This window comes from Nerophis ophidion, linkage group LG05, assembly GCF_033978795.1.
Source record: "Nerophis ophidion isolate RoL-2023_Sa linkage group LG05, RoL_Noph_v1.0, whole genome shotgun sequence".
Taxonomy (NCBI): Eukaryota; Metazoa; Chordata; class Actinopteri; order Syngnathiformes; family Syngnathidae; genus Nerophis; species Nerophis ophidion.
The window spans coordinates 7,375,807-7,518,306 of NC_084615.1; the positions used below are offsets into that span (position 1 = coordinate 7,375,807).

The 142,500-nt window shown below is 39.9% G+C and overlaps 13 protein-coding genes across 23 annotated transcripts in view; all 13 read right to left on the minus strand.

The window, feature by feature from the left end:
• LOC133552316 (protocadherin beta-16-like) overlaps positions 1-2,301 on the minus strand; it is a 2,956-nt gene extending 655 nt beyond the window's left edge. Inside the window, exon 1 of the mRNA XM_061899539.1 lies at positions 1-2,301. This exon is cut by the window's left edge and continues 655 nt beyond it. Coding sequence (XP_061755523.1) covers positions 1-1,843 — 1,843 coding nt within the window. The 5' untranslated portion in view covers positions 1,844-2,301.
• Positions 2,302-5,340: 3,039 nt separating this feature from the next.
• On the minus strand, positions 5,341-8,708 carry LOC133552317 (protocadherin beta-16-like). The gene has a single exon (XM_061899540.1). It carries the CDS (start codon positions 8,581-8,583, stop codon positions 6,028-6,030), a length of 2,556 nt encoding a protein of 851 aa, XP_061755524.1. The 5' UTR covers positions 8,584-8,708; the 3' UTR covers positions 5,341-6,027.
• Positions 8,709-10,453: 1,745 nt separating this feature from the next.
• LOC133552438 (uncharacterized) lies at positions 10,454-37,641 on the minus strand. Its single transcript, XM_061899630.1, has 7 exons — positions 35,162-37,641; positions 31,295-33,691; positions 26,197-28,611; positions 23,623-23,687; positions 18,177-20,604; positions 10,922-13,381; positions 10,454-10,465 (listed from the first exon to the last, which is right to left on the minus strand). Exons 1-7 carry the CDS (start codon positions 37,553-37,555, stop codon positions 10,454-10,456), a joined length of 12,171 nt encoding a protein of 4,056 aa, XP_061755614.1. The 5' UTR covers positions 37,556-37,641.
• A 1,284-nt stretch (positions 37,642-38,925) lies between these two features.
• Positions 38,926-41,443, minus strand: LOC133552439 (protocadherin beta-15-like). The gene has a single exon (XM_061899632.1). It carries the CDS (start codon positions 41,419-41,421, stop codon positions 38,926-38,928), a length of 2,496 nt encoding a protein of 831 aa, XP_061755616.1. The 5' UTR covers positions 41,422-41,443.
• A 55-nt stretch (positions 41,444-41,498) lies between these two features.
• Positions 41,499-46,562, minus strand: LOC133552440 (protocadherin beta-15-like). Its single transcript, XM_061899633.1, has 2 exons — positions 44,042-46,562; positions 41,499-41,530 (listed from the first exon to the last, which is right to left on the minus strand). The coding sequence occupies exons 1-2, from the start codon at positions 46,437-46,439 to the stop codon at positions 41,499-41,501; spliced, it is 2,430 nt and encodes an 809-aa protein (XP_061755617.1). The 5' UTR covers positions 46,440-46,562.
• A 2,414-nt stretch (positions 46,563-48,976) lies between these two features.
• On the minus strand, positions 48,977-51,571 carry LOC133552585 (protocadherin beta-15-like). The gene has a single exon (XM_061899854.1). The coding sequence runs from the start codon at positions 51,490-51,492 to the stop codon at positions 49,048-49,050; it is 2,445 nt and encodes an 814-aa protein (XP_061755838.1). The 5' UTR covers positions 51,493-51,571; the 3' UTR covers positions 48,977-49,047.
• Positions 51,572-54,009: 2,438 nt separating this feature from the next.
• Positions 54,010-56,892, minus strand: LOC133552584 (protocadherin beta-15-like). The gene has a single exon (XM_061899853.1). It carries the CDS (start codon positions 56,776-56,778, stop codon positions 54,334-54,336), a length of 2,445 nt encoding a protein of 814 aa, XP_061755837.1. The 5' UTR covers positions 56,779-56,892; the 3' UTR covers positions 54,010-54,333.
• Positions 56,893-59,610: 2,718 nt separating this feature from the next.
• On the minus strand, positions 59,611-62,154 carry LOC133552441 (protocadherin beta-15-like). The gene has a single exon (XM_061899634.1). It carries the CDS (start codon positions 62,050-62,052, stop codon positions 59,611-59,613), a length of 2,442 nt encoding a protein of 813 aa, XP_061755618.1. The 5' UTR covers positions 62,053-62,154.
• Positions 62,144-67,122, minus strand: LOC133552442 (protocadherin beta-15-like). The gene is made up of 2 exons (XM_061899635.1): positions 64,668-67,122; positions 62,144-62,161 (listed from the first exon to the last, which is right to left on the minus strand). The coding sequence occupies exons 1-2, from the start codon at positions 67,059-67,061 to the stop codon at positions 62,144-62,146; spliced, it is 2,412 nt and encodes an 803-aa protein (XP_061755619.1). The 5' UTR covers positions 67,062-67,122.
• A 17-nt stretch (positions 67,123-67,139) lies between these two features.
• On the minus strand, positions 67,140-72,076 carry LOC133552443 (protocadherin beta-15-like). Its single transcript, XM_061899636.1, has 2 exons — positions 69,679-72,076; positions 67,140-67,171 (listed from the first exon to the last, which is right to left on the minus strand). Exons 1-2 carry the CDS (start codon positions 72,074-72,076, stop codon positions 67,140-67,142), a joined length of 2,430 nt encoding a protein of 809 aa, XP_061755620.1.
• Positions 72,077-75,525: 3,449 nt separating this feature from the next.
• On the minus strand, positions 75,526-78,220 carry LOC133552444 (protocadherin beta-16-like). Its single transcript, XM_061899637.1, has 2 exons — positions 75,721-78,220; positions 75,526-75,540 (listed from the first exon to the last, which is right to left on the minus strand). The coding sequence occupies exons 1-2, from the start codon at positions 78,112-78,114 to the stop codon at positions 75,526-75,528; spliced, it is 2,409 nt and encodes an 802-aa protein (XP_061755621.1). The 5' UTR covers positions 78,115-78,220.
• Positions 78,221-80,206: 1,986 nt separating this feature from the next.
• Positions 80,207-83,112, minus strand: LOC133552445 (protocadherin gamma-A11-like). Its single transcript, XM_061899638.1, has 2 exons — positions 80,569-83,112; positions 80,207-80,230 (listed from the first exon to the last, which is right to left on the minus strand). Exons 1-2 carry the CDS (start codon positions 82,954-82,956, stop codon positions 80,207-80,209), a joined length of 2,412 nt encoding a protein of 803 aa, XP_061755622.1. The 5' UTR covers positions 82,957-83,112.
• Positions 83,113-109,928: 26,816 nt separating this feature from the next.
• Positions 109,929-142,500, minus strand: part of LOC133552588 (protocadherin alpha-C2-like) — a 248,141-nt gene continuing 215,569 nt past the window's right edge. For 10 of the 11 annotated variants that reach the window (XM_061899863.1, XM_061899862.1, XM_061899860.1 and 7 more), the window contains one exon: positions 109,929-113,599. In XM_061899863.1, coding sequence (XP_061755847.1) covers positions 113,295-113,599 — 305 coding nt within the window. In that variant the 3' untranslated portion in view covers positions 109,929-113,294. The remainder of the gene's footprint in view (positions 113,600-142,500) is intronic. The other variant, XM_061899861.1, reaches the window with a different exon arrangement.

Genomic DNA, 142,500 nt, shown 5'->3' on the forward strand with positions numbered 1-142,500 from the left:
TGGTGAAAAGTCCCGGATCAGTGGACTTGACTATATGATAGGACAGCCAGGCGTTCTGTCCAGAGTCTGCGTCCACCGCTATCACTTTGGACACCACAGAGCCTCCGTGTGCAGCTTTGGGGACCAGCTCTGTCATGAAGGAGTTACCCTCTGGGGAGGGGTACAGTATCTGAGGAGAGTTGTCATTCACATCCGATATGAACACACTGACGCTCACGTTGCTGCTCAGCGGAGGAGAACCGTTGTCTCTGGCCATGACGTGGACTTTAAAACTCCTCAAGTGTTCATAATCAAATGACCTGACAGCGTGGATCACACCTGTGTCTCCGTTAACAGACACATAGGAGGACACCGGGGCACCGTTCACCTCAGCAGCTAACAGAGAATAAATCACGGTACCGTTCTGTCTCCAGTCAGGGTCTCCAGCACTAACGGAACATAAAGTGGAGCCAGCTTTGTTATTTTCACTCACATATGCACTGTAAGACTGTTCCTCAAACACAGGTGGGTTGTCATTGATGTCTGCTACAGATAAGTGAAGACTTTTAGAGGAGGACAGAGGAGGAGAGCCCTCGTCAGTGGCACTGATTGTAATGTTGTAATCAGACACTAGTTCACGGTCCAGTTGTCCAGTAGTCACCAGAGAATAATAGTTTTTAATAGAAGGAACTAACTTAAAGGGGACATTTTGATGAATGGAGCAGCGGACTTGTCCATTCTGGTCAGAGTCTCTGTCCTGAACATTAATGATGCCCACCTCTGTACCGGGTGACACATTCTCTGGTACTGGATTAGACAGTGAGTTTAAATTAATCACAGGAGCGTTGTCATTTTTGTCAATAACTTCAATAATCAAAGAAATATATGAAATCAAGCCGAGGCCGTCAATTGCGCTTATTTGCATTTCATATGATGACATTTTCTCATAATCAACAACACCAGCCACTCTTACATCTCCAGTTTTGGGATGTAATGTAAATACATTAATATTTTCATCAGAAACATGATCAAATGCATATGTAATTTCACTATTTAATCCTTCATCTGCATCACTTGCACTCACTGTGATCACCAATGTATCAAGAGGAGAGTTTTCAGGCAGACTGGCTTTATAGACTGTCTGACTAAACACTGGTACATTATCATTAGCATCCAGCACAGTGACATGTATGACTACTGTACCTGATCTCTGAGGAGAGCCGCCATCATATGCAGTCAGAGAGAGCATGATGTCTTTTTCATCTTCTCTATCTAATTCTTTGTCTAAGACCAATTCACAGTACTTCCGTCCACCGGGTTTAGTGTTTACATTTAATTTGAAATGATCATTCTGCTGTAAAGTGTAGCTTTGAACAGAATTTTCACCAATATCTCCATCATGTGCTTCTCTAAGCAGAAAACGTTCTCCTTTGTCTGCAGACTCCTGTATTTCTATTTTCAATGACTCCTCATTAAACTGTGGTGAATTATCATTAATATCCACAACACGTATATTAATATGCTGCAGCTCTAAAGGATTTTCCAGCACAAGTTCTTGTTTAAGAACACATGAAGCCTTTTTGCCACAAAGCCCTTCTCTGTCAATCCTCTCCTGAACAACCAAGTCACCAGTGTTGAGGTTGATGCCGCAGTGCTGAACGTTGTTACCCCCGGGATTAATGCGTGCTTTACGAGCAGAAAACTGGTCCAAGCTAAGTCCCAAGTCCTTGGCGATATTTCCAACGACAGATCCACGTTTCATCTCCTCTGGGATAGAGTAGCTCACGTCTCCATTGATGGTGTGGAGGAAAAAGAAAAAAAAGGCGAGGCTGTGGCCTAATGGCGCTAATTTTTTGCTCTCCATTGTAACAAAAATTCCAAGAAAATAACGTCTCACTCTAGAAAATTGTTATAGTCTCCCTGGTTATTCAAAGCCTTTTACAGGACAGATGTGTGAATGAGTATTTCCACCGGAGCTTCACAAATACTAAAATCTGGTGCGTGTGTTGATGTAAAATGGGAGGGAAAGAGGGACATTTTGTTCATTGGTGCATACTGACCCCTAGAGTGCAATGGTCGACATCGCAGCTTGTTTGATTAAAATAATCAAATCAGTAAGATTGTCATAAACATACATCATGTGTGTTTTTTAAAGTTAATTCATGATGGTTGATTGAGCAAAAGTGTGAAATTTTTAAGTAATTTTGGTTATACAGGACTAAATCAATAAAAAACTAATATATGTATTAAAAACATTCAATGATACTCGATCACAAAGGTAAACTCAAGATGATTTAAATTTGATATTCTAAAAAAATGTTTTCAATGACTGAGAAGAAAAGGTGAATATGATTTCAGCACCATGGACAGAGATACAGCTTCTTGCAGAGTCAGAATATGTTTAAAGTGAGTAAAGTAGATACAAATTCCAAAGCATGTATACTTCCTTCAAAATATAATGTAGCAACTCCGACAGTTACATTTCCGCATGTTTTAAACAATACATATTGTAAAATGCTTCTCTTTCAGGTCATACCAATAACCAACTCCAGCAACATATCTTAATATTTGGTTAAAGTTTGTTTATGGAGCTGACAGACACAACTTTTATAATACAAATCAAATGGATGGATGGATGGATGGAAGGATAACATGATGCTTAATGGGCAACTGCACTTTTTGTTTGGAATATATATTTTTTTTAATCCTTCACAACCCTTATTAGAAACAACAACACAAGTGCATTTGTTTTGTTTTGGCATGGATAGCAATGCTGCTAATGAGAGCAATCTATTCTGCTTCCAAATCACTCTAAAAATGCACCAAAATAAGTCAGCAATCCTTAATTTTGTCACCACCTGCTGCCATCTTGAGGTGAGTTTACTCAGTTTCCCTTGTTGGTGCAGAAGACTTGTCCCTGACGTTTGGTCTTCCTTAGATTTCCTGTGTGCGGAGCTCTAAGACGTGCACAGCTGGATCTCATTTTACCTGCACTATATAAGCAGCACCTGGTCAACTGGATGGTACTTGGCTATTCCACTCCGTGACAGTGTTTGACGATTCCTCCTAGTCTCTTTGTATTTTTGCCTCAGACCTGCTTGTCAATTCCCTGTGCCATCCAGTTGGTATGTATATTGTAGTTTGCACGTCTTGCAATTTCGACCCTAGTTTTAGTTTAGTTTGTAGTTTAGCCTTTGTTCTTTTATCACGGTGCCTTTTTGTGTTCCTCTTTTTACGCACCGTCGCCTTTTGTTGCATTCTAGTTTTTGAGCATTTTTGTATTGACTTTTTCTTACTTGTGAAGTAAAGACTATTTACTCTCAAATTCATCTGCATCCTTGGGTCCCTTTGTTCCACTGCTAAACGAACTGTGACAAATTTAAGTTATTCAACCTGCATAATAACCAAGCTGTAGCGACATTGTCATTATAAGCACAAACACTGAGGTACTGTTGGTTTTAGCGTAGTAACACATCGACTAGTGAGGACATGCTATAGCATTTGCCATAAGTTAGCTTTTACGTCAAAAACTGCATGGCTTTTGAGTGTGTAATTCACAACACAATGTGATAGGACACCAATTTGTCCTGACTACAACGTCAGTAATCATATTACAGTATCCATAAAGTATCAGACCACATTCCATGTTTTGTTTGAACACAACCAGCTTGCCTGAGGGCAGAGGTGGCACGCTTCTGTGAAGCAATGCAACAGTGGAGCCTCACGGACAGTGCCCACTGTAAATGTGGAGATCCCCTACAGAATGTGGAACATTTTATAACCAGCTGCCCAAAACACCGCCCACCACATGGCGACGGAGGCCAGATAAACTTAGATGATGAGACGCTGGACTGGCTTACTGCAAAGAAGCTGAGGATCTGAGGACATACGCAAGAAGAAGAAGCTATAGCTCGACAGCGTATGTAGTTGTACTCACAACAAGCATGACCTATACTGCATGTATTTTCAGCTATATTATAGTGACTCACTCGATACATGGACATGTTTCCTTTTGGTCAAGCGGGCTGGAGAATTGTTGTTGTTAACTTTGGGTATGCACTCCATTTCTTTCACCGCATCTTGGCTTCAAGCTCTATATTTAGATATTTATTCTGAGTCTTTTGGCTTCAGTTTGCGCCACCGTTTCATCCTCTCTTTGTGGTTGCTCAGGTTCTATAACAAGCAATTCAGCCTCAGTATGTTCAGGTAAAAAAAATATTAGGTTGTAAATCATAAATTTCCAAAAATAGCCATCTTTACAGTGTGTTATCAAGTCTGCCACGATAAAAAAACACACACATTTGTAGCCCAAAGTCAGAAGTGCGTTGTTATGGGCACTGAAATAAATGTGCATAAGAAGTTCAGGTAATGTTTCAAATGACAAAAGTAGGTAAATATTGTACGCATTACAATATCAATCAATCAATCAATGTTTACTTATATAGCCCTAAATCACTAGTGTCTCAAAGGGCTGCACAAACCACTACGACATCCTCGGTAGGCCCACATAAGGGCAAAGAAAACTCACACCTAGTGGGACGTCGGTGACAATGATGACTATGAGAACCTTGGAGAGGAGGAAAGCAATGGATGTCGAGCGGGTCTAACATGATACTGTGAAAGTTCAATCCATAATGGATCCAACACAGTCGCAAGAGTCCAGTCCAAAGCGGATCCAACACAGCAGCGAGAGTCCCGTTCATAGCGGAGCCAGCAGGAAACCATCCCAAGCGGATGCGGATCAGCAGCGCAGAGATGTCCCCAGCCGATATACAGGCAAGCAGTACATGGCCACCGGATCGGACAGGACCCCCTCCACAAGGGAGAGTGGGACATAGAAGAAAAAGAAAAGAAACGGCAGATCAACTGGTCTAAAAAGGGAGTCTATTTAAAGGCTAGAGTATACAAATGAGTTTTAAGGTGAGACTTAAATGCTGTTATGAACATGACTGTTACTACATTATAAAAAAATAATACTGATAATCACAATACATTTTATTTGCTATAACGCTTTTCAGGGTACTAAAAGACGGTTTACAGGATAAAAATGAAAATATAAAACAGTTCAAAGTAATAATTATTGTACTTGCTGTGTGCATGTAAAACATTGAAGGAGGGTTTTGAAGTGGATTTAGAGGGCTTTGAAGACAACAATGGTGCCTTTAGTCGCATCTTTGAGGCGTTTTTTTTTTTTTAGCTAAAATAAAGACGTGTGTCTGTGTCCCACATAATGATTGTAAATGAGAGGCAAAAACCCAAGAAAGTGCAGTTCTCTTTACTTACGTATTATTTTCTAAATAATTTCCATAATAATCATAAGTCAACTTAAATATTCCAGATTTTCTCAACGGTATAGCTTGGTTGGTAGAGTGGCCGTGCCAGCAACTTGAGGGTTGCAGGTTCGAGTCCCGCTTCCGCCATCCTAGTCACTGCCGTTGTGTCCTTGGGCAAGACACTTTACCCACCTGCTCCCAGTGCCACCCACACTGGTTTAAATGTAACTTAGATATTGGGTTTCACTATGTAAAGCGCTTTGAGTCACTGGAGAAAAGCGCTATATAAATATAACTCACTAATTCGCTTCAACAATGAAAGAACAACAACACTATAACAACACAACTGTACATGTAGCCCTTGATCTAAAATATAATTAATTTGTCTAAGTTTGAATTGGATCCTATAATCTCATAACATACTTATTGTCTTAAGACCATTTTAAGACAATACAAGACCATGTTTCCAATGTTTTATTAAACTAAAAACAAAGGGGTGTCCTGTACAGGTCCAGCAAGACCAAGCATGGAACATTGAAGCATTCTTGGGTGAGTTTGATATAAAACTGATGAAGAGGGCCAAATATTAGCATCAGAAAAAAGAGATTGTAAGCCGACGACACCCTTTTGACATCTGACCTCCCAAACATTTTGAATTAAACAAAAAACTCAAGCGTTGAGCTTTTCTGTCAGAAATATGAATGCAAAAAAGTCCGAGTGAGGAGGAACAAAAGGTTATTTGACATGGAAGCACATAAAACGAATAAAAAAAATCTTAATTGAAGACAAACCTTGATATGTCAAACATTAAAATTTGTACTGAGAGATTATTTGAGTGTATGATGAAACGACCAAAACAGATAAGATAAATATTTGTGTATGTAAAATATAACATTTTAACTGGAAAAATCTGGTCTAAATTGTCAAAGGGTCCTACCTCCAAAGGGTCGAAAGAATCATGAAGCTCATCAACAAAGTCGGAAGGACTTTTCCTCAGAGTCTGGTCAGCAGGCAGCGTGTTGTCATTGTAAGAAGACACAAACTTAAAGTCACTGGTTCTAGAACCTGTTGTCAAGTAGGCGTCATAGTTGTAGGTGCTGCGTAAAGTTCCTGTGCCGTCAACATCTGCGTAATTAGGAGGCAGATACGCGCTGGGGATGGCAACTGCTCCATCAAACAACAGTCTGGGCTTTCTCCTGCGACAAAACCTCACACCCAGGACGATGATGATGAAGGTCAGAAAGAAGGTGGACACAGACACCAGCGCGATGATCAGATAAGACGTCAGTTTGGAATTCTTCTCCTCATAAGAAATGTCCTTCAGTTCTGGCACCTCAGCCAAGTTGTCAGAAATAAGTAAATACATGGAGCAGGTGGCAGAGAGAGGGGGCTGTCCGTTATCTTTCACTGCCACAATCAGGTTCTGTTTCATGCTGTCAGATTCAGAAATGTCCCGCTGGGTCCTGATCTCTCCACTGTGGAGACCGATGGTGAAAAGTCCCGGATCAGTGGACTTGACTATATGATAGGACAGCCAGGCGTTCTGTCCAGAGTCTGCGTCCACCGCTATCACTTTGGACACCACAGAGCCTCCGTGTGCAGCTTTGGGGACCAGCTCTGTCATGAAGGAGTTACCCTCTGGGGAGGGGTACAGTATCTGAGGAGAGTTGTCATTCACATCCGATATGAACACACTGACGCTCACGTTGCTGCTCAGCGGAGGAGAACCGTTGTCTCTGGCCATGATGTGGACTTTAAAACTCCTCAAGTGTTCATAATCAAATGACCTGACAGCGTGGATCACACCTGTGTCTCCGTTAACAGACACATAGGAGGACACCGGGGCACCGTTCACCTCAGCAGCTAACAGAGAATAAATCACGGTACCGTTCTGTCTCCAGTCGGAGTCTCGAGCACTAACGGAACATAAAGTGGATCCAGCTTTGTTATTTTCACTCACATATGCACTGTAGGACTGTTCCTCAAACACAGGTGGGTTGTCGTTGATGTCTGCTACAGATAAGTGAAGACTTTTAGAGGAGGACAGAGGAGGAGAGCCCTCGTCAGTGGCACTGATTGTAATGTTGTAATCAGACACTAGTTCACGGTCCAGTTGTCCAGTAGTCACCAGAGAATAATAGTTTTTAATAGAAGGAACTAACTTAAAGGGGACATTTTGTTGAATGGAGCAGCGGACTTGTCCGTTCATCTCAGAGTCTCTGTCCTGAACATGAATGATGCCCACCTCTGTACCAGGTGACACATTCTCTGGTACTGGATTAGCCAGTGACTTTAAGTTAATCACAGGAGAGTTGTCATTTACATCAGTAAGATCAATAATTAATGTTGAATATGACACTAATCCAAGACCATCTTTAGCACTTATTTGCATTTCATATGATGACATTTTCTCATAATCAACAACACCAGCCACTCTTACATCTCCAGTTTTGGGATGCAATGTAAATACATTAATATTGTCATCAGAAACATGATCAAATGCATATGTAATTTCACTATTTAATCCTTCATCTGCATCACTTGCACTCACTGTGATCACCAATGTATCAAGAGGAGAGTTTTCAGGCAGACTGGCTTTATAGACTGTCTGACTAAACACTGGTACATTATCATTAGCATCCAGCACAGTGACATGTATGACTACTGTACCTGATCTCTGAGGAGAGCCGCCATCATATGCAGTCAGAGAGAGCATGATGTCTTTTTTATCTTCTCTATCTAATTCTTTGTCTAAGACCAATTCACAGTACTTCCGTCCACCCGGTTTATTGTTTACATTTAATTTGAAATGATCATTCTGCTGCAAAGTGTAGCTTTGAACAGCATTTTCTCCTATGTCTCCATCATGTGCTTCCCCGAGAAGAAAGCTAGCCCCCCTGACCGCTGATTCATGGATTTCTAATTTTAGTGAATCCTCATTAAACTGTGGTGAATTATCATTAATATCGACAACACGAATATTAATACGATGCAGCTCTAATGGATTTTCAAGCACAAATTCTTGTTTAAGAACACATGAAGCCTTTTTGCCACAAAGCCCTTCTCTGTCAATCCTCTCCTGAACAATCAAGTCACCAGTGTTGAGGTTGATGCCGCAGTGCTGAACGTTGTTGTCCTCGGGATCAATCCGTGCCTTACGAGCAGATAACTGGCTCAAACCAAGTCCCAAATCCTTGGCGATATTTCCAATTACAGATCCACGTTTCATCTCTTCTGGTATAGAGTAGCTCACATCTCCGTTGATGGTGTGGAGGAACAGGAAAAAAAAGGCGAGGCAGTAGCCACAGGACACAGATATTTCCTTCTCCATTGGATCAACAAATAAACCACTTAAAATTCGGTAGAAGTCCAGCAAAAATAGGAATGTGACCTCCACTAATAACCACAGTTTCTTACACGGTGGCAGACATGTCGACCATGGACGCCCAACACAAAGCAAAAATCTTGTTTGTGTAACTGCCATACATTCAGTGTGAGAGCAGGATAAAACGCTCTTTTTCATGATCCCACACTGACCCCTAGAGTCATTTAAACGTTATGACACTCAGTTCTTGCCAATATCCATCCATCTATTTCTACCACTTTTCCCGTTCGGGGTCGAGGGGGGGTGCTGGAGCCTATCTCAGCTGCATTGGGGCGGCCAACATATTAAAAGACAATCAAAAACCTTAATTGTAATCGTGGTTATGTATAATTTCCAAAATACATTTACAGTACATGTTAACTATTTGTGTTGTCATTGCAGGCGTTACATACAACTACGAGGAACTTAATTTCGGGAGCAAAGATAACTGAAAATAAACTACTGTATACACTCGACATATGAAAATAGAAAGCAGTGAAAATGTTGAAGATACAGAAAAAAAAAGTCATAAACATTCAGCACCATGGACAGAGAATGAGGATGCGACAACTGCAGTGTTTTAGAGTTACTTTTCAACAATTCACCAGCATATTTGATTCAAGTGATCAATTATGGGTCCCAGGCAGTTTTGTAAATAGGTCAATTAACTTCACTTGTGATTTTCAACAGCTGGTAGTCAGAAATAGAGCACACTTTGTTTAGCTTCAGGTGATGATTACAATGATACTATACGACTTACAACTAAAAATCAAAACACTCTTGTCAAAGTGTACAAAATCATAATGCATGTTAGTGAAGGCTTACTAGTAGATATGAAAGTGAAAACGGAACTTTTACTAAATATAGCACATTTATCTGGTGTAGGACATTAATTTACACGACATTGGATCATTTGTAAACGTTTTGTCAAAAACAATGTCACCAGTAACCAGCAAAAGCACTTTTACCCACGGCCAAACCTGTCAAAATTTAAGTAAACAAAATAGTAAAATATGATTAAAACTGGTAAAACAATGTTGAGAAAACTGAGTAAATGTGTTTTTTTTACGATCATAAATAAGAATTTTACAATTTTTAAGATGGTTTTATTTATGTGATACATATGTATATATTTTTTTTTTCAGAGTCTCACCTCCCTCGGCTTTCAGATGGAAATACACAAAACAATAGTGTTAACCAAATTAATTACTGCAAAACACAGTCTAATGATTGCTGCTGCACAAAATATAAAAGCAAACGTAAGCATTTTTTTAAAAAAAACAAAATGAGTGATACAACTTCATTTGCGAAACAAATGAAATAAACCATTATGACTATTGAAAGAAGACCAACTGTCAGGGTTATTTGTTGTTGAACCCCATAATGCAGAGAAGGAGGGCGGCATTTTGCAGGAAAACATAGTTTGATTTAAAATACTACAACTAGAACAAACAAAGGGTACAAACAAAAAGCACGCACATGGGCGGATATAACAAACTAAGGGCCATGAACAAACAAATCGGAAGCAGGGAACAAAACACAGTAAGCTACAAAACATCTACCAAATATAGCTTAACGCTACGCTGCATTCCCACGACCAGTAGGAATGACAAGTAGAAAATGACATTAACACGACAATAATCCAGCCCTGACTGGAGGAGAAAACAGGTATTAAATACTGGCTGGCTGATTGATCCCAGGTGTGGCCAGGTGCCAATCAGCCACAGCTGAGGGTTACACAGCACTCAGGGAGAAAAACAGGAAACAGAACCAAAATAAGAGTGCTGACAGGAACTAAAGACAAATGCAGAGGAAAAACTAAGAATAAACAAAACTGTCAGGGACAAGCCTGACACCAAGATAAAAAGGTCAAAGCTCAGTATGTGTGTCCATTGACATTGCTCGAGCTAATATTGAGGAAAACGCACACACGGATGAAATATATGAAGATCCTAACGGACATTATAGATTGCTGAAGCATAGCATCAACAAGTATGGCAAAATTCAAAAATATGCAACCAGATATTTTGAAATCACAACTGAGATAATAAAAAGCACCTGCTCAAGCTAAACCATGAAAACATGTTATGATTGTGTCACCTTAGTCATTTTTCAGCTTATCAGGACTTGTTATCTCAGAAAAATTATATCTTGAGACACAACTTTATATAAGACTCAGTATATTCAAACCATGAAAACAGTACTACCCAGAGAACTGCCATTAAGACATTAAATCAATAATGACCTCCTCAAATTATGAGTTACTGTATACAGGCATTGTCATTAAAACACAAAAGGTTCCTACCTCCAAAGGGTCGAAAGAATCATGAAGATCCTCAACAAAGTCAGAAGGACTTTTCCTCAGAGTCTGGTCAGCAGGCAGCGTGTTGTCATTGTAAGAAGACACAAACTTAAAGTCACTGGTTCTAGAACCTGTTGTCAAGTAGGCGTCATAGTTGTAGGTGCTGCGTAAAGTTCCTGTGCCGTCAACATCTGCGTAATTAGGAGGCAGATATGCGCTGGGGATGGCAACTGCTCCATCAAACAACAGTCTGGGCTTTCTCCTGCGACAAAACCTCACACCCAGGACGATGATGATGAAGGTCAGAAAGAAGGTGGACACAGACACCAGCGCGATGATCAGATAAGACGTCAGTTTGGAATTCTTCTCCTCATAAGAAATGTCCTTCAGTTCTGGCACCTCAGCCAAGTTGTCAGAAATAAGTAAATACATGGAGCAGGTGGCAGAGAGAGGGGGCTGTCCGTTATCTTTCACTGCCACAATCAGGTTCTGTTTCATGCTGTCGGATTCAGAAATGTCCCGCTGGGTCCTGATCTCTCCACTGTGGAGACCGATGGTGAAAAGTCCCGGATCAGTGGACTTGACTATATGATAGGACAGCCAGGCGTTCTGTCCAGAGTCTGCGTCCACCGCTATCACTTTGGACACCACAGAGCCTCCGTGTGCAGCTTTGGGGACCAGCTCTGTCATGAAGGAGTTACCCTCTGGGGAGGGGTACAGTATCTGAGGAGAGTTGTCATTCACATCCGATATGAACACACTGACGCTCACGTTGCTGCTCAGTGGAGGAGAACCGTTGTCTCTGGCCATGACGTGGACTTTAAAACTCCTCAAGTGTTCATAATCAAACGATCTGACAGCGTGGATCACACCTGTGTCTCCGTTAACAGACACATAGGAGGACACCGGGGCACCGTTCACCTCAGCAGCTAACAGAGAATAAATCACGGTACCGTTCTGTCTCCAGTCGGGGTCTCGAGCACTAACGGAACATAAAGTGGATCCAGCTTTGTTATTTTCACTCACATATGCGCTGTAGGACTGTTCCTCAAACACAGGTGGGTTGTCGTTGATGTCTGCTACAGATAAGTGAAGACTTTTAGAGGAGGACAGAGGAGGAGAGCCCTCGTCAGTGGCACTGATTGTAATGTTGTAATCAGACACTAGTTCACGGTCCAGTTGTCCAGTAGTCACCAGAGAATAATAGTTTTTAACAGAAGGAACTAATTTAAAGGGGACATTCTTTTGAACGGAGCAGCGGACTTGTCCATTCTGCTCAGAGTCTCTGTCCTGAACATTAATGATGCCCACCTCTGTACCAGGTGACACATTCTCTGGTACTGGATTAGACAGTGACTTTAAATTAATCAAAGGTGCGTTGTCATTTACATCAAAAAGATCAATGATTAATGTTGAATAAGAAACTAATCCAAGACCATCTTTAGCGCTTATTTGCATTTCATATGATGACATTTTCTCATAATCAACAACACCAGCCACTCTTACATCTCCAGTTTTGGGATGCAATGTAAATACATGTCTTTTGTCATCAGAAACATGATCAAAGGCATATGTAATTTCACTATTTAATCCTTCATCTGCATCACTTGCACTCACTGTGATCACCAATGTATCAAGAGGAGAGTTTTCAGGCAGACTGGCTTTATAGACTGTCTGACTAAACACTGGTACATTATCATTAGCATCCAGCACAGTGACATGTATGACTACTGTACCTGATCTCTGAGGAGAGCCGCCATCATATGCAGTCAGAGAGAGCATGATGTCTTTTTTATCTTCTCGATCTAATTCTTTGTCTAAGACCAATTCACAGTACTTCCGTCCACCTGGTTTAGTGTTTATATTTAATTTGAAATGATCATTCTGCTGCAAAGTGTAGCTTTGAACAGCATTTTCACCGATGTCTCCATCCTGTGCTTCCCCGAGAAGAAAATGAGCACCTTTGTCTGCTGATTCATGGATTTCAAATTTGAGTGAATCTTCATTGAACTGTGGTGAATTATCATTAATATCTACAACACGAATATTAATACGGTGCAGCTGTAATGGATTTTCGAGCACTAATTCTTGTTTAAGAACACATGAAGCCTTTTTGCCACAAAGCTCTTCCCTGTCCATCCTCTCCTGAACAATCAAGTCACCAGTGTTGAGGTTGATGCCGCAGTGCTGAACGTTGTTGTCATCCTCAGGATCAATGCGTGCTTTACGAGCAGATAACTGGCCCAAATCAAGTCCCAAATCCTTGGCGATATTCCCAATTACAGATCCACGTTTCATCTCCTCGGGGATAGAGTAGCTCACGTCTCCATTGATGGTGTGGAGGAAAAGGAAAAGAAAGGCGAGGCGGTAGCCATTGGATGCCAATCTTTTGTTCTCCATTGCATCAAAAAATGGATGCATCAAAATGTAAAACAATATGATTATAATATCCTCAAATATACAAAGATTTTAGCATCACCATCATGTTAACCAGCGTCTCAGCCAGAGCTAAATAATACTAAAAAATGGTACGCGTGCTGATATATAGATGTATGGGTGGGAAAATAACACCCTTTTTTTCATGAGTGCATACTGACCCCTAGAGTGCAATAGTTGACATAACATCTAGTTCTGAGTTGATAAGATTATCCATAAAATTGTCACAAGCCCACATCAGTAGTATATATGTTTGCATGACTGTTCATTTGGGAGATTATGCAGTTTTTAAAGCAATTGTAAGCATCTTACAATATCAACATGTATATATTTATAAATAAAAAAGGTTACAGCAACACACATCCACAGTTTTACAATAGAGAAATTGGGTGAAAATACGTAGGAATCAGCAGAGAAAAGTCAGACAATATTGAGTTGAGCACAATGGACAGAGATATGTGCTCTTAAATGTTCATAATGTGTTCAAAGCCAGCAATGCAGATACTAAAGAAGACACTTATTGAACTTGTAAATGAACAATTCAAATAGCATATTTTACATTTTTAATATTTAATGTATCACACAATTAATCACTTCGAGCCTTTCACCTTCAGTTTGTAACAAAAGCCACCCGTAGCAATTCTCAACACATTTTCAAGTGTTTTCACTTAGCCACAAAGTAATATGAAGAAGAATAAAGTTAAAACATGATGCCGTGTGGTTTTCATTTGGTTAATTTAGATACATGTTTTTTAATGGATTGGAAAACAGATATAACCTACTGTATGTACTCTAAATAGACTCCAGTCTTTCAAAGCACAAAATAATCTTTGAAAAAAAATACAAATCATGATTTTTCGACTGAAGTTCAAACTTGTCCATATATATAAAATATATATATACAGTATATATATATATATAAATATTAATGTGACAGTTTGACCCCACAATGTCACTTTTTAACCTTTGGCTTTCTCTCAAATCGTGCACATTTGTTAGGAAGCTCAACATGGACAAACTACAAACATTCAATCGTTAGTGAAAATATATATTTTTTTAGTCAGTGGAAAGCATGCGCGAACTAATTGTAAGCTGTCACTCACCATGGCTCTGAAAGTGTGGCTAAAAGAGTCAGGGTGGGGCTGAGGGCTTTATGTAGGTGAGCACACCTGCTTTGACTAATTAGGCCTAATTTGGGCCAAACCTTGATTTTCAGGAGCTGGGTGTTGCTGAGGGACATTTGAAAGTTGTGTTGTCTAAGCCTGAATATACTGTGGACAAAAATGACTGCTTTAAAAATGTAAAAGTACTATGTGAATACGTTTTGGACATGTGATGGTTATTTATGGTGTAATTTACAAAATAACTGTTTTCTTAATTTCCCCTGTCAAATTGGTCCCAGCTAGTGGGCGGGGCTATGGGCTTTAAGTGGGGAAAATGCCATTTTTCTGCAGTCTGCTGTCAGTCATTGCCAGAGGAGCTTCTCCGCCCTGAGCAAGAGTTTCGCTCTACATGCATCAAATATCTACTGATATTGTGGGTGCTTTATGTCTTTCTGTTGTTCACCTCTTGACACTTTTTGGGATTTCAATAAAAGTTTGTAAACTATAACCACTGCGTGCTTTGCCATCCTTGTAAGAAGTCTGGTTTGCAATGGTTACATTACCTCCTAACCCAGGGGTCGGGAACCTTTTTGGCTGAAAGAGCCATGAAAGCCAAATATTTTAAAATGTATTTCCGTGAGAGCCATTTTAATATTTATAACACCGAATACAACTGGCAGGTTCGAACGCAGATGACATCTATTAAACAGACAAGAAGCAGGGAATTAAACAGAGACATGATTCAATTTAGCTCAATGAGGAGAAACCTGTAGAACTGTACCCTTGTACAGTGTGGTCCCACGCTCTGACGAGAGGATTCTACGCCTCCTCTTTCATTTGGACTTTCCCAGATTATTACCACTAAATGCGTGCATTTTTAAGCAAGACCAACATTTTTAGAGTATAATTAGTCTCTTATTCTTTTTAATAACATTGTTATTCTGAAGCTAACCAATAATAAATAAAACACTTTTGACCATTAATGCCACTTCTTGAAAAGGTGCGGTAGAAACGGATGGATGGATTCAAATGCATGGGAATGTTTTATATTTTGACCGTTATTTTTAACACTGTGATTACCAGCGGAATTATTCATTACTTGTCAGCTAAGATTTTTCTGAGAGCCAGGTGCAGTCATCAAAAGAGCCACATCTGGCCCTAGAGCCATAGGTTCCCTACCCCTGTCCTAACCATGATGGACAACACCTCCCACCCACTACACTCGGACCTTGTGGAGAGAACGAGCACGTTCAGTGGAAGACTCAGACTCTCTAAATGTAACACGGAACCACACAAGAGGTCCTTCATACCGACAGCCATCAGACTGTATAATGCATGTGTTCCTTCTTGACTGCACTTACATGTAGAATATATTAATATTATTTATATATTATATATAAAATATATGTCATATATTATTTATTATTTTTGTTTTATCGTGAGCGAACTGTGGTGCTGAATTTCCCCCAGGGATCAATAAAGTACTTTCCATTCTATTCTATTCTATCTATTCACCCGAGGCAGGGTGTAACAATATATATATATATATGGCCCTAGTGTGTGAATGTGAGTGTGAATGTTGTCTGTCTATCTGTGTTGGCCCTGCGATGAGGTGACGACTTGTCCAGGGTGTACCCCGCCTTCCGCCCGATTGTAGCTGAGATAGGCGACAGTGCCCCCGAAAGGGAATAAGCGGTAGAAAATGGATGGATGGATAGATATATATATATATATATATATATATATATATATATATGTATATATATATATATATATATATGTTGTAGCTGAGATAGGCGCCAGCGCCCCCCCGCGACCCCGAAAGGGAATAAGCGGTAGGCAATGGATGGATGGATGGATATATATATATATATATATATATATATATATATATATATATATATATATATCCATCCATCCATTTCCTACCGCTTATTCCCTTTCGGGGTCACGGGGGACGCTGGCGCCTATCTCAGCTACAATGGGGCGGAAGGCGGGGTACACCCTGGACAAGTCGCCACCTCATTGCAGGGCCAACACAGATAGACAGACAACATTCACACTCACATTCACACACTAGGGCCCATTTAGTGTTGCCAATCAACCTATCCTCAGGTGCATGTCTTTGGAAGTGGGAGGAAGCCGGAGTACCCGGAGGGAACCCACGCATTCACGGGGAGAACATGCAAACTCCACACAGAAAGATCCCGAGCCTAGATTGGAACCCAGGACTGCAGGAACTTCGTATTGTGAGGCAGACGCACTAACCCCTCTGCCATCGTGAAGCCCATAGAAGTCTTCCCTGGGTATATATATATATATATATATATATATATATAATTTTGTATATGTTTTCCATGTTTTTCCTTACCTTTAAGAAAATAGGAAAGATTACAAAACAATTATTATTTTTTTAAAGCGAAGGCCCTGTACTTGGCCTCTCGATGGGGGAATGGGTTGCCTTTTGGCCTTAGAGTCAGGAGTTTGAGCATTTGGTTGGTAGAGTGGCCGTGCCAGCAACCTGAGGGTTGCAGGTCCGATTCCCGCTTCCGCCATCCTAGTCACTGCCGTTGTGTCCTTGGGCAAGACACTTGACCCACCTGCTGCCAGTGCCACCCACACTGGTTTAAATGTAACTTAGATATTGGGTTTCACTATGTAAAGTGCTTTGAGTCACTAGAGAAAAGCGCTATATAAATATAATTCACTTCACTTCACACCCGATGTGGGTATTTCTATTTTGGAGTTTACATGTTCTCCCCATGCATGGGTTTTGTACAGGTGCTCTGGTTTCCAGCTCTTACAATACCAAAATATGCTCTTTGTCTTTTTGTGTCCTGCCATAGGCCGGAGACCAATCCAGTGTGTACCCCTCTTCCTGAATATAGCCAGCTGGGATAGACTCTAGCTTAACTAGCTTAACCCTAATGTGAATAAGCGGTGTAACTATTGCAAATAATGAAGGCTCAGCGCTGTTAAAACATGACCTTGTACCAGTGAAGCATGAACCATAAGGCATTTTTTGTAGAAATAGTGAGGAAGTCTACGCTTATGGATTCAGACAATCGAGAACGTGAGCCAACACACTATCAAACTTAATATCAGTGACAGTTAACCTCAAAAACTTACTGAATGAACCAAAATATGCCACGGACACAATTTAACAATATGCATGTATAAACTATTTCCAGAAGAGTGGTAACTATTGACTGAATGATAGACGCAAGGTTTTTCCTCCATTGTCAATTCATTTGGATGTAGTGACCATATGTTTGATTACTATTTGTGATTATAAGGAAAAAGCAACAACCTGCCCAAAATATTCCAAGAAAGGAATATGACGGCAGGATAGTCATTTCTTTCTCACAGTTATATATAATAGTAGTCAATGATACCTGCATATGATGTTCACGCACAAAAATAGCTTAACAAATACAACCATTAATAACATTGAATTTAGGTATAATCAAAACAAGGAAGCCCAATAAATACATTGGATAACAAACTACTATTTTGATGTGGCTATATAGTGAAGCAAGTCTAAAATACAAAAATATTATCAGCAGAACAATTGCAATATTAAAATCAACATTCAAAATGAAAAAAAATCTCTACTTCATGAGGAATGGTGCAACAAATAATTATGTTTTGTTTGTTTGTAAAAGTGCAGGTTTTAGCTTAATCAGCACAATTTGATTCATTTTGATAAACGTTCCTACCTCCAATGGATCAAACGAGTCATGAAGCTCATCATCGAAGTCAGAAGGACTTTTCCTCAGAGTCTGGTCAGCAGGCAGCGTGTTGTCATTGTAAGAAGACACAAACTTAAAGTCACTGGTTCTAGAACCTGTTGTCAAGTAGGCGTCATAGTTGTAGGTGCTGCGTAAAGTTCCTGTGCCGTCAACATCTGCGTAATTAGGAGGCAGATACGCGCTGGGGATGGCAACTGCTCCATCAAACAACAGTCTGGGCTTTCTCCTGCGACAAAACCTCACACCCAGGACGATGATGATGAAGGTCAGAAAGAAGGTGGACACAGACACCAGCGCGATGATCAGATAAGACGTCAGTTTGGAATTCTTCTCCTCATAAGAAATGTCCTTCAGTTCTGGCACCTCAGCCAAGTTGTCAGAAATAAGTAAATACATGGAGCAGGTGGCAGAGAGAGGGGGCTGTCCGTTATCTTTCACTGCCACAATCAGGTTCTGTTTCATGCTGTCGGATTCAGAAATGTCCCGCTGGGTCCTGATCTCTCCACTGTGGAGACCAATGGTGAAAAGTCCCGGATCAGTGGACTTGACTATATGATAGGACAGCCAGGCGTTCTGTCCAGAGTCTGCGTCCACCGCTATCACTTTGGACACCACAGAGCCTCCGTGTGCAGCTTTGGGGACCAGCTCTGTCATGAAGGAGTTACCCTCTGGGGAGGGGTACAGTATCTGAGGAGAGTTGTCATTCACATCCGATATGAACACACTGACGCTCACGTTGCTGCTCAGCGGAGGAGAACCGTTGTCTCTGGCCATGACGTGGACTTTAAAACTCCTCAAGTGTTCATAATCAAATGACCTGACAGCGTGGATCACACCTGTGTCTCCGTTAACAGACACATAGGAGGACACCGGGGCACCGTTCACCTCAGCAGCTATCAGAGAATAAATCACGGTACCGTTCTGTCTCCAGTCAAGGTCTCGAGCACTAACGGAACATAAAGTGGATCCAGCTTTGTTATTTTCACTCACATATGCACTGTAGGACTGTTCCTCAAACACAGGTGGGTTGTCGTTGATGTCTGCTACAGATAAGTGAAGACTTTTAGAGGAGGACAGAGGAGGAGAGCCCTCGTCAGTGGCACTGATTGTAATGTTGTAATCAGACACTAGTTCACGGTCCAGTTGTCCAGTAGTCACCAGAGAATAATAGTTTTTAATAGAAGGAACTAATCTAAACGGGAAATTTTGTTGAATGGAGCAGCGGACCTGTCCGTTCTGCTCAGAGTCTCTGTCCTGAACATTAATTATACCCACCTGTGTACCAGGTGACACATTCTCTGGTACTGGATTAGACAGTGAGTTTAAATTAATCACAGGAGCGTTGTCATTTTTGTCAATAACTTCAATAATCAAAGAACTGTATGAAATCAAGCCGAGGCCGTCAATTGCGCTTATTTGCATTTCATATGATGACATTTTCTCATAATCAACAACACCAGCCACTCTCACATCTCCAGTTTTAGGATGCAATGTAAATACATTAATATTTTCATCAGAAACATGATCAAATGCGTATGTAATTTCACTATTTAATCCTTCATCTGCATCACTTGCACTCACTGTGATCACCAATGTATCAAGAGGAGAGTTTTCAGGCAGACTGGCTTTATAGACTGTCTGACTAAACACTGGTACATTATCATTAGCATCCAGCACAGTGACATGTATGACTACTGTACCTGATCTCTGAGGAGAGCCGCCATCATATGCAGTCAGAGAGAGCATGATGTCTTTGTTATCTTCTCTATCTAATTCTTTGTCTAAGACCAATTCACAGTACTTCCGTCCACCTGGTTTGGTGTTTACATTTAATTTGAAATGCTCATTCTGCTGTAAAGTGTAGCTTTGAACAGCATTTTCTCCGACATCTCCATCATGTGCTTCTCTAAGAAGAAAACGCTCTCCTTTGTCTGCAGACTCACGTATTTCTATTTTCAATGACTCCTCATTAAACTGTGGTGAATTATCATTAATATCCACAACACGTATATTAATATGGTGCAGCTCTAATGGATTTTCCAGCACTAATTCTTGTTTAAGAACACATGAAGCCTTTTTGCCACAAAGCCCTTCTCTGTCAATCCTCTCCTGAACAACCAAGTCACCAGTGTTGAGGTTGATGCCGCAGTGCTGAACGTTGTTACCCCCGGGATTAATGCGTGCTTTACGAGCAGAAAACTGGTCCAAGCTAAGTCCCAAATCCTTGGCGATATTTCCAATGACAGATCCACGTTTCATCTCCTCTGGGATAGAGTAGCTCACGTCTCCATTGATGGTGTGGAGGAAAAAGAAAAAAAAGGCGAGGCTGTGGCCTAATGCCGTTATTTTTTTGCTCTCCATTGTAACAAAAATTCCAAGAAAATAACGTCTCACTCTAGAACAACATTGTTATAGTCTCCCTGGTTATTCAAAGCCTTTTACAGGACAGATGTGTTAACGAGCATTTCCACCGGAGCTTCACAAATACTAAAATCTGGTGCGTGGGTTGATGTAAAATGGGTGGGAAAGTGGGACATTTTGTTCATTGGTGCATACTGACCCCTAGAGTGCAATGGTCAACATCGCAGCTTGTTTGATTAAAATAATCAAATCAGTAAGATTGTCATTAACATACATCATGTGTGTTTTTTAAAGTTAATTCATGATGGTTGATTGAGCAAAAGTGTGAAATTTTTAAGTAATTTTGGTTATACAGGACTAAATCAATAAAAAACTAATATATGTATTAAAAACATTCAATGATACTCGATCACAAAGGTAAAATCAAGATGATTTAAATTTAATATTCTAAAAAAATGTTTTCAATGACTGAGAAGAAAAGGTGAATATGATTTCAGCACCATGGACAGAGATACAGCTTCTTACAGAGTCAGAATATTTTTAAAGTGAGTAAAGTAGATACAAATTCCAAAGAATGTCTACTTCCTTCAAAATATAATGTAGCAACTCTGACAGTTACATTTCCGCATGTTTTAAACGATAAATATTGTGAACTTCTTCTCTTTCAGGTCATACCAATAACCAACTCCATCAACATATCTTAATATTTGGTTAAAGTTTGTCTATGGAGCTGACAGACACGACTTTTATAATACAAATCAAATGGATGGATGGATGGATGGAAGGATAACATGATGCTTAAAGGGCAACTGCACTTTTTTTTTGGAATGTTTTTTTTTTTAATCGTTCACAATCCTTATGAGGGACAACAACACAAGTACATTTGTTTTGTTTTGGCATGGATAGCAATGCTGCTAATGGAAGCAATCTATTCTGCTTCCAAATCACTCTAAAAATGCACCAAAATAAGTCCATCCATCCATCCATCATCTTCCGCTTATCCGAGGTCGGGTCGCGGGGACAACAGCCTAAGCAGGGAAACCCAGACTTCCCTCTCCCCAGCCACTTCGTCTAGCTCTTCCCGGGGGATCCCGAGGCGTTCCCAGGCCAGCCGGGAGACATAGTCTTCCCAACGTGTCCTGGGTCTTCCCCGTGGCCTCCTACCGTTTGGACGTGCCCTAAACACCTCCTTAGGGAGGCGTTCGGGTGGCATCCTGACCAGATGCCCGAACCACCTCATCTGGCTCCTCTCGATGTGAAGGAGCAGCGGCTTTACTTTGAGTTCCTCCCGGATGGCAGAGCTTCTCACCCTATCTCTAAGGGAGAGACCCGCCACACGGCGGAGGAAACTCATTTCGGCCGCTTGTACCCGTGATCTTATCCTTTCGGTCATGGCCCAAAGCTCATGACCATAGGTGAGGATGGGAACGTAGATCGACCGGTAAATTGAGAGCTTTGCCTTCCGGCTCAGCTCCTTCTTCACCACAACAGATCGGTACAACGTCCGCATTACTGAAGACGCCGCACCGATCCGCCTGTCGATCTCACGATCCACTCTTCCCTCACTCGTGAACAAGACTCCTAGGTATTTGAACTCCTCCACTCCAAAATAAGTCAGCAATCCTTAATTTTGTCACAATCTGCTGCCATCTTGAGGTTAGTTTACTCAGTTTCCCTTGTTGGTGCAGCAGACTTGTCTCTGACGTTTGGTCTTTCTTAGATTTTTCTGTGGGCGGAGCTGCAAGACGTGCACAGCTGGATCTCATTTTACCTGCACTATATAAGCAGCACCTGGCCAACTGGATGGTACTTGGCTATTCCACTCCGTGACAGTGTTTGACGATTCCTCCTAGTCTCTTTGTATTTTTGCCTCAGACCTGCTTGTCAATTCCCTGTGCCATCCAGTTGGTATCAATCAATCAATCAATCAATGTTTATTTATATAGCCCCAAATCACAAATGTCTCAAAGGACTGCACAAATCATTACGACTACAACATCCTCGGAAGAACCCACAAAAGGGCAAGGAAAACTCACACCCAGTGGGCAGGGAGAATTCACATCCAGTGGGACGCCAGTGACAATGCTGACTATGAGAAACCTTGGAGAGGACCTCAGATGTGGGCAACCCCCCCCCCCCCCTCTAGGGGACCGAAAGCAATGGATGTCAAGCGGGTTTAACATGATACTGTGAAAGTTCAATCCATAGTGGCTCCAAGACGGCAGCGAGAGTCCCGTCCACAGGAAACCATCTCAAGCGGATCAGCAGCATAGAGATGTCCCCAACCGATACAGGCGAGCGGTCCATCCTGGGTCCCGACGAGCGGTCCATCCTGGGTCTCGACTCTGGACAGCCAGTACTTCATCCATGGTCATCGGACCGGACCCCCTCCACAAGGGAGGGGGGGACATAGGAGAAAGAAAAGAAGCGGCAGATCAACTGGTCTAAAAAGGAGGTCTATTTAAAGGCTAGAGTATACAGATGAGTTTTAAGGTGAGACTTGTATATGTATATCGTAGTTTGCACGTCTTGCAATTTCGACCCTAGTTTTAGTTTAGTTTGTAGTTTAGCCTTTGTTCTTTTATCACGGTGCCTTTTTGTGTTCCTCTTTTTACGCACCGTCGCCTTTTGTTGCATTCTAGTTTTTGAGCATTTTTGTATTGACTTTTTCTTACTTGTGAAGTAAAGACTATTTACTCCCAAATTCATCTGCATCCTTGGGTCCCTTTGTTCCACTGCTAAACGAACTGTGACAAATTTAAGTTATTTAACCTGCATAATAACCAAGCTGTGGCGACATTGTCATTATAAGCACAAACACTGAGGTACTGTTTGTTTTAGCGTAGTAACACATCGACTAGTGAGGACATGCTATAGCATTTGCCATAAGTTAGCTTTTACGTCAAAAACTGCGTGGCTTTTGAGTGTGTAATGCACAACACAATGTGATAGGACACCAATTTGTCCTGACTACAACAGTCAGTAATCATATTACAGTATCCATAAAGTATCAGACCACATTCCATGTTTTGTTTGAACACAACCAGCTTGCCTGAGGGCAGAGGTGGCACGCTTCTGTGAAGCAATGCAACAGTGGAGCCTCACGGACAGTGCCCACTGTAAATGTGGAGATCCCCTACAGAATGTGGAACATTTTATAACCAGCTGCCTAAAACACCGCCCACCACATGGCGACGGAGGCCAGATAAACTTAGATGATGAGACGCTGGACTAGCTTACTGCAAAGAAGCTGAGGATCTGAGGACACACGCAAGAAGAAGAAGCTATAGCTCCACAGCGTATGTCGTTGTACTCACAACAAGCATGACCTATACTGCATGTATTTTCAGCTATATTATAGTGACTCACTCGATACATGGACATGTTTCCTTTTGGTCAAGCGGGCTGGAGAATTTTTGTTGTTAACTTTGGGTATGCACTCCATTTCTTTCACCGCATCTTGGCTTCAAGCTCTATATTTAGATATTTATTCTGAGTCTTTTGGCTTCAGTTTGCGCCACCGTTTCATCCTCTCTTTGTGGTTGCTCAGGTTCTATAACAAGCAATTCAGCCTCGGTATGTTCAGGTAAAAAAAATATTAGGTTGTAAATCATAAATTTCCAAAAATAGCCATCTTTACCGTGTATTACCAAGTCTGCCACGATAGAAAAACACACACATTTGTAGCCCAAAGTCAGAAGTGCGTTGTTATGGGCACTGAAATAAATGTGCATAAGAAGTTCAGGTAATGTTTCAAATGACAAAAGTAGGTAAATATTGTACGCATTACAATATCAATCAATCAATCAATGTTTACTTATATAGCCCTAAATCACTAGTGTCTCAAAGGGCTGCACAAACCACTACGACATCCTCGGTAGGCCCACATAAGGGCAAAGAAAACTCACACCCAGTGGGACATCGGTGACAATAATGACCCAGTGGGACGTCGGTGACAATGATGACTATGAGAACCTTGGAGAGGAGGAAAGCAATGGATGTCGAGCGGGTCTAACATGATACTGTGAAAGTTCAATCCACAATGGATCCAACACAGTCGCGAGAGTCCAGTCCAAAGCGGATCCAACACAGCAGCGAGAAGTCCCGTTCACAGCGGAGCCAGCAGGAAACCATCCCAAGCGGAGGCGGATCAGCAGCGCAGAGATGTCCCCAGCCGATACACAGGCAAGCAGTACATGGCCACCGGATCGGACCGGACCCCCTCCACAAGGGAGAGTGGGACATAGAAGAAAAAGAAAAGAAACGGCAGATCAACTGGTCTAAAAAGGGAGTCTATTTAAAGGCTAGAGTATACAAATGAGTTTTAAGGTGAGACTTAAATGCTGTTATGAACATGACTGTTACTACATTATAAAAAAATAATACTGATAATCACAATACATTTTATTTGCTATAACGCTTTTCAGGGTACTAAAAGACGGTTTACAGGATAAAAATGAAAATATAAAACAGTTCAAAGTAATAATTATTGTACTTGCTGTGTGCATGTAAAACATTGAAGGAGGGTTTTGAAGTGGATTTAGAGGGCTTTGAAGACAGCAATGGTGCCATTAGTCGCATCTTGGAGGCGTTTTTTTTTTTTTATTTTTTTAGCTAAAATAAAGACGTGTGTCTGTGTCCCACATAATGATTGTAAATGAGAGGCAAAAACCCAAGAAAGTGCAGTTCTCTTTACTCACGTATTATTTTCTAAATCATTTCCATAAGAATCATAAGTCAACTTAAATATTCCAGATTTTCTCAACGGTATAGCTCGGTTGGTAGAGTGGCCGTGCCAGCAACTTGAGGGTTGCAGGTTCGATTCCCGCTTCCGCCCTCCTAGTCACTGCCGTTGTGTCCTTGGGCAAGACACTTTACCCACCTGCTCCCAGTGCCACCCACACTGGTTTAAATGTAACTTAGATATTGGGTTTCACTATGTAAAGCGCTTTGAGTCACTAGAGAAAAGCGCTATATAAATATAATTCACTACTTCACTTCAACAATGAAAGAACAACAACACTACAACAACACAACAGTACATGTAGCCCTTAATCTAAAATATAAATAATTTGTCTAAGTTTGAATTGGATCCTATAATCTCATAACATACTTATTGTCTTAATAGCATTTTAAGACAATACAAGACCATGTTTCCAATGTTTTATTAAACTAAAAACAAAGGGGTGTCCTGTACAGGTCCAGGAAGACCAATCATGGAACATTGAAGCATTCTTGGGTGAGTTTGATACAAAACTGATGAAGAGGCCAAATATTAGCATCAGAAAAAAGCAATTGTAAGCCGACGACACCCTTTTGACCTCTGAGCTCACAAACATTTTGAATTGAACAAGAATTTCAAGCATTGAGCTTTTCTCTCAGAAATATGAATGCAAAGAAGTCTGAGTGAGGAAGAACAAAAGGTTATTTGACATGGAAGCACATGAAATGAATAAAAAGCATCTTAAGTGAAGACAAACCTTGATATGTCAAACATTAAAATTTGTACTGAGAGATTATTTGAGTGTATGATGAAACGACCAAAACAGATAGGATACATATTTGTGTATGTAAAATATAACATTTTAACTGGAACAATCAGGTCTAAACTGTCAAAGGTTCTTACCTCCAAAGGGTCAAAAGAATCATGAAGATCATCAACAAAGTCAGAAGGACTTTTCCTCAGAGTCTGGTCAGCAGGCAGCGTGTTGTCATTGTAAGAAGACACAAACTTAAAGTCACTGGTTCTAGAACCTGTTGTCAAGTAGGCGTCATAGTTGTAGGTGCTGCGTAAAGTTCCTGTGCCGTCAACATCTGCGTAATTAGGAGGCAGATACGCGCTGGGGATGGCAACTGCTCCATCAAACAACAGTCTGGGCTTTCTCCTGCGACAAAACCTCACACCCAGGACGATGATGATGAAGGTCAGAAAGAAGGTGGACACAGACACCAGCGCGATGATCAGATAAGACGTCAGTTTGGAATTCTTCTCCTCATAAGAAATGTCCTTCAGTTCTGGCACCTCAGCCAAGTTGTCAGAAATAAGTAAATACATGGAGCAGGTGGCAGAGAGAGGGGGCTGTCCGTTATCTTTCACTGCCACAATCAGGTTCTGTTTCATGCTGTCAGATTCAGAAATGTCCCGCTGGGTCCTGATCTCTCCACTGTGGAGACCAATGGTGAAAAGTCCCGGATCAGTGGACTTGACTATATGATAGGACAGCCAGGCGTTCTGTCCAGAGTCTGCGTCCACCGCTATCACTTTGGACACCACAGAGCCTCCGTGTGCAGCTTTGGGGACCAGCTCTGTCATGAAGGAGTTACCCTCTGGGGAGGGGTACAGTATCTGAGGAGAGTTGTCATTCACATCCGATATGAACACACTGACGCTCACGTTGCTGCTCAGCGGAGGAGAACCGTTGTCTCTGGCCATGACGTGGACTTTAAAACTCCTCAAGTGTTCATAATCAAATGACCTGACAGCGTGGATCACACCTGTGTCTCCGTTAACAGACACATAGGAGGACACCGGGGCACCGTTCACCTCAGCGGCTATCAGAGAATAAATCACGGTACCGTTCTGTCTCCAGTCGGGGTCTCGAGCACTAACGGAACCTAAAGTGGATCCAGCTTTGTTATTTTCACTCACATATGCGCTGTAGGACTGTTCCTCAAACACAGGTGGGTTGTCATTGATGTCTGCTACAGATAAGTGAAGACTTTTAGAGGAGGACAGAGGAGGAGAGCCCTCGTCAGTGGCACTGATTGTAATGTTGTAATCAGACACTAGTTCACGGTCCAGTTGTCCAGTAGTCACCAGAGAATAATAGTTTTTAATAGAAGAAACTAAATTAAAGGGGACATTTTGTTCAATGGAGCAGCGGACGTGTCCGTTCTGCTCAGAGTCTCTGTCCTGAACATTAATGATGCCCACCTCTGTACCAGGTGACACATTCTCTGGTACTGGATTAGACAGAGTATTCAGCAAAATAACCGGAGTATTGTCATTTACATCAGTAAGATCAATATATAATGTTGAATAAGACACTAATCCAAGACCATCTTTAGCGCTTATTTGCATTTCATATGATGACATTTTCTCATAATCAACAACACCAGCCACTCTCACATCTCCAGTTTTGGGATGCAATGTAAATACATTATTATTGTCATCAGAAACATGATCAAATGCATATGTAATTTCACTATTTAATCCTTCATCTGCATCACTTGCACTCACTGTGATCACCAATGTATCAAGAGGAGAGTTTTCAGGCAGACTGGCTTTATAGACTGTCTGACTAAACACTGGTACATTATCATTAGCATCCAGCACAGTGACATGTATGACTACTGTACCTGATCTCTGAGGAGAGCCGCCATCATATGCAGTCAGAGAGAGCATGATGTCTTTGTTATCTTCTCTATCTAATTCTTTGTCTAAGACCAATTCACAGTACTTCCGTCCACCTGGTTTAGTGTTTACATTTAATTTGAAATGATCATTCTGCTGTAAAGTGTAGCTTTGAACAGCATTTTCTCCTATGTCTCCATCATGTGCTTCCCCGAGAAGAAAACGAGAGCCCTTGACCGCCGATTCCTGAATTTCTAATTTAACTGCATATTCATTGAACTGTGGTGAATTATCATTAATATCTAAAACACGGATGTTAATTTGATGGAGCTGTAATGGATTTTCAAGCACAAATTCTTGTTTAAGAACACATGAAGCCTTTTTACCACAAAGCCCTTCCCTGTCGATCCTCTCCTGAACAATCAAGTCACCAGTGTTGAGGTTGATGCCGCAGTGCTGAACGTTGTTGTCCACAGGATTAATGCGTGCCTTTCGAGCAGATAACTGGCCCAAATTAAGTCCCAAATCCTTGCCGATATTCCCAATGACAGATCCACGTTTCATCTCCTCTGGTATAGAGTAGCTCACGTCTCCATTGACGATGTGAAGGAAAAGGAAAAGAAAGGCGAGGCAGTAGCCACAGGAGGCAAATCTTTTGTTCTTCATTGCGTCCAAAAACAAAAATAAACCAATTCAAATAAGGCAGCAGATGAGCAAAACTATGAATATTAACCTCCACTAATAACCACAGTTTGTTACTCTGTGGCCTACGTGTCGACCAGATACACCCAACACAGAATAAAAATCTTGGTATTGCGACTGACTTAAATTCAGTGTGAGAGCAGGGTTGAACAGCTCCTGTTCATGATCCCACACTGACCCCTAGAGTGACTTCATCGACATGACTTCCAGTTGCTGTCAAAATATTAAAATATTACCAAAAACCTTACATATAAATGTGGTTATGTATAATTTCTGACACATACATATATATATATATATATATATATATATATATATATATATATATATATATATATATATATATATATATATATATATGGGTTGCACTTGTATAGGGCTTTTTTTCTACCTTCAAGGTACTCAAAGCGCTTTGACATTACTTCCACATTTACCCATTCACACACACATTCACACACTGATGGAGGGAGCTGCCATGCAAGGCGCTAACCAACACCCATCAGGAGCAAGGGTGAAGTGTCTTGCTCAGGACTCAACGGACGTGACGAGGTTGGTACTAGGTGGGGGATTGAACCAGTGACCCTCTCCCACTGTGCCATGCTGTCCCTTATATATAAATTGCACAATACAACATTAAAAGCAATTTAATTTCCATAGCAAATCGAACTGTAAGGTAAGTACTATTACCTATTTGTTGCTCTACATACAAAATTAGAAAGCAGGGAAAATGCTGAAGATTCAGAAAAGATAGGGGCCAAACACATCAGTACCATGAACAAAGAAGAATGTCGCTACAACTGTAGTATTTAAAAGTTATTGTTCAACAATTTACCAGAAAATATGATTTAAGTAATACGTATGGCTCACAGGCAGTCCTTTAAAACGATCAATTTTACTTCGCCTGTGATTTTCAACAACTGGTGGTCAGAAACAGAGCACACTCTGTTTAGCTTCAGTTGATGATGTCATGTCTGTGTAATCATGTTTTGTTTTAGTCATGTTCGGTTTTGTTTTTGGACTCTTGTTTCACTCTTGTTTGTTTTGTCACGATAGCAACCCAATAGTTTTCTGTCAATATGTGGACCTATGGGTTTTGTTTTTCCGGAAGGCACAGGAAAGTTGGCGCGGGCAAGGCGTGAAGGTAAAGACACATTTTATTTTTACACTATAAGTACAAAAAAAAAAGCCAAACAAAAGGCGCGCACAATGGCGGAGAACAAACTTGACTGATGAAAACAAAAGACTAGCACAGAGGCAGAACTACGGACAAAAAACAAAAGACACTAACTGTGGCATTAATAAACAAAACTTACGTTGCATGACAAGAAGCAAAACTATGGATCAACATGAGTGACAGAGCTAGCATGGTGAGTACAGGTAGCATGACGTGGGTAAAGGTAAAGTTGCCAGGCTGACTACCTGGCAACTACAGGTTTAAATAATGCTGTGGTGATTAGGGACAGGTGTGCGAGTGCAAAACGTGTGACAGGTGCGTGACATGAGGAAAGGTAAAAACTAAATGGTTGCTATGATGACAAAACAGACCAAAGTGCACAAAGAGTCCAAAAACAAAACCGAACATGACTAAAACCAAACATGATCACACAGACATGACTGATGATTACAATGATACAATTTAAAAATAATATTGGATACACTATTCTCAAAGTTTACAAACTTATAATATATCTTAGTAAAGGCCTATCATTAGATATGAAAGTGAAGACGGAACTTTTAGCATGTATGTCACGTTTGTCTGGTGTATATCAATTTACACGAGTTTGGGTCATTTGAAATAGTTTTGTCTAAAACAATGTGACCAGTAACCCGCAAAAAGAATTTCACCCATGGCCGAATCTGTCAACATTTCAGAAGAAAATAAAAAAAGTAAACTATGATTAGAAATAGTAAAATCATTTTGAGTAAACTGAATCCATGTGTTTTTACTTTCATAACTAAGGTTGTTACGATATAGTCTGTTTTTATTTGGCGGATTTTTTTTGAATTCGCAGTTCTCTCTGCAATTATAGGAACATCCAATAATTTCCTGTAAAGCACAGTCCAAAGTTTGATGAAGTAAAACATCCAAAACACAAAAGCATTTTACACAACCAATATAAGTAAAATACCTCATTTGCAAAAAAAAATTAAAAAGCCTATTTCGACTTTTACAGTCAGAGGGTCCAAGGTGTCCACAGACATCGCTTGGGGCGGTATAGCTCGTTGAAGAGCGGCCGTGCCAGCAACTTCAGAGTTCCAGGTTCGATCCCCACTTCTGCCATCCAAGCCACTGCCGTTGTGTCCTTGAGCAAGACACTTTACCCGCCTGCTCCCAGTGCCACCCACACTGGTTTGAAAAATGTAACTTAAATATTGGGTTTCACTATGTAAAGCGCTATGAGTCACTAAAGAAAAGCGCTATATAAATATAATTCACTTCACTTCACTTCACGCTAAAGCTGATATGTGACCGAAAACAGACAATAATTAAAACTATGTTGATCGTAATGGATGATGTTAATAGAAGAAGCTTAGTTTCAGGAACTAATGTCAACTCACAACCAGAATGAATAAAAGCAACCTGACAAGCAGAGCCATTGCAAAAAATGTTATGAATAACTGCTGAATGTATCCAGACATTGACATGACATTGCAAAAAGGGTCCTACCTCCAAAGGGTCGAAAGAATCCTGAAGCTCATCAACAAAGTCAGACAGACTTTTCCTCAGAGTCTGGTCAGCAGGCAGCGTGTTGTCATTGTAAGAAGACACAAACTTAAAGTCACTGGTTCTAGAACCTGTTGTCAAGTAGGCGTCATAGTTGTAGGTGCTGCGTAAAGTTCCTGTGCCGTCAACATCTGCGTAATTAGGAGGCAGATACGCGCTGGGGATGGCAACTGCTCCATCAAACAACAGTCTGGGCTTTCTCCTGCGACAAAACCTCACACCCAGGACGATGATGATGAAGGTCAGAAAGAAGGTGGACACAGACACCAGCGCGATGATCAGATAAGACGTCAGTTTGGAATTCTTCTCCTCATAAGAAATGTCCTTCAGTTCTGGCACCTCAGCCAAGTTGTCAGAAATAAGTAAATACATGGAGCAGGTGGCAGAGAGAGGGGGCTGTCCGTTATCTTTCACTGCCACAATCAGGTTCTGTTTCATGCTGTCAGATTCAGAAATGTCCCGCTGGGTCCTGATCTCTCCACTGTGGAGACCAATGGTGAAAAGTCCCGGATCAGTGGACTTGACTATATGATAGGACAGCCAGGCGTTCTGTCCAGAGTCTGCGTCCACCGCTATCACTTTGGACACCACAGAGCCTCCGTGTGCAGCTTTGGGGACCAGCTCTGTCATGAAGGAGTTACCCTCTGGGGAGGGGTACAGTATCTGAGGAGAGTTGTCATTCACATCCGATATGAACACACTGACGCTCACGTTGCTGCTCAGCGGAGGAGAACCGTTGTCTCTGGCCATGACGTGGACTTTAAAACTCCTCAAGTGTTCATAATCAAATGACCTGACAGCGTGGATCACACCTGTGTCTCCGTTAACAGACACATAGGAGGACACCGGGGCACCGTTCACCTCAGCAGCTAACAGAGAATAAATCACGGTACCGTTCTGTCTCCAGTCGGGATCTCGAGCACTAACAGAACATAAAGTGGATCCAGCTTTGTTATTTTCACTCACATATGCACTGTAGGGCTGTTCCTCAAACACAGGTGGGTTGTCATTGATGTCTGCTACAGATAAGTGAAGACTTTTAGAGGAGGACAGAGGAGGAGAGCCCTCGTCAGTGGCACTGATTGTAATGTTGTAATCAGACACTAGTTCACGGTCCAGTTGTCCAGTAGTCACCAGAGAATAATAGTTTTTAATAGAAGGAACTAACTTAAAGGGTATGTTTTGTTGAAGGGAGCAGCGGACCTGTCCGTTCTTCTCAGAGTCTCTGTCCTGAACATTAATGATGCCCACCTCTGTACCAGGTGACACATTCTCAGGTACTGGATTAGAGAGTGACTTTAAATTGATCACAGGAGCGTTGTCATTTACATCAATTATATCAATTACAACTTTTGTCACTGTAGAAAGTCCATAACCATCTTTAGCTTCAACAAACACTCCATGCGTTGATCCCTCTTCATAATCAATCTTGCCTATAACAAATATTTCTCCGGTTTTATCATTGAGAGAAAACATAGTACGTGATTTATCAGACATTTTGCTGAACTGGTATGTTATTTCGCCATTTACACCTTCGTCTGCATCTGATGCGCTCACAGTAATAACTGGTGTTTTAAGTGCGGCGTCTTCTTTGACAGATGATGTATAAACAGCCTGAGTAAAAACTGGGGCGTTGTCATTAGCATCAAGTACAATGATATGTATGACTACTGTACCAGATCTGGGAGGAGAACCACCATCCACTGCTGTAAGGAGCAATTTTAATTCCTGCTGTTCTTCTCTGTCTAATTCCTTATCCAAAATCAACTCACCGTATTCATTGCCAGAATTGGTCGCCTGAATACGAAACACAAAATTAGCATTTTGTTGTAGTATGTACCTTTGAACCAAATTTGTTCCGATATCTGCATCATTTGCTGCATTAAGGCGGTATTTAGCTCCTTTGACAGCTGACTCACTGATTTCCAGCCTCACAACATCATTAGGGAAAATCGGTGCATTGTCATTCACGTCCTGCACTTGCAGAGACAACCTGTGTAGTTCCAAAGGATTCTCCAGCAGCAGATCGAATCTTAGAACACAGGAAGGTTTTTCACCGCAATGCTCCTCTCGGTCGATCCTGTCAGCAACCATTAAATCTCCTGTCTGGAGGTTTATTCCGCAATACTGTTTGTCATTTCTTTCCATGTCGACACGAGGCTTGCGAACAGACAGTTTCCCCACCTCCAATCCGAGATCCTTGGCGATATTTCCAATGATAGATCCACGTTTCAGCTCCTCTTGTACAGAATAGCTCAGGTCCCCGTGTGTACAATCGAGCAGAACAAAGAAAAAGATGAAGCTGCAGCTGTGAACCATGCGTCGTGTGTGCGCCATCCTCTGATATTAACGCACAAAATGCAACCTAGTTCCAATTTTCAAAAGCTCATTCGACCATTAAAAACCCCTTTTGCCTTAGTCCTCCTCCTTTAACGCTCTGAAGAAGACTAGAATCCAACAATGAGTGTTGCACAGCACAAACAAAGCCTGCATGAATCTGCTGCTGGTCTCTACTGACACCATGTGTACTGTAAGAAAATTGCAGTTGTCATATATAGGCTGCATTGTATTATTATTAAGATACAATAATGAGAGAATATATATTTTTATCTATTGTCCGCTTTTACTAAATGTTTTATGTTCCAGTTGTTCTATTTGCTGCAATTCAACCTATTTTTTGCAAATGAGTGAGACATAAATACATGCTTAATATTCAAAATGAGGCAAAAATATACAATGACATTAAATCACCTTTTAAAAGTGATAAAACATTACACAATTATCATGTTATCTCATTGTTGTACAACAAGGGACTGCAGTTCTCCTTTTGCAATGAAAAACTCTTGTATGTTCAAATGTTTGATGTTATTGCATAATATGAATAAAAAAAAATATATTTATCAGGGGAAAAACAGAGTTTTGACGAAAACATTTTTTAATGTAGAGCAACAAAATGTTTATTAGAAAATGTGTATCTTATTCTCAAACTTAACAGAATGCTTACGTCGGACGGATTAAACATTTTTAGGCGGTCACATTGTGCTGGCTTCCTTATTTAAGTCTCAAATTGAAAATTTGGACCTTCAACGTAACATGTTCTTCCAAAATTTTAAAAAGCATGCATGTGTGTCAGTGTTACAAAGACACGAGGGGACAAATATGACATAATTACAGTGAAGGAAAGGCAAGATTATTAGAAAGTACCTTTAAAAATAACAAAGAACCACAGCGAGTTGCAGGGCCAATTATTGAAGTATACACTGTTTCCCACCGGTTGAAAAGCACAAAAAGAGAAATTTGCACACCGAAAGTCCCAATTAAACAAAGACAGCAAATTTGATGCAATTTCTCCTCAAACAACTTTGAAGGGGGAAACTACATGAAATAAAGCACTCAGTTCTACAAGAATGAACTAATGGAGCCACATGCCTTTACAAACAAAAATATGGCATATAGGCCTTATTTACAACAATTTAGGCTTGAAAAACAAAGCAAAGCCAACATGTGTTAAACATCTGTAACAAGCAAACTCAGACAAAAGGGAATATATGAAACTTGTTGACAGAACCACCAAAGTCAAAGATTAATAGTATCTACCTCAGTCTCTAAAGTGGATTAAACTACAACTGGCTGAGCTGGACCAACCATTTTACAGTGAAGATGTTGATGAAAGGGAAAATGGAAAGTGGTTAAGTTGCGGTTCATATCTTACAGAGATAATAATGTATTTGTTGAAGTAAACCAACTAATGAATACGAAAAGGGTTTGTAAAAAACAGCATTGATACTCAAAGTGAGAAAAGTTACCTACCTTCAAAGGGTCAAATGAATCCTGAAGATCATCAACAAAGTCGGAAGGACTTTTCCTCAGAGTCTGGTCAGCAGGCAGCGTGTTGTCATTGTAAGAAGACACAAACTTAAAGTCACTGGTTCTAGAACCTGTTGTCAAGTAGGCGTCATAGTTGTAGGTGCTGCGTAAAGTTCCTGTGCCGTCAACATCTGCGTAATTAGGAGGCAGATACGCGCTGGGGATGGCAACTGCTCCATCAAACAACAGTCTGGGCTTTCTCCTGCGACAAAACCTCACACCCAGGACGATGATGATGAAGGTCAGAAAGAAGGTGGACACAGACACCAGCGCGATGATCAGATAAGACGTCAGTTTGGAATTCTTCTCCTCATAAGAAATGTCCTTCAGTTCTGGCACCTCAGCCAAGTTGTCAGAAATAAGTAAATACATGGAGCAGGTGGCAGAGAGAGGGGGCTGTCCGTTATCTTTCACTGCCACAATCAGGTTCTGTTTCATGCTGTCAGATTCAGAAATGTCCCGCTGGGTCCTGATCTCTCCACTGTGGAGACCAATGGTGAAAAGTCCCGGATCAGTGGACTTGACTATATGATAGGACAGCCAGGCGTTCTGTCCAGAGTCTGCGTCCACCGCTATCACTTTGGACACCACAGAGCCTCCGTGTGCAGCTTTGGGGACCAGCTCTGTCATGAAGGAGTTACCCTCTGGGGAGGGGTACAGTATCTGAGGAGAGTTGTCATTCACATCCGATATGAACACACTGACGCTCACGTTACTGCTCAGCGGAGGAGAACCGTTGTCTCTGGCCATGACGTGGACTTTAAAACTCCTCAAGTGTTCATAATCAAATGACCTGACAGCGTGGATCACACCTGTGTCTCCGTTAACAGACACATAGGAGGACACCGGGGCACCGTTCACCTCAGCAGCTAACAGAGAATAAATCACGGTACCGTTCTGTCTCCAGTCGGGGTCTCGAGCACTAACGGAACATAAAGTGGAGCCAGCTTTGTTATTTTCACTCACATATGCACTGTAGGACTGTTCCTCAAACACAGGTGGGTTGTCGTTGATGTCTGCTACAGATAAGTGAAGACTTTTAGAGGAGGACAGAGGAGGAGAGCCCTCGTCAGTGGCACTGATTGTAATGTTGTAATCAGACACTAGTTCACGGTCCAGTTGTCCAGTAGTCACCAGAGAATAATAGTTTTTAATTGAAGGAACTAACTTAAAGGGGACATTTTGTTGAATGGAGATGCGGACCTGTCCGTTCTTCTCAGAGTCTCTGTCCTGAACATTAATGATGCCCACCTCTGTACCAGGTGACACATTCTCTGGTACTGGATTAGACAGTGACTTTAAATTGATCACAGGAGCGTTGTCATTTACATCAATTATATCAATTATTACTTTTGTCACAGTAGAAAGTCCATAACCATCTTTAGCTTCAACAAACACTTCATGCGTTGATCCCTCTTCATAATCAATCTCGCCTATAACAAAAATGTCTCCAGTTTTATCATTGAGAGAAAAAATATTTCGTGATTTATCAGACATTCTGCTGAACTGGTATGTTATTTCGCCATTTACACCTTCGTCTGCATCTGATGCGCTCACAGTAATAACTGGTGTTTTAAGTGTGGCGTCTTCTTTGACAGATGATGTATAAACAGCCTGAGTAAAAACTGGGGCGTTGTCATTAGCATCAAGTACAATGATATGTATGACTACTGTACCAGATCTGGGAGGAGAACCACCATCCACTGCTGTAAGGAGCAATTTTAAGTCCTGCTGTTCTTCTCTGTCTAATTCCTTATCCAAAATCAGCTCACCATATTTATTGCCAGAATTGGTTGCCTGAATACGAAACACGAAATTAGCATTTTGTTGTAGTATGTACCTTTGAACCGAATTTGTGCCGATATCTGCATCATGTGCTGCATTAAGGCGATATTTAGCTCCTTTGGCAGCTGACTCACGAATTTCCAGCCTCACAACATCATTAGGGAAAATCGGTGCATTGTCATTCACGTCCTGCACTTGCAGAGACAACCTGTGTAGTTCCAAAGGATTCTCCAGCAGCAGATCGAATCTTAGAACACAGGAAGGTTTTTCACCGCAATGCTCCTCTCGGTCGATCCTGTCAGCAACCATTAAATCTCCTGTCTGGAGGTTTATTCCGCAATACTGTTTGTCATTTCTTTCCATGTCGACACGAGGCTTGCGAACAGACAGTTTCCCCACCTCCAATCCGAGATCCTTGGCGATATTTCCAATGATAGATCCACGTTTCAGCTCCTCTTGTACAGAATAGCTCAGGTCCCCGTGTGTACAATCGAGCAGAACAAAGAAAAAGATGAAGCTGCAGCTGTGAACCATGCGTCGTGTGTGCGCCATCCTCTGATATTAACGCACAAAATGCAACACACATCCAATTTTCAAAATCTCATTCAACCATTAAAAACCCCTTTTGCCTTAGTCCTCCTCCTTTAACGCTCTGAAGAAGACTAGAATCCAACAATGAGTGTTGCACAGCACAAACAAAGCCTGCATGAATCTGCTGCTGGTCTCTACTGACACCATGTGTACTGTAAGAGAATTGCGGTTGTCATTTAGAAGCGGCATTGTATTATTATTAAGATACAATAATGAGAGAATATATATTTTTATCTATTGTCCGCTTTTATTAAATATTTTATGTTCCAGTTGTTCTATTTGCTGCAATTCAACCTAGTTTTTGCAAATGAGTGAGACATAAATACATGCTTAATATTCAAAATGAGGAACACATATACAATGACATTAAATCACCTTTTACAACTGATAAAACATTACACAAATATCATGTTATCTCATTGTTGTACAACAAGAGACTGCAGTTCTCCTGTTTCAATGAAAAACTATTGTATGTTCAAATGTTTGATGTTATTGCATAATATGAATAAAAAATAATATATTTATCAGGGGAAAACAGAGTTTTGACGAAAACATTTTTTAATGTAGAGCAACAAAATGTTTATTAGAAAATGTGTATCTTATTCTCAAACTTAACAGAATGCTTACGTCGGACGGATTAAACATTTTTAGGCGGTCACATTGTGCTGGCTTCCTTATTCAAGTCTCAAATTGAAAATTTGGACCTTCAACGTAACATGTTCTTCCAAAATTTTAAAAAGCAGGCATGTGTGTCAGTGTTACAAAGACACGAGGGGAACAATATGACATAATTACAGTGAAGGAAAGGCAAGATTATTAGAAAGTTACTTTAAAAATAACAAAGAACCATAGTGAGTTGCAGGGCCAATTATTGAAATATACACTGTTTCCCACCGGTTGAAAAGCACAAAAAGAGAAATTCGCACACCGAAAGTCCCAATTGAACAAGGACAGCAAATTTGATGCAATTTCTCCTCAAACAACTTTGAAGGGGGAAACTACATGAAATAAAGCACTCAGTTCTACAAGAATGAACTAATGGAGCCACATGCCTTTACAAACAAATATATGGCATATAGGCCTTATTTACAACAATTTAGGCTTGAAAAACAAAGCAAAGCCAACCTGTGTTAAACATCTGTAACAAGCAAACTCAGACAAAAGGGAATATACGAAACATGTTGACAGAACGATCAAAGTCAGAGATTAATAGTATCTACCTCAGTCCCTAAATTGGATTGGACTACAACTGGCTGAGCTGGACCAATCATTTTACAGTGAAGATGTTGATGAAAGGGAAAATGGAAAGTGGTTAAGTTGCGGTTCATATCTTATAGAGAAAATAATGTATTTGTTGAAGTAAACCAACTAATGAATACGAAAAGGGTTTGTATAAAACAGCATTGATGCTCAAAGTGAGAAAAGTTACCTACCTCTAAAGGGTCAAATGAATCATGAAGCTCATCCACAAAGTCAGAAGGACTTTTCCTCAGAGTCTGGTCAGCAGGCAGCGTGTTGTCATTGTAAGAAGACACAAACTTAAAGTCACTGGTTCTAGAACCTGTTGTCAAGTAGGCGTCATAGTTGTAGGTGCTGCGTAAAGTTCCTGTGCCGTCAACATCTGCGTAATTAGGAGGCAGATACGCGCTGGGGATGGCAACTGCTCCATCAAACAACAGTCTGGGCTTTCTCCTGCGACAAAACCTCACACCCAGGACGATGATGATGAAGGTCAGAAAGAAGGTGGACACAGACACCAGCGCGATGATCAGATAAGACGTCAGTTTGGAATTCTTCTCCTCATAAGAAATGTCCTTCAGTTCTGGCACCTCAGCCAAGTTGTCAGAAATAAGTAAATACATGGAGCAGGTGGCAGAGAGAGGGGGCTGTCCGTTATCTTTCACTGCCACAATCAGGTTCTGTTTCATGCTGTCAGATTCAGAAATGTCCCGCTGGGTCCTGATCTCTCCACTGTGGAGACCGATGGTGAAAAGTCCCGGATCAGTGGACTTGACTATATGATAGGACAGCCAGGCGTTCTGTCCAGAGTCTGCGTCCACCGCTATCACTTTGGACACCACAGAGCCTCCGTGTGCAGCTTTGGGGACCAGCTCTGTCATGAAGGAGTTACCCTCTGGGGAGGGGTACAGTATCTGAGGAGAGTTGTCATTCACATCCGATATGAACACACTGACGCTCACGTTGCTGCTCAGTGGAGGAGAACCGTTGTCTCTGGCCATGACGTGGACTTTAAAACTCCTCAAGTGTTCATAATCAAATGACCTGACAGCGTTGATCACACCTGTGTCTCCGTTAACAGACACATAGGAGGACACCGGGGCACCGTTCACCTCAGCAGCTAACAGAGAATAAATCACGGTACCGTTCTGTCTCCAGTCGGGATCTCGAGCACTAACAGAACATAAAGTGGATCCAGCTTTGTTATTTTCACTCACATATGCACTGTAGGACTGTTCCTCGAACACAGGCGGGTTGTCGTTGATGTCTGCTACAGATAAGTGAAGACTTTTAGAGGAGGACAGAGGAGGAGAGCCCTCGTCAGTGGCACTGATTGTAATGTTGTAATCAGACACTAGTTCACGGTCCAGTTGTCCAGTAGTCACCAGAGAATAATAGTTTTTAATAGAAGGAACTAACTTAAAGGGGACATTTTGTTGAAGAGAACAGTGGACCTGTCCGTTCTTCTCAGAGTCTCTGTCCTGAACATTAATGATGCCCACCTCTGTACCAGGTGACACATTTTCTGGTACTGCACTAAACAATGACTTTAAATTGATCACAGGAGCGTTGTCATTTACATCTTTTATATTAATTATAACTTTTGTCTCAGTAGAAAGTCCATAACCATCTTTAGCTTCGACATACACTTCATGCGTTGATCCCTCTTCATAATCAATCTCGCCTGTAACAAATATTTCTCCGGTTTTATCATTGAGAGAAAATATATTTTTTGATTTATCAGACATTTTGCTGAACTCATATGTTACTTCGCCATTTACACCTTCGTCTGCGTCTGATGCACTCACAGTAATAACTGGTGTTTTAAGTGCGGCGTCTTCTTTGACGGATGATGTATAAACAGCCTGAGTAAAAACTGGGGCGTTGTCATTAGCATCAAGTACAATGATATGTATGACTACTGTACCAGATCTGGGAGGAGAACCACCATCCACTGCTGTAAGGAGCAATTTTAATTCCTGCTGTTCTTCTCTGTCTAATTCATTATCCAAAATCAGCTCACCGTATTTATTGCCGGAATTGGTTGTCTGAATATGAAACACAAAATTTGCATTTTTTTGTAAAATATAGCTTTGAACAGAATTTGTGCCGATATCTGCATCATTTGCTGCATTAAGGCGGTATTTAGCTCCTTTGTCGGCTGACTCACTAATTTCCAGCCTCACAACATTTTTAGGGAAAATTGGCGCATTGTCATTCACGTCCTGCACTTGCAGAGACAACCTGTGTAGTTCCAAAGGATTCTCCAGCAGCAGATCAAATCTTAGAACACAGGAAGGTTTTTCACCGCAATGCTCCTCTCGGTCGATCCTGTCAGCAACCATTAAATCTCCTGTCTGGAGGTTTATTCCGCAATACTGTTTGTCATTTCTTTCCATTTCGACACGAGGCTTGCGAGCAGACAGTTTCCCCACCTCCAATCCGAGATCCTTGGCGATATTTCCAATGATAGATCCACGTTTCAGCTCCTCTTGTACAGAATAGCTCAGGTCCCCGTGTGTACAATCGAGCAGAACAAAGAAAAAGATAAAGCTGCAGCTGTGAACCATGCGTCGTGTGTGCGCCATCCTCTGATATTAACGCACAAAATGCAACCTAGATCCAATTTTCAAAAGCTCATTCGACCATTAAAACCCCTTTTGCCTTAGTCCTCCTCCTTTAACGCTCTGAAGAACACTAGAATCCAACAATGAGTGTTGCACAGCACAAACAAAGCCTGCATGAATCTGCTGCTGGTCTCTACTGACACCATGTGTACTGTAAGAAAATTGCAGTTGTCATATATAGGCTGCATTGTATTATTATTAAGATACAATAATGAGAGAATATATATTTTTATCTATTGTCCGCTTTTACTAAATGTTTTATGTTCCAGTTGTTCTATTTGCTGCAATTCAACCTATTTTTTGCAAATGAGTGAGACATAAATACATGCTTAATATTCAAAATGAGGCAAAAATATACAATGACATTAAATCACCTTTTAAAAGTGATAAAACATTACACAATTATCATGTTATCTCATTGTTGTACAACAAGAGACTGCAGTTCTCCTTTTGCAATGAAAAACTCTTGTATGTTCAAATGTTTGATGTTATTGCATGATATGAAAAAAAAGTAATATATTTATCAAGGGAAAACCAAGTTTTAAGAAAATACATTTTTTAAGTAGAGCAACAAAATGTTTATTAGAAAATGTGTATCTTATTCTCAAACTTAACAGAATGCTTACGTCGGATGAATTGAACATTTTTAGGCGGTTACATTGTTTCAGCTTCCTTCTTTAAGTCTAAAATTGAATGATTTGGACCTTAAGCGAAACATGTTCTTCCAAAGTTTTAAAAAGCATACATGTGTGTCAGTGTTACAAAGACACGAGGGGAAAGATATGACATCATTTGTCACGTAGTGCACGCATGACGATGCACGTTTTGTCACCCCAAGATGCAAAATGGACCAATCGGATGAGAATTGCAGGTAAGAGCTTGATTTGATGTATAAAAATAAAATAATACTGGTACAAAAAGGTAAAAGAAAGCGTGTGCCTCAGCACGGGAAGCTAACGCTATACTTAGCAGTCAGTCAAGAGTCCAAAAATGACGTGCCAAGCGCACGGGAAGCTAAGGAACTACTTCGCAAAGGTACAAAGACTTTAGGAAATGCCAAAGTGACTGTTGCTTACCGCAAACAAAAGACCCAGGCTGAACAAAGGGAGAAGGCAGGCTTAAATACTGGCAGCAATCAGAAAAAGGGTGCGCGTCGAAAAAAAAAGTGGCAGGTAGAACAAACATGAAACCATGGAGACAAGATAAATAAGGAAGTGCCAAACCAGGGATCGGAAGAGTCCAAAAACAAACAAGAAAAACAAAATGACTCAAAAACCAAAATAATGTATGATCCGGGCGGACGATTTTATTATAATTACAGTGAAGGAAAAGCAAGTTTATTAGAAAGGTATTTTAAAAATAACAAAGAACCTCAGCGAGTTGCAGGGCCAATTATTGAAGTATACACTATTGAACCATATACAACACAAAGCTTAATACAAAAGACATTTTTTTTGGGAGGGGGGAAGTTTCCCAATTAGAGAAAAAAGGAAAACCAAGTCAATATTAAAAACATCTACCTCGTTAGTGGTTATATGAGGTGGAAGATAATACAATAACACAAGTTGCAACACAAAAGCGACATTGTGCGGATCCCATACATTTATGTATCTGTTTTTATTTAGAGTCATAATGGAGTTTACCCCAGCTGACTTGGTCAGAACAGATAACCTGAACAAGAACACCTATCAATACTCCATGTGACTTCATAAGACTAACATACACAGTCAGGTTATACCTGGGCAATATAGTTGTTGTTGTTGTTTTGTTACTGTAAGGCATATACGTTGTATAAAACATAACATCAAATAAATGGTTACATTTTACTCAATGTTTAAATGTTCATCCCTTTGGTGCAATATGAATTTGTACAGAACTGAATGTGTCATAGTAGAAAATTTGTAGTTTTCCAAAGCACACAGGAGTAAATAAGTCAGACTGCTGCATCCGTACGTTCCTTGCATTTTAACACTATATTTATGTGTGTGTCTTTTTGTTTTCTTACACTATTGTCCATGATGCACCCGTAGCTGTTTCCCAGCAGTTGAGAAGCGCAAAAAGAACAAAAAACAGGACCATTGAAAGTCCCAATTGAACAAGGACAGCGAGATTTGTTGCCACTTCTCCTCAAAAAACTTTGAAGGGGGAAACTACATGAAATAAAGCACTCAGTTCTGCGAGAATGTTCTAAAGGAGCCACATGCCTTTACAAACAAATATATGGCATATAGGCCTTATTTACAACAATTTAGGCTTGAAAAACAAAGCAAAGCCAACATGTGTTAAACATCTGTAAAAAGCAAACTCAGAAAAAAGGGAATATACGAAACATGTTGACAGAACCATCAAAGTCAGAGATTAATAGTATCTACCTCAGTCCCTAAATTGGATTGGACTACAACTGGCTGAGCTGGACCAACCATTTTACAGTGAAGATGTTGATGAAAGGGAAAATGGAAAGTGGTTCAGTTGCGGTTCATATCTTACAGAGAAAATAATGTATTTGTTGAAGTAAACCAACTAATGAATACGAAAAGGGTTTGTATAAAACAACATTTATACTCAAAGTGAGAAAAGTTACCTACCTCTAAAGGGTCAAATGAATCCTGAAGCTCATCAACAAAGTCAGAAGGACTTTTCCTCAGAGTCTGGTCAGCAGGCAGCGTGTTGTCATTGTAAGAAGACACAAACTTAAAGTCACTGGTTCTAGAACCTGTTGTCAAGTAGGCGTCATAGTTGTAGGTGCTGCGTAAAGTTCCTGTGCCGTCAACATCTGCGTAATTAGGAGGCAGATACGCGCTGGGGATGGCAACTGCTCCATCAAACAACAGTCTGGGCTTTCTCCTGCGACAAAACCTCACACCCAGGACGATGATGATGAAGGTCAGAAAGAAGGTGGACACAGACACCAGCGCGATGATCAGATAAGACGTCAGTTTGGAATTCTTCTCCTCATAAGAAATGTCCTTCAGTTCTGGCACCTCAGCCAAGTTGTCAGAAATAAGTAAATACATGGAGCAGGTGGCAGAGAGAGGGGGCTGTCCGTTATCTTTCACTGCCACAATCAGGTTCTGTTTCATGCTGTCAGATTCAGAAATGTCCCGCTGGGTCCTGATCTCTCCACTGTGGAGACCAATGGTGAAAAGTCCCGGATCAGTGGACTTGACTATATGATAGGACAGCCAGGCGTTCTGTCCAGAGTCTGCGTCCACCGCTATCACTTTGGACACCACAGAGCCTCCGTGTGCAGCTTTGGGGACCAGCTCTGTCATGAAGGAGTTACCCTCTGGGGAGGGGTACAGTATCTGAGGAGAGTTGTCATTCACATCCGATATGAACACACTGACGCTCACGTTGCTGCTCAGTGGAGGAGAACCGTTGTCTCTGGCCATGACGTGGAATTTAAAACTCCTCAAGTGTTCATAATCAAATGACCTGACAGCGTGGATCACACCTGTGTCTCCGTTAACAGACACATAGGAGGACACCGGGGCACCGTTCACCTCAGCGGCTAACAGAGAATAAATCACGGTACCGTTCTGTCTCCAGTCGGGGTCTCGAGCACTAACGGAACATAAAGTGGAGCCAGCTTTGTTATTTTCACTCACATATGCACTGTAGGACTGTTCCTCAAACACAGGTGGGTTGTCGTTGATGTCTGCTACAGATAAGTGGAGACTTTTAGTGGAGGACAGAGGAGGAGAGCCCTCGTCAGTGGCACTGATTGTAATGTTGTAATCAGACACTAGTTCACGGTCCAGTTGTCCAGTAGTCACCAGAGAATAATAGTTCTTAATAGAAGGAACTAACTTAAAGGGGACATTTTGTTGAATGGAGCAGCGGACCTGTCCGTTCTTCTCAGAGTCTCTGTCCTGAACATTAATGATGCCCACCTCTGTTTCAGGTGACACATTTTCAGGTACTGGATTAGAGAGTGACTTTAAATTGATCACAGGAGCGTTGTCATTTACATCAATTATATCAATTATTACTTTTGTCACAGTAGAAAGTCCATAACCATCTTTAGCTTCAACAAACACTTCATGCGTTGATCCCTCTTCATAATCAATCTTGCCTATAACAAATATTTCTCCGGTTTTATCATTGAGAGAAAACATAGTACGTGATTTATCAGACATTTTGCTGAACTGGTATGTTATTTCGCCATTTACACCTTCGTCTGCATCTGATGCACTCACAGTAATAACTGGTGTGTTTAGTGCGGCGTCTTCTTTGACGGATGATGTATAAACAGCCTGAGTAAAAACTGGGGCGTTGTCATTAGCATCAAGTACAATGATATGTATGACTACTGTACCAGATCTGGGAGGAGAACCACCATCCACTGCTGTAAGGAGTAATTTTAAATCCTGCTGTTCCTCTCTGTCTAATTCCTTATCCAAAATCAACTCACCGTATTCATTGCCAGAATTGGTCGCCTGAATACGAAACACAAAATTAGCATTTTGTTGTAGTATGTACCTTTGAACCGAATTTGTTCCAATATCTGCATCATTTGCTGCATTAAGGCGGTATTTAGCTCCTTTGATAGCTGACTCACGAATTTCCAGCCTCACAACATCATTAGGGAAAATCGGTGCATTGTCATTCACGTCCTGCACTTGCAGAGACAACCTGTGTAGTTCCAAAGGATTCTCCAGCAGCAGATCGAATCTTAGAACACAGGAAGGTTTTTCACCGCAATGCTCCTCTCGGTTGATCCTGTCAGCAACCATTAAATCTCCTGTCCGGAGGTTTATTCCGCAATACTGTTTGTCATTTCTTTCCATGTCGACACGAGGCTTGCGAACAGACAGTTTCCCCACCTCCAATCCGAGATCCTTGGCGATATTTCCAATGATAGATCCACGTTTCAGCTCCTCTTGTACAGAATAGCTCAGGTCCCCGTGTGTACAATCGAGCAGAACAAAGAAAAAGATGAAGCTGCAGCTGTGAACCATGCGTCGTGTGTGCGCCATCCTCTGATATTAACGCACAAAATGCAACACACTTCTAATTTTCAAAATCTCATTCGACCATTAAAAACCCCTTTTGCCTTAGTCCTCCTCCTTTAACGCTCTGAAGAAGACTAGAATCCAATAATGAGTGTTGCACAGCACAAACAAAGCCTGCATGAATCTGCTGCTGGTCTCTACTGACACCATGTGTACTGTAAGAAAATTGCAGTTGTCATATTTATGCTGCATTGTATTATTATTAAGATACAATAATGGGAGAATATAGTATTTTGTACAGCTATCGTCCGCTTTTGATAAATGATTTATGTTTCAGTCTTTCTCTTCACTACTTCTGACCATTATTTCGCAAATGTCCGAGACCTTAGGTAATTGTTTAATACTTAAAAACAGTTAAAACAAATATATACGCATTTTTAAAATCAGGTATTTAAAGAATTAAAACATTACACAAATATCATTTCATCTCACTGTTCTACATCAGTATACTACTAAAATATTCAGGCGGTCAAATCTTGCCAGCTTTCTTCTTAAAGCCTAAAATTTAATGATATGCATCTTTAGCTCAGAAATGTTCTCTTGAAAATGCATTTACAAACATATTCAAATAGTTCAGAAGTTTTACAACGCATACACATGTTTCAGTGTTACAAATTATTTAGGGGGAAGTTACGATATAATTATAGGAAGGAAAAGCCAGATAAAAACAAACTGACTTTAAAATTAATTAAAAAAAACAACAACAGCTGGTTTCAGCCCCAAAGCCAAATCAATGAAGTACACACTATTGATCCATATGTGACAGGAAGCTTTAAAAATAGGCTGTTTTTTTCTAAACTATCAGAGAAAAAAGGAAAACAAGGTCAATGTTAAAAAGATCTACATAGTCAGTGGCAAGAGCAGGTGCAAGATAAGAAAATAACACAATTTTCAACACAAAAGCGACATTTGAGGATTCCACACATGTATCTGTTTTCACTCAGAGTCATGATGGAGTCTATCCCAGGTGACTTGGTCAGAAAAGGTGGAACACCCTAAATAGATCACCGATAAATACTGCCAGATTACACATTACACCTGGGCAAATTAGTTTTTTATTTTTATTTTTTTTAACTGTAGACTTATAAGATTTATAAAACAGAACATTTAAAAAAAATACCAAATTTTATGAAATGTAATGTGTAAATGTTGGATGATTTGTATTGAAAGACACCGAATGTGTCATATTCACAATTTGGTAGTTTTCCAAAGGACTTGTGAGTAAAAACAGACTACTGCATGTTTGTGTTTCTTGCATTTTAACACAATATATATATACTTACATACAAGTTAAACATCTTCTGAAACATTTTGAATTAACGTTTTGTTTTGTGTGTTTTTGTTTTTTGTTTTTGTTACAGTATTTTTGCTTGCTGTCCATGATACACCCGTTACTGTTTCAAAACCAGTTCAAAAGAGCAAAAGGAAAAAATATGCACACTCAAAGTCTCAATTGAACAAGGACAGCGAGATCTGAAGCCAATTAGCCTCAAAAACCTTTAAAGGTGGAAACATCATCCTCCCTTTCGATAGCTGGTAGTCAGAAATAGAGTCCACTTGGTTAAGCTTCAGTTGATGATAACGATGTTACAATTTAAACATGACAATTGACATCTAAACTCAAAGTGTACAACCTGTTAAGAAACTAAAAAATAAAGTCCTACCAATGGATACATTGGTAGGAAAGTAGAAAATTGTAATTGTCTGATGTGCGATAATATATCATACCAACATCATTTGTAAATGTTTTGTCAAAAACAAATTGATTAGCAAAAACTATTTTGGTTAAGTCCAAACTTAATACATTTTCAGAAAATAAAGAGTAAATATACAATGAAAACTGGTAAACCGATTTTGAGTCAACTGAGTATATGCGTTTTTACTTTCATAAATATGATTTTTACAATTTAGTATATGCTTTCAGTGCCTGATTTTTCTTTTCTTTTTACAGATTCTCACTTCCCTCGGCCTTCAGAAGAAAATACACGGAACGAGTATTTGTGATTGCCACCGTATTATTTAAAACATTTAAAATAAAATTAAACAGTCCAACGATTGATACTGTAAAACATCCAAAAAACCTGCTTTCATTTTACAAACCCAATATTAATAAAACACATACATTGCAAAACAAATTAAATAAGTCGAAATGACTATTTCAGTAAGAATTAAATATAAAGATCAAAGGTGTCCACAATCATTGCATAAGCTGATAATTGAGAAAAAACCACAGAATTATGAAAGATATAAAGATCTTGATTAACAATGTTGATTGGCAAAGCAAAGCTTCAAAAAGTATGATGAAAATCAGAAATGTACAATCAGTTCTTCTCAAGTCACAACCGAATAAACGAAAGCGACCACAAAAACACAGCCAGTTAAAAAAGGTAATGAATGTGTGATTTTAGTCTTTTGTTTAGCTTTTCAGTATGTGTCATCTCAGAAAAATAAAATCTTGACACAAAATATGCATTAAGACATCAATAATATCCAACCATGATCACAATGTAGCTCAAGAAACTGCCATGATAATCAATATGTAAATACTGTCCTTCATAAACTATGAGTGCATTTACAAACATTTGTATTCAGGCATTGTCATAAATTCGCAAAAGGTTCCTACCTCCAAAGGGTCAAAAGAATCCTGAAGCTCATCAACAAAGTCAGATGGACTTTTCCTCAGAGTCTGGTCAGCAGGCAGCGTGTTGTCATTGTAAGAAGACACAAACTTAAAGTCACTGGTTCTAGAACCTGTTGTCAAGTAGGCGTCATAGTTGTAGGTGCTGCGTAAAGTTCCTGTGCCGTCAACATCTGCGTAATTAGGAGGCAGATACGCGCTGGGGATGGCAACTGCTCCATCAAACAACAGTCTGGGCTTTCTCCTGCGACAAAACCTCACACCCAGGACGATGATGATGAAGGTCAGAAAGAAGGTGGACACAGACACCAGCGCGATGATCAGATAAGACGTCAGTTTGGAATTCTTCTCCTCATAAGAAATGTCCTTCAGTTCTGGCACCTCAGCCAAGTTGTCAGAAATAAGTAAATACATGGAGCAGGTGGCAGAGAGAGGGGGCTGTCCGTTATCTTTCACTGCCACAATCAGGTTCTGTTTCATGCTGTCAGATTCAGAAATGTCCCGCTGGGTCCTGATCTCTCCACTGTGGAGACCGATGGTGAAAAGTCCCGGATCAGTGGACTTGACTATATGATAGGACAGCCAGGCGTTCTGTCCAGAGTCTGCGTCCACCGCTATCACTTTGGACACCACAGAGCCTCCGTGTGCAGCTTTGGGGACCAGCTCTGTCATGAAGGAGTTACCCTCTGGGGAGGGGTACAGTATCTGAGGAGAGTTGTCATTCACATCCGATATGAACACACTGACGCTCACGTTGCTGCTCAGCGGAGGAGAACCGTTGTCTCTGGCCATGACGTGGACTTTAAAACTCCTCAAGTGTTCATAATCAAATGACCTGACAGCGTGGATCACACCTGTGTCTCCGTTAACAGACACATAGGAGGACACCGGGGCACCGTTCACCTCAGCAGCTAACAAAGAATAAATCACGGTACCGTTCTGTCTCCAGTCGGGGTCTCGAGCACTAACAGAACATAAAGTGGATCCAGCTTTGTTATTTTCACTCACATATGCACTGTAGGACTGTTCCTCAAACACAGGTGGGTTGTCGTTGATGTCTGCTACAGATAAGTGAAGACTTTTAGATGAGGACAGAGGAGGAGAGCCCTCGTCAGTGGCACTGATTGTAATGTTGTAATCAGACACTAGTTCACGGTCCAGTTGTCCAGTAGTCACCAGAGAATAATAGTTTTTAATTGAAGGAACTAACTTAAAGGGGATATTTTGTTGAAGGGAGCAGCGGACCTGACCATTGTTCTCAGAGTCTCTGTCCTGAACATTAATGATGCCCACCTCTGTACCAGGTGACACATTCTCAGGTACTGGATTAGAGAGTGACTTTAAATTGATCACAGGAGCGTTGTCATTTACATCAATTATATCAATTACAACTTTTGTCACTGTAGAAAGTCCATAACCATCTTTAGCTTCAACAAACACTCCATGCGTTGATCCCTCTTCATAATCAATCTTGCCTATAACAAATATTTCTCCGGTTTTATCATTGAGAGAAAACATTGTACGTGATTTATCAGACATTTTGCTGAACTGGTATGTTATTTCGCCATTTACACCTTCGTCTGCATCTGATGCGCTCACAGTAATAACTGGTGTTTTAAGTGCGGCGTCTTCTTTGACAGATGATGTATAAACAGCCTGAGTAAAAACTGGGGCGTTGTCATTAGCATCAAGTACAATGATATGTATGACTACTGTACCAGATCTGGGAGGAGAACCACCATCCACTGCTGTAAGGAGCAATTTTAATTCCTGCTGTTCTTCTCTGTCTAATTCCTTATCCAAAATCAACTCACCGTATTCATTGCCAGAATTGGTCGCCTGAATACGAAACACAAAATTAGCATTTTGTTGTAGTATGTACCTTTGAACCAAATTTGTTCCGATATCTGCATCATTTGCTGCATTAAGGCGGTATTTAGCTCCTTTGACAGCTGACTCACTGATTTCCAGCCTCACAACATCATTAGGGAAAATCGGTGCATTGTCATTCACGTCCTGCACTTGCAGAGACAACCTGTGTAGTTCCAAAGGATTCTCCAGCAGCAGATCGAATCTTAGAACACAGGAAGGTTTTTCACCGCAATGCTCCTCTCGGTCGATCCTGTCAGCAACCATTAAATCTCCTGTCTGGAGGTTTATTCCGCAATACTGTTTGTCATTTCTTTCCATGTCGACACGAGGCTTGCGAGCAGACAGTTTCCCCACCTCCAATCCGAGATCCTTGGCGATATTTCCAATGATAGATCCACTTTTCAGCTCCTCTTGTACAGAATAGCTCAGGTCTCCGTGTGCGCAATCGAGCAGGACAAAGAAAAAGATGAAGCTGCAGCTGTGAACCACGCGTCGTGTGTGCGCCATCCTCTGATATTAACGCACAAAATGCAACACACTTCCAAATTTCAAAATCTCATTTGACCACTAAAAACCCCTTTTGCTTTAGTCCTCCTCCTTTAACGCTTTGAAGAAGACTAGAATCCAACAATGAGTGTTGCACAGCACAAACAAAGCCTGCATGAATCTGCTGCTGGTCTCTACTGACACCATGTGTACTGTAAGAAAATTGCAGTTGTCATATATATGCTGCATTGTATTATTATCAAGATACAATAATGAGAGAATATAGTTTTTTCGTACAGCTATCGTCCGCTTTTGATAAATGATTTGTGTTTCAGTCTTTCTCTTCACTACTTCTGACCATTATTCCGCAAATGTCCGAGACCTTAGGAAATTGTTTAATACTTAAAAACAGTTAAAACAAATATATACGCATTTTTAAAATCAGGTCTTTAAAGAATTAAAACATTACAAAAATATCATTTTATCTCACTGTTCTACATCAGTATACTACTAAAATATTCAGGTGGTTACATCTTGCCAGCTTTGTTCTTAAAGCCTAAAATTTAATGATCTGCATCTTTAGCTCAGAAACGTTCTCTTAAAAATGCATTTACAAACAAATTCAATTAATTCAGAAGTTTTACAACGCATACACACGTTTCAGTGTTACAAATTATTTAGGGGGAAGTTACGACATAATTATAGGAAGGAAAAGCCAGATAAAAACAAACTGACTTTAAAATTAATTAAAAAAAACAACAACAGCTGGTTTCAGCCCCAAAGCCAAATCAATGAAGTATACACTATTGATCCATATGTGACAGGAAGCTTTAAAAATAGGCTGTTTTTTTTTTTAAACCATCAGAGAAAAAAGGAAAAACAAGGTCAATGTTAAAAAGATCTACGTCGTTAGTGGTAAGAGCAGGTGCTAGATAAGAAAATAACACAATTTTCAACACAAAAGAGACATTTGAGGATTCCATACATGTATCTTGTTTCACTCAGAGTCATGATGGAGTCTATCCCAGGTGACTTGGTCAGAAAAGGTGGAACACCCTAAATAGATCACCAATAAATACTGCCAGATTACACATTACACCTGGGCAAATTAGTTTTTTATTTTTATTTTTTTTAACTGTAGACTTATAAGATTTATAAAACAGAACATTTAAAAAAAATACCAAATTTTATGAAATGTTATGTGTAAATGTTGGATGATTTGTATTGAACGACACCGAATGTGTCATATTCACAATTTGGTAGTTTTCCAAAGGACTTGTGAGTAAAAACAGACTACTGCATGTTTGTGTTTCTTGCATTTTAACACAATATATATATATTTACATACAAGTTAAACATCTTCTGAAACATTTTGAATTAACGTTTTGTTTTGTGTGTTTTTGTTTTTTGTTTTTGTTACAGTATTTTTGCTTGCTGTCCATGATACACCCGTTACTGTTTCAAAACCAGTTCAAAAGAGCAAAAGGAAAAAATATGCACACTCAAAGTCTCAATTGAACAAGGACAGCGAGATCTGAAGCCAATAAGCCTCAAAAACCTTTAAAGGTGGAAACATCATCCTCCCTTTTCGATAGCTGCTAGTCAGAAATAGAGTCCACTTGGTTAAGCTTCAGTTGATGATAACGATGTTACAATTTAAACATGACAATTGACATCTAAACTCAAAGTGTACAACATGTTAAGAAACTAAAAAATAAAGGCCTACCAATGGATACATTGGTAGGAAAGTAGAAAATTGTAATTGTCTGATGTGCGATAATATATCATAACAACATCATTTGTAAATATTTTGTCAAAAACAAATTGATCAGCAAAAATAATTTTAGTTAAGTCCAAACTTAATACATTTTCAGAAAACAAATAGTAAATATACAATGAAAACTGGTAAACCGATTATGAGTAAACTGAGTATATGCGTTTTTACTTTCATAAATATGATTTTTACAATTTAGTGTATGTTTTCAGTGCGTGATTTTTCTTTTCTTTTTACAGATTCTCACTTCCCTCGGCCTTCAGAAGAAAATACACGGAACGACTATTTGTGATTGCCACCGTATTATTTAAAACATTTAAAATACAATAAAACAGTCCAACGATTGATACTGTACAACATCCAAAAAACCTGCTTTCATTTTACAAACCCAATATTAATAAAACACATACATTGCAAAGCAAATTAAATAAGTCGAAACTTCCAAAGACATGCACCTGGGGATAGGTTGATTGGCAACACTAAATTGGCCCTAGTGTGTGAATGTGAGTGTGAATGTTGTCTGTCTATCTGTGTTGGCCCTGCGATGAGGTGGCGACCTGTCCAGGGTGTACCCCGCCTTCCGCCCGATTGTAGCTGAGATAGGCGCCAGCGCCCCCCGCGACCCCGGAAGGGAATAAGCGGTAGTAAATGGATGGATGGATGGATGGAAATGAATATTTCAGCAAGATTTAAATATGAATGTCAAAGGTGTCCACAATCATTGCTTAAGCTGATAATTGAGACAAGACCACAGAATTATAAAAGATATAAAGATCTTGATTAACAATGTTGATTGGCAAAGCAAAGCATCAAAAAGTATGATGAAAATCTGAAATGTACAATCAGTTCTTCTCAAGTCACAACCGACTATACAAAAGCGACCACACAAACACAGCCAGTTAAAAAAGGTAATGAATGTGTCATTTTAGTCTTTTTTTTAGCTTTTCAGTATGTGTCATCTCAGAAAAATCTTGACACAAAATATGCATTAAGACATCAATAATATCAAACCATGATCACAATATAGCTCAAGAAACTGCCATGATAATCAATATATAAATACTGTCCTTCATAAATAATGAGTGCATTTACAAACATTTGTATTCAGGCATTGTCATAAATTCGCAAAAGGGTCCTACCTCCAAAGGGTCGAAAGAATCCTGAAGATCATCAACAAAGTCAGAAGGACTTTTCCTCAGAGTCTGGTCAGCAGGCAGCGTGTTGTCATTGTAAGAAGACACAAACTTAAAGTCACTGGTTCTAGAACCTGTTGTCAAGTAGGCGTCATAGTTGTAGGTGCTGCGTAAAGTTCCTGTGCCGTCAACATCTGCGTAATTAGGAGGCAGATACGCGCTGGGGATGGCAACTGCTCCATCAAACAACAGTCTGGGCTTTCTCCTGCGACAAAACCTCACACCCAGGACGATGATGATGAAGGTCAGAAAGAAGGTGGACACAGACACCAGCGCGATGATCAGATAAGACGTCAGTTTGGAATTCTTCTCCTCATAAGAAATGTCCTTCAGTTCTGGCACCTCAGCCAAGTTGTCAGAAATAAGTAAATACATGGAGCAGGTGGCAGAGAGAGGGGGCTGTCCGTTATCTTTCACTGCCACAATCAGGTTCTGTTTCATGCTGTCGGATTCAGAAATGTCCCGCTGGGTCCTGATCTCTCCACTGTGGAGACCAATGGTGAAAAGTCCCGGATCAGTGGACTTGACTATATGATAGGACAGCCAGGCGTTCTGTCCAGAGTCTGCGTCCACCGCTATCACTTTGGACACCACAGAGCCTCCGTGTGCAGCTTTGGGGACCAGCTCTGTCATGAAGGAGTTACCCTCTGGGGAGGGGTACAGTATCTGAGGAGAGTTGTCATTCACATCCGATATGAACACACTGACGCTCACGTTGCTGCTCAGCGGAGGAGAACCGTTGTCTCTGGCCATGACGTGGACTTTAAAACTCCTCAAGTGTTCATAATCAAATGACCTGACAGCGTGGATCACACCTGTGTCTCCGTTAACAGACACATAGGAGGACACCGGGGCACCGTTCACCTCAGCAGCTAACAGAGAATAAATCACGGTACCGTTCTGTCTCCAGTCGGGGTCTCGAGCACTAACGGAACATAAAGTGGAGCCAGCTTTGTTATTTTCACTCACATATGCACTGTAGGACTGTTCCTCAAACACAGGTGGGTTGTCATTGATGTCTGCTACGGATAAGTGAAGACTTTTAGAGGAGGACAGAGGAGGAGAGCCCTCGTCAGTGGCACTGATTGTAATGTTGTAATCAGACACTAGTTCACGGTCCAGTTGTCCAGTAGTCACCAGAGAATAATAGTTTTTAATAGAAGGAACTAACTTAAAGGGGACATTTTGTTGAATGGAGCAGCGGACCTGTCCGTTCTTCTCAGAGTCTCTGTCCTGAACATTAATGATGCCCACCTCTGTACCAAGTGACACATTTTCAGGTACTGGATTAGAGAGTGACTTTAAATTGATCACAGGAGCGTTGTCATTTACATCAATTATAACAATTACTACTTTTGTCACACTAGAAAGTCCATAACCATCTTTAGCTTCAACATACACTTCGTGCGTCGAATCCTCTTCATAATCCATCTTGCCTATCACAAATATTTCTCCGGTTTTATCATTGAGAGAAAAAATATTTCTTGATTTATCAGACATTCTGCTGAACTCGTATGTTATTTCACCATTTACACCTTCGTCTGCATCTGATGCGCTCACAGTAATAACTGGTGTTTTAAGTGCGGCGTCTTCTTTGACAGATGATGTATAAACAGCCTGAGTAAAAACTGGGGCGTTGTCATTAGCATCAAGTACAATGATATGTATGACTACTGTACCAGATCTGGGAGGAGAACCACCATCCACTGCTGTAAGGAGTAATTTTAATTCCTGCTGTTCTTCTCTGTCTAATTCCTTATCCAAAATCAGCTCACCATATTCACCGCCCGAATTGGTTGTCTGAATATGGAACACAAAATTAGTATTTCGTTGTAAAATATAGCTTTGAACCGAATTTGTTCCGATATCTGCATCATGTGCTGCATTAAGGCGGTATTTAGCTCCTTTGGCAGCTGACTCACGGATTTCCAGCCTCACAACATCTTTCGGGAAAATCGGTGCATTGTCATTCACGTCCTGCACTTGCAGAGACAACCTGTGTAGTTCCAAAGGATTCTCCAGCAGCAGATCGAATCTTAGAACACAGGAAGGTTTTTCACCGCAATGCTCCTCTCGGTCGATCCTGTCAGCAACCATTAAATCTCCTGTCTGGAGGTTTATTCCGCAATACTGTTTGTCATTTCTTTCCATGTCAACACGAGGCTTGCGAGCAGACATTTTCCCCACCTCCAATCCGAGATCCTTGGCGATATTTCCAATGATAGATCCACGTTTCAGCTCCTCTTGTACAGAATAGCTCAGGTCTCCGTGTGCGCAATCGAGCAGGACAAAGAAAAAGATGAAGCTGCAGCTGTGAACCATGCGTCGTGTGTGCGCCATCCTCTGATATTAACGCACAAAATGCAACACACTTCCAATTTTCAAAATCTCATTCGACCATTAAAAACCCCTTTTGCCTTAGTCCTCCTCCTTTAACGCTCTGAAGAAGACTAGAATCCAACAATGAGTGTTGCACAGCACAAACAAAGCCTGCATGAATCTGTTGCTGGTCTCTACTGACACCATGTGTACTGTAAGAAAATTGCAGTTGTCATATATATGCTGCATTGTATTATTATTAAGATAAAATAATGGGAGAATATAGTTTTTTGTACAACTATCGTCCGCTTTTGATGAATGATTTATGTTTCAGTCTTTCCCTTCACTACTTCTGACCATTATTCCGCAAATGTCCGAGACCTTAGGTAATTGTTTAATACTTAAAAACAGTTAAAACAAATATATACGCATTTTTAAAATCAGGTCTTTAAAGATTTAAAACATTACACAAATATCATTTCATCTCACTGTTCTACATCAGTATACTACTAAAATATTCAGGCGGTTACATCTTGCCAGCTTTCTTCTTAAAGCCTAAAATTTAATGATCTGCATCTTTAGCTCAGAAATGTTCTCTTAAAAATGCATTTACAAACAAATTCAATTAATTCAGAAGTTTTACAAAGCATACACACGTTTCAGTGTTACAAATTATTTAGGGGGAAGTTACGATATAATTATAGGAAGGAAAAGCCAGATAAAAACAAACTGACTTTATAATTAATTAAAAAAAAACAACAACAGCTGGTTTCAGCCCCAAAGTCAAATCAATGAAGTATACACTATTGATCCATATGTGACAGGAAGTTTTATAAATAGGCTGTTTTTCTTTAAAACTATCAGAGAAAAAAGGAAAACAAGGTCAATGTTAAAAAGATCTACATCGTTAGTGGTAGAGCAGGTGCAAGATAAGAAAATATCACCATTTTCAACACAAAAGCGACATTTGAGGATTCCATACATGTATCTGTTTTCACTCAGAGTCATGATGGAGTCTATCCCAGGTGACTTGGTCAGAAAAGGTGGAACACCCTAAATAGATCACCGATAAATACTGCCAGATTACACATTACACCTGGGCAAATTAGTTTTTTATTTTAATTTTTTTACCTTTCGACTTATAAGATTTATAAAATAGAAAATAAAAAAATCTAATTTTACGAAATGTAATGTGTAAATGTTGGATGATCTGTATTGAATGACACCGAATGTGTCATATTCACAATTTCGTAGTTTTCCAAAGGACTTGTGAGTAAAAACAGACTACTGCATGTTTGTGTTTCTTGCATTTTAACACAATATATATACTTACATACAAGTTAAACATCTTCTGAAACATTTTGAATTAACGTTTCGTTTTGTGTGTTTTTGTTTTTTGTTTTTGTTACAGTATTTTTGCTTGCTGTCCATGATACGCCCGTTAGTGTTTCAAAACCAGTTCAAAAGTGCAAAAGGAAAAAATATGCACACTCAAAGTCTCAATTGAACAAAGACAGCGAGATCTGAAGCCAATAAGCCTCAAAAACCTTTAAAGGTGGAAACATCATCCTCCCTTTTCGATAGCTGCTAGTCAGAAATAGAGTCCACTTGGTTAAACTTCAGTTGATAACAATGTTACAATTTAAACATGACAATTGACATCTAAACTCAAAGTGTACAACATGTTAAGAAACTAAAAAATAAAGGCCTACCAATGGATACATTGGTAGGAAAGTAGAAAATTGTAATTGTCTGATGTGCGATAATATATCATACCAACATCATTTGTAAATATTTTGTCAAAAACAAATTGATCAGCAAAAATAATTTTAGTTAAGTCCAAACTTAATACATTTTCAGAAAACAAATAGTAAATATACAATGAAAACTGGTAAACCGATTATGAGTAAACTGAGTATATGCGTTTTTACTTTCATAAATATGATTTTTACAATTTAGTATATGCTTTCAGTGCCTGATTTTTCTTTTCTTTTTACAGATTCTCACTTCCCTCGGCCTTCAGAAGAAAATACACGGAACGACTATTTGTGATTGCCACCGTATTATTTAAAACATTTAAAATAAAATTAAACAGTCCAACGATTGATACTGTAAAACATCCAAAAAACCTGCTTTCATTTTACAAACCCAATATTAATAAAACACATACATTGCAAAACAAATTAAATAAGTCGAAACTTCCAAAGACATGCACCTGGGGATAGGTTGATTGGCAACACTAAATGGTCCCTAGTGTGTGAATGTGAGTGTGAATGTTGTCTGTCTATCTGTGTTGGCCCTGCGATGAGGTGGCGACTTGTCCAGGGTGTACCCCGCCTTCCGCCCGATTGTAGCTGAGATAGGCGCCAGCGCCCCCCGCGACCCCGAAAGAGAATAAGCGGTAGAAAATGGATGGATGGATGGATGGAAATGAATATTTCAGCAAGATTTAAATATGAATGTCAAAGGTGTCCACAATCATTGCTTAAGCTGACAATTGAGACAAGACCACAGAATTATAAAAGATATAAAGATCTTGATTAACAATGTTGATTGGCAAAGCAAAGCTTCAAAAAGTATAATGAAAATCAGAAATGTACAATCTGTTCTTCTCAAGTCACAACCGAATAAACAAAAGCGACCACAAAAACGCAGCCAGTTAAAAAACGTAATGAATGTGTCATTTTAGTCTTTTGTTTAGCTTTTCAGTATGTGTCATCTCAGAAAAATAAAATCTTGACACAAAATATGCATTAAGACATCAATAATATCCAACCATGATCACAATGTAGCTCAAGAAGCTGCCAAGATAATCAATATATAAATACTGTCCTTCATAAACAATGAGTGCATTTACAAACATTTGTATTCAGGCATTGTCATAAATTCGCAAAAGGGTCCTACCTCCAAAGGGTCGAAAGAATCCTGAAGATCATCAACAAAGTCGGAAGGACTTTTCCTCAGAGTCTGGTCAGCAGGCAGCGTGTTGTCATTGTAAGAAGACACAAATTTAAAGTCACTGGTTCTAGAACCTGTTGTCAAGTAGGCGTCATAGTTGTAGGTGCTGCGTAAAGTTCCTGTGCCGTCAACATCTGCGTAATTAGGAGGCAGATACGCGCCGGGGATGGCAACTGCTCCATCAAACAACAGTCTGGGCTTTCTCCTGCGACAAAACCTCACACCCAGGACGATGATGATGAAGGTCAGAAAGAAGGTGGACACAGACACCAGCGCGATGATCAGATAAGACGTCAGTTTGGAATTCTTCTCATAAGAAATGTCCTTCAGTTCTGGCACCTCAGCCAAGTTGTCAGAAATAAGTAAATACATGGAGCAGGTGGCAGAGAGAGGGGGCTGTCCGTTATCTTTCACTGCCACAATCAGGTTCTGTTTCATGCTGTCAGATTCAGAAATGTCCCGCTGGGTCCTGATCTCTCCACTGTGGAGACCAATGGTGAAAAGTCCCGGATCAGTGGACTTGACTATATGATAGGACAGCCAGGCGTTCTGTCCAGAGTCTGCGTCCACCGCTATCACTTTGGACACCACAGAGCCTCCGTGTGCAGCTTTGGGGACCAGCTCTGTCATGAAGGAGTTACCCTCTGGGGAGGGGTACAGTATCTGAGGAGAGTTGTCATTCACATCCGATATGAACACACTGACGCTCACGTTGCTGCTCAGCGGAGGAGAACCGTTGTCTCTGGCCATGACGTGGACTTTAAAACTCCTCAAGTGTTCATAATCAAATGACCTGACAGCGTGGATCACACCTGTGTCTCCGTTAACAGACACATAGGAGGACACCGGGGCACCGTTCACCTCAGCAGCTAACAGAGAATAAATCACGGTACCGTTCTGTCTCCAGTCGGGGTCTCGAGCACTAACGGAACATAAAGTGGAGCCAGCTTTGTTATTTTCACTCACATATGCACTGTAGGACTGTTCCTCAAACACAGGTGGGTTGTCGTTGATGTCTGCTACAGATAAGTGAAGACTTTTAGAGGAGGACAGAGGAGGAGAGCCCTCGTCAGTGGCACTGATTGTAATGTTGTAATCAGACACTAGTTCACGGTCCAGTTGTCCAGTAGTCACCAGAGAATAATAGTTTTTAATTGAAGGAACTAACTTAAAGGGGATATTTTGTTGAAGGGAGCAGCGGACCTGACCATTGTTCTCAGAGTCTCTGTCCTGAACATTAATGATGCCCACCTCTGTACCAGGTGACACATTTTCAGGTACAGGATTAGACAGTGACTTTAAATTAATCACAGGAGCGTTGTCATTTACATCTTTTATATTAATTACAACTTTTGTCACTGTAGAAAGTCCATAACCATCTTTAGCTTCAACAAACACTTCATGCGTTGATCCTTCTTCATAATCAATATCGCCTGTAACAAAAATGTCTCCAGTTTTATCATTGAGAGAAAATATATGTCGTGATTTATCAGACATTCTGCTGAATTGGTATGTTACTTCGCCATTTACACCTTCGTCTGCATCTAATGCGCTCACAGTAATAACTGGTGTGTTTAGTGCGGCGTCTTCTTTGACAGATGATGTATAAACAGCCTGAGTAAAAACTGGGGCGTTGTCATTAGCATCAAGTACAATGATATGTATGACTACTGTACCAGATCTGGGAGGAGAACCACCATCCACTGCTGTAAGGAGCAATTTTAATTCCTGCTGTTCTTCTCTGTCTAATTCCTTATCCAAAATCAACTCACCGTATTCATTGCCAGAATTGGTCGCCTGAATACGAAAAACAAAATTAGCATTTTGTTGTAGTATGTACCTTTGAACCAAATTTGTTCCGATATCTGCATCATGTGCTGCATTAAGGCGGTATTTAGCTCCTTTGTCAGCTGACTCACTGATTTCCAGCCTCACAACATCATTAGGGAAAATCGGTGCATTGTCATTCACGTCCTGCACTTGCAGAGACAACCTGTGTAGTTCCAAAGGATTCTCCAGCAGCAGATCGAATCTTAGAACACAGGAAGGTTTTTCACCGCAATGCTCCTCTCGGTCGATCCTGTCAGCAACCATTAAATCTCCTGTCTGGAGGTTTATTCCGCAATACTGTTTGTCATTTCTTTCCATGTCGACACGAGGCTTGCGAGCAGACAGTTTCCCCACCTCCAATCCGAGATCCTTGGCGATATTTCCAATGATAGATCCACGTTTCAGCTCCTCTTGTACAGAATAGCTCAGGTCCCCGTGTGCGCAATCGAGCAGAACAAAGAAAAAGATGAAGCTGCAGCTGTGAACCATGCGTCGTGTGTGCGCCATCCTCTGATATTAACGCACAAAATGCAACACACTTCCAATTTTCGAAATCTCATTCGACCATTAAAACCTCCTTTGCTTTAGTCCTCCTCCTTTAACGCTCTGAAGAAGACTAGAATCCAACAATGAGTGTTGCACAGCACAAACAAAGCCTGCATGAATCTGCTGCTGGTCTCTACTGACACCATGTGTACTGTAAGAAAATTGCGGTTGTCATATATATGGTGCATTGTATTATTATTAAGATACAATAATGAGAGAATATATATTTTTATCTATTGTCCGCTTTTATTAAATATTGTATGTTCCAGTTGTTCCATTTTCTGCAATTCAACCATTTTTTTACAACTGAGTGAGACATAAATACATGCTTAATATTCAAAATGAGGCAAAAATATACAATGGCTTTAAATTACCTTTTAAAACGGATAAAACATTACACAAATATCATCTTATCTCATTGTTGTACAACACGAGACTGCAGTTCTCCTGTTTCAATGAAAAACTCTTGTATGTTCAAATGTTTGATGTTATTGCATAATATGAAAAAAGTAATATATTTATCAAGGGAAAACCAAGTTTTAAGAAAAAAAAATTGAAGTCGAGCAACAAAATGTTTATTAGAAAATGTTTATCTTAGTCTCAAACTTAACAGAATGCTTACGTTGGATGAATTGAACATTTTTAGGCGGTTACATTGTTTCAGCTTCCTTCTTTATATCTAAAATTGAATGATTTGGACCTTAAGCGAAACATGTTCTTCCAAAGTTTTAAAAAGCATACATGTGCGTCAGTGTTACAAAGACACGAGGGGAAAGATATGACATCATTTGTCACGTAGTGCACGCATGATGATGCACGTTTTGTCACCCCAAGATGCAAAATGGACCAATCGGATGAGAATTGCAGATAAGAGCTTGATTTAATTTATAAAAATAAAATAATACTGGTACAAAAGGTAAAAGAAAGCGTGTGCCTCAGCACGGGAAGCTAACGCTATACTTAGCAGTCAGTCAAGAGTCCAAAAATGACGTGCCAAGCGCACGGGAAGCTAAGGAGCTACTTAGCAAAGGTACAAAGACTTTAGGAAATGCCAAAGTGACTGTTGCTTACCGCAAACAAAAGACCCAGGCTGAACAAAGGGAGAAGGCAGGCTTAAATAGTGGCAGCAATCAGAAAACAGGTGCGCGTCGAAAAATAAGTGGCAGGGAGAACAAACATGAAACCATGGAGACAAGATAAATAAGGAAGTGCCAAACCAGGGATTGGAAGAGTCTAAAAGCAAACAAGAAAAACAAAAGGACTCAAAAACCAAAATAATGTATGATCCGGGCGGAAGATCATATCATAATTACAGTGAAGCAAAAGCAAGTTTATTAGAAAGGTACTTTAAAAATAACAAAGAACCACAGCGAGTTGCCGGGCCAATTATTGAAGTATACACTATTGAACCATATACAACACAAAGCTTAATACAAAATACATTTTTTTTGGGGGGGGGGGAGTTTCCCAATCAGAGAAAAAAGGAAAACCAAGTCAATATTAAAAACATCTACCTCGTTAGTGGTTATATGAGGCGGAAGATAATAAAATAACACAAGTTGCAACACAAAAGCGACAATGTGCGGATCCCATACATTTATGTATCTGTTTTTATTTAGAGTCATTATGGAGTTTACCCCAGCTGACTTGGTCAGAACAGATAACCTGAACAAGAACACCTATCAATACTGGATGTGACTTCGTAAGACTAACATACACAGTCAGGTTACACCTGGGCAATTTAGTTGTTGTTGTTGTTTTGTTACTGTAAAGCATATACGTTGTATAAAACATAACATCAAATAAATGGTTACATTTTACTCAATGTTTAAATGTTCATCCCTTTGGTGCAATATGAATTTGTACGGAACTGAATGCGTCATAGTCAAAATTTGTAGTTTTCCAAAGCACACAGGAGTAAATAAGTCAGACTGCTTCATCCGTACCTTCCTTGCATTTTAACACTATATTTATGTGTGTGTCTTTTTGTTTTCTTACACTATTGTCCATGATGCACCCGTAGCTGTTTCCCAGCAGTTGAGAAGCGCAAAAAGAAAAAAACAGGACGATTGAAAGTCCCAATTGAACAAGGACAGCGAGATTTGATGCCATTTCTCCTTAAAAAACTTTGAAGGGGGAAACTACATGAAATAAAGCACTCAGTTCTACAAGAATGAACTAAAGGAGCCACATGCCTTTACAAACAAATATATGGCATATAAGCCTTATTTACAACAATTTAAGCTTGAAAAACCAAGCAAAGCCAACATGTGTTAAACAACTGTAAAAAGCAAACTCAGACAAAAGGGAATATATGAAACATGTTGACAGAACCATCAAAGTCAGAGATTAATAGTATCTACCTCAGTCCCTAAAGTGGATTGGACTACAACTTGCTGAACTGGACCAACCATTTTACAGTGAAGATGTTGATGAAAGGGAAAATGGAAAGTGGTTCAGTTGCGGTTCATATCTTACAGAGAAAATAATGTATTTGTTGAAGTAAACCAACTAATGAATACGAAAAGGGTTTGTAAAAAACAGCATTGATACTCAAAGTGAGAAAAGTTACCTACCTTCAAAGGGTCAAATGAATCCTGAAGATCATCAACAAAGTCGGAAGGACTTTTCCTCAGAGTCTGGTCAGCAGGCAGCGTGTTGTCATTGTAAGAAGACACAAACTTAAAGTCACTGGTTCTAGAACCTGTTGTCAAGTAGGCGTCATAGTTGTAGGTGCTGCGTAAAGTTCCTGTGCCGTCAACATCTGCGTAATTAGGAGGCAGATACGCGCTGGGGATGGCAACTGCTCCATCAAACAAAAGTCTGGGCTTTCTCCTGCGACAAAACCTCACACCCAGGACGATGATGATGAAGGTCAGAAAGAAGGTGGACACAGACACCAGCGCGATGATCAGATAAGACGTCAGTTTGGAATTCTTCTCCTCATAAGAAATGTCCTTCAGTTCTGGCACCTCAGCCAAGTTGTCAGAAATAAGTAAATACATGGAGCAGGTGGCAGAGAGAGGGGGCTGTCCGTTATCTTTCACTGCCACAATCAGGTTCTGTTTCATGCTGTCGGATTCAGAAATGTCCCGCTGGGTCCTGATCTCTCCACTGTGGAGACCAATGGTGAAAAGTCCCGGATCAGTGGACTTGACTATATGATAGGACAGCCAGGCGTTCTGTCCAGAGTCTGCGTCCACCGCTATCACTTTGGACACCACAGAGCCTCCGTGTGCAGCTTTGGGGACCAGCTCTGTCATGAAGGAGTTACCCTCTGGGGAGGGGTACAGTATCTGAGGAGAGTTGTCATTCACATCCGATATGAACACACTGACGCTCACGTTGCTGCTCAGCGGAGGAGAACCGTTGTCTCTGGCCATGACGTGGACTTTAAAACTCCTCAAGTGTTCATAATCAAATGACCTGACAGCGTGGATCACACCTGTGTCTCCGTTAACAGACACATAGGAGGACACCGGGGCACCGTTCACCTCAGCAGCTAACAGAGAATAAATCACGGTACCGTTCTGTCTCCAGTCAGGGTCTCGAGCACTAACGGAACGTAAAGTGGAGCCAGCTTTGTTATTTTCACTCACATATGCGCTGTAGGACTGTTCCTCAAACACAGGTGGGTTGTCGTTGATGTCTGCTACAGATAAGTGAAGACTTTTAGAGGAGGAGAGAGGAGGAGAGCCCTCGTCAGTGGCACTGATTGTAATGTTGTAATCAGACACTAGTTCACGGTCCAGTTGTCCAGTAGTCACCAGAGAATAATAGTTTTTAATAGAAGGAACTAATTTAAAGGGGGCATTTTGTTGAATGGAGCAGCGGACTTGTCCGTTCTTCTCAGAGTCTCTGTCCTGAACATTAATGATGCCCACCTCTGTACCAGGTGACACATTTTCAGGTACAGGATTAGACAGTGACTTTAAATTGATCACAGGAGCGTTGTCATTTACATCTTTTATATTAATTACAACTTTTGTCTCCGTAGAAAGTCCATAACGATCTTTAGCTTCAACAAATACTTCATGCGTTGATCCTTCTTCATAATCAATCTCACCTATAACACATATTTCTCCGGTTTTATCATTGAGAGAAAATATATTTCGCGATTTATCAGACATTTTGCTGAACTGGTATGTTACTTCACCATTTACACCGTCGTCTGCATCTGATGCGCTCACAGTAATAACTGGTGTTTTAAGTGTGGCGTCTTCTTTGACAGATGATGTATAAACAGCCTGAGTAAAAACTGGGGCGTTGTCATTAGCATCAAGTACAATGATATGTATGACTACTGTACCAGATCTGGGAGGAGAACCACCATCCACTGCTGTAAGGAGCAATTTTAAGTCCTGCTGTTCTTCTCTGTCTAATTCCTTATCCAAAATCAACTCACCGTATTTATTGCCAGAATTGGTCGCCTGAATACGAAAAACAAAATTAGCATTTTGTTGTAGTGTGTACCTTTGAACCGAATTTGTGCCGATATCTGCATCATGTGCTGCATTAAGGCGGTATTTAGCTCCTTTGTCGGCTGACTCACTAATTTCCAGCCTCACAACATCATTAGGGAAAATCGGTGCATTGTCATTCACGTCCTGCACTTGCAGAGACAACCTGTGTAGTTCCAAAGGATTCTCCAGCAGCAGATCGAATCTTAGAACACAGGAAGGTTTTTCACCGCAATGCTCCTCTCGGTCGATCCTGTCAGCAACCATTAAATCTCCTGTCTGGAGGTTTATTCCGCAATACTGTTTGTCATTTCTTTCCATGTCGACACGAGGCTTGCGAGCAGACAGTTTCCCCACCTCCAATCCGAGATCCTTGGCGATATTTCCAATGATAGAGCCACGTTTCAGCTCCTCTTGTACAGAATAGCTCAGGTCCCCGTGTGTACAATCGAGCAGAACAAAGAAAAAGATGAAGCTGCAGCTGTGAACCATGCGTCGTGTGTGCGCCATCCTCTGATATTAACGCACAAAATGCAACCTAGTTCCAATTTTCAAAAGCTCATTCGACCATTAAAAAACCCTTTTGCCTTAGTCCTCCTCCTTTAACGCTCTGAAGAAGACTAGAATCCAACAATGAGTGTTGCACAGCACAAACAAAGCCTGCATGAATCTGCTGCTGGTCTCTACTGACACCATGTGTACTGTAAGAAAACTGCGGTTGTCATCTATATGCTGCATTGTATTATTATTAAGATACAATAATGAGAGAATATATATTTTTATCTATTGTCCGCTTTTATTAAATATTGTATGTTCCAGTTGTTCCATTTGCTGCAGTTCAACCATTTTTTTACAACTGAGTGAGACATAAATACATGCTTAATAATCAAAATGAGGCAAAAATATACAATGGCATTAAATTACCTTTTAAAACTGATAAAACATTACACAAATATCATGTTATCTCATTGTTGTACAACAAGAGACTGCAGTTCTCCTGTTTCAATGAAAAACTCTTGTATGTTCAAATGTTTGATGTTATTGCATAATATGAAAAAAAGTAATATATTTATCAAGGGAAAACCAAGTTTTAAGAAAAAAAAATTGAAGTAGAGCAACAAAATGTTTATTAGAAAATGTGTGTCTTATTCTCAAACTTAACAGAATGCTTACGTCGGATGAATTGAACATTTTTAGGCGGTTACATTGTTTCAGCTTCCTTCTTTAAGTCTAAAATTGAATGATTTGGACCTTAAGCGTAACATGTTCTTCCAAAGTTTTAAAAAGCATACATGTGTGTCAGTGTTACAAAGACACGAGGGGAAAGATACGACATCATTTGTCACGTAGTGCACGCATGATGATGCACGTTTTGTCACCCCAAGATGCAAAATGGACCAATCGGATGAGAATTGCAGGTAAGAGCTTGATTTAATGTATAAAAATAAAATAATACTGGTACAAAAGGTAAAAGAAAGCGTGTGCCTCAACACGGGAAGCTAACGCTAAACTTAGCAGTCAGTCAAGAGTCCAAAAATGACGTGCCAAGCGCATGGGAAGCTAAGGAGCTACTTAGCAAAGGTACAAAGACTTTAGGAAATGCCAAAGTGACTGTTGCTTACCGCAAACAAAAGACCCAGGCTGAACAAAGGGAGAAGGCAGGCTTAAATACTGGCAGCAATCAGAAAACAGGTGTGCGTCGAAAAATAAGTGGGAGGTAGAACAAACATGAAACCATGGAGACAAGATAAATAAGGAAGTGCCAAACCAGGGATTGGAAGAGTCTAAAAGCAAACAAGAAAAACAAAAGGACTCAAAAACCAAAATAATGTATGATCCGGGCGGAAGATCTTATTATAATTACAGTGAAGCAAAAGCAAGTTTATTAGAAAGGTACTTTAAAAATAACAAAGAACCACAGCGAGTTGCAGGGCCAATTATTGAAGTATACACTATTGAACCATATACAACACAAAGCTTAATACAAAAGACATTTTTTTTTGGGGGGGGGGGGGGGGGGGGTGGTTACCAATCAGAGAAAAAAGGAAAACCAAGTCAATATTAAAAACATCTACCTCGTTAGTGGTCATATCAGGTGGAAGATAATAAAATAACACAAGTTGCAACACAAAAGCGACATTGTGCGGATCCCATACATTTATGTATCTGTTTTTATTTAGAGTCATTATGGAGTTTACCCCAGCTGACTTGGTCAGAACAGATAACCTGAACAAGAACACCTCAATACTCCATGTGACTTCGTAAGACTAACATACACAGTCAGGTTACACCTGGGCAATTTAGTTGTTGTTTTGTTACTGTAAGGCCTATAAGATGTATAAAACATAACATCAAATAAATGGTTACATTTTACTCAATGTTTAAATGTTCATCCCTTTGGTGCAATATGAATTTGTACAGAACTGAATGTGTCATAGTCAAAACTTTGTAGTTTTCCAAAGCACACAGGAGTAAATAAGTCAGACTGCTGCATCCGTACCTTCCTTGCATTTTAACACTATATTTAGGTGTGTGTCTTTTTGTTTTCTTACACTATTGTCCATGATGCACCCGTAGCTGTTTCCCAGCAGTGGAGAAGCGCAAAAAGAAAAAAAAACAGGACCATTGAAAGTCCCAATTGAACAAGGACAGCGAGATTTGATGCCACTTCTTCTCAAATACTTTGAAGGGGGAAACTACATGAAATAAAGCACTCAGTTCTGCGAGAATGTTGTAAAGGAGCCACATGCCTTTACAAACAAATATATGGCATATAAGCCTTATTTACAACAATTTAGGCTTGATAAACCAAGCAAAGCCAACATTTGTTAAACATCTGTAAAAAGCAAACTCAGACAAAAGGGAATATACGAAACATGTTGACAGAACCATCAAAGTCAGAGATTAATAGTATCTACCTCAGTCCCTAAATTGGATTGGACTACAACTGGCTGAGCTGGACCAATCATTTTACAGTGAAGATGTTGATGAAAGGGAAAATGGAAAGTGGTTGAGTTGCGGTTCATATCTTACAGAGAAAATAATGTATCTGTTGAAGTAAACCAACTAATGAATACAAAAAGGGTTTGTATAAAACAGCATTGATACTCAAAGTGAGAAAAGTTACCTACCTCCAAAGGGTCAAATGAATCCTGAAGCTCATCAACAAAGTCGGAAGGACTTTTCCTCAGAGTCTGGTCAGCAGGCAGCGTGTTGTCATTGTAAGAAGACACAAACTTAAAGTCACTGGTTCTAGAACCTGTTGTCAAGTAGGCGTCATAGTTGTAGGTGCTGCGTAAAGTTCCTGTGCCGTCAACATCTGCGTAATTAGGAGGCAGATACGCGCTGGGGATGGCAACTGCTCCATCAAACAACAGTCTGGGCTTTCTCCTGCGACAAAACCTCACACCGAGGACGATGATGATGAAGGTCAGAAAGAAGGTGGACACAGACACCAGCGCGATGATCAGATAAGACGTCACTTTGGAATTCTTCTCCTCATAAGAAATGTCCTTCAGTTCTGGCACCTCAGCCAAGTTGTCAGAAATAAGTAAATACATGGAGCAGGTGGCAGAGAGAGGGGGCTGTCCGTTATCTTTCACTGCCACAATCAGGTTCTGTTTCATGCTGTCAGATTCAGAAATGTCCCGCTGGGTCCTGATCTCTCCACTGTGGAGACCGATGGTGAAAAGTCCCGGATCAGTGGACTTGACTATATGATAGGACAGCCAGGCGTTCTGTCCAGAGTCTGCGTCCACCGCTATCACTTTGGACACCACAGAGCCTCCGTGTGCAGCTTTGGGGACCAGCTCTGTCATGAAGGAGTTACCCTCTGGGGAGGGGTACAGTATCTGAGGAGAGTTGTCATTCACATCCGATATGAACACACTGACGCTCACGTTGCTGCTCAGCGGAGGAGAACCGTTGTCTCTGGCCATGACGTGGACTTTAAAACTCCTCAAGTGTTCATAATCAAATGACCTGACAGCGTGGATCACACCTGTGTCTCCGTTAACAGACACATAGGAGGACACCGGGGCACCGTTCACCTCAGCAGCTAACAGAGAATAAATCACGGTACCGTTCTGTCTCCAGTCAGGGTCTCGAGCACTAACGGAACATAAAGTGGAGCCAGCTTTGTTATTTTCACTCACATATGCACTGTAGGACTGTTCCTCAAACACAGGTGGGTTGTCGTTGATGTCTGCTACAGATAAGTGAAGACTTTTAGAGGAGGACAGAGGAGGAGAGCCCTCGTCAGTGGCACTGATTGTAATGTTGTAATCAGACACTAGTTCACGGTCCAGTTGTCCAGTAGTCACCAGAGAATAATAGTTTTTAATAGAAGGAACTAACTTAAAGGGGACATTTTGTTGAAGGGAGCAGCGGACCTGTCCGTTCTTCTCAGAGTCTCTGTCCTGAACATTAATGATGCCCACCTCTGTACCAGGTGACACATTCTCAGGTACAGGATTAGACAGTGACTTTAAATTAATCACAGGAGCGTTGTCATTTACATCATTTATATCAATTACTACTTTTGTCACAGTAGAAAGTCCATAACCATCTTTAGCTTCAACATACACTTCGTGCGTCAAATCCTCTTCATAATCCATCTTGCCTATAACAAATATTTCTCCGGTTTTATCATTGAGAGAAAAAATATTTCTTGATTTATCAGACATTCTGCTGAACTCGTACGTTATTTCACCATTTACACCTTCGTCTGCATCTGATGCGCTCACAGTAATAACTGGTGTTTTAAGTGCGGCGTCTTCTTTGACGGATGATGTATAAACAGCCTGAGTAAAAACTGGGGCGTTGTCATTAGCATCAAGTACAATGATATGTATGACTACTGTACCAGATCTGGGAGGAGAACCACCATCCACAGCTGTAAGGAGCAATTTTAATTCCTGCTGTTCTTCTCTGTCTAATTCCTTATCCAAAATCAGCTCACCATATTCACCGCCCGAATTGGTTGTCTGAATATGGAATACAAAATTAGTATTTCGTTGTAAAATATAGCTTTGGACAGAATTTGTGCCGATATCTGCATCATGTGCTGCATTAAGGCGGTATTTAGCTCCTTTGTCAGCTGACTCACTAATTTCCAGCCTCACAACATCTTTCGGGAAAATCGGCGCATTGTCATTCACGTCCTGCACTTGCAGAGACAGCCTGTGTAGTTCCAAAGGATTCTCCAGCAGCAGATCGAATCTTAGAACACAGGAAGGTTTTTCACCGCAATGCTCCTCTCGGTCGATCCTGTCAGCAACCATTAAATCTCCTGTCTGGAGGTTTATTCCGCAATACTGTTTGTCATTTCTTTCCATGTCGACACGAGGCTTGCGAGCAGACAGTTTCCCCACCTCCAATCCGAGATCCTTGGCGATATTTCCAATGATAGATCCACGTTTCAGCTCCTCTTGTACAGAATAGCTCAGGTCCCCGTGTGCATATTCGAGCAGAACAAAGAAAAAGATGAAGCTGCAGCTGTGAACTATGCGTCGTGTGTGCGCCATCCTCTGATATTAACGCACAAAATGCAACCTAGTTCCAATTTTCAAAAGCTCATTCGACCATTAAAAACCCTTTTGCCTTATTCCTCCTCCTTTAACGCTCTGAAGAAGACTAGAATCCAACAATGAGTGTTGCACAGCACAAACAAAGCCTGCATGAATCTGCTGCTGGTCTCTACTGACACCATGTGTACTGTAAGAAAATTGCGGTTTTCACATATACGCTGTACTGTATTAAGATACAATAATGAAAGAATATACATATATATTTTTTTTTACGGCTATCGTCCGCTTTAATAACTGATTTTTGTTTCAGTAGTTCCCTTTGCTGCAATCTAACCTATTTTCTGCAAATGAGTGAGACATAAATAAATGTTCAACATTCAAAAAGAGGAAACAATATACAATATTATTAAATCAACCCTTAAAAGTAATACAACATTACAACATGATCGTGTTATCTCATTGTTGTACAACAACAGACTGCAGTTCTTGTGATTCAATGAGAAACTCCCCTGTGTTCAAAAGTTTGAATGTTATTGCATAGTTTGATTAAAAAGTAATATCGTCATCAAAGGAAAACTGAGTTCAATCAAAATAACGTTTTTAAGAAGAGCAATAAATGTTTATTAAAAACATATGTATCTTATTCTTAAACTCAACAGAATCCTTACGTCAGACAGATTGAAAATATTCAGGCTTTTACATTTTGCCAGCTTTCCTCTTAAAGCCTAAAATGTAATGATCTGCAATTTAAGCTTAAAATGTTATTTCAAAAATACATTTAGAAAGAAATTCAAATAAATCCAAAGTTTTAAGAAGTATACACGTGTCACTGTTACAAAGTCATAAGGGGAAAGTTACAATATAATTATAGGAATGACAAGCAAGATAAGAAGGAAGTGACCTTAAAAAAATAAAAATAAAACAACCACAGCGAGTTTCAGGCCCAAAGCTATACTATTGATCCATAAACAACAGGAAGCATTACCAATAAGCATTTTTTCCCTATTAGAAAATAAAAGAAAACAAAGTTGATGTCAAAAACATCTACCTTGTTAGTGGTTATATCAGGTGCAAAAAATAATAAATAACACTAGTTTCAATACAAAAGGGACATTATGAGGATCCCATATATTGTTTTTATTATGAGTCATGATGGAGTTAAGCCGAGCTGATTTTGTCAGAACAGATCACTTATCAAGTACTGGATGTGACAAATTGGGACTAAAATACACAGTTATATTACACATGGGCAATTTAGTTTAATTTATCATGTTTTTTTTTACTGTAGGCCTATAAGATTTATAAAACAAAAAATCAAAACAATTACCATAGTTTGCTAAATGTAATATTTAAATATAAATGTTCATCTGTATGGGAAAATCTGTATTTGTACGACACTGAATATGTCATATTCACAATTTGGCATGGCTTGTTTGCCAAAATACTTGGGAGTAATTACATCAGACTGCTGCATTTTTACAATCCTTGCACTTTTTATGCTATAAATATAACGTTTTTGTCAGGCTTGAACTTGGTCTTGGTTTGTTTTCCCGAGGTGCAAAGCGAATGGAGTGGAAACGGCGTGAAGGTAAAGACGTCTTTATTTTAACACTAAAACTAAAAACAGGAACCAACAAAAAGCGCGCACAATGGCGGTACAAAAAAACTGGGCTATGAAACAAAAGACTAGCACAAAGGCTATAAACTACAAACATGAAACAAAAACACTTGCGCAGTGGCATGAATAACAAAAACTTACGTGGACAAAATGGACAGCATTGCAAGGCATGAAGCAGATAATTGAGGGCGTGAATGAGGTGATGTTGCCAGACTGACTAACTGGTAACTGTGGCTTAAATAATGAACATGATAAGTGAAAACAGGTGTGAGACAAGACAGGTGAACTTATTGGTTGTCCTGCTAACAAAACAGGGAGTGAAAAAAAAGGAACTTAGAGTCCGAAGGGTCAAAAGCACCTGGTATTCCTAGGCAGTCTCCCATCCAAGTATTAACCAGGACAGACACTGCTTATCTTTGAGAACAGATAAGAGTGGGGATGCTCGGGGTAATATGGCCATACAGAACTCATGATCAGACGTGACAGAAAACTAAATCAGTTGGCATGGTAAGACCAACAAGGAAATGCAAAACAGAACTAAAATGTCCAAAAAACTAAACATAGCATGACCAAAACAAAACATGAACCATAGGCGTGACAGTTTTTACTTAAAAGTTAAATGTCTTCTTTAAAATTAAGAAATCACTTTTGGTTTAGTGTATGTTGTTATGTTGTTTTATTTTACAGTATTTTAGATTGTTGTCCAGGATTCACCCAGAACTGTTTCCCACAAGTTGAGAAGCACACAAACAAAACAAAAAGCCCACTGAAGCCACTTCTCCTCAAAAAACTTTGAAGGGGCAAATTCCAAATTCCATAGACAGCAGTCAATTCAGCAAGAATGTTGTAAAGGAACCACATCTACCTTTTTGACAAAACCACCAAAGTCACAGATTGCACCGACTCTGCCCCCCTCTACATCAACGGTGAGCGTGTTGAGAGGGTCCACTCCTTCAGGTACCTTGGAGTCAACATCTCTACCGACTTTTCCTGGACAGTCAACACCACATCAATCATCAAGAAGGCTCAGCAGCGGCTACACTTCCTGAGAGTCCTCGGGAAGTACAACCTGAATCCTGAACCTGCTGCTGACCTTCTACCGCTCGTCCATCGAGAGCCTGCTGACCTTCTCTATTACAGTATGGTACGGCAGCTGCACAGCAGCAGACAGGGAGAGGCTTCAAAGAGTGGTCAAGACTGCTCAGAAGATCATTGACCGCCCTCTCCCCTCTCTGATGGACATCTACACCTCCCGCTGCCTCAACAGAGCCAGTGCCATCATCAATGAGAGCACCCACCCTGGCTCTGACCTGTTCCACCTGCTGCGCTCTGGGAAGTGCTACAGGTGCATTAAGACCAAGACGAACAGGCTAAAGAACAGCTTTTTTCCCAGAGCAATAACCACCCTGAACAGACCCCATTGACCCTCATAACTGCCTTCTCTTCGGTGCAATAACTCATTCCACCAACCACCCTGTTTTTGTTTTTTTTTTCATGTAGATATTCAAGTATGTATTCATTTCACCCACTGAATAGAGTGCACATTTGTAGAGAGTGTATAGAGTCACATTTGTACAGAGGGCATAGAGTGTACATGTGTACGGAGTGTATAAAGTTACATTTGTACAGAGTGTATAGGGTGTACAGTATAGAGTGTACACTGTTCTCTTCCACACCTTTCTTTGCACTTCTATACTTGTTATACTTTTATATATTAATACATTGTTTTCTTGCATGCACACATCACATTGTATGGAATGGCCTCAATCTCGATACCCTGCGTAATGATAATAAAGCTGATTCTTTGATAGTATCCAGCTAAGGTGGATTAGACTACAACAGGCTGATCAAGACAAACAATTCATGGTGAAAATGAAGATAAAATGGGAAATGGGAAATGATAAAGTTGCGGGTTGTATCTTACGGAGAAAATAATTAATCTGTTGAAGTTAACCGAAAAATATTTACATAAAAAGGTTTATTTGGAAGAACATTGATGTTCAAAGTGAGAAAAGTTACCTACCTCCAAAGGGTCAAATGAATCATGAAGCTCATCAACAAAGTCAGAAGGACTTTTCCTCAGAGTCTGGTCAGCAGGCAGCGTGTTGTCATTGTAAGAAGACACAAACTTAAAGTCACTGGTTCTAGAACCTGTTGTCAAGTAGGCGTCATAGTTGTAGGTGCTGCGTAAAGTTCCTGTGCCGTCAACATCTGCGTAATTAGGAGGCAGATACGCGCTGGGGATGGCAACTGCTCCATCAAACAACAGTCTGGGCTTTCTCCTGCGACAAAACCTCACACCCAGGACGATGATGATGAAGGTCAGAAAGAAGGTGGACACAGACACCAGCGCGATGATCAGATAAGACGTCAGTTTGGAATTCTTCTCCTCATAAGAAATGTCCTTCAGTTCTGGCACCTCAGCCAAGTTGTCAGAAATAAGTAAATACATGGAGCAGGTGGCAGAGAGAGGGGGCTGTCCGTTATCTTTCACTGCCACAATCAGGTTCTGTTTCATGCTGTCAGATTCAGAAATGTCCCGCTGGGTCCTGATCTCTCCACTGTGGAGACCAATGGTGAAAAGTCCCGGATCAGTGGACTTGACTATATGATAGGACAGCCAGGCGTTCTGTCCAGAGTCTGCGTCCACCGCTATCACTTTGGACACCACAGAGCCTCCGTGTGCAGCTTTGGGGACCAGCTCTGTCATGAAGGAGTTACCCTCTGGGGAGGGGTACAGTATCTGAGGAGAGTTGTCATTCACATCCGATATGAACACACTGACGCTCACGTTGCTGCTCAGCGGAGGAGAACCGTTGTCTCTGGCCATGACGTGGACTTTAAAACTCCTCAAGTGTTCATAATCAAATGACCTGACAGCGTTGATCACACCTGTGTCTCCGTTAACAGACACATAGGAGGACACCGGGGCACCGTTCACCTCAGCAGCTAACAGAGAATAAATCACGGTACCGTTCTGTCTCCAGTCAGGGTCTCGAGCACTAACAGAACATAAAGTGGATCCAGCTTTGTTATTTTCACTCACATATGCACTGTAGGACTGTTCCTCAAACACAGGTGGGTTGTCGTTGATGTCTGCTACAGATAAGTGAAGACTTTTAGAGGAGGACAGAGGAGGAGAGCCCTCGTCAGTGGCACTGATTGTAATGTTGTAATCAGACACTAGTTCACGGTCCAGTTGTCCAGTAGTCACCAGAGAATAATAGTTTTTAATAGAAGGAACTAATTTAAAAGGGACATTTTGTTGAATGGAGCAGCGGACTTGTCCATTCTGCTCAGAATCTCTGTCCTGAACATTAATGATGCCCACCTCTGTACCAGGTGACACATTCTCTGGTACTGCAATAGACCGCGACTTCAGTTGTATAACTGGGGTGTTGTCATTTGTGTCACTAACTTCTATAATTAAAGTACAATAGGAAATTAATCCTAGACCATCAATCGCATTTATTTGCATTTCATATGATGACATTTTCTCATAATCAACAACACCAGCCACTCTCACATCTCCAGTTTTGGGATGCAATGTAAATACATTATTATTGTCACCAGAAACATGATCAAATGCATATGTAATTTCACTATTTAATCCTTCATCTGCATCACTTGCACTCACTGTGATCACCAATGTATCAAGAGGAGAGTTTTCAGGCAGACTGGCTTTATAGACTGTCTGACTAAACACTGGTACATTATCATTAGCATCCAGCACAGTGACATGTATGACTACTGTACCTGATCTCTGAGGAGAGCCGCCATCATATGCAGTCAGAGAGAGCATGATGTCTTTTTTATCTTCTCTATCTAATTCTTTGTCTAAGACCAATTCACAGTGTTTTCGCCCACCTGGTTTAGTGTTTACATTTAATTTGAAATGATCATTCTGCTGTAAAGTGTAGCTTTGAACAGCATTTTCACCGATGTCTCCATCATGTGCATCTCTAAGAAAAAAACGTTCTCCTTTGTGTGCAGACTCCTGTATTTCTATTTTTAATGAGTCCTCATTAAACTGTGGTGAATTATCATTAATATCGACAACACGAATATTAATACGGTGCAGCTCTAATGGATTTTCCAGCACAAATTCTTGTTTAAGAACACATGAAGCCTTTTTGCCACAAAGCCCTTCTCTGTCAATCCTCTCCTGAACAATCAAGTCACCAGTGTTGATGTTGATGCCGCAGTGCTGAACGTTGTTGTCCTCAGGATTAATGCGTGCTTCACGACCAGATAACTGGCTCAAATCAAGTCCCAAATCCTTGGCGATATTCCCAATTACCGATCCTTGTTTCATCTCTTCAGGTATAGAGTAGCTCACGTCTCCATTGATGGCGCGGAGGAAAAGGAACAGAAACCCAAGACCGTAGCTGTAAGACGCAAATCCTTTGTTCTCCATTCTGCCAAAAACTACTATTTTTAAATGTAAAACAGATGAAAACAATGTGGTTGATCCCTTTAAACATCCAAAGCTTTTAACTCCACAGTCATGTTATCCAGCATCTCGAGCGGATCCACACAATAATAAAATATGGTGAGTGTGTGAATATAAAAGGGTGGATTATATTCAGGAGTTTATGAGTACATACTGACCCCTAGGGTACATTTGTCGACATAACAATTAGATTTAAACATTTTCTTAAAAAAAATACAAAAAAAAAACTGAGATAATCTCAATAAGTGGGACTCAAGTTTTCCATTGCTGTTAAAATGGGATGTTTTAAGTTAGTTATAGGCATGATTAAATTAAAAGAAAATATTAATAAAGAAAAAGAGGGCTTCACGGTGGGAGAGGGGTTAGTGCATCTGCCTCACAATACGAAGGTCCTGCAGTCCTGGGTTCAATTCCAGGCTGAGGATCTTTCTGTGTGGAGTTTGCATGTTCTCCCCGTGAATGCGTGGGTTCCCTCCGGGTACTCCGGCTTCCTCCCACCTCCAAAGACATGCACCTGGGGATAGGTTGATTGGCAACAATAAATTGGCCCTAGTGTGTGAATGTGAGTGTGAATGTTGTCTGTCTATCTGTGTTGGCCCTGCAATGAGGTGGGGACTTGTCCAGGGTGTACACCACCTTCCGCCCGATTGTAGCTGAGATAGGCGCCAGCGCCCCCCGCGACCCCGAAAGAAAATAAGCGGTAGAAAATGCACGGAAGAAAATACAAATTATTGAATAAAACAGATATCGAGAAGAAATATAAACACCTGAAAAAATGGTGGTTTTCTAACAAAAGCTACATTACATCTAAAATTTAAGGAGGCAGCACAGAAAAAACGTTAAACTTGTTCCAGCACCACACATACTGATATTAGCAAGCTCAAAAATATGGACATAAAATATTACAATCACAAAATAAATTTTCTAAAGTTATCTTTTCTCTTAGAGGATCCATACCAAACGTAATTTCTAACAATATGTTCCAATAGATGTTTAAGTATAGTAAATATAGTGTTTTGTGTAGAATAACCACATGTAATTATATTAAACACATTTAATGAACTGTAGAGGAAGCATGATTTTTTGTAGGTGCAATATTAGTGACCTTTAACCTCACAAATGTTTATTAAAGTTAAAGTACCAATGATTATCACACACACACACACACACACACACACACACTGAGTGTGGCGAAATTAATCTCTGCTTTTGACCAATCACCGTTGATCACCCCCTGGGAGATGGGAAGGAGTGAGCAGAAGTGGTGGACGCGTCCTGGAATCATTTTTGCTGTTTTAACCCCCAATTCCAAACATAGATGCTGAGCGCCAAGCAAGGAAGTAATGGGTCCCATTTTAATAGTCTTTGGTATGACTCGGCCGTGGGTTTGAACTCACAACCTACCAATCTCAAGGCATGAATGGTCAAAAAATCCCCACAGACACACACTCCAACCAAATGCGGAAAGCCTTGCCGGTAAAGCGGAATCTTATGTAGAGCCAAAGGGGAAACAAATTCCATATTGAATTTCAATCCACTTCCTGTCATCATAATGATCAGATGACAAAATACTTTTGAGAACAAAACTCAGTAAACCCCAAAGAAAGATACATTTTTCTGGTGCTTTTTAGGTCCAATATTTATAACGTGAGCTGTCAAATAATGTGTTATCCAACAAACTTGAGTTTGTTGTCCTAAACAAAGGACAACTAGCCAGGTATTCATGTGTTTTGATGTCAGTGGGCATGACATGATATAAGGAAATAATACTCACTTAGCAAAAGCAAGAATGACAAGAACATGATGTGAAAAAAAAATAAAAATAGGAAGACTAATCAGGTTTTCTATGAATCTGAAACTAGAGTAATGTAAAGTGTTCATATACCACTCAAAGAGAGACAATAAAAAATATAAACACAAGAAGCTAATACCATGGCAATCATCGGAAGAAATACAACTAATTGAACAGCTTTTTGTGGTTCCAACTTAAAATGTTGGTAACTGTATTTGTATATTTACAATTCAAAAGTCAATAATACTATTATTCAAAATACAGTTAGTCGTTGAGAAAAGGACACCACTGTAAATACAAAGTATAAGTCATATGTTTCTAACGCATGTTTAATGAAGACTAAATCCCTCAAAATAGAAAATACAAAGAACCAACAGTTCAGCCGTGTACTCAAAGACGAACCAGGAACAAATTAAATAACAAGAACTACAACAAATACAAAGCAGCGATCAGAAAATCTGTGAATTACTATGTCTTCGTTGTGTACAGAAGTACGACTTAAATATGAGAAGCCAAATGTTCTTACGCGTAAACGTAAAGAAAAAAATCATGTTGCTAATATTCTCCAATGTTGATGCTGTTCCCAAACAGAAAAGGCATGCTTTCAAAAGTGCACAGCTGCTTACCTCCAGAGGGTCAAATGAATCCTGAAGCTCATCAACAAAGTCGGAAGGACTTTTCCTCAGAGTCTGGTCAGCAGGCAGCGTGTTGTCATTGTAAGAAGACACAAACTTAAAGTCACTGGTTCTAGAACCTGTTGTCAAGTAGGCGTCATAGTTGTAGGTGCTGCGTAAAGTTCCTGTGCCGTCAACATCTGCGTAATTAGGAGGCAGATACGCGCTGGGGATGGCAAATGCTCCATCAAACAACAGTCTGGGCTTTCTCCTGCGACAAAACCTCACACCCAGGACGATGATGATGAAGGTCAGAAAGAAGGTGGACACAGACACCAGCGCGATGATCAGATAAGACGTCAGTTTGGAATTCTTCTCCTCATAAGAAATGTCCTTCAGTTCTGGCACCTCAGCCAAGTTGTCAGAAATAAGTAAATACATGGAGCAGGTGGCAGAGAGAGGGGGCTGTCCGTTATCTTTCACTGCCACAATCAGGTTCTGTTTCATGCTGTCAGATTCAGAAATGTCCCGCTGGGTCCTGATCTCTCCACTGTGGAGACCAATGGTGAAAAGTCCCGGATCAGTGGACTTGACTATATGATAGGACAGCCAGGCGTTCTGTCCAGAGTCTGCGTCCACCGCTATCACTTTGGACACCACAGAGCCTCCGTGTGCAGCTTTGGGGACCAGCTCTGTCATGAAGGAGTTACCCTCTGGGGAGGGGTACAGTATCTGAGGAGAGTTGTCATTCACATCCGATATGAACACACTGACGCTCACGTTGCTGCTCAGCGGAGGAGAACCGTTGTCTCTGGCCATGACGTGGACTTTAAAACTCCTCAAGTGTTCATAATCAAATGACCTGACAGCGTGGATCACACCTGTGTCTCCGTTAACAGACACATAGGAGGACACCGGGGCACCGTTCACCTCAGCGGCTAACAGAGAATAAATCACAGTACCGTTCTGTCTCCAGTCGGGGTCTCGAGCACTAACGGAACATAAAGTGGATCCAGCTTTGTTATTTTCGCTCACATATGCGCTGTAGGACTGTTCCTCAAACACAGGTGGGTTGTCGTTGATGTCTGCTACAGATAAGTGAAGACTTTTAGAGGAGGACAGAGGAGGAGAGCCCTCGTCAGTGGCACTGATTGTAATGTTGTAATCAGACACTAGTTCACGGTCCAGTTGTCCAGTAGTCACCAGAGAATAATAGTTTTTAATAGAAGGAACTAACTTAAAGGGGACATTTTGTTGAATGGAGCAGCGGACTTGTCCGTTCTTCTCAGAGTCTCTGTCCTGAACATTAATGATGCCCACATCCGTACCAGGTGACACATTTTCTGGTATTGGATTAGACAGGGACATTAAAATAATCACAGGAGCGTTGTCATTTACATCAGTGACATCTACTATAACTTCAGCATAGGATGTCAGCCCTAAACCGTCTTTTGCTTGCACTTTTACTTCATAAGAGTTGCTCTCCTCAAAGTCAGTCACACCAGATAGCTTAATTTCACCTGTTTTTGGGTTAATTGAGAATACATTTAAATCAGTATTAGAAACATGGCCAAAGTTATAAGTGACATCTCCATTCGCTCCTTCATCAGCATCAGTAGCACTGACTTTGATCACTATTGTCCCAGGAGGAGAGTTTTCAGGCAGACCGGCTTTATAAACAGCTTGGCTGAACACTGGTACATTATCATTAGCATCCAGCACAGTGACGTGTACGAGTACTGTACCTGATCTCTGAGGAGAGCCGCCATCTAAAGCTGTGAGAAGCAAATTCATCTCATTTTGCTTTTCCCGGTCAAGTTTATTTTCTAAAATTAGTTCAACCTTGCTGTTGTCTACAGAAATGATAAAGTTATCATTTTTCTGTATATTATATCTTTGAACAGCATTTTGACCTATATCTGCATCATGCGCTTGTTCGATGGAAAAACGGCTGCCCTTCTCTGCCGACTCGCTTATTTCCATTTCAATTAACTGTTCCCGAAATTTTGGAGGGTTGTCATTTACATCTTGAATATGAATACTGACCCGCTGCAGCTCCAAAGGGTTTTCCAAAATCAGATCCACTTTGATGACACAGGAAGGTTTGGTTCCACATATGCTTTCTCTGTCAATCCTCTCCGACGTCATCAAATCGCCGGTGCCCGGATTGATTGCGCAGCATCTTCTCCGAGCCTCTTCGAAATTAAACCGAGGCTTGCGTGCAACAAACGTCTTCAAATCAACTCCGAGGTCCTTGGCAATATTCCCGACCACCGTGCCCTGTTTCATTTCCTCAGGCACAGAATAACTCAGATCTCCGTGAACACGCAGAGCCATCATCACGATGGAAGAAACAAAGCAGAAGATGGAGACGCGCTCAGAAAATCCTTTGTCTGCCATCCCGTCACAGAATACGTCCGTTGTATGAGCAAATAGCTGCACAATTTAACATCCAAATATAATCCTGCAGATGCATATATCAGTCATAAAACTGAGGAGCATGGATAGAAAAAAACAGCTTTTGTGCGGACTGACAATAAATGTTGAGCGCTCAGCCTTCAGTATAGTAGGGTGGAGTGCTGAGCTTGTATTAAAAGGTCCGCAATCCTACAGCGACACCCTCAGTCTTTTTATCGTATTGCATGGCATGATTTCAGCCAGGCATCATAATCACTTATTAATTTCAAATATGCATTCAACTGCATTTAGTTACAAGGATCGTGTGTTTTTCCCTCAGAGGCGTAATGATATACGTTTCCATTTACTCGAGTTGTATATTCTTAAAAGCAGCCTGAAGGTTTGAAAAGCACTTAAATAATATGCTCAAGACCTAAATGTTGATCTTAAAATGTGTCGTACGGAAAATGCTGAAAAGTCTGTCATACTTGTGCTTTGGACATTTTTTTTAAATGGTGTCGGTGCTAAAAGTATTGCATTTGCAAGCGATATGTTCTAAAATATATTCATAAACATTAAATTATATTGGCACGTGTTTTAAATGAGACATTTTAAACATTTAATTTGTCATTTGTATGAAGTTACAATGAAACGCACTATTTGGGACAAATATACACCAATATAAATAATATAATATTTATATTGGTGCATATATATATATGTATATGTATATATATATACATATATGTATATACATATATATATATATATATATATATATATATATATATATAATATATATATATATACACGTATATACATATTATGTATAAACATACATACATATATATATATACATACATATACGTATATATATATATATATATCCATCCATTTTCTACCGCTTATTCCCTTTTGTGGTCACGGGGGGCGCTGGGGCCTATCTCAGCTACAATCGGGCAGAAGGCGGGGTACACCCTGGACAAGTCGCCACCTCATCACAGGGCCAACACAGATAGACAGACAACATTCACACTCACATTCACACACTAGGGCCAGTTTTAGTGTTGCCAATCAACCTATCCCCAGGTGCATGTCTTTGGAAGTGGGAGGAAGCCGGAGTACCCGGAGGGAACCCACGCAGTCACGGGGAGAACATGCAAACTCCACACAGAAAGATCCCGAGCCTGGGATTGAACCCAGGACTGCAGGACCTTCGTATTGTGAGGCAGACGCACTAACCCCTCTGCCACCGTGAAGCCCATATACATATATACATATACATATACATATACCTATGTAGGTGTGGGAAAAATCACAAGACTACTTCATCTGAGATGAAGTAGTCTTGTGATTTTTCCCACACCTACATATTACGCTCTACCACGGTATCGACCACTATTCTCTGGATAATCCAATCAAGATATATATATATATATATATATATATATATATATATATATATATATATATATACACACACACCCTTTGGACACATCTTCTCATTCAATGTGTTTTATTTATTATCATGACTATTTACATTGTAGATTGTCACTGAAGGTATCAAAACTATGAATGAACACAAGTGGAGTAATTTATTTGACAAAAAAGGTGAAATAACTGAAAACATATTTTATATTCTAGTTTTCTCGTATTACTGCTTTGCACACTCTTGGCATTATCTCAGCACTTCACCTGAAATGGTTTTCACATCACAGGTGTGCCTTATCAGGATTTATTAGTGGAATTTATTGATTTATCAAGGGTGTTGGGACCATCAGTTGTGTTGTGAGTCAGAGGGGGTGTCTAAACTTTTGGCCTGTACTGTATATTTATATCCGGATTGTTTTACGGTTCTCTAAGTAAAGGTCTCAAGGCATGTGATTAATCACAAAACATACTGTGTTAATCATGTACTTACGCAGATTAATCATACATTTTATTTTGATCAGATGTGCTTTTTTACCATAACAATACATAATGCTTACTTTAGATTGTTATTTTATCAAGTTTTAAGCAAATCAATTACCTGCATTTAAGTTTAAAAATGGCTTAATTGTGTATGACATTCTGTCAATAAAATTGCATTTGTGTCAAAATACTGGGGTATTTTTTTTAAATGTTCAATCAATCAATCAATGTTTACTTATATAGCCCTAAATCACTAGTGTCTCAAAGGGCTGCACAAACCACAACACAAACCACTACGACATCCTCGGTAGGCCCACATAAGGGCAAGGAAAACTCACACCCAGTGGGACGTCGGTGACAATGATGACTATGAGAACCTTGGAGAGGAGGAAAGCAATGGATGTTGAGCGGGTCTAACATGATACCGTGAAAGTTCAATCCATAATGGATCCAACACAGTCGCAAGAGTCCAGTCCAAAGCGGATCCAACACAGCAGCGAGAGTCCTGTTCACAGCGGAGCCAGCAGGAAACCATCCCAAGCGGAGGCGGATCAGCAGCGCAGAGATGTCCCCAGCCGATACACAGGCAAGCAGTACATGGCCACCGGATCGGACCGGACCCCCTCCACAAGGGAGAGTGGGACATAGGAGAAAAAGAAAAGAAACGGCAGATCAACTGGTCTAAAAAGGGAGTCTATTTAAATGCTAGAGTATACAAATGAGTTTTAAGGTGAGACTTAAATGCTTCTACTGAGGTGGCATCTCGAACTGTTACCGGGAGGGCATTCCAGAGTACTGGAGCCCGAAATGAAAACACTCTATAGCCCGCAGACTTTTTTTGGGCTTTGAGAATCACTAATAAGCCGGAGTCCTTTGAACGCAGGTTTCTTGCCGTTATTTGAATAAATATACGCAAGTCACTGCGATTAATCAAAATGCATAGGTGTGATGTTCCAAAAATGACGGCAATAGGTTTTATGCGATGGCCACCACAAAGCGGCACAACATTGTTAAGCAGACTAAAATCGATCCATGATTTTCCTTTTATATTTACAAATTTAAAAACTGAAAATGAAGTGTTGCTTGAAAGAGTATATTCAACCCTCTTGTACTCTGACTGCAACCAAATATTGACCAAACAATTAAATAGTCCAACATCAAATATAGCCTTTCTGAGATGCGTTAAGAAGATTTGTTTGGAGTATATTGGGTTGACAAACAGCATCACAGAGACCAAGGAACACATCAGACGGGTCAAACAGGCACCTTCAGTTTTGTTCCTTCAGTGTTTGATTCGAGATCTCTTCCATTCCACATTCCATCCAGCTGTATAATCTCTTGCCATACAGCAAAATATATATGTCCAATACCTGATTGCTTATGTACAGTATTAGCTACCTGTCTTTGTTTATAATGTATATTTTATGCTGGATCTACTCTGTAGTTTTTGCTGCAGCTGTTACATATACTGTAATATTGTACATGGTAACTGAGATTTTTATATATTGTATATATTAAATAAAAATGTAATATATCAGGATATATCATATATATATATATATATATATATATATATATATATATATATATATATATATATAAATATTAAATGCATGTAATATATTTATATTGCTACTATGGTACATTTCTTCTCAACTGTATACATTTATACATGTTTTTGTTTTGTGGTTTGTGCAGCCCTTTGAGACACTAGTGATTTAGGGCTATATAAATAATCATTGATTGATTGTTTGATTGATATAAATGGAAATATATATATATATATATATATATATATATATATATATATATATATATATATATATATATATATATATATATATACATATATATATATATATATATATATATATATATATATATATATATATATATATATATATATATATATATATGCCAGCAACTTGAGGGTTGCAGGTTCGATTCCCGCTTCTGCCATCCTAGTCACTGCCGTTGTGTCCTTGGGCAAGACACTTTACCCACCTGCTCCCAGTGCCACCCACACTGGTTTAAATGTAACTTAGATATTGGGTTTCATTATGTAAAGTGCTTTGAGTCACTAGAGAAAAGTGCTATATAAATATAATTCACTTCACTTCACATATATACATGTATATATATATACATACATATATATATACATATATATATACATACACATATATATATATATATATATATATATATATATATATATATATATATATATATATATATATATATATATATATATATATATATATATATATATATATATATATACATATCAGTGAGGTTCGTGGCTGGTGAGGCACTAACCTTATCACAGTCAGATTTATAAACATATGAACCCTATAGAGCAGGGGTGTCAAACTCAAATACAGAGTGGGCCGAAATTTTAAACGGAACACAGCCGCAAGCCAAGGTTGAACAACCTTTTAAACGGGACCCGAACAAGTTTTGCATTAAATATTGAACAATCAAGGCTTATATAACTTTAGTGACATGCAAAATCCAGTTTCAAATAGTAATAATAATAATTAAAAGAATACCAATGGCATATCAAATACAATTTAAATAAACATTTTATGTCTTTTTTTACATTTGCAATCTTCTGAGGTAAATGTCACATTTTTTTCCACAGGCTAATAATAAATTTGAAAATAAAACAACAATAATGAATGAACCAAACATTCGAGCCTTGAAGTAGCAAGAGAAAATGCATGAATAAAACGTTAATTATTGGTCAGTTTGCTGGAAGTTTCCCGGAAGAGTTAGTGCTGCAAGGGTTTCTGGGTATTTGTTCTGTTGTGTTACGGTGCGGATGTTCACCCGAAATGTGTTTGGTGTGGGTTCTCAGTGTGGCGCATATTTGTAACAGTGCTAGAGTTGTTTATACGGCCACCCTCAGTGTGACCTGTATGGCTGTTGACCAAGTATGCATTGCATTCACTTGTGCGTGTGTGTGTGTATGTATGTAAAAACCACAAATATTATATGATACGCTGTTAGTATGGAGGAAAAGCGGACGTGACGACAGGTTGTAGAGAACGCTAAAGGCAGTGCCGTAAATGCACGCCCCCAATATAGTTGTCCAGGTGGAAATTGGTAGAAATTCGGGTGAATGGCTACAGGTGAGGATGGGAACGTAGATCAAACGGTAAATTGGGAGCTTTGCCTTCCGGCTCAGCTCCTTCTTCACCAAAAATAAAAACATGTTTATATAATTTCATAATTTTAAATTATATATTTTTCGTTACCACATTTACAATTCATGACGTTCATATAGTTCATTTAGTGCAGATGCGCCAGGTGTACCGAATGTTGTGTCAGGTGAGTCTGGGTGAATGTTCAAGACTCACATTAAATTGTGGTTACCATGGCATGATGAGGGGGTGGGGGGGGGGATAATCAAAAAAATATATATTATTTTTAATTGTTATTGTAGAGCTACAGTGAAATAAGGCGCTGAATAGCAGGTTTGAGTTTGAGTCCCAGCATGCAGTTCCAAGAGATGGCTGCTGAAGTCACTGTTTCCTTGAATCTGAAACATGTGAAAGTAGGAGGGATCACTCCACACCAGTCTGATGCTGCAGGAAAAAAAAAACATGGCTCATAAAATGTAACCTAAAGTAGAACAAAAAAAAAAACACATTCAAACATTTTTGAAGTTAAGATGTAACTTGAAGGATGAAGTCCACGTTGTCTTCAGGATAAATTGGAGCAATGATCATTTCCTCTCTCTTGACAACCTCATTGGGTGAGATGTGCTGCCATGTTTTGCCCAGGAGATGGCGCCTACTGCTCACCACCTTAAAAAAAAAAGGGGATACATGCATTTCACAATTCTCCTGTGCTCTTCCACCAGCAGGCTTGTGCACAGAGAAGTAGACACTTTCAGGGCATTTATGATCAACACATCTATAGTCTATCTGTCATTTCAATAAGTGAGATAAACAAACCGTGCAACATCATTTATTTTGCAGCCTCTCATTAAAATGCATGATATTAAGTTTTTTTGTTGGGATTTGTAATAACTTTGATTATTCCCTTACACACAGAGCACATTTCAATAATGGGGCAGATCAACCGATTTGGGTCACCTACTTCCTGTCAAGTGATTGCCTTAAAATCAATGATTTTACCATCATGAGCCTTTAATGACCAGTTTGCCTTAGAGGCTTGTTCTATATACCAGTGATTCTCAACCTTTTTTTCAGTGATGTGAACATTTTTTTTAATTCAAGTACCCCCTAATCAGAGCAAAGCATTTTTGGTTGAATAAAAGAGATAAAGAAGTAAAATGCAGCACTACGGGTGGTGTAGCTTGGTTGGTAGAGTGGCCGTGTGAGCAACTTGAGGGTTGCAGGTTCGATTCCTGCTCATGCCATGCTAGTCACTGCCATTGTGTCCTTGGGCAAGACACTCTATAAACCTGCTCCCAGTGCCACCCACACTGGTTTTAATATGTAACTTGGATATTGGGTGTCACTATGTAAAGGGCTTTGAGTCACTGGAGAAAAGGGCTATATAAATATAATTCACTTCGCATGTCATCTGATTTATTAAATTGTATAACAGTGCAAAATATTGCTTATTTGTAATGGTGGTTTTTGAACTATTTGGAAAAAAAGATATAAAAATAACTAAAAACTGGTTGAAAAATAAACAAGTGATTCAATTATGAATAAAGATTTCTACACATAGAAGTAATCATCAACTTAAAGTGCCCTCTTTGGGGATTGTAATAGAGATCCATCTGGATTCATCAACTTCATTCTAAACATTTCTTCACAAAAAAAAAGAAATCTTTAACATCAATATTTATGGAACATGTCCACAAAAAATCTGGCTGTCAACACTGAATATTGCATTGTTGCATTTCTTTTCATAGTTTATGAACTTACATTCATATTGTGTTGAAGTATTATTCAATAAATATATTTATAAAGGAGTTTTTGAATTGTTGCTATTTTTTAGAATATTAAAAAAAAAATGTCACGTACCCCTTGGCATACCTTTAAGAACCACTGCTATATACAAGCCAATTTTAAAGGAAAAGCACAAATAATGACATGCTGTTTTGTTGAATCGAAAAAAAAAATATGGAGACTTAACTTGGATTGGTGGGAAATCGCATGCGCTCTTGTGATAAATGTTTTAATTTCTATGGACAATCTCTCCATCGACATGTTTATTTGCACGGCCCTTCGCCTCACGGTCGCTCGATGGTGTCACAACTATGGATCATGTTTTGTTTTGTCATGTTATGTTTTTGATTTTGGACAATCAGTCACATTAGTTTTCACCTGTCACGTCCCTGTTCTCAGCCTCACCTGTTTTCACTAATCATCACCGCTATTTAAGTCACTCTTTTTCTCGTCTTCGTCCTGGGATCTCACATGCGCACGCACCCTACCCATGCTGTACCTCCTTCAAGTCCTTGTCCATAGTTCCATGCCGTGTAAGTTTTTTTTTGTAGTTATGCCATTGTGCTAGTTTTGTTTATAGTTTATTATATTCATGCCATCGTGCTGTTTCTGTTCATAGTTCATTCATGCCAATCGAGCAAGTGTTTTTGTTTCACGTTTGTACAGTTTAGCCAAGTTTTTTTCCTCCATTGTGAGCGCTTTTTGTTGTTTATTTGTTTATTAAATAAACAACCATGTACTCACGTCCACGCCGCAGTCGTGCTGATTCTCATCTGCATCGAAGAAACAATCCACGTCCAAGCCAAGTTGTGACAGATGGAGCTTTGGTGAGTCACTGCAGTCTATAAATAAAACAAACACCTCAATCCCACAGAGTACACATGATATTATGGTTTAATCCATCCATGCATTTACTACCGCTTATTCCCATCTGGGGTTGCGGGGGGGCGCTGGCACCTATCTCAGCTACAATTGGGCGGAAGGCAGGGTACACCCTGGACAAGTCGCCATCTCATCACAGGGCCAACACAGATAGACAGACAACATTCACACACTAGGGATCATTTAGTGTTGCCAATCAACCTATCCCCAGGTGCATGTCTTTGGAGGTGGGAGGGGCCTATCCCCAGGTGCATGTCTTTGGAGGTAGGAGGGGCCTATCCCCAGGTGCATGTCTTTGGAGGTGGGAAGGGCCGATGCCCAGGTGCATGTCTTTGGAGGTGGGAGGGGCCTATCCCCAGGTGCATGTCTTTGGAGGTAGGAGGGGCCTATCCCCAGGTGCATGTCTTTGGAGGTGGGAGGGGCCGATGCCCAGGTGCATGTCTTTGGAGGTGGGAGGGGCCTATCCCCAGGTGCATGTCTTTGGAGGTGGGAGGAAGCCGGAGTACCCGGAGGGAACCCACGCAGTCACATGCAAACTCCACACAGAAAGATCCCGAGCCTGGATTTGAACCCAGGACTGCAGGAATTTTGTATTGTGAGGCAGACGCACTAACCCCTCTGCCACCTTATTTTGAAGCCTTATTTTGGTTTAATCATATTTGCAAATGCAAATACTTGATTATGCAATGTACTATCATAAAAGTAACACTGCAGCCATACAAAGTCCCAATATGTGTTCCTATTCATTAGCAATTCCAAACCCTGCAGTCTTTTTTTTTTTTTTTTTTGCAAACACCACCCTTTGTTTGTTTGTTTGCATACTGAAAGGAGCAGAACCCCCTGTTCTTGATGACTTGTTAGGTTATGTTGATTACTGTTGCTCTATAGTTCATGCTATTAACTCAACAGCCTGTGTCGGGCTGTCTTCAGGCATGTAAACTGGCAGAGCCTTAACCCCACCTGGACATCAATCAATCAATCAATGTTTACTTATATAGCCCTAAATCACTAGTGTCTCAAAGGGCTGCACAAACCACTACGACATCCTCGGTAGGCCCACATAAGGGCAAGGAAAACTCACACCCAGTGGGACGTCGGTGACAATGATGACTATGAGAACCTTGGAGAGGACGAAAGCAATGGATGTCGAGCGGGTCTAACATGATACTGTGAAAGTTCAATCCACAATGGATCCAACACAGTCGCGAGAGTCCAGTCCAAAGCGGATCCAACACAGCAGCGAGAGTCCCGTTCACAGCGGAGCCAGCAGGAAACCATCCCAAGCGGAGGCGGATCAGCAGCGCAGAGATGTCCCCAGCCGATACACAGGCAAGCAGTACATGGCCACCGGATCGGACCGGACCCCCTCCACAAGGGAGAGTGGGACATAGGAGAAAAAGAAAAGAAACGGCAGATCAACTGGTCTAAAAAGGGAGTCTATTTAAAGGCTAGAGTATACAAATTAGTTTTAAGGTGAGACTTAAATGCTTCTACTGATATATTATCATGTGTTTAGCTAATGTGTAGAGCAGGGGTGTCCAAACTTTTTCCACAGAGGGCCGCACACAGAAAAATGTAAGCATGCAGGGGCTGTTTTGATATTTTTCATTTTCAAACCATAACAAAATATATGGATTTTTTATTTATTTTTATCCTTAGGGCTCCTGGGGAGCATAGAGGGTCTCAGTCACTAAAATGTTAAAAATAAGTCCAATTATTATTATTATTTTGGATTTAATGCTTACAGTAAATCTTTATATCCACTTAAGGTTGATATAAAGTAAAACAAATAAGGTTTTATGCCTTTTCTGTCAAAGACAACTTTGTTTTTCATAGTAAAACTGAAATATGCAGTATTTAGATGGATATAGTACTTTATTGATTCCTTCAGGAGAGTTCCTTTATTTAGCAATTAAAGCCCTCAAAGATCAATAATGCAGGACACCATTGATTTTAATTATTGAATATTTTTGAGTAATAACAGTGCAAAGTTAAATAAAATCCTACTAAATATATTTGAGATCCGAAAGGTTCCCCACTCATAAAGTGATGCATTTTCATTGTTTTTTTTTTTTTTTTTGTGGCGTCTGAGTGGCATCTTGGTGCCAATGGTGCTCTTCCAGGATGCAGTCGGGCAACGGACACAGCGTGGAGGTAAGAGATTGTATGTATTGACCTAACAAACGGACAAATAACAAAAACACTGAGTACCAAAAAAAAAAGGCAAGTTAGCATAAGAGCTAGGGGAACAAAAGGCGGCTAAGCGAGTAGGCTATCGAGTCCAAACATCAAAATACAAACGTCACTGGTTGCGTGAAAGCAAACACTACGATGCCGGGCCGAGAAAATGAAAAGGGGCAGGTTATATAGAGTCTCTGATGAAAACAGGTGTGCAAATGAGCAGGTGAACGAACCAAGTCGCCATGGTAACAAAAAACTAATCAGGAAGTACACAAACAAACTCAAGACTCTAAATGACAAGCGATCCGTGCCGCGGATCGCAACATTTTTTGTTACTTTTAACACTTAAATATCAAGATCAACTTCCGATATATCGGTCGATTTTAAGTTTGAACTATTATTTTGTTTGTTTTATGCTCTTTTGTCAAAACTTTGATGTTTTTTATATGGCAACCACACAACATATGCAACATTTTTTCCACATAAAACATTTTAAAGTGATAATTTTTAGGTAATAATTCATTATAACAGATTTTTTTTTGTCCTTTTTTATTTGGAGCAATGGAAAAAAAAAGAAAATAAAGACAAAGGGAACAAAAAAAAACCTGCCTGCATGGCAGCTTTGAGTCAACATTGCCACTTTTTCTCATTAATTTCACCTCATTCCCCTTTTTTTAAATGTTTATTTAAATTTTTGCAATACTATCAATTTTGCAATGTTTGCAAAATTGCAAAAATATTAGCTTTGGGCCCCCGGGCCGCACTTTGGATACCCCTGTCGTAGAGTGTCCCTCGATAGCTACATAAAATGTATATTTCTGGGTAAAGGCAATGAAGACAAACGTGATTTGTCCTTCCCACAAGCACAGCATGAACTATTGAACCTCACTCTTCTGTCTGAATGGACGTCAAACTCAAGGCCCTAATTTTATGTGGCCCAAAAACCTGTAAATGTGTGTCAATAAGGCCTTTTCTCCCTTTGCAAAATGTCTTCCACATTTACCAGATTTTGTTTAATTGCATGCAACTGCAGTTCTTCTTAACTCAATATTTTCTGATCCAAAAGGCTATTCCAAGCATTTGTAACATTAATTCCACAATGTCTAAACTTTATTATCTGCTTCTCACTGTGATTTCTGATGGCAAAGTTTTCTCTCAGTGTGTTGGCATAAAATATGATACTAATCAAATGAAAGGGGCTGTTTTTTAATATGATAAGATGAGCATAACATTATATAATTTATAGAACTAGCCTACTGAAGGCAGCTGTAACAGGTATGTGGCCAACAAAGAACATTTGACACCCCTGCTATAGATAAAAAAAAACACTATACACCAGGGGCCTGATTGATTGATTGATTGAAACTTCTATTAGTAGATTGCACAGTACAGTCCATATTTTGTACAATTGACAATTAAATGGTAAAACCCCAATATGTTTTTCAACTTTTTCTGCAGGCGAGATACTTTTCAATTGACCAAGTCAATAAATCAATCAATAAATCAATGTTTATTTATCTAGCCCTAAATCAAAAGTGTCTCAAAGAGCTGCGCAAGCCACAACGACGTCCGTGGATTAGCGCCCACATAAGGGCAAGGAAAAACTCACAACCCAGTGGACGTCGGTGAGAATGACTATGAGAAAACCTTAGAGAGGACCGGAAATGTACTTGAAGGTACGTGAGATTTATTTATTTTTTTAATTCTAAAAAATAGCAAGAATTACAAAATCCTGTATAAATATATTTATTGAAAAATAGCAACAATTCAGAAATCATTTATAAATATATCTATTGAATAAAACTGTAACAAAATATGAATGTAAGTTCATAAACTGTGGGAAAAAAAATGAAACAATGCAATATTCAGTGTTGACAGCTAGATTTTTTGTGGACATGTTCCACAAGAATGAAGTTAGATGAAGTTGAAGTTAGAATGAAGTTGATGAATCCAGATGGATCTCTATTACAGGGGTCGGGAACCTTTTTAGCTGAGAGAGCCAAGAAGCCAAATATTTTAAAATATATTTCCCTAAGAGCCATATAATGTTTTTTTTAACACTGAACACAACACGTGCATTTTTAAGTAAGATCAACATTTCCAGAGTATAATACTGTAGGTCTTTTATTCTTTGTATTAACATTGTTATTCTGAAGTTAACTGTGGAGGCGGCGTGGCCTGCGGGCCTGCAGCAAAGCGGGATTTTGCCAGGACCGGCCTCGAAATCAGCGACAGGTGCGTAGACGGCCCACCTGGGCCTTGTTATTTAATCACCTGTCGCTCTGTTACAAGCAGCAGCCGGGAGGAGAGACAGGGTTGGAGCTGGAGCCAGAGCGCGAGCGAGAACGAAAGAGAAAAAGACAATTGCTGGGAATTAACTGAGAGAAAAATAAATTAAAACAATATTGTAACCCTAAAACAGGCTCTTGGTGGTTTGAAGAACCCCCAGGAGGGCAAGCCCCACACTAACCAATAATAAATAAATTACTTCTTACCATTAACGCAACTTTTTGAACATAAAAAAAGCATGAGAATATTTATATATTGAATGTTATTTTTAACACTGTGATTACAAGTGGAATCGTGTTAAGCAATGTCAGCTCAGATTTATCCGAGAGCCAGATGCAGTCATCAAAAGAGCCACATCTGGCTCTAGTGCCATAGGTTCCCTACCCCTGTTCTATTACAATCCCCAAAGAGGGCACTTTAAGTTGATGATTACTTCTATGTGGAGAAATCTTTATTTGTAATTGAATCATCTGTTTATTTTTCAACAAGTTTTTAGTTATCTTTATTTATTTATTTCCTAATAGTTCAAGAAAGACCACTACAAATGAGCAATATTTTTTTATACAATTTAATAAATCAGAAACTGATGACATAGTGCTCTATTTTACTTCTTTATCTCTTTTTTCAACCATAAATGCTTTGCTCTGATTAGGGGGTACTTGAATTAAAAAAATGTTCACAGGGGGTACATCACTGAAAAAAAGGTTGAGAACCACTGCTCTAGGACTCTCAAGTGTACCCCGCCTTCCCCCCCGCCACCCCAAAAGGGACAAGCGTTAGAAAATGGATGGATGGATGGCATTTTAAATCACAACCATTACAACACAAATGCTAAAGTATACGTCCTATATTGAATCCCCAAATAACATTTTCATTATGTTTATAAGTGATATCTCCACATTTGATAATAAAGTCACTCCCTGGGGTCCAGAATACAACTACTTAGCCACTCTGTCTAATTAGGCTGCTGGATGTCTGAAAGCTTCCAGTCACTTGGGACTGCAGGGAGCATCTGCGACCGTGGCATTGGACAAGGAGACTTGCAGCAGGCAGGTCAATCAGCTTGCACCTCTCACATCCGCAGGGAATGTTTTTTTATTTATTTTTTTTTCCGTCTGCCAAGGCCGTGCAGACAAAGAGGAGGATGTGTTGGAGGGCATGTACTATAGTTGTTTGGATTTAGTCACAATGCAAGTTAAAAATTAGACACATTTGGACATAAGCTTTTTCTTCAGCTTGCTCCATCATCTTAGAGCAGAAGTGTCAAAGTGGTTTTCACATCGCAGTTATTTTTGTCTCCGGAGGGAGGCTTCTAACAATGAATACTATTTTTACCCAATTTTTTATGCATTTTAATGATACATTTTTTTAAACAAAAACGTAAAAAAAACATGGAAATTTGCAAATTGTTCACGACAAAATATTGTGTATATTACTGTGAATGGACAAACAGTACAGCTGTTTTTATGGTACAAAAAATAAAGGCAGCTCACTGCCATAATTTTACTGTAAAATGTACTTTTTTTTACTGTAAATAAAAAAAACTGCAATTTTACAGTAACATGTTGGCAACTGAGCTGCTAGTTTGTTTTTTGTTTTGTTTTTTTTTAACCGCAAATAAATAAATGTAGATTTTTCAGTGTATTACTGTAAATGCCCAAACTTTATTTTTTTACTTTGTTACAGTAAAAAAAAGTACTATTTTTTCATTTAGAGAAAAATGCTGTAAAACCACAGTAAATTTGACAATTCGACCATGAAATATATTGCTACTTTTACAGTTCACAATTTGATGGAAAACTTGCTTTGAAATCATTATTACTAGTATTTATTTCTATTTAAAACATGGTAGAATGTTTGATAAAATATTTTGCATAATTAGACCATATTTACGTTAACATAATTTACACAATTTTTTATTCATTTTATTGATCCATTTTTTAAAACTAAAACGTAAATAAACATGGTAATTTGCAAATTGTTCACAACAAAATGTTGTGTATATTACTATGAGTGGACAAAAAGTACTGCTGTTTTTATGGTAAAAAAAATAATGGCAGCTCACTGCCAGAATTTTACTGTAAAATTTCCTTTTTTTACTGTAAATAAAAAAAACTGCAATTTCACAGTAACATGTTGGCAACTGAGCTGCTAGTTTGTTTGTTTTTTTTTTTTATTTTTTTTTTAACCGCTAATCAATAAATGTAGATTTTCAGTGTATTACTGTAAATGCCAAAACTTTACTTTTTTACTTTATTACAATAAAAAAAGGACTATTTTTTTTTTCATTTAGAGAAAAATGTTGTAAAAACCACAGTCAATTTCACAATTTGACCATGATATCTATGGCTACTTTTACATTTCACAATTTGATGGAAAACTTGCTTTGAAATCATTATTATTGGTATTTATTTCTATTTAAAACATGGTAGAATGTTTGATAAAATATTTTTGCATAATTAGACAATATTTAAGTTAACATAATTTACACAATTTTTTATGCATTTTATTGATCAATTTTTTTAAACTAAAACGTAAAAAAAATAATTTGCAAATTGTTCACGACAAAATGTTGTGTATATTACTGTGAATGGACAAAAAGTACTACTGTGTTTATGGTAAAAAAAATAAAATAAAAGGCAGCTCACTGCCAGAATTTTACTGTAAAATTTACTTTTTTTTTACTGTAAATAAAAAAACTGCAATTTTACAGTAACATGTTGGCAACTGAGCTGCTAGTTTGTTTGTTTGTTTTTCTTTTTTAACCGCAAATCAATAACTATAGTTTTTTTGTGTGTTACTGTAAATGCCAAAACTTTTTTTTTTTTTTGCTTTATTACATTAAAAAAAAGTACTATTTTTTTCATTGGGAGAAAAATGCTGTAAAAAACACAGTAGATTTCACAATTTGACCATGAAATCTATGGCTACTTTTACATTGCACAATTTGATGGAAAACTTGCTTTGAAATCATTATTATTGGTATTTATTTCTATTTAAAACATGGTAGAATGTTTGACAAAATATTTTTGCATTATTAGACAATATTTAAGTTAACATAATTTACACAATCTTTTATGCATTTTATTGATCCATTTTTTTTAAACTAAAACGTAAAAAAACATGGTAATTTGCAAATTGTTCACGACAAAATGTTGTGTGTATTACTGTGAATGGACAAAAAGTACTGCTGTTTTTATGGTAAAAAAAAAAGGCCGCTCACTGCCAGAATTTTACTGTAAAATGTTCTTTTTATTTTACTGTAAATACAAAAAAACTGCAATTTTACAGTAACATGTTGGCAACTGAGCTGCTAGTTTAATTGTTTTTTGTTTTTAACCGCCAATCAAAAACTGTAGATTTTTCTGTGTATTACTGTAAATGCCAAAACTTTACTTTTTTACTTTATTGCAGTAAAAAAAAGGACTATTTTTTTTTCATTGAGAGAAAAATGCTGTAAAAACCACAGTCAATTTCACAATTTGACCATGAAATCTATGGCTACTTTTTACAGTTCACAATTTGATGGAAAACTTGCTTTGAAATCATTATTATTAGTATTTATTTCTATTCAAAAAATGGTTTGAATGTTTGAACAAATATTTTGCATAATTAGACAATATTTAAGTTAACCTAATTTACATAATTTCTTATGCATTTTATTGATACATTTTTTAAACTAAAACGTGAAAAACATGGTAATTTGTAAATCGTTCACGACAAAATATTGTGTATATTACTGTGAATGGACAAACACTACTGCTGTTTTTATGGTAAAAAAATAAAGGCCATAATTTTACTGTAAAATGTACTTTTTTTTACTGTAAATAAAAAAACTGCAATTTTACAGTAACATGTTGGCAACTAAGCTGCTAGTTGGTTTGTTTTTTTGTTTTTAACCGCAAATCAATAACTGTAGATTTTTCGTTGTATTACTGTAAATGCCAAAACTTAATTTTTTTACTTTGTTACGGTAAAAAAAAGTACTATTTTTTTTTCATTTAGAGAAAAATGCTGTAAAAACCACAGTAAATTTCACAATTTGACCATGAAATCTATTGCTACTTTTACAGTTCACAATTTGATGGATAACTTGCTTTGAAATCATTATTATTAGTATTTATTTCTATTTAAAACATGGTTTGAATGTTTGAACAAATATTTTGCATAATTAGACAATATTTAAGTTAACATAATTTACACAATTTTTTATGCATTTTATTGATCCATTTTTTTAAACTAAAACGTAAAAAAACATGGTAATTTGCAAATTGTTCCTGACAAAATGTTGTGTATATTACTGTGAATGGACAAAAAGTATTACTGTGTTTATGGTAAAAAAAAAAAAAAAAGCAGCTCACTGCCCGGAATTTTACTGTAAAATTTACTTTTTTTTTACTGTAAATAAAAAAAAATGCAATTTTACAGTAACATGTTGGCAACTGAGCTGCTATTTTGTTTGTTTGTTTTTTTAACCGCAAATCAATAACTATAGATTTTCTGTGTGTTACTGTAAATGCCAAAACTTTTTTTTTTTTTTTGCTCTATTTAGTAAAAAAAGTACTATTTTTTTTATTTGGAGAAAAATGCTATAAAAACCACACTAAATTTCACAATTTGACCATGAAATCTATGGCTACTTTTACATTGCACAATTTGATGGAAAACTTGCTTTGAAATCATTAGTATTACTATTTATTTCTATTTAAAATATGGTTTGAATGTTTGATAAAATATTTTTGCATTATTAGACAATATTTAAGTTAACATAATTTACACAATTTTTTATGCATTTTATTGATACATTTTTTTTAAACTAAAACGTAAAAAACATTGTAACTTGCAAATTGTTCACGACAAAATGTTGTGTATATTACTGTAAATGGACAAACAGTACTGCTGTTTTTATGGTAAAAAAAATAAAGGCAGCTCACTGCCAGAATTTTACTGTAAAATGTCCTTTTTTTTTTTACTGAAAATAAATAAAAACCCTGCAATTTTATAGTAAAAATGTGGCAACTGAGCTGCCAGTTTTTTTTTGTTTTGTTTTTTTACAGCAAATCAATAACTGTAGATTTTTTGGTGTATTACTGTAAATGCCAACACTTTTTTTTTAACTTTATTACAGTAAAAAAAAGTACTATTTTTTCATTTAGAGAGAAATGCTGTAAAAAACACAGTAAATTTCACAATTTGACCATGAAATCTATGGCTACTTTTACATTGCACAATTTGATGGAAAACTTGCTTAGAAATCATTAGTATTAGTATTTATTTCTATTTAAAACATGGTTTGAATGTTTGATAAAATATTTTTGCATAATTAGACCATATTTAAGTAAACTAATTTACACAGTTTTTTATGCATTTTATTGATACATTTTTTTAAACTAAAACGTAAAAAACATTGTAATTTGCAAATTGTTCATGACAAAATGTTGTGTATATTACTGTGAATGGACAAACGGTACTGCTGTTTTTTTGGTTAAAAAAAAAAAGGCAGCTCACTGCCAGGATTTTACTGTAAAATGTACTTGTTTTACTGTAAATAAAAAAAACTGCAATTTTACAGTAACATGTTGGCAACTGAGCTGCTAGTTTGTGTTTTGTTTTGTTTTTTTTAACCGCAAATCAATAAATGTAGATTTTTCAGTGTATTACTGTAAATGCCAAAACTTTACTTTTTTACTTTATTACAGTAAAAAAAAGGACTATTTTTTTTTTTTCATTTAGAAAAAAATGCTGTGAAAACCACAGTCAATTTCACAATTTGACCATGAAATCTATGGCTACTTTTACAGTTCACAATTTGATGGAAAACTTGCTTTGAAATCATTATTATTAGTATTTATTTACATTTAAAACATGGTTTGAATGTTTGGTAAAATATTTTTGCATAATTAAACAATATTTAAGTTAACATAATTTACAAACATTTTTATGCATTTTATTGATACATTTTTTTAAACTAAAACGTAAAAAAACATGGTAATTTGCAAATGTTTCACGACAAAATGTTGTGTAAATTACTGTAAATGGACAAACAGTACTGCTGTTTTTATGGTAAAAAAATAAAGGCAGCTCACTACCAGAATTTTACTGTAAAATTTCCTTTTTTTTTACTAAAAAAAAAAAAAAAAACCTGCAATTTTATAGTAAAAATGTGGCAACTGAGCTGCCAGTTTGTTATTTTTTTGTTTGTTTACAGCAAATCAATAACTGTAGATTTTTCGGTGTATTACTGTAAATGCCAAAACTTTTTTTTTTTACTTTATCACAGTAAAAAAAAAGTACTATTTTTTCATTTTGAGAAAAATGCTGTAAAAACCACAATCAATTTCACAATTTGACCATGAAATCTATTGCTACTTTTAAACTGCACAATTTGATTGATGCATTGCTTTCCATCCATCCATGTTCTACCGCTTGTCGCTTTTTGGGGTCGCGGGTGTCGCTGGAGCCTATCTCAGCTGCATTCGGGTGGAAGGCGGGTTACACCATGGACAAGTCGCCACCTCATCGCAGGGCCATTAATTGCTTTGAAATTATTATTATTAGTATTTTATTTCTATTTAAAACATGGTTTGAATGTTTGATGAAGTATTTTTGCATAGACAATATTTATGTTAGCATAATTTGCAATTAAGCGAACTACATATACGTTTTTTCCCCCAAAATAGAAAGAAATAATACATTTAGTGAGAAAAGTTACGGTAATTTATTGACACATATTATTTCCAGGTGTTCGAGGGCAAAATAAAATGAAGTGGCGAGACATATTTGACACCTCGGTCTTAGAAGAAAAAGTCAGTCACTGTCATGAAGTTCTTTCTTTGTAATCGAGTAATAACCCTTGGAAAGAAATACTGGGTCTAACCTGGAACAAGCCCAGACATTTATTATATGGAGTGTGTTATGACCCGTTGCCCCGATTAAAGTTTTGTTTAGTATTTCCTTAGTTGTTGATTTATTGTCACCTGCCTCTGATTAGTGGTCGGCAATCTCACCTGCTCCCAGTCACTAATCAGAGAGCTATTTATTCCTGCCTCACCGCATACTCTGCTTGGCAGTTTTGTATGTGACATGCATCAAGTTATGTTTGTTATTCTTGCTTTTTGTTCCTGTTTTGGCTGTCCTGTGCTAAGCTTTACTATCGCTTCCTTTTTGTTTTGTATTATTGTCTTGTTATGTTAATAAATAATATTTCTTACCTGCATGCTGCTGCTTTCTGACTTCCGTCTGCATCCTGGGGAAACAACCAGTCCACTTGAGGCACTTGTGATTTAGGGCTATATAAATAAACCTTGATTGAATGATTGATAAACATGCAACCCAGACATAACAGAGTGTCTATAAAATATGGAGACCATTAACACTATGACAGCACACTTTAAGATTTGTCGAAAATGGAATATACATTAAAAACACAATTATTATTCTTATTGTTATTCAAATTTCAACCTGGAGGTCAAGCCCCTTCCTGCTCTGTCACTGTTAGGATGTCAATGAAAGTTTCATCTGACAGAGCTACAGGTGTTGTAATACAGATGCACTGGGTTCGACCCCTAATTGCTTATTTGTATTATTTAGTGTTTAGATGTAATTATTCTCAATTAATTATGTTGATTTCATTAGGAATATATGTGTGTATTGTTGTCTATTTAGTTTGGATATTTTCTCAGTGTGTTTTGTTTCTTTTAGACGCTTTAGGGGCATAGTGTATAAAGACCACTATGGACTGGACTCTCACTATTATGTTAGATCCACTATGGACTGGACTCTCACTATTATGTTAGATCCACTATGGACTGGACTCTCACACTATTATGTTAGATCCACTATGGACTGGACTCTCACACTATTATGTTAGATCCACTATTATCTTGAATCCACTATGGACTTGACTCTCACACTATTATGTTAGATCCACTATGGACTGGACTCTCACACTATTATGTTAGATCCACTATGGACTGGACTCTCACACTATTATGTTAGATCCACTATGGACTGGACTCTCACACTATTATGTTAGATCCACTATTATCTTGAATCCACTATGGACTTGACTCTCACACTATTATGTTAGATCCACTATGGACTTGACTCTCACACTATTATGTTAGATCCACTATGGACTGGACTCTCACACTATTATGTTAGATCCACTATGGACTGGACTCTCACTATTATGTTAGATCCAATAGGGACTGTACTCTCACTATTACGTTAGATCCACTATGGACTGGACTCTTACTATTATGTTAGATCCACTATGGACTGGGCTCTCACTATTATGTTGGATCCACTATGGACTGGACTCTCACTATTATGTTAGATCCACTATGGACTGGACTCTCACTATTATGTTAGATCCACTGTGGACTGAACTTTCACAATATTATGCTAGAGTCACTCTACCTCCATTGCATCTGGTCTCCCCTAGAGAGGCGGGGGGGTCACCCACATCTGCGGTCTTCTCCAAAGTTCCTCATTCATATTGACATCCCACTGGTTTTTGAGTTTTTCCTTGCCCGTATGTGGGATCTGAACCGAGGATGTCGTTGTAGCTTGTGCAGCCTTTTAAGACACTTGTGATTTAGGGTTTTATAAATAAACGCTGATTGATCGATTGATTGACTGTCAATAAAGGACCAGCATGCACGTTTTCTTTTAATCAATCAATCAATGTTTACTTATATAGCCCTAAATCACGAGTGTCTCAAAGGGCTGCACAAACCACAACAACATTTCAAACCTGTTGCACGCTTATTTTGGCTGAATAAAAAACATGTGTTTTTGAAAAAAAATTTAAACTTCTAGGGAACTGTTTGATTTACAATTTTGTTTTGAATAACGGCTACAACAATTTGGTCATTTATATTTGAATTAATTTACATTTGTCGTTTTTTTGCAACCAAAATAACTCTTAATTAGTCTCAAAATAAATAAATTATTTTTTGAGTCAACAAGTATGATACTCAATCAATTAATCAGTGTTTATTTATACAGCCCTAAATCACAAGTGTCTCAAAGGGCTGCACAAACCACAATGGGATCCTCGTTTCAGAGCCCACATAAGGGCAAGGAAAAACTCACAACCTAGTTTGACGTCAATGTGAATGACAACGAGAAACCTTGGAGAGACCAGAGGCAATGGACGTCGAGTGGGCCTGGCATAATATTGTGAGAGTCCAGTCTATTGTGGATCTAACATAATAGTGAGAGTCCAGTCCATAGTGGATCTAACATAATAGTGAGAGTCCAGTCCATAGTGGATCCAACATAATAGTGAGAGTCCAATCCATAGTGGATCTAACATAATAGTGAGAGTCCAGTCCATAGAGGATCTAACATAATAGTGTGAGAGTCCAGTCCATAGTGGATCTAACATAATAGTGTGAGAGTCCAGTCCATAGTGGATCTAACATAATAGTGAGAGTCCAGTCCATAGTGGATCCAACATAATAGTGAGAGTCCAGTCCATAGTGGATCTAACATAATAGTGAGAGTCCAGTCCATAGTGGATCTAACATAATAGTGAGAGTCCAGTCCATAGTGGATCTAACATAATAGTGAGAGTCCAGTCCATAGTGGATCTAACATAATAGTGTGAGAGTCCAGTCCATAGTGGATCTAACATAATAGTGAGAGTCCAGTCCATAGTGGATCTAACATAATAGTGAGAGTCCAGTCCATTGTGGATCCAACATAATAGTGAGAGTCCAGTCCATAGTGGATCTAACATAATAGTGAGAGTCCAGTCTATAGTGGATCTAACATAATAGTGTGAGAGTCCAGTCCATAGTGGATCTAACATAATAGTGTGAGAGTCCAGTCCATGGTGGGGCCAGCAGGAGACAATCCCAAGCGGAGACAGGTCAGCAGGGCAGAGATTTTACCAACTGATAAAAAGGTCAATCCCCAGTTCCCGACTCTGGACAGCCAGCACTTCATCCATGACCACCAAACCTGTGCCCCCCCCCCCCCCCCCCCCCCCCACACACTCCACAAGGGAGAGGGGGGCAGAAGAGAAAAGAAAAGAAACGGCAGATCAACTGGTCTAAAAAGGGGGTCTATTTACAGGCTAAAGTATACAAATGAGTTTTAAAATGGGACTTAAATGCTTCTGCTGAAGCATTTATACTCTACTTAGGGCGACCCTGGTCAACATTGTAGTGCATAACAGGGCTGTTTCTTTCTGAAATGTGTAACCCTGACAAAAGACCTGACAGAAACAAATAAATAAAAAATAAATGTATGTATATATATATATATATATATATATATATATATATATATATATATATATATACACACCCACCATTGGGAATGCTAGTTCTCAAAATAATAGTGAAGGGGAGAAGTCCAGACCCCAGGTCTTTAGTTTTCTGGAAATGTGGCCCCTATAGAACAATTGACCGTATTTCCTTGAATTGCCGCCAGGTATATAGTATGCTCCTGCCTAGAATTACTGCCAGGTCAAACTCGTTTCGCAAAATAATTAGCGCCTGCATAGCATTTCCGCCGTCTCAGGATTAACGCCGGGTCAAACTCGTTTCGCAAAATATTATTTTTATAGCGCACATCTAGTATTTCCACCGGGTCAAACTCGTCACGTCACGAGGGACACTTTACCTGTCATCATTTTCAAAATGGAGTAGGCTGATTTCAATCATTTCAAATCGCATAAATGGAAGAAGATTAAGAGCTACTCAGTAGGATGTAAGGACCAAGCTATTGAATATGCTAAAAAGAACAGTAAGCAGCTGTGTTTTATTAATATACCGTAGCTGCGTGTGTCAAATATGAGTCATTAAATGACTCCCGCCTCCTGGTGGTAGAGGGCGCTAGTGATCCTTCTTGCGACAACTCGGTTGCAGAAGAAGTGACAAGCAGCGATCGTTTTTTTCCTCTCGCTTGCACTTTTAACATGGAGGATTACATATCTAAAATAAAACCGTTTTCTAAACTGGACTTTCAATCGAAGCAGGAGGTAATAAAAGAAGATCTCCATCGAGACAAAGACTTTTAAAACTGAAGAAAGATAAGGAAGACTTCTATAAACAAGTTATGGATGCTTTTGATCAGAAGGAGCTGTGCATGGACTTTATTTATAAGTAAAGGTAAGATCATAATAACGTTTTTTGTTCTGCCCTCACTGAATGTGTTGAGGTTATACAGCTTGGCAGACAGCTAACAACCAATCCAGGACGTTCTAATAAAGTTCCAAAGCAGATGAATCCATTTAGGCTCTTTATTGTTGTTGATCTTGCTTTGTCTTGCACTGGGTTTTTATTTTTATTATTATTATTATTCTTGTAAAACTGAAATACACACAATGACAATGTATAAGCTGTATGATTCAATGAACATACTGAAATGTGATACACAATATGTAAACATTAGCTTTACACAAATATACGGCATTATTCACAAACGAATACTGCTGAGTGTTGAAACTATTTCGATGGTGGAAATATGCCACCGGCAGCCATTTTAAATCCTCAAACATTCATTAAAATAGTGCACAAAAAAATCGTTTTTCAATAAACATCTATCAAATTTAGCCACGTTCCACCTTAGTATTGAGTTACATAAACAAGTTAAACAGTTTACTTACAGACTTATCTTTTCCAAGGCTTGTAAGAGTCAACACAACTCGTCTACTTCTCATTTTTTTGTGAACTGAACTTACTTCTTAAACCGGAAGTGTCCAAACTAAACCGGAAGTGCCGAACTAATAACGCGCAGCATTTCCCATCGCCACAAGGCGTCAGTAATAATCCACAATCAAACGGGCATAACATTTGTTTTTTAATTATGTGCTTTTCATGATGGTATCTTTACATCACACTCAAATGTATAAGCGCAGGCCTAAATTTAAACGCCGGCGTGAGATGTTTTAAATGAATTAGCGCCCCGGCGGCAATTCAAGGAAATACGGTAGTTGAATAGGATTGTTGTATAGCAGGGGTAGGGAACCTATGGCTCTAGAGCCAGATGTGGCTCTTTTGATGACTGCATCTGGCTCTCGGATAAATCTGAGCTAACACTGCTTAACACGATAAGTAATCACTAATTCCACTTGTAATCAAAGTGTTAAAAATAACGTTCAAAATATTAAACATGCTCATGCATTTGAATCCATCCATCCTTTTTTCTACCGCACTTTATTTATTAGAAATTTTTTTAGGGCCTTCCCTCCTGGGGGTTCTTCAGACCACCAAGCACCGACATGAAAGCCTGTTTCAGGGTTACGATATTTTTTTTATTTGTCAATAAGTCTCTCAGTTGCTTTCCAGCAATTGTCTTTTTCTCTTTCGTTCTCGCTCGGGCTCTGGCTCCAGCTCCAACTCCGTCTCTCCTCCTGGCTGCTGCTTATAACAGAGCGACAGGTGATTAGATAACAAGGCCCAGGTGGGTTGTCTACGCACCTGTCGCTGATTTCGAGGCCGGTCCTGGCACACCCCGCTTCGCTGCAGGTCCGCAGGCCACGCCCCCTTCACAGTTAGCTTCAGAATATCAATTTAAATAGCCTTTAAATAGACCTCCTTTTTAGACCAGTTGATCTGCCGCTTCTTTTCTTTTCTCCTCTGCCCCCCTCTCCCTTGTGGAATGGGGGGGGGGCGGGGGGGGGGGGGGGCACAGGTTTGGTGGCCATGGATGAAGTGCTGGCTGTTCAGAGTCGGGAACTGGGGATGGACCTCTGCATCGGTTGGTGACATCTCTGCGCTGCTGCTGAGCGTTTTCCGTTCGGGCTCCAGTACTCTGGAATGCCCTCCCGGTAACAGTTCGAGATGCTACCTCAGTAGAAGCATTTAAGTCTCACCTTAAAACTCATCTGTATACTCTAGCCTTTAAATAGACCTCCTTTTTAGACCAGTTGATCTGCCGCTTCTTTTCTTATTTCTCCTATGTCCCCCCCTCCCTTTTGGAGGGGGTCCGGTCCGATGACCATGGATGAAGTACTGGCTGTCCAGAGTCGAGACCCAGGATGGACCGCTCGCCTGTGTATCGGTTGGGGACATCTCTACGCTTCTGATCCGCCTCCGCTTGAGATGGTTTCCTGTGGACCGGACTCTCGCTGCTGTCTTGGATCCGCTTTGAACTGAACTCTCGCGGCTATGTTGGAGCCACTATGGATTGAACTTTCACAGTATCATGTTAGACCCGCTCGACATCCATTGCTTTCGGTCCCCTAGAGGGGGGGGGGTTGCCCACATCTGAGGTCCTCTCCAAGGTTTCTCATAGTCAGCATTCTCCCTGCCCACTGGGTGTGAGTTTTCCTTGCCCTTTTGTGGGTTCTTCTGAGGATGTTGTAGTCGTAATGATTTGTGCAGTCCTTTGAGACATTTGTGATTTGGGGCTGTATAAATAAACATTGATTGATTGAATATCAATGTTATTACAAAGAATAAAATACCTATTATACTCTAGTAATGTTGGTCTAACTTAAAAATGGACGTGTTTAGGTGTGTTCAGTGTTGGAAAAAAAAATTATAGGGCTCTTACGGAAATACATTTTAAACTATACGGATTCTTGGCTCTCTCAGCCAAAAAGGTTCCCGACCCCTGTTGTGTAGCCTTCACCTTTTGTGATTGACTTTTGTTTTCATCGATCCATCTTCTATTTAATTGAGACTTATGATTATTTATTATATACACATGCCACATACTGTATCAATCAATCAATGTTTACTTATATAGCCCTAAATCACTAGTGTCTCAAAGGGCTGCACAAACCACCACGACATCCTCGGTAGGCCCACATAAGGGCAAGGAAAACTCACACCCAGTGGGACGTCGGTGACAATGATGACTATGAGAACCTTGGAGAGGAGGAAAGCAATGGATGTCGAGCGGGTCTAACATGATACTGTGAAAGTTCAATCCACAATGGATCCAACACAGTCGCGAGAGTCCAGTCCAAAGCGGATTCAACACAGCAGCGAGAGTCCCGTTCACAGCGGAGCCAGCAGGAAACCATCCCAAGCGGAGGCGGATCAGCAGCGCAGAGATGTCCCCAGCCGATACACAGGCAAGCAGTACATGGCCACCGGATCGGACCGGACCCCCTCCACAAGGGAGAGTGGGACATAGAAGAAAAAGAAAAGAAACGGCAGATCAACTGGTCTAAAAAGGGAGTCTATTTAAAGGCTAGAGTATACAAATGAGTTTTAAGGTGAGACTTAAATGCTTCTACTGAGGTAGCATCTCGAACTGTTACCGGGAGGGCATTCCAGAGTACTGGAGCCCGAACGGAAAACGCTCTATAGCCCGCAGACTTTTTTTGGGCTTTGGGAATCACTAATAAGCCGGAGTCCTTTGAACGCAGATTTCTTGCCGGGACATATGGTACAATACAATCGGCAAGATAGGATGGAGCTAGACCGTGTAGTATTTTATGCGTAAGTAGTAAAACCTTAAAGTCACATCTTAAGTGCACAGGAAGCCAGTGCAGGTGAGCCAGTATAGGTATATATGTATGTATATATGTATATAAAGGTATATACAGTATAGGTATATATGTATGTATATATGTATATAAAGGTATATACAGTATAGGTATATATGTATGTATATATGTATATAAAGGTATATACAGTATAGGTATATATGTATGTATATATGTATATAAAGGTATATACAGTACAGGCGTAATGTGATCAAACTTTCTTGTTCTTGTCAAAAGTCTAGCAGCCGCATTTTGTACCAACTGTAATCTTTTAATACTAGACATGATAAAACAATGCATTCTCTCAAAGAATGACTCATCGATCATTTTTAAGAAAGAAAACTTTATTTGTGATTTATAAACAAAACACATTACCACTGTTTCCATTTAGGTCGCATCAAAGGCAGAAAGGGAATGGATGTAAATGAAATTCACTATTCACGGTCACGGTTGATGAGCGGGTGTACAAAAAAATAGGGAGAAGGACGGGGGAAGGGGGGGGGGGGTTTAAACAGATCTGGGCCGGTCCGCATATGAACCGCACATTTCCACCATAGTTCACCACCATACATTGGGAAAGAATGACAGCATGAAAGCTCACAAAATACAAGCATACACTACATATACTTTATTCACACTGTATTTTTTTTTTGTGTTTTTTTTTTTTTTTTTTTTCCGGAAGAATGAAAAGGAAGTGATATCTCATCATAGGATCGTACATAATTCAGTTACAATATTACAGTGTTAGTTAGGACATCATGTCAAAGCCGGACAGTTTTTTTGTTCTTTTTCTTCTTTTTTTCCTGTTGCTTGTTTTTAAAAGCATAAACCAGGGGTAGGGAACCTATGGCTCTCGAGCCAGATGTGGCTCTTTTGATGACTGCATCTGGCTCTCGTATAAATCTGAGCTGACATTGCTTAACATGATAAGTAATGGATAATTCCACTTGTAATAAGTGTTAAAAATAATGTTCAAAACATAAAACATTCTCATGCATTTTTAGTCCATCCATCCGTTTACTACCGCACCTGTTCAAGAAGTTGCGTTAAGAAGTTATTTATTTATTATTGGTTAGTGTGGGGCTTGTCCTCCTGGGGGTTCTTCAGACCACCAAGCACCGACATGAGAGCCCGTTTCAGGGTTACACTATTGTTTTATTTTTCAATAAGTCTCTCAGGTGCTTTCCAGCTATTGTATTTTTACCTTGGTTCTCGCTCTGGCTCCAGCCCCAACCCCATCTCTCCTCCTGGCTGCTGCTTATAGCAGAGCGACAGGTGATTAGATAACAAGGCTCAGGTGAGCCATCTTTGCAGCTCTCGCTGATTTCGAGGTTGGTTCTGGCACACCCCAGTTCGCTGCAGGCCTGCGGGCCACGCCCCCTCCTTCGGAATAACAATGTTATTACAAAGTATAAGAGACTTATTATACTCTAGAAATGTTGGTCTTACTTAAAAATGCACGCGTTTAGTTGTGTCCAGTGTTAAAAAAAAATATTATATGGCTCTTGCGGAAATACATTTTAAAATATTTGGCTTTTTGGCTCTCTCAGCCAAAAAGGTTCCCGACCCCTGGCATAAATGATACGTTTGGAGAAAAATAAAAAAAAAGGTTGCATTAAAAAGGTATCACACTATAGCGTTACAAATATCGAAAGAGGTTTAGTGGATGCCGAACAACATCTGCGGAGCGTGAGGAATTGAATACATAGATGTTTTGGCATGGACGAGAGAAGTACGTACAAATATTTCCCGTGTGAGTAATGACGAAACAAAAATGATAATAGCAAAAAAATAATCAAATCATAGCAATCTATTTATATATATATTTCTCTATATAGTATGTGTTTCCTTAGAGCAGTACATGCAGCCGCCACTTCATGGAGTGACATCATACTGAGCCGCACAACTTTGGGGGACATGTTACAGGCAGGGGGGGGGGGGGGGGCAGAAGCATGTCTCAGCCTCATCGCCTTGTGAGAGAGGATTGGGGCGTGGGGGGCTTTAAATGTCGACAGGAAACCCCTGCAGATGCCATATTGAATTTTGAACAGGTTAGTTTAATATTGAGACAATCTATCTACGATACATTTAAAGCGTACATAAAAGCTGGATCCGAACAATCAAACTTGAGGGCGGAGGGCCAGCCCACGGCACCCGCCTCCTCGGGTCTTCGACACCGCCATTTGCGTCAAATCCCACTTCACCCCCCTCTCACTGTAGCGGCGGCGGACAAACAGGAAGTGGACAGCCTAGTGTTGTATTCACAAGTTAAAAGCACTGAACCGTTTTGCAGTTTTAGAGACCAGAGTTCGAGATGCACGCTCCTCCCCGCCTCCGGACGGGCCTGGTCCCACATTACTCCATGCTGGTGTCAGCACACCACAATGTTCCAAACAGGCCTTGTAGTCAGGATGGATCCCGGGCGGGGGGGTTGGGGGCTAGGACGGTGGACATGCAAGAATCAGGGGGAATGTACAAATGCCAAAACCTGTACTGTGAATCTCTTGAGAGAACGGCATGATGAGGCCGTCAGTGGGGGGGGGGATGGGTTCTGATTGGACGGGGGAGCACAAGCGGGTGGAAGGTAAAAGGTATCAGGTATGAGCTGGTTGCTACCAAACATTCAAAGCAGAAAGCTCTCAGCTTTTGCTGCAGCATTGGGGGGGAGGACAAGAGAGGGTGTTATCAAAATCTCAAGCTTCTGCGAATACTATTCTGCTTGTTTTCTTCAGAGTCCAACGACTTCTTCCTCTCGTGGATCTTCCCGTCCCTCCAACGACCCGGCGCTCTCTGCATCGGGCTCGCGGCGGGAGGGGGAGCACCCTCGGTCCTTTTTTAAAAGCAGTGCGCGAGTACAGAGTGACAGCAAAAGGGATGCTCCTCCGATCCTGAGAGTTGATGTGCACACCCCATAGGTGACCAAAAAAAAGCTTGCAGTGTCAAATCAGCACGTTTTTTTTGTTTTTTTTCCTCTTCTTTTTTTTTTTTTTTATTTTATTTTTCTCTCCAGGTCTCAAGTGCTGTCAGTGTCCGCATGGCAAGGTCTGTGTTCGCATGCGTGCATGTGGATTCATCGAGATTGCAGGAAACACCGTTGGTGAGTTAGGACTCTGCAGCTGTGTGTGTGTGTGTGTGTGTGTGTGTGTGTGTGTTAGCCTTAGTTTCAGTGAGTCTCCCCGGTGCTATTTACAAGTAGTGTGTGAGGGTGTCCAGCTCTAGAATGCACGTATAGCACGTCTCCATCGCTCTTCTTTTCCCTGGCTGGCACAGAGCTTTCGTCTTTTTCTTCTGTCTTCTCTCACAGAGAATGGTTCATCGTCATCGGGGAGGGGGTAATACAGAGGTGCCAACACGCCCAGGGAGGCCAAAAAAAAAGAAAAAAGAATCAGGAGCTGTTGATTCTAAGCACGTGTGGTTGACTTAGGGGTGTATAGGCACATGGGGGCGTGGCTCAAAATCAATCATCTTATTGTTTATCAAGGCAAGATCAATAATTTACCTCAGTCGTGGACGAGAGGTAAATGAAACCTTGGTAAGGCCGGGTTAAAAACAAACAAAACAGGATTGCAGAAGTCCATATTCACGTTTTCTTTTTTGATCATTGGACTTTGGTTGGTACCTCTGTTTTAGCAACGCCCTTTTTTTTCGTTTTTTTTTCCACTATTTGCCAAATTTCACTTTCTTCCTCTTTACTCGTCGTCATCCTTGCCCTTATCCTTCTTGTCTTTTTTGTCCTTCTTCTTCTTTTTCTTCTTCTTGGCCTCCTCTTTCTTGCCAAAGGTGATAAAGTCGCTCTTGTCGTCCTCCCCTCCCTGGTTCTGTCTGATGGATATTATGGCTGGGGACCCGGGGATGATGAACGCCTCGGGGGGAACCTCGCCAGGCTTGAGGTGCTGGGGGGGTGCACCTGGGCCTCCTGGGCCGTAGCGAAAGTGCCAGCTGTTGCTGTCGACTCCGGCGCCCATTGGGGGTGACACCTCTCCTCCTTCAGCATCTGAAAGAGGAATGGTATTTATTTATGTATGACTGACAGGGACAAAATTATAAAAAAAAAAAATGCAAAATACATATTCTGACCATAGTGCACATTCCTCGTTTGAAGAGACACAACATATGTTTCTGGAATAAAACTGCAGAAAATTCCAATGCACATCAAATTGTCATGATTACTATTGGATTTAATTGATAATCTATGTGCTAATTCTTTTTTCAGAGATTAACTGCAGCCTGATGTCGGGTGATTAACAAAGCTTACCAAAGACTGACTAATCCTGAACTAAAACCTCCCAATGCTGCTCACCTGCAGACTGTCTAACCCAGGGGTCACCAACGCAGTGCCCGCGGGCACCAGGTCGCCCGTAAGGACCAGATGAGTCGCCCGCTGGCCTGTTCTAAAAATAGCTCAAATAGCAGCACTTACCAGTGAGCTGCCTCTATTTTTTAATTGTTATTTATTTACTAGCAAACTGGTCTCGCTTTGCTCGACATTTTTAATTCTAAGAGAGACAAAACTCAAATAGAATTTGAAAATCCAAGAAAATATTTTAAAGACTTGGTCTTCACTTGTTTAAATAAATGTATTTATTTTTATACTTTGCTTCTTATAACTTTCAAAAATAAATTTTTAGAGAAAAAATACAACCTTAAAAATGATTTTAGTATTTTTAAACACATATACCTTTTTACCTTTTAAATTATTTCCTGACAATTTAAATCAATGTTCAAGTATTTTTTTTTATTGTAAATAATAATAAATACATTTTAATTTAATTCTACATTTTAGCTTCTGTTTTATCGATCAAGAATATTTGTGAAATATTTCTTAAAATTGATTATGATTAAAATAAAAATAAAAAAATATTCTGGCAAATTTATAAAATCTGTAGAATCAAATTTAAATCTTATTTCAAAGTCTTTTGAATTTTTTTTTACATTTTTGTTCTGGAAAATCTAGAAGAGATAATGATTTGTCTTTGTTAGAAATATAGCTAGGTCCAATTTGTTATATATTCTAACGAAGTGCAGATTGGATTTTAACCTATTTAAAACATGTCACCAAAATTCTAAAATCAATCTTAATCAGGAAAATGTATTTTTTATTTTTTCAAAAAGATTCGAATTAGCTAGTTTTGCTCTTCTTTTTTTCGGTTGAATTTTGAATTTTAAAGAGTCGAAATTGAAGGTAAACTATGTTTCAGAATTTTATTTTTAATTGTTTTCGTGTTTTCTCCTCTTTTAAGCCGTTCAATTAAGTGTTTTTTTCATAATTTATTCTCTATAAAAAATCTTCCGTAAAAGGAAAACAAATGTACGAAGGGATGACAGACAAAAATACTCATTTTATGTATATATATATATATATATATATATATATATATATATATATATATATATATATATATATATATATATATTTATTTATTTATTTATTTATTAAAGGTAACTTGAGCAAATTGGCTATTTCTGGCAATTTATTTAAGTGTGTATCAAACTGGTAGCCCTTCGCATTAATCAGTACCCAAAAAGTAGTTCTTGGTTTCAAAAAGGTTGGTGACCCCTGGTCTAAGCAATTGCCCACACAATAAAACTATTTTAGAACCATGAACACACAGTAAAACTATTTTGTGGGAAATCGAAGTTATGTAAGTGGAATAATTGTTTTTAAGCAGCTGTAAGGATGTCTGGCGCATGTTTTAGGTGTGGCGACCGCGGGTTAACAGTCACAGCCTTTGTTCTACTGAACTGGCTGACACTGTGTCATCCCTTAATGTGGGGTGAATGACTCGACAAATCTTGTAAAAGACCTTCAGTGTAACTAAAAGCATTATATCCACGACCCAAAACCAGTGAAGTTGGCACGTTGTGTAAATGGTAAATAAAAACAGAATTCAATTGAATAAACTGCAAGGACAAGATATTTAATGTTCAAACTGAGAAACCTGATTTTTTTTTTTTGCAAATAATCATTAACTTCGAATTGGCACCAAGCGTTGCTGGGTGTTGTTGATAAATGGCTTTGGCTTTGTATATTATAGTTTCAATTTGCACTTACAGATGTAACGACCTACTGTAGTAACTGACAGTAGTTTTCTGAAGTGTTCCTGAGCCCATGTGGTGATATCCTTTACACACTGATGTCACTTTTTGATGCAGTACTGCCTGGGGGATCCAAGGTCACGGGCACTGCCGCTTACGTGCATTGATTTCTCCAGTTTCTCTGAACCTTTTGATGATATTACGGACCGTAGATGGTGAAATCTCTACATTTCTTACAATAACTGGTCGAGAAATGTTGTTCTTAAACTGTTGGACAATTTGCTCACACATTTGTTCACAAAGTGGTGACCCTCTCCCCATCCTTGCTTGTGAATGACTGAGCATTTAATGAAAGCTGCTTTTAAACCCAATCATGGCACCCACCTGTTCGCAATTAGCCTGTTCACCGGTGTTTGATGAGCATTCCTCAACTTTCTCAGTCTGTTTTGCCACTTGTGCCAGCTTTTTTGAAACATGTCGCAGGCATCAAATTCCAAATGAGTTAATATTTGCAAAAAATAACATTTTCTAGTTCCAGCATTAAGTATCTTGTCTTTGCAGTGTATTCAATTGAATATAAGTTGAAAAGGCTTTGAAAATCATTGTAGTCTGTTTTTATTTCCCATTTACACAACGTGCCAACTTAACTGGTTTTGGTTTTCGTACATAATGTATTACTTCCTAAAAAAAAAGACAATTATATCATGGTCCATGTGACAGTTTCACATATATGTTTAATCTTTAATATCCAAAAGGGTTGTAAATGTGTAGGCGTAGTAGTGCAGACTACAAAGTCAATACCATGAAACAAAGCATCACGCAGAAATTGGACCAACACACCCGCAGTAAGATATTGAAATACAGTTCAATATTGTCTTTGTATGGAAAAACATAATAAAACCAGCCGGACACAAATTTCCTTCTTTACATTTTTCCTTATAATCTACACATCCTAAAAAGGGATAAATCGCTTAATTACTATTTTATCCTTCAAATTAGAGCAGGGGTGGGCAAACTATGGCAGGGCCACATCCAGCCTATTAGTCTCTTTAATCCGGCCCGCCAAATATTAAAACACAACTAAGCAAAGATCTGTTTTGAGAATTGCCACAACAAAACTGATACTAGACGTAAAAAAAAAAAGGGTGATCACAACACTGCTCCTGCTAGAAGACAATGTACCGTATTTCCTTTAATTGCTGCCGGGTATATAATATGCGCCTACCTAGAATTACTCGTTTTACAAAATAATTAGCGCATGCTTAGCATTACCGCCAGCTCAGGATTAACGCCGGGTCACACTCGTTTCGCAAAATAATTAGCATATGCCTAAAATTTCCACAGGGTCAAACTCGTCACGTCACGGGTGACACTTCACCTGTCATCATTTTCAAAATGGAGGAGGCTGATTTCAATAATTTGAAATCGCATAAAGAGCTATTCAGTAGGATTTAAGGTCCAAGCTATTGAATATGCTAAAAAGAACAGTCAGCAGCTATGTTTTATCAATATACCGTAGCTGCGTGTGTCAAATATGAGTCATTAAAAGACTCCCGCCTCCTGGTGGTAAAGGGCGCTAGTGATCCTTCTTGCGACTACTCGGCTGCAGAAGAAGTGACAACAAGCAGCAAGAGTGAGCAGCGATCGTTTATTTTGTCCTCTAGCTTGCACTTTCTACATGGAGGATTACATATCTAAAATAAAACAGTTTTCTAAACTGGACTTTGAATCGAAGCAGAAGGTAATGAGACGGACAGACTTTTAAAACTGAAGAAAGATAAGGAAGACTTCTTTAAACAAGTTATCGATGCTTTTGATCAGAAGGAGCTGCGCATGGACTTCATTTATAAGTAAAGGTAAGACCATAATAACGTTTTTTTTTATTAAATGTGCTTTTCATGATGGTATCCTTACATCACACACGCTCTACCCACTACGCCAGGGGTAGGGAACCTATGGCTCTAGAGCCAGATGTGGCTCTTTTGATGACTAAATCTGAGCTGACACTGCGTAACACTATAAGTAATGAATAATTCCACTTGTAATCACAGAGTTAAAAATAACGTTCAAAATATAAAAAATTCTCATGTATTTTGAATCCATCCATCCGTTTCCTACCGCACCTGTTCAAGAAGTTGCGTTAATGGTACGAAGTTATGTATTTATTATTGGTTGGTGTGGGGCTTGCCCTCCTGGGGGTTCTTCAGACCACCAAGCACCGACATGAGAGCCTGTTTCAGGGTTACACTATTGTTTTATTTTTCAATAAGTCTCTCAGTTGCTTCCTAGCAATTGTCTTTTCCTCTTTCGTTCTCGCTCGCGCTCTGGCTCCAGCCCCAACCCCGTCTCTCCCCCTGGCTGCTGCTTATAACAGAGCGACAGGTGATTGGATAACAAGGCAAAAGTGGGCCATCTACGCATCTGTCGCTGATTTCGAGGCCGATCCTGGCAACACCTTGCTTCGCTGCAGGCCCGCAGGCCACACCCCCTCCACAGTTAGCTTCAGAATAACAATGTTATTACGAAGAATAAGAGACCTATTATACTCTAGAAATATTGGTCTTACTTAAAAATGCACACATTTAGTTGTTCAGTGTTGAAAAAAAATGTATATGGCTCTTACGGAAATACATTTTAAAATATATAGGTTATCGACCCCTGCACTACGCCATGCGTATTGGGTAGAACGGCTGTGCCAGAAACCTTAGGGTTGAAGGTTCGCTTCCCACCTATTGACATCCAAATCGCTGCCGTTGTGTCCTTGGGCAGGACACTTCACCCTGGTGAATGAATGATGAATGAATGATTGGTGGTGGTCGGAGGGGCCGTAGACGCAAACTGGCAGCCACGCTTCCGTCAGTCTACCCCTGGGCAGCTGTGGCTACAGATGTAGCTTACCACCACCAGGTGTGAATGAATGATGGGTTCCAACTTCTCTGTGAGCGCTTTGAGTATCTAACAATAGAAAAGCGCGATATAAATCTAATCCATCCATCCATCCATCATCTTCCGCTTATCCGAGGTCGGGTCGCGGGGGCAACAGCCTAAGCAGGGAAACCCAGACTTCCCTCTCCCCAGCCACTTCGTCTAGCTCTTCCCGGGGGATCCCGAGGCGTTCCCAGGCCAGCCGGGAGACATAGTTTTCCCAACGTGTCCTGGGTCTTCCCTGTGGCCTCCTACCGGTTGGACGTGCCCTAAACACCTCCCTAGAGAGGCATTCGGGTGGCATCCTGACCAGATGCCCGAACCACCTCATCTGGCTCCTCTCGATGTGAAGGAGCAGCGGCTTTACTTTGAGTTCCTCCCGGATGGCAGAGCTTCTCACCCTATCTCTAAGGGAGAGACCCGCCACACGGCGGAGGAAACTCATTTCGGCCGCTTGTACCCGTGATCTTATCCTTTCGGTCATGACCCAAAGCTCATGACCATAGGTGAGGATGGGAACGTAGATCGACCGGTAAATTGAGAGCTTTGCCTTCCGGCCCAGCTCCTTCTTCACCACAACGGATCGGTACAACGTCCGCATTACTGAAGACGCCGCACCGATCCGCCTGTCGATCTCACGATCCACTCTTCCCTCACTCGTGAACAAGACTCCTAGGTACTTGAGCTCCTCCACTTGGGGCAGTGTCTCCTCCCCAACCCGGAGATGGCACTCCACCCTTTTCCGGGCGAGAACCAGGGACTCGGACTTGGAGGTGCTGATTCTCATTCCGGTCGCTTCACACTCGGCTGCGAACCGATCCAGCGAGAGCTGAAGATCCCGGTCAGATGAAGCCATCAGGACCACATCATCTGCAAAAAGCAGAGACCTAATCCTGCGGTCACCAAACCGGAACCCCTCAACGCCTTGACTGTGCCTAGAAATTCTGTCCATAAAAGTTATGAACAGAATCGGTGACAAAGGACAGCCTTGGCGGAGTCCAACCCTCACTGGAAACGTGTTCGACTTACTGCCGGCAATGCGGACCAAGCTCTGGCACTGATCGTACAGGGAGCGGACCGCCACAATAAGACAGTCCGATACCCCATACTCTCTGAGCACTCCCCACAGGACTTCCCGAGGGACACGGTCAAATGCCTTCTCCAAGTCCACAAAGCACATGTAGACTGGTTGGGCAAACTCCCATGCACCCTCAAGAACCCTGCCGAGAGTATAGAGCTGGTCCACAGTTCCACGACCAGGACGAAAACCACACTGTTCCTCCTGAATCCGAGGTTCGACTATCCGGCGTAGCCTCCTCTCCAGTACACCTGAATAAACCTCACCGGGAAGGCTGAGGAGTGTGATCCCACGATAGTTGGAACACACCCTCCGGTCCCCCTTCTTAAAGAGAGGAACCACCACCCCGGTCTGCCAATCCAGAGGTACCGCCCCCGATGTCCACGCGATGCTGCAAAGTCTTGTCAACCAAGACAGCCCATAAATCTAATCAATTATTATTATTATTATTATTATTATTAGTATCAGTACTTCAGCATTGAAGTGCCTGATGACTCAATTATGTTTCATTCTCCACTAACACATGTTTGTGGTTCTATATCACATTTTGTACTAACGGTGACGTCTGCTTACTTGGAATGATTTGTGGACTAAATCTGTTCGGAACATGACATGTCCCACTCGGCATACAAGATTAATCTGTCAGAGGCACGCAAAGTGGCAAAAACAAATCAAAGCAGAGGCAGGACGGATGAGTCAGTCATTTATAGAGGCTAGGTCGTTTTTTTTACTGCTCTTAATACATCTTTGTTAGGACCCCCATTCTCCATAAGCAGAGACTTGAACTTGTTTCCTTGAGCTAAAAAGAAAGGCAGACACAAAGACAAAAAATAAAAAATGAAAAATGTAGTGAGCTGTAGTCTAAGTGCTGCTTTGACCGGAAGAATTAAACTGTCTAACTATATGTGAGAATTTGATGAGACACCAGCGGCCCCCACGCCAGCATAATGTCGTAAACAAAACCCCCGAGAGTGCTGAGTCATGTGGGGAAGCACACGGATGAAAAAATAAAAAAATAAAGTGCAAAGCAGGGAAGCGTAACTCTCTAAAAAGGGACTAGTGCTGGTTTTGACTAAAAAAAAAACAGTGTTTAACTTATTTTTGCAATTCTTTGAAAGTTTGAAGCTTACTTAAAAATATCCTGTCCATTTAAGTAAGCGTTTTTGGATGGAAAATGTTTGTCCTATCAAAAAGAAGCCATTAAGCTGACTCTGAAGGAGAGGTAGGGTACACCTTGGACTATTAAGCAGTCAAGTACTGTGCAAACCATGGACTCAAATCTACACACACCTATGGACATTTGCACTTATCTACAAACATGCATATTTTTTGGGGGATGTGGTAAATGATGCAAAAAATATAGATTTTGGCTGTATGATATAGTCTGATGATATAGATCTTCAGCTCTCGCTGGATCGGTTCGCAGCCGAGTGTGAAGCGACCGGAATGAGAATCAGCACCTCCAAGTCCGAGTCCATGGTTCTCGCCCGGAAAAGGGTGGAATGCCATCTCTGGGTTGGGGAGGAGACCCTGCCCCAAGTGGAGGAGTTCAAGTACCTAGGAGTCTTGTTCATGAGTGAGGGAAGAGTGGATCGTGAGATCGACAGGCGGATCGGTGCGGCGTCTTCAGTAATGCGGACGCTGTACCGATCCGTTGTGGTGAAGAAGAAGCCGAGCCGGAAGGCAAAGCTCTCAATTTACCGGTCGATCTACGTTCCCATCCTCACCTATGGTCATGAGCTTTGGGTCGTGACCGAAAGGATAAGATCACGGGTACAAGCGGCCCAAATTAGTTTGGGGCTCTCCCTTAGAGATAGGGTGAGAAGCTCTGGCATCCGGGAGGAACTCAAAGTAAAGCCGCTGCTCCTCCACACCTGGTCAGGATGCCACCCGAACGCCTCCCCAGGGAGGTGTTTAGGGCACGTCCAACCGGTAGGAGGCTACGGGGAAGACCCAGGACACGTTGGGAAGACTATGTCTCCCGGCTGGCCTGGGAACGCCTCGGGATCCCCCGTGGGGATGTAGACAAAGTAGCTGGGGAGAGGGAAGTCTGGGTTTCCCTGCTTAGGTTGTTGCCCCCGCGACCCGACCTCGGATAAGCGGAAGATGATGGATGGATGGATGGATGGATATAGTCTGAGTAATAATCGAGGTTTCACGATGATCATGCATTGATTAAAAGAAAAATGATATAAAATCACAGACCGTTGTGTTATTTATTGAAGTCAGAAATAACAGTAATCAAATGATGACATAAAAAAACCAGTACAAATTAATAAACACACAATGTATTAATAATAAATAAATAAATACATACATTATTGTATAATTAATAATAAAAATATTAAATTCAAGTATTATTGTCATCCACCTCTATTTATTCACTTGTAATCATATATTCTATGCAAATATAATATATGATGGTCACAATATATCCGAGAGTGGTTGCTTTGTTGGGTCTGCTCCTATCTCTGGCCATGCTACCTCCACCCCAGCAGACGATGGCGTGGAACACCACAGAGGCCACCGCAGTGGATATGTTGCTTTTACTTTTTATTCATAGCTGTATGTAGAAGTGTCTGCTTGTATCTGCTGCTTTAATGTCTTTGATGTCCTTTGTGTTCTTTGATGTTTGATGTTTCCCTCTTACACACATGTAAGAGAGATGTGTACTATGGCTATGAGTTGTTTTTTTTGCTCCCTTGGCCTCAGTCTGCACCACCTCTCCAGTGCCCAGGCTAAGACCGATTTTTTTTATTTTATTTTAATCTTCTATTCGAGCCAGGACCCGAGGCATCGTCTTCTTTTGTCTTCAATGTGACCGACAACAGTGACTGTGTGTATGCTCCCCATTCCTGTTTTGACATGTGTTGCGTAAACATTGAATATCTAAATAAAAGAGGAGACGAAAACCTTTTCGTCAGAGCTTGGTGCAGGAACTGTGAAAGGTGTACAGAGGCCATGTCCCTCCTCAGATCTGAGTCCAAATTTAAGTCTGTCTCCGTTTGATTCTTTGCCTTTTTGTCTTGTTTAATAGATGTCAACAGTGTTTGAACCTGACATCTTCAATCTTTCTTTTATTACTGAATACCATATATTTAGTATTTTCCAAATTTAAAGATGATTTATTTATATCAAACCACAATTTTAGTTTAACCATTTCCTCTTCAATATTATTGGCTAAGATGTTCAAGTCATCTCCTGCTTTGGCTGCCTAAGTGTTTCATGGCTAGATGACCAGTGTTGAGAGTACTCACATTTTTATGTTGTAAGTAGTAACAAAACGCATTGTCAAGGCAGTTTTTCTTCATTAACAGGTTTAAAGTCTCACGCGTGTGCGCAGGGATAGATTGAGATTTTACTCCCTCACTGACTGCTCAGTTTGAAACTACTCCTCATCCACTCAGCCCTAATACTACAGTAGATTAGTCCGCACGGGCTATGAGGAGATGCACTTTCAAGCCGAAGGGGTAGCAAAACATTTGACACACCAAGCGAGCAGCAGAGAGGAGCTATCACTAGCTGCTGTGCTCAGTCGCTAACAGAAGTGACCAACACAAACCAATGAGAATAAGGAGCTATCACTAGCTGCTGTGCTCAGTCGCTAACAGAAGTGACCAACACAAACCAATGAGATTAAGGAGCTATCACTAGCTGCTGTGCTCAGTCGCTAACAGAAGTGACCAACACAAACCAGTGAGATTAAGGAGCTATCACTAGCTGCTGTGCTCAGTCGCTAACAGAAGTGACATACACAAACCAATGAGATTAAGGAGCTATCACTAGCTGCTATGCTCAGTCGCTAACAGAAGTGACCAACACAAACCAATGAGATTAAGGAGCTATCACTAGCTGCTGTGCTCAGTCGCTAACAGAAGTGACATACACAAACCAATGAGATTAAGGAGCTATCACTGGCTGCTGTGCTCAGTCACTAACAGAAGTGACCAACACAAACCAATGAGATTAAAGAGCTATCACTAGCTGCTGTGCTCAGTCACTAACAGAAGTGACCAACACAAACCAATGAGATTAAGGAGCTATCATTAGCTGCTGTGCTCAGTCACTAACAGAAGTGACCAACACAAACCAATGAGATTAAGGAGCTATCACCAGCTGCTGTGCTCAATCGCTAACAGAAGTGACCAACACAAACCAATGAGATTAAGGAGCTATCATTAGCTGCTGTGCTCAGTCGCTAACAGAAGTGACCAACACAAACCAATGAGATTAAGGAGCTATCATTAGCTGCTGTGCTCAGTCGCTAACAGAAGTGACCAACACAAACCAATGAGATTAAGGAGCTATCACTAGCTGCTGTGCTCAGTCGCTAACAGAAGTGACCAACACCAACCGATGAGATTAAGGAGCTATCACTAGCTGCTGTGCTCAGTCACTAACAGAAGTGACCAACACAAACCAATGAGATTAAGGAGCTATCATTAGCTGCTGTGCTCAGTCGCTAACAGAAGTGACATACACAAACCAATGAGATTAAGGAAGTATCACTAGCTGCTGTGCTCAGTCGCTAACAGAAGTGACCAACACAAACCAATGAGATTAAGGAAGTATCACTAGCTGCTGTGCTCAGTCACTAACAGAAGTGACCAACACAAACCAATGAGATTAAGGAGCTATCACTAGCTGCTGTGTTCAGTCACTAACAGAAGTGACATACACAAACCAATGAGAATAAGGAGCTATCACTAGCTGCTGTGCTCAGTCGCTAACAGAAGTGACCAACACAAACCGATGAGATTAAGGAGCTATCACTAGCTGCTGTGCTCAGTCGCTAACAGAAGTGACCAACACAAACCAATGAGAATAAGGAGCTATCACTAGCTGCTGTGCTCAGTCGCTAACAGAAGTGACCAACACAAACCAATGAGATTAAAGAGCTATCACTAGCTGCTGTGCTCAGTCGCTAACAGAAGTGACCAACACAAACCAATGAGATTAAGGAGCTATCACTATCTGCTGTGCTCAGTCACTAACAGAAGTGACCAACACAAACCAATGAGAATAAGGAGCTATCACTAGCTGCTGTGCTCAGTCACTAACAGAAGTGACCAACACAAACCAATGAGATTAAGGAGCTATCACTAGCTGCTGTGCTCAGACGCTAACAGAAGTGACCAACACAAACCAATGAGATTAAGGAGCTATCACTAGCTGCTGTGCTCAGTCGCTAACAGAAGTGACCAACACAAACCAATGAGATTAAGGAGCTATCACTATCTGCTGTGCTCAGTCGCTAACAGAAGTGACCAACACAAACCAATGAGAATAAGGAGCTATCACTAGCTGCTGTGCTCAGTCGCTAACAGAAGTGACCAACACAAACCAATGAGAATAAGGAGCTATCACTAGCTGCTGTGCTCAGTCGCTAACAGAAGTGACCAACACAAACCAATGAGATTAAGGAGCTATCACTAGCTGCTGTGCTCAGTCACTAACAGAAGTGACATACACAAACCAATGAGAATAAGGAGCTATCACTAGCTGCTGTGCTCAGTCGCTAACAGAAGTGACCAACACAAACCAATGAGATTAAGGAGCTATCACTAACTGCTGTGCTCAGTCACTAACAGAAGTGACCAACACAAACCAATGAGAATAAGGAGCTATCACTAGCTGCTGTGCTCAGTCGCTAACAGAAGTGACCAACACAAACCAATGAGATTAAGGAGCTATCACTAGCTGCTGTGCTCAGTCGCTAACAGAAGTGACCAACACAAACCAATGAGATTAAGGAAGTATCACTAGCTGCTGTTCTCAGTCGCTAACAGAAGTGACCAACACAAACCAATGAGATTAAGGAGCTATCACTAGCTGCTGTGCTCAGTCACTAACAGAAGTGACCAACACAAACCAATGAGATTAAGGAGCTATCACTAGCTGCTGTGCTCAGTCACTAACAGAAGTGACCAACACAAACCAATGAGATTAAGGAGCTATCACTAGCTGCTGTGCTCAGACGCTAACAGAAGTGACCAACACAAACCAATGAGATTAAGGAGCTATCACTAGCTGCTGTGCTCAGTCGCTAACAGAAGTGACCAACACAAACCAATGAGATTAAGGAGCTATCACTATCTGCTGTGCTCAGTCGCTAACAGAAGTGACCAACACAAACCAATGAGAATAAGGAGCTATCACTAGCTGCTGTGCTCAGTCGCTAACAGAAGTGACCAACACAAACCAATGAGAATAAGGAGCTATCACTAGCTGCTGTGCTCAGTCGCTAACAGAAGTGACCAACACAAACCAATGAGATTAAGGAGCTATCACTAGCTGCTGTGCTCAGTCGCTAACAGAAGTGACCAACACAAACCGATGAGATTAAGGAGCTATCACTAGCTGCTGTGCTCAGTCGCTAACAGAAGTGAACAACACAAACCGATGAGATTAGCGATGAAGTCGCTGCAAGGAGATATATAGGTTCTCAAGCTAATTGGTGTATATGTAAATAGCTTAGTTAACTTAACAAATGCAGTTGTTGACAAAAGCATCGCATCACTCGAGAGTCGAGAAGTCTGCATCGCAGCCGCCATATTCTTTTGAAAACTTTGTTGCGTTGCGTCATTGTGCGTCAGAAAAGTCTACAAACACGCAAGAGGTGAGGTTGAGCCAAAGGGAATCCCCTGTGCTACGCCTGCCAGGCGCAGAGAATAGCAAACGGCCGTAACAAAGGCACATCCAACGCTCTTGTCTCGTATACCTGTTTCTAAAATATACCGGTATTAACTAAAATACTGCTATACCGCCGAGCCCTAGGCTAAACGGGCTGCTATACACCCCAAAGTAAAGGTGAAACATAACAACAGTTAAAATATAGTGGGGAGTTACTGCATTACCAATTTAGTTGGTAGGGAGTTAAATATAGATTAGGTACGTGTATTTATATGTACGTGACATAGTTCAATTCGGAATGACAGACAGAAATAACCGTTTATATATATATATATATATATATATATATATATATATATATATATATATATATATATTTATTAAAGGTAAATTGAGCAAATTGGCTATTTCTGGCAATTTATTTAAGTGTGTATCAAACTGGTAGCCCTTCGCATTATTCAGTACCCAAGAAGTAGCTCTTGGTTTCAAAAAGGTTGCTGACCCCTGGTCTAACCACTAGACCACTGAGCAGGGCACAATGTCCCGGTTGTGAGGACAGGAATTGATTGATTGATTGATACTTTTATTAGTAGATTGCACAGTACAGTATATATTCCGTACAATTGAGCACTAAATGGTAACACCCGAATAAGTTTTTCAACTTGTTTAAGTCGGGGTCCACGTTAATCAATTCATGGTACAAATATATACTATCAACATAATACAGTCATCACACAAGTTAATCATCATAGTATGTACATTGAATTATTTACATTATTTACAATCCGGGGGGTGGGATGAGGAGCTTTGGTTGATATCAGAACTTCGGTCATCAACAATTGCATCAACAGAGAAATGTGGACATTGAAACAGTGTAGGTCTTACTTAGTAGGATATGTACAGCCAGCAGAGAACATAGTGAGTTCAGATAGCATAAGAACAAGTATATACATTAGAAGTACATTTGAGTTGTTTATAATCCGGGGAGATGGGATGTGAATGGAGGAGGGTATTAGTAAAGTGTTGAAGTTGCCTGGAGGTGTTGTTTTAGAGTGGTTTTGAAGGAGGTTAGAGATGCACTTACTTTTATACCTGTTGAGAGTGCATTCCACATTGATGTGGCATAGAAAGAGAATGAGTTAAGACCTTTGTTAGATCGAAATCTGGGTTTAACGTGGTTTGTGGAGCTCCCCCTGGTGTTGTGGTTATGGCGGTCATTTACGTTAAGGAAGTAGTTTGACATGTACTTCGGTATCAAGGAGGTGTAGCGGATTTTATAGACTAGGCTCAGTGCAAGTTGTTTTACTCTGTCCTCCACCCTGAGCCAGCCCACTTTGGAGAAGTGGGTTGGATTGAGGTGTGATCTGGGGTGGAGGTCTAAAAGTAACCGGATTATCTTATTCTGGGATGTTTGAAGTCTAGATTTGAGGGTTTTGGAGGTGCTGGGGTACCAGGAAGTGCAAGCGCAATCGAAGAAGGGTTGAATGAGAGTTCCCGCTAGAATCCTCAAGGTGTTTTTGTTGACCAGAGAGGAGATTCTGTAGAGGAATCTTGTTCTTTGGTTGACCTTTTTGATCACGGTGCCTTTGCGATAAAATATCCGTTATGTTGCTTAATCATGGTAAATACTGGTTAATGGTTACATCTTCAGATGTAGGGGGAAACCACAGGAACTGGAAAGAACTCACGCATGCACATTAATACAGTAGATTTGAAGCCATAGTCACTTGACTGTGAAGTATCCATTCTTACTAAAAGGAAAATGTGCAACCAAACTCCCGTTATATTCTCTGCAAAAAAGGGAAATTGTGATTGAAAATTGTGCTGGATCGTCCTGCTCCCATGCACTTGCCTCTACCTCGCAACATTTGCATCCCTCACCTCACTCGAAACTAATCCTGACACAGCCTTTGATGGCTGATGCAGGCCAACACTTTCTGTGTGCTTCCCTTCCTGGACATAATCTCTTCCTCTTCCTGTCCCTGACATTCAGTTGCCTCGACCTTTCATGCAATCTAGCGTGAAAACACAGCAGCCGCTTCCCTGTCGCAGATAAAAATGTTGTAATGGTGCTCGTCAATGCTGACTGCCTGTGTGATTAGGCGTTATAAACGTCATCGATCGATGAATGAGGCCCATTAGAGACCAGCAAAAAGTCAATGCCCTGACGTCAAAGACCAATAATGTTTGCCTGAATCAGTCGGGCTCTGTTCGGCCTCCTTTATTCAATTCACTTCAGTTGTCGGCAAGTTGAGACGAAGTGCAGCGTTACATAAGAAAGTGAATCGGGAAGGAGGCAGACGATGATGAAGATGGAAAAGGATTTGAATATGCAGATAAAAGACATGATGTTCTGGACCAACGTCAAAGACCGCACACTTTTCAAGATGGTCCCTAGACCATTGGTTCTCTAGACCAGGGGTGCCCATTACGTCGATCGCGAGCTACCAGTCGACCGCGGGGGGTGTGGCAGTCGATCTCCAGCCAGGCTTTTAAAAAAAATTGACCTAAAAATTAGTGATCATCAATCTTCACCAAGACGTCACTTAAATGACATTCACGGTACCGGAGGGTCTTGTGAGATGACGCTGGCTGCTGCAAGATCATTATTATGAAAATATGACCGAGAGGAAGGCGAGAAACACTTTTTATTTCAACAGACTCTCGCGCCGTACCTTCCGTCAAAACTCTAAAGGCCGACTGCACATTTCCTATCTTCAAAATAAAAGCCCTGCTTCATGCTGCCTGCGCTAACTAAATACAGAGTCTCGGAAAACTGGCGTGCACAAGCGATCCCTCAGAAAGCTGGCGTAGACATCACTTGTGCACGCCAGCTTTCCGAGACTCCTATGAGGGCTTTTATTGTGAAGATAGGGAATGTGCAGTAGGCCTTTAGAGTTTTGACGGAAGGGACGGCGCGAAAGTCTGTTGAAATAAAAAGTGTTTCTCGCCTTCCGCTCTGTCATTTTTTCATAATAATGAACTGGCAGCAGCCAGCGTCATCTCACAAGACCCTCGGGTGCCGTGAATGTCAATCAAGCAAGCTACGGAATTTGCCGCCAATGTTTTTCTTGTAAAGTGTATGGAAGCTGGATGAATTAGATGCCAAAAACGAACCACTTTCATGTGGTATTGTACAGAAAGGACAACTTTTTTTCTCCTCCATTTGAAAATGTGGGCGTTATCATCATTACTGTCTGATTCCAATCAATGCAAGTCATCAGAATCAGGTAATACACCAACTTATATTCTTGTCTTTGTGAAAGACATCTATATGTGTTACACATGCTTGTATTATCATTAAACACATTTAACTTGTTTACAAAAATGTCCCTTTCATAAATAAATAAATATAAATGATATATATAAATGAGGTAGATCCCCTCGAGTTGGTCAATTGAAAAGTAGCTCGCCTGCAGAAAAAGTGTGGGCACCCCTGCTCTAGACCATGTTCCCTGTGAACATGTTTTTAATTCAAGTAACCCCTAATCAGAGCAAAGCATTTTTGTTTGAAAAAAAGAGCTAAAGAAGTAAAATACAGCACTATGTCATCAGTTTCTGATTTATTAATTTGTATAACAGTGCAAAATATTGCTCATTTGTAACGGTCTTTCTTGAACTATTAGGAAAAAAAGATATGAAAATAACTTAAAACTTGTTGAAAAATAAACAAGTGAAGTAAAGTGAATTATATTTATATAGCGCTTTTCTCTAGTGACTCATAGCGCTTTACTTAGTGAAACCCAATATCTAAGTTACATTTAAACCAGTGTGGGTGGCACTGGGAGCTGGTGGGTAAAGTGTCTTGCCCGAGGACACAACGGCAGAGACTAGAATGGCAGAAGAGGGGATCGAACCTGGAACCCTCAAGTTGCTGGCACGGTCGCTCTTTCTACACATAGAAGTAATCATTAACTTAAAGTGCCCTCTTTGGGGATTGCAATAGAGATCCATCTGGACTCATCAACTTCATTCTAAACATTTCTTCACAAAAAAAAGTAATCTTTAACATCAATATTTATGGAACATATCCACAAAGATTCTAGCTGTCAACACTGAATATTACATTCTTGCATTTCTGTTCACAGTTTATGAATATTTTGTTGAAGTATTATTCAATAAATCAATTTATAAAGGATTTTTGAATTGTTGCTATTTTAAGAATATTTTTTAAAAATCTCACCTACCCTTTGGCATACCTTCAAGTACCCCCATTTGAGAACCACTGCCATAGAGTAATAATAATTAAAAAAAAACAATCATCTAATGTGTTGAAATTATCTGCAGTGATGGTAAATTTGAACCATTCTTTGTGTGTATTTTGCAGTGGGTGACTGTGTGTATCTAGTTGGCTTTCATGCCAGGTTGAGCACCTTGATTTAGCTTCCCTGCTGAATCAAGTGGCAGATGGTGGATTAGTTGTCCCAAAAGGAGCGGCGTTGCATGGAGCCGTAAACAAATTGTGTGATGGAGCTTCTGCATATATTCCCCAAAAATACAGAGAAACTTAAAGGCCTACTGAAACCCACTACTAGCGACCACACAGTCTGATAGTTTATACATCAATGATGAAATATAAACATTGCAACACATGCCAAAACGGCCGGTTTAGTTTACTAAATTGCAATTTTGAATTTCCCTCATGGTATCCTGTTTAAAACGTTGCGGAATGATGACGCGGAATGATGACGCGTGTGCATGACGTCACCGGCTGTCACCACACCACTCCGACTTTCAGGTATGACTATATAATCTCACTAAAACAATAGTAACATAATAAGCAGATAAGGGATTTTCCGGAATTATCCTAGTAAATTTGTCTAATAACATCTGAATCAACTCCCACTGCCCTAATCTTTTTTTATTTTATTTTTCTAGTCCTTCACTCTCACTTTCCTCATCCACAAATCTTTCATCCTCGCTCAAATTAATGGGGAAATTGTCGCTTTCTCGGTCCAAATCGCTCTAGCTGCTGGTGGCCATGATTGTAAACAATGTTCAGATGTGAGGAGCTCCAAAACCCGTGAAGTCACGCGTACATCGTCTGCTACTTCCGGTACAGGCAAGGCTTTTTTATTAGCGACCAAAAGTTGCGAACTTCATCGTCAATGTTCGCTACTAAATCCTTTCAGCAAAAATATGCCAATATCGCGAAATGATCAAGTATGACACATAGAATGGACCTGCTATCCCTGTTTGAAAAAGAAAATCTCATTTCAGTAGGCCTTTAAATCTACGGATCCATCAAAAAGTGCATCAATTAGATCGGATCTATAAAAGAGCTGAACAGGATAAAAACTTGCCTTGATTAAATCATTTCTGTTTTCATCTTTCGTTTCCAGAAAATAATCACCGACTGTGCTTATCTCTTTTCTTGATGTGACTGATGAGCAATGGGAATGATGTAAAAAGGCTGACGTTTGAACTGCTCTGTCATCGCTCTCGTCTCTAATTAAGGATTGTGAAGGTGCAGCAAAAAGCAAACATCCATCATACAGACCAAACTTTCAAGTCAGACATGGCAGAAGACATACTATACAAAATTTAAATAAGATTTGCAGGAAACATAGATTTTATAGTGGCACACACCCTTTTGATGTTTGAACATCAGCATACATCACACTATAGCTCAGCGAGCATCAAATTCTGAGTGCAGTTTGCTTTTTCTTCGGATTCTTGTCTCAAAGCAATGTGTAAGGAGTGGCGGACTCACCTCAACACACTTTAAGTGGTGTGTGGATGCAATGCCTAATCGATTAAATCACTTAACATGACTCATAATCTGTTGTTTCAATTTATCGTTTGAGTAGTATAACTACTAAAAATTGATACAATGCACAATCACATAGAGTGCCCAGAACTTAGATACGTACTCATAGTTTCTGCATGAACGCTGAAATATGTCGCACATGAGAGGTGTGGTGTGTGGGTGTCATGATCTGTGTGGCACCTTTTTTTAATACAAGCATAATAATGTAAAAGTGCAATCGCAGTGCAAAGGTTTTTTTTTTGTGGCACACGTTAATGTAGCTGTAATTATTACACAAACAAGAAAGATGGTTAGGGCAAATAGAAAAATCATTGTTTATTTAAACGATTTTCCCCAAAATGCTCCCACTGAGGCTATAAAGCAGGGGTCCCAAAGCTTTTTGACCCGGGGGCCGTATTGGGTTAAACATTTTGACCGGGGGCCGCACTATATATATATTATATATCAATATGTAGCCCTGGCTCTTGCGGACCAGGGCTACAGCTATCAAATATGTAAGTAGTAATCTATTGATTAGTTTGTTTAAATATTCGGATTAAACATACTTTATAGCAGGGGTACCCAAACTACGGCCAACCATCCAGATACAGCCCGCCAACATCCAAAATCCGTCCCGCGGGCGACTACCAAGTAAAAAAAAAAATATATATATATATATATGTTTTTTTTTTTGTTTTTTTTTTCTCAATCTGTTCTTTTTCACCCATCCATCAATCCATTTTTTACGGCTTGTTACTGAGTCTCCGAGGCAGATACGGCACCCCGGCGTCCAAAATCCGGCCCGCGAGTAGTCCTGGCTAAAAAGTCAATAAAAATGATATTTATTTATTTTTTTAATCTGTCCTTTTTCGCCCATCCGTTTTCTACCGCTTGTTATTGGGTCTCCTAGCCGCTCAAGCAAATCAGATTGTCTAAAAATGCATTTTCCCAGCGGTAACGGGACGTCATCACGCTTGCGCCACAAAGGCAGCAAGTGAGCGATCTTTCAGTCAATTAGTGCTCCAGGGGAAAAAATGGCGAAATTGTTGGGGAAACATAAATTAAACTCCGAGTGTAGAGTTTTTAAACATCAGTGGACAAATGACTTTTGTTCAGTTTAAGGAAAATACAGTTTAGATTGTGTGTATATATATATATATATATATATATATATATATATATATATATATATATATATATATATAGTTTAGATTGTGTGTATATATATATATATATATATATATATATATATACAGTTTAGATTGTGTATATATATATATATATATATAGATATATATATATATATATATATATACAGTTTAGATTGTGTGTATATATACAGTTTAGATTGTGTGTGTATATATATATATATATATATATATATATATATATATATATATATATATATATATACATACACACAATCTAAACTGTATTTTCCTTAAACTGAACAAAAGTCATTTGTCCACTGATGTTTAAAAACTCTACACTCGGAGTCTAATTTATGTTTCCCCAACAATTTCGCCATTTTTTCCCCTGGAGCACTAATTGACTGAAAGATCGCTCTCTTGCTGCCTTTGTGGCGCAAGTGTGATGACGGCCCGTTACCGCTGGGAAAATGCATGTTTAGACAGTATGATTTGCTTGAGCGGCTAGGAGACCCAATAACAAGCGGTAGAAAACGGATGGGTGAAAAAGGACAGATTAAAAAAATTTAAAAAAATACAATTTTTATTGACTTTTTAGCCAGGACTACTTGCGGGCCGGATTTTGGACGCTGGGGTGCCGTATCTGCCTCGGAGACTCAGTAACAAGCCGTAAAAAATGGATTGATGGATGGGTGAAAAAGAACAGATTAAGAAAAAAATAAATAATAATAAAAACATATATATATATGTATATTTTTTTTTACTTGGTACTCACCCGTGGGACGTATTTTGGATGTTGGCGGGCCGTATCTGGCTGGCTGGCCGTAGTTTGGGTACCCCTGCTATAAAGTATGTTTAATTCGCTTATTTAAACAAACTAATCAATAGATTACTACTTACATATTTGATAGCTGTAGCCCTGGTCCGCAAGAGCCATTGTTAGGACATTTACTAGTTTTTCACCAAAGAAAATAAAGATTTTTGGATTTACAGCATTCTGTTAATATCGCTTTTCTTCAATTGGTACATATTTGTATTTCTATTCAGAACGGTTTCTACTATAGGTGCAGAATACAATCGATAGAGGCCAGTAACCCTATGCATAGCGTTATCAGTAGCCAGAGGAGCCTGTTCAGTGCTAGACTGCTTCATCCCAAGTGCAGGACTAATAGACTCAAAAACTCCTTTGTCCCACACGCCATTAGACTGTACAACTCCTCTCTGGGAGTGCAACACTTTTACTGCCTAGTTTTTCTTGTTATATTCTTATTTTACTGGTATGTTTTTATTCCCATTGTTGCTTTTCATTGTTATTCTTATTGTAATATTTTTCTATTTTGTTTCCCATTATAGACTTTTTACTTTTTTAAATTCGATCTCAATTTTGTTCACTGCTGCTGCAAGTTAAATTTTCCTGAGGGAACTCTCCTGCAGGAATCAATAAAGTACTAACTAACTAACTAACTAACTAACTAATTAACTAACTAACTAACTAACTAACTAACTATCAATCTATCTATCTATCTATCGATCTATCAATCTATCAATCTAACAATAATGTCAAGGATAATCCAAAGCCTGCATGGAGACCGTCTTCCGTCGTTCTAGTTTCCTGTTTTTTAACACTTTGTAAACAGACAAATACAGTTGTAATCAAAATTATTTAACCCCCACACAATTTTGGTGTTTTAGCAAGTTGGACATTTATCCCGTATTTTGTTTATAGTCATATCAAATAAAGATGCATTAAATAGACGAATGCAACTAGAATTACAACATTATATTTTGTAACATACCAAACAGTGTCATTTCTCTTAATATCTCATTGACAAAATTATTCAACCCCCTTGAAGATCATAACTCTTAAGAACAGAATTTGAATAAGGTCTTTTGAATCAGGTGTGATTAGAACCATAACGAGCAACAATAAACTGATTGAAAAAGACTGTGACGCTCAGATTCTTGTAGATGGTCAATGGTGTATTTGCAACATGGTGAAGTCCAGGGAGTGGTCAAAGAAGTCAAGAGAGGAAGTAATTTCTCTTCTTAAGGAAGGATATGGATATAAGAAAATAGCAAATACATTGCACATTCCAAGAAACACAGTTGGGAGCATAATTCGCAAGTTTAAAGCTAAAGGCAAAGTGGAAACACTACCTGGGCGTGGTAGAAAGAGGATGCTGTGTGGTGAAAAACCCCCGTGTAACAGCTGAGGAACTACAACAGGACATTGCAGAGGGGGGAACGCAGGTTTCAGTGTTGACAGCTAGATTTTTTGTGGACATGGTCCATAAATACTGATGTTAAAAGATTTCTTTTTTTTTTTTGTGAAGAAATGTTTAGAATGACGTTGATGAATCCAGATGGATCTCTATTACAATCCCCAAAGAGGGCACTTTAAGTTGATGATTACTTCTATGTGGAGAAATCTTTATTCATAATTGAATCACTTGTTTATTTTTCAACAAGTTTTTAGTTATTTTTATAACTTTTTTTTCCCAAATAGTTCAAGAAAAACCACAAAAAAATGAGCAATATTTTGCACTGTTATACAATTTAATAAATCAGAAACTGATGACATAGTGCTGTATTTTTCTTCTTTATCTCTTTTTTTCAACCAAAAATGCTTTGCTCTGATTAGGGGGTACTTGAATTAAAACAATGTTCACGGGGGGTACATCACTGAAAAAAGGTTGAGAACCACTGGTCTAGCTCATAAAGAAATAATGTTAATTCAATAAAGTGTATTTCTTTTTTTAGCTTGAACTTTTCGTATTTTAGCCTCGCAACCACATTTGCAAAGAACTTTTCTCTTCATAGAATGTTCTTTCAATAAAGAAACAAAGTGCAAAAATGTCAAAGCATCACAACAAACGGTTATGTCAAATAGTAGCAGAAGTGCACTTTTTGGAGAGTTGTATTATTTTCAGTTTTGTGCCCAAGGGACTGATTTTATTTAACACTATATTATTATTTATACACCTATAGCGATCACAGAGACAGGTTGTTTTTGTGTTACTGTATATATTTGTTTTTCTGAAAAATCCCACTTAATATACTTCGGGTAACAACAGTCAATATGTATATTTTTTATTTTATTTTTTTAGGGGGGTAACAGTCAATATTTATTGGATTTTCTCCTATGTCCCCCCCTCCCTTGTGGAGGGGGTCCGGTCCGATGACCATGGATGAAGTACTGGCTGTCCAGAGTCGAGACCCAGGATGGACCGCTCATCGGGACCCAGGATGGACCGCTCGCCTGTATCGGTTGGGGACATCTCTACGCTGCTGATCCGCTTGAGATGGTTTCCTGTGGACGGGACTCTCGCTGCTGTCTTGGAGCCACTATGGATTGAACTTTCACAGTATCATGTTAGACCCGCTCGACATCGATTGCTTTCGGTCCCCTAGAGGGGGGGGGTTGCCCACATCTGAGGTCCTCTCCAAGGTTTCTCATAGTCAGCATTGTCACTGGCGTCCCACTGGATGTGAATTCTCCCTGCCCACTGGGTGTGAGTTTTCCTTGCCCTTTTGTGGGTTCTTCCGAGGATGTTGTAGTCGTAATGATTTGTGCAGTCCTTTGAGACATTTGTGATTTGGGGCTATATAAATAAACATTGATTGATTGATTGATTTTATTTTTTTGTTATATAATAAAAGTGAGCTTTTGTTAAACCATCCATCCATTTCCTACCGCTTATTCCCTTTCAGGGTCGCGGGGGGCGCTGGCGCCTATCTCAGCTACAATCGGGCGGAAGGCAGGGTACACCCTGGACAAGTCGCCACCTCATCACAGGGCCAACACAGATAGACAGACAACATTCACACTCACATTCACACACTAGGGCCAATCTAGTGTTGCCAATCAACCTATCCCCAGGTGCATGTTTTTTGGAAGTGGGAGGAAGCCGGAGTACCCGGAGGGAACCCACGCATTCACGGGGAGAACATGCAAACTCCACACAGAAAGATCCCGAGCCTGGATTTGAACCCGGGACTGCAGGAACTTCGTATTGTGAGGCAGACGCACTAACCCCTCTTCCACCGTGAAGCCCTTTTGTTAAACCAAATATTGTTTTTTTTTCCATGTACAACAACCTATCTGGACTCGATAAGAGAATCGATAAGGAATCGGTTCGATAAGAGGATTTGATAATAGGCTCGAACTCGATAACATCATCCCTAGTTATCTCTCTACCATGGAAAATCGTATTTCTATCATCATATTTTTGGAGAAAAACTATCCATCCATCCATTTTCTACCGCTTATTCCCTTTCAGGGTCGCTGGGGGCGCTGGCGCCTATCTCAGCTACAATCGGGCGGAAGGCAGGGTACACCCTGGACAAGTCGCCACCTCATCGCAGGGCCAACACAGATAGACAGACAACATTCACACTCACATTCACACACTAGGGCCAATTTAGTGTTGCCAATCAACCTATCCCCAGGTGCACGTTTTTTGGAAGTGGGAGGAAGCCGGAGTACCCGGAGGGAACCCACGCATTCACGGGGAGAACATGCGAACTCCACACAGAAAGATCCCGAGCCTGGATTTGAACCCGGGACTGCAGGAACTTCGTATTGTGAGGCAGACGCACTAACCCCTCTTCCACCGTGAAGCCCTTTTGTTAAACCAAATATTGTTTTTTTTTCCATGTACAACAACCTATCTGGACTCGATAAGAGAATCGATAAGGAATCGGTTCGATAAGAGGATCCGATAATAGGCTCGAACTCGATAACATCATCCCTAGTTATCTCTCTACCATGGAAAATCGTATTTCTATCATCATATTTTTGGGGAAAAACAAAATACTAACAAATTAAGTCCCAAAAGGGACTGTCAGGTTTCAGTGTGTACTCTTTCCTTGCAATGGATTGGGTTTCCATGACTACATTACCATATTACACTCTGTGAGTATGTGATGGGTAAAAGCAGCAGCAAGCCTGCATCCAATACTGCAGTACCTCCCTAGTGAATGTAGGTCACCCCTCCTTTCCTTCCTCATTCAAACACAACCTTTCTCCATCTTCTCTCTCTAGGTGCGTTCCATTCAACACCTCTCTGTGTCCTTCCCCCCTCCCACTCTCATCATCCTTCGCCCAACGCCATATGTTCGCACTTCCCTTCCATCTCGCCCTTCTTCTCTCCCCCCCCTTGTCGATAATAGGGTGCCACGAACAGTTGCCATGGCAACACCATCCTCCGGTGAGGCAGCGGGGACTTTGGTAGGATTCACGGTGACAGAGGCTGGATACAGAATATTGTCGCAAGCTCCTACACTCCCCCCGTCTGTCCTACTCTCTCAGAGCAACAGCCGCGGCGTTCAATCAAGCATTGATGGCACTGCCACTTATTGACTTAACCAATTCCATTCTTCAGCCTGCATCATTAAATGTTCTATTTCTTGCTTTGGGACGCCAACTTGCCTCTGTAGTCCCTGATTCTCTTGCAAAATGTTGCAGAGGTCTCTCTGAATCCCTGTGTGCCCTTCTTTTAGAAAGAGTGAATGTGAGTGTGTTAAGCTGGGTGTGGGCTGTGCTCCATCTGTCACTGCAGGCGCAGCACACTAAGCAGCCCAAACGCACTCCTGACTCCAAACACGTACGGCACATTCTTGACACAAAAACACACGGGACAGTAATCAACACTAACTCATTAAAGCAGGCTTGCTAATTAGACTTGTTGAAGGATAAAACTGCAAGTATAGTGCTGGTTTCCACCTTAGGCTGCAGACAAGTCAGTTCAGTTGTAAATAGCAATGCCTATGACTCATGCTGATGTGGCAGGTCACTTTAAATCAATATTGCCGTCCCTCCCCTACCGGAGATATGCTAGAGAGCATTTTTTTCTGAATGTCAGGCCAAAAATATACAATCTGTCCCGAAGCTAGGACGCACTAGAAGATATCTGCTTTTCAAATCCCCTGACATTCTGCACCTGAATGCTCATCCAACCATAACAATGTTTGACTTGAAGCTAAAAATACACTTTCAGGTAAACTCTAATGGGGCTAACAAAGAAGTAGAAGCAATTATTATGTTAGATTCATTGTGGAGTGGACTCTCACAAAATTATGCTAGATTCCACTTGATTATTGCAGGCGGGTGGTCCCCATATCTGCGGCCCACTCCAAGGTTTCTCATTGTCCCGTTGGGTTGAGTTTTTCCTTGCCCTGATGTGGGATCTGAGCCGACGATGTCATTGTGGCTTGTGCAGCCCTTTGAGACACTTGTGATTTAGGGCTGTATATATAAACACTGATTGATTGATTGATTGATAGATTGATTGAGTATCATACTTCCATCCATCCATTTCTACCGCTTATTCCCTTTCGGGGTCGCGGGGGGCGCTGGCGCCTATCTCAGCTACAGTCGGGCGGAGGGCAGGGTACACCCTGGACAAGTCGCCACCTCATCGCAGGGCTAACACAGATGGACGGACAACATTCACACTCACATTCACACACTAGGGACCATTTAGTGTTGCCAATCAACCTATCCCCAGGTGCATGTCTTTGGAGGTGGGAGGAAGCCGGAGTACCCGGAGGGAACCCACGCATTCACGGGGAGAACATGCAAACTCCACACAGAAAGATCCCGAGCCTGGATTTGAACCCAGGACTGCAGGAACTTCGTATTGTGAGGCAGACGCACTAACCCCTCTTCCACCGTGAAGCCCAGTATCATACTTGTTGACTCAAAATATAATTTATTTATTTTGAGACTAATTAAAAGTTATATTGCGACAAATGTAAATGAATTTAAACATAAATGACCAAGGCTTCACGGTGGCAGAGGGCATATTTTTCGGACTATAAGGCGCACTTAAAATCATTTAATTTTCTCAAAAATCCGACTGTGCGTCTTACAAGACGGTGCGCCTAATGTACGGAATAATTCTGGTTGTGCCTCCCGACCTCGTATTTATTTTATGGTAAATGGTTTGATAAAAAGTGTGACTGGTAAATGGTAGTCACACCTAAGAGATATGTGTAGACTGCAAGATGACACCAGTAAAGAACACCCAAACTTTAAAAGTTCCATTGAGGATGTAGACCATGGGTGCCAAACTCTGGCCCGTGCGGCAAATTTGGCCCGCCGTGTGATTTCATTTGGCCCTTGAGGTAATATCAAATTAAGATTAGAGCTGGCCCGCCGGAATTATACAGGAGCGGTGCCGCTGTAACAACGCATTTGCCAACCCTCCCGAATTTCACGGCCCCCCCTCGTAAATCTCCCGGGGCAACAATTCTTCCAACTTTCTCCCGATTTCCACTTAGACAACAATATTGGGGGCGTGCCTCGAAGGCACTGCCTTTAGCGTCCTCTACAACCTGTTGTTGTCACGTCCGCTTTTCCGCCATAGAAACAATGTGCCGGCCCAATCACATAATATCTGCGGCTTTAACACACACGAATGAATGCAAGGCATACTTGGTCAACAGCCATACAGGTCACACTGGGGGTGGCCGTAAAAACGACTTTAACACTGTTACAAATATGCGCCACACTGTGAAGCCACACCAAACAAGAATGACAAACACATTTCGGGAGAAAATCTACACCGTTACACACGTAATACCCAGAACCCCTTGCAGCACTAACTCTTCCGGGATGCTACAATATACACCCCCGCTACCACCAAACCTGCCCCCGCCCTCCAATTTTTATTCAAATTTTATTTGATATGTATTGATATTTTTAAATCATTATTGATAGGTTGATTGGAAACACTAAATTAGCCCCAGTGTGCATGTTGTCTTTCTATCTGTGTTGGCCCTGTGATGAGATGGCGATTTGTCCAGGGTGTACGTTGCCTTCCGCCTGAATGCAGCTGAGATAGGCTGCAGCGACCCCAGAAGGTACAAGCGGTAGGAAATGGACGGCTGGATGGATAATTTGAAACTCGACTTTGCATGTCACTATAAAGTTATACAAGCCTTGCTTGTTCAATATTCAATGGAAAACTTTTTTGGATCACTCTTAAAAGGTTCATTTGTTCAACCTTGGCCCGCGGCTTTGTTCCATTTTAAATTTTGGCCCACTCTGTATTTGAGTTTGACACCCCTGATGTAGACGATTACACACGGCGCTCAAAAATCTGTAAAAATGTTTTAGCATGACTTTGGTAAGCAATGAAGTCGCAACGCTTGATGGATTGTGGAAGCATTACAGCTCCAGTAGTCAGACGTACTGTGCTTCAACAAATGGTATTATTATGACGTGTGAATAAGGACTGCAAAATGGCACCTATTAGCAGACATATTGTTTGGTGTTTTGTTTTGTAATATTGTGCAAAACCAACGTTTCTTACATTCTGGTACCTGCTAATGTGTATTTGGGATCTGCATACGTCCTGAAAATTGCAAAGCTCCTTTTTCTCTATCTTCTTGTTAAGCTGTATTCTCTGCTGTTACCTTTTCTAATACAACGTAGCGTACACTTCTAACTTATATATGTCAGTAGCCTTGCTGTGGAAGTGCTAAAAACTACTAGTGTAGTGTGTTTACATAGTTCCCATCTAGTTATTAAAAAGTTCCAGTCACACAGTTTTTCACGGGACACATTGTTGTTGCACTAGTGAGCCACGGATGAGGAGATGCTGCTCCATTATTGATTTAAGTAAAGTCTGAAGGTTATTAAAACAGTTAGCTCCATCTTTTGACACTTCTTCCACTCCTGTCCTTGCACGCTACACCGCTTAAAAAAAGATGATGGGGAGATGACGCTGTCGAAATGGAGCCACGAAAATAAGACCGCCCACAAAAAGGCACATACTGAAAAGACAGTCGGAAAACTACTTGACATTTACATGTTATGTAGACCACAAGGAAGTATTTTAAATGTAAAAAAAACATCCGGTATATTTAATGCAGTGCGGCTTTTGAATGGAAATATACATGAATAGACCAGACCAGTTCATCGGCAGTGAGCCTTAGAATCCGGTGCGCCCTATGGTCCGAAAAATACGGTATGTAATGTAGTAATGCGTAAATTTAGAATAACATCAAATAGCTTTTGTATTTTGCTCATTTTAAGCATTAGAGCGCATTCATTTAAAAAACGTTCACTTGTTTTCCCCCCAACAACATCACTGATTACTTCTCACTGCAGACTTCATGAGAGCCAACAAACATTAATAAAACATCACTGTAATGTACAATGTCTGCTGTCATTAGGATGCTGACTGATATAATCCTGTTATTCAGTTAAATACAGTTCACTTCAGTTTACACGCAATGTAATTCACAATATAATGCTTCATATATTTCCAGTTGTTTCATTACAGTATGTCGAAAAAAGGAGTAGGAAGAAGCAGGGC

Coding starts and splice junctions, on each gene's coding strand:
- LOC133552438 (XM_061899630.1), bottom strand. CDS start 37,555: ATGGCGCACACACGACGCATGGTTCACAGCTGCAGCTTCATCTTTTTC. Junction 33,692..35,161: donor ATTCATTTGACCCTTTGAAG/GTAGGTAACTTT, acceptor CGTTAATATCAG/AGGATGGCGCACACACGACG. Junction 23,688..26,196: donor ATTCTTTTGACCCTTTGGAG/GTAAGAACCTTT, acceptor CCACATTTACAG/TGGGCACTGTCCGTGAGGCT.
- LOC133552439 (XM_061899632.1), bottom strand. CDS start 41,421: ATGGCGCACACACGACGCATGGTTCACAGCTGCAGCTTTATCTTTTTC.
- LOC133552584 (XM_061899853.1), bottom strand. CDS start 56,778: ATGGCGCACACACGACGCATGGTTCACAGCTGCAGCTTCATCTTTTTC.
- LOC133552444 (XM_061899637.1), bottom strand. CDS start 78,114: ATGGAGAACAAAGGATTTGCGTCTTACAGCTACGGTCTTGGGTTTCTG.
- LOC133552443 (XM_061899636.1), bottom strand. CDS start 72,076: ATGGCGCACACACGACGCATAGTTCACAGCTGCAGCTTCATCTTTTTC. Junction 67,172..69,678: donor ATTTGACCCTTTGGAGGTAG/GTAACTTTTCTC, acceptor GTTGGATTCTAG/TCTTCTTCAGAGCGTTAAAG.
- LOC133552585 (XM_061899854.1), bottom strand. CDS start 51,492: ATGGCGCACACACGACGCGTGGTTCACAGCTGCAGCTTCATCTTTTTC.
- LOC133552440 (XM_061899633.1), bottom strand. CDS start 46,439: ATGGCGCACACACGACGCATGGTTCACAGCTGCAGCTTCATCTTTTTC. Junction 41,531..44,041: donor ATTTGACCCTTTAGAGGTAG/GTAACTTTTCTC, acceptor GTTGGATTCTAG/TGTTCTTCAGAGCGTTAAAG.
- LOC133552317 (XM_061899540.1), bottom strand. CDS start 8,583: ATGGAGAAGGAAATATCTGTGTCCTGTGGCTACTGCCTCGCCTTTTTT.
- LOC133552445 (XM_061899638.1), bottom strand. CDS start 82,956: ATGGCAGACAAAGGATTTTCTGAGCGCGTCTCCATCTTCTGCTTTGTT. Junction 80,231..80,568: donor ATTCATTTGACCCTCTGGAG/GTAAGCAGCTGT, acceptor TTGTATTTACAG/TGGTGTCCTTTTCTCAACGA.
- LOC133552441 (XM_061899634.1), bottom strand. CDS start 62,052: ATGGCGCACACACGACGCATGGTTCACAGCTGCAGCTTCATCTTTTTC.
- LOC133552442 (XM_061899635.1), bottom strand. CDS start 67,061: ATGGCGCACACACGACGCATGGTTCACAGCTGCAGCTTCATCTTTTTC.